The sequence below is a fragment of the Eumetopias jubatus genome, unplaced genomic scaffold (genome assembly GCF_037043125.1).
Source record: "Eumetopias jubatus isolate StellerSeaLion01/CBP00866 unplaced genomic scaffold, mEumJub1_p1.0 scaffold_11, whole genome shotgun sequence".
Lineage (NCBI taxonomy): Eukaryota > Metazoa > Chordata > Mammalia > Carnivora > Otariidae > Eumetopias > Eumetopias jubatus.
In genome coordinates, this window is record NW_028274817.1 from 85,235,540 (window position 1) to 85,369,382 (window position 133,843).

The 133,843-nt window shown below is 50.6% G+C and overlaps 8 protein-coding genes, 1 long non-coding RNA gene and 2 pseudogenes across 25 annotated transcripts; 6 read left to right on the forward strand and 5 right to left on the reverse strand.

Annotated features, from left to right (window-relative positions):
- Positions 1 to 312: 312 nt before the first annotated feature.
- On the forward strand, positions 313 to 9,292 carry SLC35A2 (solute carrier family 35 member A2). Its single transcript, XM_028113423.2, has 5 exons — positions 313 to 828; positions 2,354 to 2,536; positions 5,923 to 6,074; positions 7,006 to 7,736; positions 9,174 to 9,292. The coding sequence occupies exons 1-5, from the start codon at positions 738 to 740 to the stop codon at positions 9,199 to 9,201; spliced, it is 1,185 nt and encodes a 394-aa protein (XP_027969224.1). The 5' UTR covers positions 313 to 737; the 3' UTR covers positions 9,202 to 9,292.
- A 269-nt stretch (positions 9,293 to 9,561) lies between these two features.
- On the reverse strand, positions 9,562 to 13,319 carry PQBP1 (polyglutamine binding protein 1). 4 transcript variants are annotated; one of them, XM_028113429.2, is made up of 8 exons: positions 13,193 to 13,246; positions 12,893 to 12,926; positions 12,676 to 12,760; positions 11,049 to 11,160; positions 10,712 to 10,824; positions 10,261 to 10,524; positions 9,972 to 10,035; positions 9,562 to 9,779 (listed from the first exon to the last, which is right to left on the reverse strand). In XM_028113429.2, exons 3-8 carry the CDS (start codon positions 12,740 to 12,742, stop codon positions 9,623 to 9,625), a joined length of 777 nt encoding a protein of 258 aa, XP_027969230.2. In that variant the 5' UTR covers positions 12,743 to 12,760; positions 12,893 to 12,926; positions 13,193 to 13,246; the 3' UTR covers positions 9,562 to 9,622. The 4 variants fall into 4 exon arrangements, with proteins under 4 accessions (XP_027969230.2, XP_027969229.2, XP_027969227.2 ...); XM_028113428.2 differs by having other exon boundaries at positions 12,889 to 12,926; positions 13,193 to 13,226; XM_028113426.2 differs by lacking the exon at positions 12,893 to 12,926 and having other exon boundaries at positions 13,193 to 13,319.
- Positions 13,320 to 13,474: 155 nt separating this feature from the next.
- On the forward strand, positions 13,475 to 17,217 carry TIMM17B (translocase of inner mitochondrial membrane 17B). Of its 2 annotated transcripts, none has more exons than XM_028113432.2 (6): positions 13,475 to 13,551; positions 14,422 to 14,521; positions 15,526 to 15,589; positions 16,432 to 16,560; positions 16,654 to 16,764; positions 16,845 to 17,217. In XM_028113432.2, the coding sequence occupies exons 1-6, from the start codon at positions 13,526 to 13,528 to the stop codon at positions 16,931 to 16,933; spliced, it is 519 nt and encodes a 172-aa protein (XP_027969233.1). In that variant the 5' UTR covers positions 13,475 to 13,525; the 3' UTR covers positions 16,934 to 17,217. The 2 variants fall into 2 exon arrangements, with proteins under 2 accessions (XP_027969233.1, XP_027969232.1); XM_028113431.1 differs by having other exon boundaries at positions 13,511 to 13,611.
- Positions 17,218 to 35,435: 18,218 nt separating this feature from the next.
- PCSK1N (proprotein convertase subtilisin/kexin type 1 inhibitor) lies at positions 35,436 to 42,055 on the forward strand. Its single transcript, XM_028113519.2, has 3 exons — positions 35,436 to 35,600; positions 40,779 to 41,251; positions 41,702 to 42,055. The coding sequence occupies exons 1-3, from the start codon at positions 35,487 to 35,489 to the stop codon at positions 41,895 to 41,897; spliced, it is 783 nt and encodes a 260-aa protein (XP_027969320.1). The 5' UTR covers positions 35,436 to 35,486; the 3' UTR covers positions 41,898 to 42,055.
- Positions 42,056 to 43,239: 1,184 nt separating this feature from the next.
- On the reverse strand, positions 43,240 to 48,073 carry ERAS (ES cell expressed Ras). 4 transcript variants are annotated; one of them, XM_028113448.2, is made up of 2 exons: positions 47,986 to 48,073; positions 43,240 to 44,038 (listed from the first exon to the last, which is right to left on the reverse strand). In XM_028113448.2, exon 2 carries the CDS (start codon positions 43,993 to 43,995, stop codon positions 43,294 to 43,296), a length of 702 nt encoding a protein of 233 aa, XP_027969249.1. In that variant the 5' UTR covers positions 43,996 to 44,038; positions 47,986 to 48,073; the 3' UTR covers positions 43,240 to 43,293. The 4 variants fall into 4 exon arrangements, with proteins under 4 accessions (XP_027969249.1, XP_027969246.1, XP_087884929.1 ...); XM_028113445.2 differs by lacking the exon at positions 47,986 to 48,073 and adding an exon at positions 46,793 to 46,879; XM_088028803.1 differs by lacking the exon at positions 47,986 to 48,073 and adding an exon at positions 46,473 to 46,543.
- HDAC6 (histone deacetylase 6) lies at positions 47,771 to 67,867 on the reverse strand. 7 transcript variants are annotated; one of them, XM_028113439.2, is made up of 29 exons: positions 67,791 to 67,867; positions 66,558 to 66,702; positions 66,338 to 66,466; positions 66,107 to 66,195; positions 64,034 to 64,118; positions 63,893 to 63,933; positions 63,299 to 63,395; positions 63,056 to 63,153; positions 61,790 to 61,894; positions 61,593 to 61,661; positions 55,864 to 55,990; positions 55,692 to 55,757; positions 55,540 to 55,599; positions 55,361 to 55,450; positions 54,916 to 55,022; positions 54,762 to 54,829; positions 54,353 to 54,518; positions 54,115 to 54,243; positions 53,768 to 53,936; positions 53,355 to 53,488; positions 52,686 to 52,754; positions 52,393 to 52,585; positions 51,164 to 51,313; positions 49,717 to 49,891; positions 49,097 to 49,605; positions 48,876 to 48,995; positions 48,599 to 48,745; positions 48,364 to 48,492; positions 47,771 to 48,175 (listed from the first exon to the last, which is right to left on the reverse strand). In XM_028113439.2, exons 2-29 carry the CDS (start codon positions 66,648 to 66,650, stop codon positions 48,107 to 48,109), a joined length of 3,483 nt encoding a protein of 1,160 aa, XP_027969240.1. In that variant the 5' UTR covers positions 66,651 to 66,702; positions 67,791 to 67,867; the 3' UTR covers positions 47,771 to 48,106. The 7 variants fall into 7 exon arrangements, with proteins under 7 accessions (XP_027969240.1, XP_027969236.1, XP_027969239.1 ...); XM_028113435.2 differs by lacking the exon at positions 67,791 to 67,867 and adding an exon at positions 67,609 to 67,698; XM_028113438.2 differs by lacking the exon at positions 67,791 to 67,867 and adding an exon at positions 67,305 to 67,346.
- On the forward strand, positions 62,114 to 62,208 carry LOC114216899 (U6 spliceosomal RNA; annotated as a pseudogene).
- A 2,537-nt stretch (positions 67,868 to 70,404) lies between the features above and the next one.
- GATA1 (GATA binding protein 1) lies at positions 70,405 to 81,348 on the reverse strand. 3 transcript variants are annotated; one of them, XM_028113444.2, is made up of 7 exons: positions 81,225 to 81,348; positions 77,042 to 77,278; positions 76,200 to 76,577; positions 75,952 to 76,097; positions 75,243 to 75,368; positions 74,638 to 74,734; positions 70,405 to 70,636 (listed from the first exon to the last, which is right to left on the reverse strand). In XM_028113444.2, exons 2-7 carry the CDS (start codon positions 77,259 to 77,261, stop codon positions 70,608 to 70,610), a joined length of 996 nt encoding a protein of 331 aa, XP_027969245.1. In that variant the 5' UTR covers positions 77,262 to 77,278; positions 81,225 to 81,348; the 3' UTR covers positions 70,405 to 70,607. The 3 variants fall into 3 exon arrangements, with proteins under 3 accessions (XP_027969245.1, XP_027969244.1, XP_027969243.1); XM_028113443.2 differs by lacking the exon at positions 70,405 to 70,636 and adding an exon at positions 73,981 to 74,126; XM_028113442.2 differs by lacking the exon at positions 70,405 to 70,636 and having other exon boundaries at positions 74,220 to 74,734; positions 81,225 to 81,347.
- Positions 78,917 to 85,595, forward strand: LOC114216783 (uncharacterized). Of its 2 annotated transcripts, XR_015769465.1 has the most exons (4): positions 78,917 to 79,981; positions 82,632 to 82,773; positions 83,534 to 83,643; positions 84,748 to 85,595. It is a non-coding gene; the product is annotated as an uncharacterized LOC114216783 (long non-coding RNA). The 2 variants fall into 2 exon arrangements; XR_003610833.2 differs by lacking the exon at positions 83,534 to 83,643 and having other exon boundaries at positions 78,924 to 79,981.
- Positions 85,596 to 85,722: 127 nt separating this feature from the next.
- On the forward strand, positions 85,723 to 88,715 carry LOC114216732 (mammalian ependymin-related protein 1 pseudogene; annotated as a pseudogene).
- Positions 88,716 to 91,945: 3,230 nt separating this feature from the next.
- On the reverse strand, positions 91,946 to 100,056 carry GLOD5 (glyoxalase domain containing 5). Its single transcript, XM_028113391.2, has 4 exons — positions 99,994 to 100,056; positions 96,649 to 96,786; positions 92,473 to 92,603; positions 91,946 to 92,009 (listed from the first exon to the last, which is right to left on the reverse strand). The coding sequence occupies exons 1-4, from the start codon at positions 100,054 to 100,056 to the stop codon at positions 91,946 to 91,948; spliced, it is 396 nt and encodes a 131-aa protein (XP_027969192.2).
- Between the last annotated feature and the right edge of the window lie 33,787 nt (positions 100,057 to 133,843).

The following is a 133,843-nucleotide window of genomic DNA, read 5'->3' on the forward strand; positions in this document are numbered from 1 at the left end:
CTAACCTCAGTTGTACCCTTTTCTTGCCCCGCTTTCACAAAGCTAACCTGAAAGCCTCTCATCTGGTGGCTTACCTGGCCCCTTCGTACTCCTTTCCCTCCTCAATAGGGGCTCGCTTAACCTCCCTACTCAGTCTCACGTCTCCAGCACCTGCTCACTCGTGTGGGCTAACTGCTCCGCTTTTAACGGCTAGGTTACCCGCCTGGCCCTCCCCTGCCCCGCCCCCTCAGTCTCCTTTACCTCCCAGACGCCTGCGGGCTCTCCAGGGGGCGGGGCCTCGCCGGGAGGTGGGGTAAAGAGGAACTTCAGTCCAATCACGAAGGTACCCAGGAGTTTTGGTGCGGAAAGGGCGGGATCATCTGTAGAAGGTGCCAACGAAGAGCCGAGATAGAAGAGGATCAGCTGAACCAATGAGACAAGGACACACGATGGGCGGGTGATATGGAAAGCGGGATCAATGAAGACGAGGGCGGGTCTAGTAACGGGAATGAACCAATGAGGCTCTGTAGAGACAGCAAGAGGCTGAGTCGGCCGCGTGTTGGGTCTCCCCATCCCGACCGAATCTGGAAATCCCAAGGCCGCGGTCTTAGGTTCACTGTCCGGGAGCAGACCGGGAAAGCCGCGGCTCTGGCCAGCCCCTCACTCGCTCCACCCCCACCCCGGAGGCCCGGAAGCGGAAGTGACGGACACGGAAGTGCCCTGCTGTTGCCGAGGGGACGGGCCAGGCAGATGCCAACATGGCAGCGGTTGGGTCTGGCGGTTCCACCGCGGCGGCTGGGCCAGGGGCGGTCTCCGCGGGGGCGTTGGAGCCTGGAACCGCGAATGCGGGTGAGACAGGCCGTGGCCGAGCAGGCGGCGGCCGGGCGAGGGTCAGGATCGCTGGGGGGGGGTCAGGAAGGTTCCTCCCTCAAGCGAGAGGGAGCATCCCGTATGGACCGACCTATGTGTGTGTGGCGGCGGGTGGGGGAGGGAGGACGGAACGGCCCACTGTGTGTTGGAAGGCGGGGAAGAGACCATTCTGAGGGTGATGGGGGTCCCCTTCCCCATATAGAGAGTGGAGATCATTCTGAGTCCGGGGGAGGCTAAGACCATTCTGAGTGTGTGGGGGGTCCGTCCTTAGAGAAGGGAGAGAGCATTCTGAGGGTGGGAAAGTTCTTCCTTATAGAAGAGAGAGGCTGTTCTGAGGGTGGTGGTTTCTTCCTTATAAAGGAATAGGGGGTATTGTGAATTAGGGTGAGGCGGGTCCTTCCCTACCCGACTTAGAGGGTCCATTTTGAGGATTGGGATGTCCGTTATAAGGAGATAAGACCGTCCTGGGGGTCCCTTCCTAATGGTGGTAGAGTTCATTGTATGTTGGAGTGGGAGGGTACTTCCTTACATGGCAGAGAAAAGACGTTCTAAGGGTGCAGGGCCCTTCTTTATAGCGGGGAGAGTTCGTTGTGAGTGTGAGTAGAACAAGGAATGATTCCTTGGCTGGAGGTAGGGGAGGTGCGGTGGTGGGAGGATGACTGGACCATATGAAGTATAGGGAAATATTTCCTTATGTCCTCGAGGGAAGCAGACCATTCTTGGTGCAGTAACCACTTATTATACGGGGTTCAATCCTAGGGACTGTAGAGGAGTTATTTCTTAAGTTTGTGAAACCATTCTGTGTCGGAGGGACTCTGGTGGTCACAGAAGGCAGGAGTGGGAGAGACCATTCTTAGTGTGAGGGGATGGAATAATACCTTAGATGGGAGAGAGACCGTTCTTTAGGGGGTGGACATGCCTTATATAGTGGTTTCATTCCCTGTATTGAGGTATCATTCTTTACGTAGGACAACCCCTCATTAAATAGAAGCATCATTTCATATAAATCTTCGGTTTGCTCACCCACATAATGGAATCCTTGTAGCTTACTCAGAGATCAGAGCAACATAGGGGTCTGCTGAGGTAATCCACATAAATCCTTTACCCCAGTGATAGGTAGATGGTTAGCACTCAATAAATGTTGAGAATGTGGTTGGTATTCTGCCTTGGGGTGAGTTGCTTCTCACACAGAGGAGGGAGAGAGGGGGCCGAGTGTGTCCCGGCACCTGCTCCAGCCATTTCCTGATACCTCAAAAGGATTCCAGGTATGGGCTGGACAGGGTGAGGCCCACTTCCTCCTTTGTGGCTCTTCCTGCCTGTTGAGGCAGTAGAAGTAGCTGGGAGTCAGACCCTCCTTGGGGTCAGGACAGGGAGGCAGAGGGAGGAAGTGGCAGTGGCTAGGAGGGTCCTGGCTGAGAAAGGAGTGGGGGGGAAGGTGGTGGTGTGGCTGTGCCCCAGCAGCTTCTGACCCCTTCTTCCGCCTTGCTCATTCCATTTCCCACAGCTCACCGGCGCCTCAAATACATATCCCTAGCTGTGCTGGTGGTCCAGAATGCCTCCCTCATCCTCAGCATCCGCTACGCCCGCACACTGCCTGGGGACCGCTTCTTTGCCACCACTGCTGTGGTCATGGCCGAAGTGCTCAAAGGTCTCACCTGCCTGCTGCTGCTCTTCGCACAGAAGAGGGGTATGAGCCAGCAAGGGGGCATGCACTGGGGGCAGTGGCGGGACTGGGTGTGGGCGCGCGTGGGCGTGGGTGGCTGGGCGGGCGCCCATGTGGGTGTGTACACCCAGGCCCACATGGAGGGTTTGCTGGGGTAATAGCACTGTATCACTGTGTCTGCAACCGCCTGGGGAGTGTGTAAGTGCAGCTAATCTGCCTGGTCCCTCCAGCTATGAGTAGCCGCAGCCACACTCTTATACCCCTAATGCCTTGGAAGCTGGCCTGTGTGGACTGTAGGAGTGAAACAGACTGTGCCCATAAGGTAGCCGGTGACTCTTACAGGGTGGTTCATTTATTTCCCTTTAACTTTGCATTATGGATCATTTCAAGCATATACAAACCCAGAGAGAATAACAAAATAATAAAATGTTCGTGTACCCATCACCCAGATTCATCAGTTGTCAACTCATGGCCCTTCTGCCATTAAACAGCATCAGTGATAATCCACTCACTGCCAATCTACATGTCTGCCTACCAACTCACCCCCTGCCTTATTATACTGCAGTGTGTCCCACATGAAGTAAGTAGTGTTTTGAAGTAACCCCGCCCCCCACCTTACTATCTGGAATAAATATTTTGGTACATTAAAAAAAATAATTGCAATATCTAAAAATCATACATCAAAAAATGAACCATAATTTTTAAAGTTAATAAAATAATCAAATATCCAGTCAGGTGTTCACACTTACAATGGTTTCTCAAATATCATAAAAGTTTTTAAGAATGTGTTTCAATCAGGTTTATATAAGGTCAGTGCCTTGCAGTTGGTTGATGTCTTCTAGGTCTGTTAACCTCAGGGTTCCCCCCCAGCTCTTTGTGATCTGCAGTTAATTTCTTGAAGAGAGCAGCAGGTCGTTTGTCTTTGAGACTTTGGACAGCCTGGATTTTGCTGGCTGCCTCCTTGTGGTATCATTTAACATGTTCTTCTACCCTCTGTATTTCCTAGAAGTTGGATTTATCTACTAATTTAAACACCTCCCTAAAGGCCTGCTTTAAAACGTTGCCGCCAATTGTTTCTCTGTAAAGGCCTTGCCGGGGCACCCAGGTGGCTCAGTCAGTTAAGCATCCGACCCTTGATTTCAGCTCAGGTCATGAGATCGAGCCCCGCGCATTGGGCTCTGTGCTCAGCAGCAGGGAGTTGCCTTGAGATTTTCTCCCTTTCCCTCTGCCCCTCCCCCTGCTCGTGTGCACGCACACTCTAGTAAGTAAATAAAGCTTTAAAAAAATAAAGGCCTTGCCTGTAAAGGATACAGATGTATGTTCTAGCTCTGCTCTCAGTATTTACACTGAAGAAAACAATCTTGCCCATTCATTAGCTCCAGGGCCCTGGGAGGCAGCAGTTTGGGACCCCACCTGTTCTGTTCTGTTCTTTTTTTTTTTTTAAGTTGAAGTATAGTTGACATATACGGTTAACCCTTGAACAACACGGGTTTGAGCTGTGCAGGCCCACTTAGATGCAGATTTTTTTTTCTAATAAATACAGTACTGAAAATGTATTTTCCTTACGATTTTCTTTTCTCTAGTTTAATGTAGGATTACAGTATATAATTCATATAACATAGAAAATGCTCTATGTTCTCAGTAAGACTTCCAGCCAACAGTAGACTATTAGGAGTTAAGTTTGGGGGTCGGAGAATCAAAAATTCTATGCAGATTTTTAACTGGGGGGGGGGTTGGTGCCCCAACTCCTGTGCTGTTCACTGGTCAACTGTAATATTATCTTAGTTTCAGGTGTACAGCATACTGATTCAACAGTTCTCTACATTACACGGTGCTGACCATGATAAGTGCAGTCACCATCTGTCACCATACAAAGTTATTACCGTATTATTGGCTGTATTCCCTGTGCTGTACTTTTCATCCCTGTGACTTACTTATTTTTATAACTGGAACTTTGTACCTTGTAACCCCCTTCGCCTATTTTGCCCATCTTCCACTCCCCCCTCCTCCAGCAACTACCAGTTCTCTAGGAGTCTGTGTCTATTTTTGTTGTTTGTTTGTTTTGTTTTTTAGATTCCAGGAGTCAGTGAAATCATTTGTCTTTCTTGGTCTCACTTCTTTCACTTAGCATGATGCCCTCAAGGTCCATCGTCTGCTCTGTTCTCAGTTGATTGTGAGACACTTCCAGTGCTCACTGTGGCAGGCCCTGCTCTGCCGATGGAGGTGGCTGGGTTAGCTGGGCAGGCTGCATCCTGCCCTCATGGGGCTGATCCTGCCCTCGGGGGGCTGATATTTTAAATGGGGAGAAACAAAGAGCCACAGCCTTAACCACAGGCCTTCGCCTCAGATCTACACTTTCAACCCCTCCCCCATGTTTTTTTTTTTCCTTAAATCAGTTTTGTGGTAAAACTTGGCCTGACGCGATGTAGGGCTATTTGTATATCTGTGTTTGTTTGTTTGTTTGTTTTTTAATTTTTCTCATTTGGTGTGAACATTTACACAAGTCGCCGCAGAGATAGGCATATGTGTGGTTATGGTGTGCAGCCCCCTGTCTGTGGGCGTGTTACGTGAAGGATGTGCTCGATCTACCATGTTACTTTTCTGATGCCTGCGAAATGTCCAACACCCAAACCCCTGGGCCCAGAGAATTGGGGTTAAGGGGTTCGAGATTGGTTATTACTCCTGGGATTGAGGCTGTGAAGGGCCAGGATGGGGTTTTGCGAACGAGCCCTCAGCACGAGGTCCCTGTGATAACCTTGTGCAGAGTTGTGGGGGTTTTCACAGAGAAGATGAACTGCAAAAAAGTGCGGTGAGCTTTGCAGAGGCCTTAACTCTCCAGGAAGGTGTTCTTGTGTATTGGTGGGAGCAGGTCCCAACCAGACTTGGCTGCTGACTAGTCCAGCTTCCACTCTTCCCTGTGGCGAGGGCGGCCACATCATTGTGTGACTGTGTCATTGTTTGTATGGCGGACAGAGTGGGAGATGGCCCCTGCCCTCAGGCAGCTTGAGGGCCAGTAAGGAGCTAGGAGGAGTGTCAAAGTCGAGTCTCAAACTTCCCCTCTGGTCAGCAGCCTTGCATTCATACTCCTAAGGCCTCTACTTCACAAGCTAGTTCATGCTGACGATTTCATTGGATAGACGGGTATTGAGTGCTTGCCCTGAATATAAGCTGAGTGAATACAGTCTGTGAGCCTCAGCCGCAGAGTTAAGGACGATTGTTTTGTGTCCATGAAACTGCTAGCCAAGAGGCCTGCTGGAGATGTGGGGAAACTGAGAGCACAGGCCTCATTCGAGCCCTCAGGAAGTCAGAGCGTGGTGGGGGAGACACAGGCCCGGGCCCAGTCCTGGCCCTCAGAGGATCTTCAGTGCTAAAGAGGGCTGTCCTCCACCCTACCCCCCAATACACCCCAGGTAACGTGAAACACCTGGCGCTCTTCCTCCACGAGGCTGTCCTGGTGCAGTATGTGGACACACTCAAGCTCGCGGTGCCCTCTCTCATCTACACCTTGCAGAATAACCTCCAGTATGTTGCCATCTCCAACCTGCCGGCTGCCACTTTCCAGGTGAGCCCCATGCCCAGCGTGGTCTCAGAGGGATCAGCTGGGGTCAGGGAGGTAGGAGGCTGACGAGGGAGGGCTGCAGAGAGCTGGGGCTGTGTCACCTTCGAAATGTCCTTGGCTCTCCCTCGACCTCACTTTCTTCATCTGTGAGAATTGGGAATGGGAATGGGATTGCCTCCTCACCAGGATGCTGGGACAGCTAAAAGAAATAATAATACCTGGGAAGAGCCCTTGGTTGGCAATAGGTGGGCCTTTGGCTGTTTGCAGGCCGCCTTGGAAAACGGTTAAAGAGCCTGGATTCTGGGGCCAGGCTCCCTGGGTCCAAATCCCACCTCTGCTACTTCCCAGCTGTGTGATCTCCGGCAAGTCACTTCACCTCTCTGTGCCTTAGTTTTCCCATCTTCCCATCGGACGTTACAATAGCGCCCACTTCATCTGCGAGAGCCCTGAACGAGTAGATTCATGTGCCGTGCTCAGAGCCACACTAGCACACGGCGGACACTGTGTCAATGTTTGCCGACGGTATCATCGTGGCTGATTTGCTTGCATCAGCACCTATTTATCAAGACCCCCCTCCCCGCCCTCGTCAGAGAGCCTGTCACTTGTTCACTCACCTGCTGCATGAGCTGGTTCACAGACAACAGCTATATTTACAGATGGTGATGTCTGGGCCGAGACGGGGCAGGTGCTTTGTTCCTCATCACACAGCCGGAAAACGGGGTTGGGACGCGGGCTTGGGTGTGACCCGGGACTTCCTTGCGGAGCTGTGGACTTTCTGGGAGGCACCGCAGGGCTGTTTGGCGGCCTGCCAGTCAGTGGCGAAGGGCTGGGTAGCTTTATGGTCACCTGCCCCGCCCTGCCCCTCCAGCCGGGCTCATGGGGGAGGGCAGCGGGGAACAGCCCTTAGTGCCTCCCGCCTGCATGCCGCACGCAGGTGACGTACCAGCTGAAGATCCTGACCACGGCGCTGTTCTCCGTGCTCATGCTGAACCGCAGCCTCTCCCGGCTGCAGTGGGCCTCCCTGCTGCTCCTCTTCACGGGTGTTGCCATCGTCCAGGCACAGCAAGCCGGCGGCGGGGGCCCTCGGCCACTGGATCAGAACCCCGGGGCAGGCCTAGCGGCCGTCGTGGCCTCTTGTCTGTCCTCGGGCTTTGCGGGCGTCTACTTTGAGAAGATCCTCAAGGGCAGCTCAGGCTCTGTGTGGCTGCGCAACCTGCAGCTGGGCCTCTTCGGCACGGCGCTGGGCCTGGTGGGGCTCTGGTGGGCCGAGGGCACCGCCGTGGCCCGCCGCGGCTTCTTTTTCGGGTACACGCCGGCTGTCTGGGGCGTGGTACTCAACCAGGCCTTCGGCGGGCTGCTGGTGGCTGTTGTCGTTAAGTACGCCGACAACATCCTCAAGGGCTTTGCCACCTCCCTGTCCATCGTGCTGTCCACTGTTGCCTCTGTCCGCCTCTTCGGCTTCCACGTTGACCCGTTGTTCGCCCTGGGCGCTGGGCTGGTCATCGGTGCCGTCTACCTCTACAGCCTGCCCCGAGGTGCAGCCAAAGCCTCTGCTTCCGCCTCCGCCTCGGGGCCCTGCACTCACCAGCAGCCGCCGGGGCAGCCGCCACCCCCAAAGCTGTCTTCCCATCGTGGAGACCTCAGCACGGAGCCCTTTCTGCCCAAGTCAGTGCTGGTGAAGTGAGGGCTGGTCGGGGGGGGAGCGACAGGGAGGGGGGCTGGGGTGGAGGGTGTTGGGCATCTGCAGGGACCTAAGCTGCCACTGGGCCTGGCTCCTCCGGGATTGGAAGAGTGTTTTCTCCCAGGTCGCAGAGACATCTGGAGGGGCGTGGGACTGGGTGGGGCGTCACCCGAACCCCTCCTGGCAGACTAAGCCCCCCTCCCCTGGAGGGGGCTTTGAGAGCTGCCTCCTCTGCCACAGTCAACCCCTCTGGGGGCTGGGTTGGCGGTATTGTCATTCAAGGCCTTTCTTTGCCTGCCTGCCTGCCCTCAGCTGGAGGTGTCCTGTCTTCCATGCCTGGGAGAGCCCCTCCCAGCAGTCCCTCCACCTTTGTAAGGACAAATTGGACAAAAATCCTACAGCTCTTTTAGTGACGGACGCCTGTGGGGTTCAGCTTCCTGTAGCTTGAGGCCTTCTGGCCTCCCTCACAACCACAATGGATCGCGTTAGCAGCTCCGGTCTTTTTGTGTGTGTGGCCTTGGGGCAGCTTCCCTGACAGGAGACCTTTGGAAATGGACCTCTTGTGGGCACCTCCCGGGAGAGAGCAGGGGCTGGAGCCGAGATGTTGTGCATCAGCCCGGTCCAGGGGAGGGGTTGTGCATCAGCCCAGTCCAGGGGAGGGTGCGGTAGGGGCCATCTGTTTTTTAGTGGTTTGGGAATTTGTGGTATAATCAGATAATTAATGATCCAGGGTGCCGGGGGGGAGGGGGGGCAGGTGGGAGAGGTCCTTGGAGTGGCTTGAATCTCACTGAATCTAAGACACGGTCAGATGCTGGATGCAGGGTTCTTTTCCGAGACATCCCGAGAGGGAAAATAAAGCTGCCAACCACACTCTTTTGATAACGCACTGGCTGGATGAGGCACCCTTACTCTGTGATAGGGTGAGGGTGTCTTAAAATCGCTGAAATGTGGAACCTGCCCCCTGCACTCCCCAAAGCTTATTAACCCCTTAACTGTCTCCCAGGATGTGTGTGTGTGTGTGTGTGTGTGTGTGTGTGTGTGTGTACACGCGCGCGTGTGCATGCGTGCGTTTGTGTGTGAGTGCGCACACGCACGCGTCAGAGATGCCTGGGCTGTCTTTGCTCTATGTAAATAGGGTCGTTGGATCCTTATTTTTGATTAAGTTCTGATTTTTTTTGGTTTGTTTTCTAAGGAACTGTAATGAACAAATGTCAGGAGACCCAATGCCAAATAAAGATGTTGTATTTATTTAGTCCACGTGTAGCTTTCTGACCCAGGGGACTCACTGTCTGCGTGGGCTCTGTTACTAACCCCAGGACTACCAGCCTCACAACTGCCGCCTTCGCTTTTGCTCAGGACGCCCACCTGCCAGCCCACCCCAGCCGTCTGTGTTTCTCTCTTCCTCCCCATTCCCACCACAGGTTGCTCACCAAGGTGAAGGGTTCGTAGCCGCTGGGATCGAAGACGCTGGCCTGGCCGCCTCCTCCCCTCTTGCCCTGGCCCAACCAGGATCAAATTCTGATCAGTATTAGGGGTGGGGGGAGGTAGACACTGAACCCCCAACCTGGCCCCCCCACCCCCACCCCACTCCCACGCAGGGGGGGACACAACCAAACTCTGGTAATGAGGGCATGGACGGGACCCATCTTGGCCTCCAGCCCCCGTCGCCCCCATATCCTTGCCACTCCCGCACTTTCTTAGGTGAGTTTTTGCAAATAAAATGTGTTTCACATCTTGCCGGCTTGGGTTGGGAAGCCTCAAAAGCGCATGGGAAGGAAGCACTCAGGCCTCATGGGCACGATCCATCGATCCATCGAAAAGCTTTTATTAAAAACCCCCGGGGGCGGTGGGGATGGCGTGGCAGGGAGGCTCAGTCTTGTTGCTTGGTTCGGGAGGCCTCGGCGTTGGCCCGGAGCACAGCCCCCGGGGACGGGTAGGGGCGCTGCTGGAAGAGGGGCCCTGCTGCTGTCGTGTCTGCGCCCGTCTTGGCCTCATTCCGCTTGGGGAGTCCTGTTGACCATGTGCCCCTGGGGGTGAGACGGAGGTTAGGAAATAGGGGTCAGGGCTTGAGAATATGGGATATGGTAGGCACTCCGCACTCTCCCCCCTCCCCTCTACTCCAACAACTGACAAATGGGGGAAGGAAATAGGAGAAGAATGGTCACCGGCGCAAGGGAGTCCTGAGCAAAGGGAAGGGCTCGTGAGGGGTTCGCATTTACCGGGGTGCATCCGAGTATGAGCTGGGGTCCATAGGGTCTAACTCTTCATCCTTCCGGCTCGCCACTGAGGAAGGAGGTGGCAGAGTGAGGTTTTCGGTAGAGGCCCAAGGAGCCCCGATCACCAAGCTCCCCATCCCAGAAAGAAAGGGAGCGCATGTCTGTGTGGCCTGCAGCACCGTGCCCCAGGCCCCGGGTTCGGGCCATCGCGGGAGCAAAGTGAGGGCCTGCCCCACGTGGCACGCCCATGGCGCCCCACCTGCCTGAGTCCTGGCCCTGCTGCCCAGCTTACCCTTCTTGCTCTTGGGGTAGGGGGCCAGCTCTTCCCGGCGGTGGTGGCGCCGCTCCTTGCTCTCTTCCCGGTCCGACTTGTCGTACCCTCGGTCCCGGTCCCGATCCCTGTCCCGCTCTCTCTCTCTGTCCACTTTGTCGTAACCACGCTCTCGGTCTCGGTCCGACTTCTCGTGGCTCCGGTCTGACTTCTCGTGGCCCCGGTCCGACTTCTCGTGGCCCCGGTCCGACTTCTCGTGGCCCCGGTCCGACTTCTCCTCAGCATCTGGGGAGGCAAAAGCCTTGAAGTGGCCTTCGTCCTCCCATCTCAGGCCCCCAGCAGCCTCTGCCTTCCAACAGCGCCCCCTTGCCTGGGGTTGGGCCTGCCTATCTCACCTGCCCCTGCCCCAAAGCACTGTCGTTTTTCCGAGCCCGCTCTGAGAACTGCAGAACCGCCAGATCTGCCAGCTCACCTGCATTACTGGTCCTGAGCTTCTTGGCCGATTTGGTAACGACGGAGTTGGGGTCGTGTGGGGAGAGCCAGGACACGAGGTCTGTGTCCACGTTCCAGTAGTAAGGGAGCCCGCTGCGGGGCGGGGGGGGGGTGTCAGCGCAGGCGTCCTCTCCTCACAGCCTCAACTCCTGTCTCCCCAGTCTCTACTATACCTGCCCCATGTCAGGACCCCGGAGGGGGGACCCCCAGACCTCTTCCCTATGTTCCCTGTTTACCCCAAGGCCAGGGACGACACAGGAAAGGTGAAGTCAGCCGTCAGCTCCGCCCCCCCCCCCCCCCCAGTTCCCCAGGCTCACCAGGAAGGGTCAAACACCTTGTACCAGCTGGGTGGCAGGCCCTCCAACCGGGTGGCCTCATAGTCCACAGGGTCATCGTCGTAGTCCTCAGCAATGATCTCTTCCTCTGGTTCTGGCAGAATAGCGGGGTGGAAGAAAGCAGTCAAGGACCAGAGGGATTCTCATCCTATAGTCAGAGCCTGGAGAGACACTCAAATCCACGTGGACCACGTGTGGGGGGCGGGGGAGTGCATCAGGTCTCACCTGCTGTGGCGAATATCACATTCCAAATCCAAGTGTCTGAACATCAGGGGATTTGCCAAAAAATGTACCTAAATCTCTTCTCTTTCTGGGTTTGGATAAGATTTGAGATTTGATACTGTTACCCCGACCTATCTGATTTCAGGATTTATACAAGGATTCATCAAGACAAACGTAGCCTCCAGTTCCTGCATTCAGGAAGCATGTGACACCATGCTATCCAAATCTATTTGGATAAAATGAATTTGAACAGTAAGGGGTTGTTCTGAAAATACGTCCAAATCTATTCGGCTCCCAAGCTTGGCAAATCCGGGGTTTCTGATTCTGTCTATTGAGTGGCAAGTTTGGACAGCAAGGGATATATCCAAACACTGCTCTGAATCCATTCAGGTCCTAGGCCTGACACATAGCAGGCCCGCAGCAGCTGTCAGTTACTATCGGTAAAATAAAAGGCGTATGTTGTCAGCTTGGTACATGACCCTCAGTAGGCCTACCACAGATTTCAGCTGTGGACAGAACTAACAATGAAAGGTGTATGTCAGCAACAGCATACTGCCTGTCACACAATAGGCCCAAAGTAGATGTGAGCTATAATCACCAGTGTTGTTAGTAAGATGTATATTCCATCAGCGCAGGGCCCAGTACTCGACAGGCTTAAAATAAATTATCAGTGATTCTCATCAGTATTATTAACCACAAGATCTATGCGATGCACAGAGTAGCTTATAACAGATGGCATTTATCAATGAGGTGAAAATAAGATGGATTTTCCAGTGCCTCGCACACTGTAGCCCAAAACAGATGCCGAAAAAAGAAGATGCCACTTACTGACAATGAGGTGTAAATATTAGCAGGAGCAGCCCAGTAGGCATAAATGATAGATCCTCTCATTGTCTTCCACCGTTAGCCATAATGTGTATACCAAGCACTCAGGCCCAAAATACATGTCAGCTACTGATGCGGTGAACAATAAGGTATAGATCACCAGCATCACGCCTGGCACCACAGTAGGTTTAAAAAAAATGTAATCGCTAGGGTAAAGAACAAAGTATCAGCATCCCGCTACAGTCTACAGAAGATGTAAGCTATCTTTACCGTAGGATACTTTGTAATCACTTACACGGATTGGTAGATGGATTGCACGTGGCATACAATAGCCCCCCCAAAAAGGCATTAGCTGTCAATATTAAGCACGAAATATGTATTCCCCACCCCCACCCCCGCCCGCAGTAGGAATGGATGTCAGGAAGCCATATTGCTAACAATGTCCGCCACCCCACTGATTGGTGCGCAATAGGCCCATGCTAGGTATCGAGTGGCGGTATCAACAACAAAGTGCCTGCCAAGCCTGGCACATGGTAGGCCCATCTGCTTTAAGCTCGCTCACCGGGCTCCAGATGTTTGAGGATGCCTCTCTTGGCCAAGCGGGTCTGCAGCGCAACAGGCAGCGGCATAGTGGATAGCAGACAGACCTAGGGACGGACGGATGGACAGGCACACGCACGCACACACACAAAAACAACTCAAATGAGGATTCAAATCCCGATCCTAAAAATCAAGCGCCTCCTCCCAGCATGTACTCATCTGGACCCCCACTTACCCACCTGCACCAACAGCTGGCTGGACGGAACCGATGCGCTAAAAGGTGGAAGATAGGTGCAATGCCACCCAAGCTCCCACCGACCCCCGCCTCGAGGCTGGGTGTTCTAGGACCCAGTTCCCCTCCCGGGCCCAGGCTCCGCCCACCGCCGAAGGGGCCAAGCTCAGTTCCCCCGCGCCCCAGGAATGGGCTCACCCAACGTCTCCCAAAGACTGCCGGGTGGGAGGAACCAAAGCGTTGGGACGGGGGGAGCAGAGTGCAGCACCTCCTCCAGCTGCAAAAAATGCACCCACCCCGACATTACCAATGCAATCACGCGAGTAGTGGAAGGCTGTCAGACCGGCGGCCCCTCCCTTGTCGCGGCTAGGATCACCAGCACCACACGACTGCTTTCTCCCAAAGCACGGAACGACGTCCTCCCTCCCCGAGGCTTGAAGGAGCTGGGCCGGCGCTCAGGCTGCGGTACAGATGACGCAAACCTGGGGGACCAATGAGAGCGTGGCCCTGGCCTGACGAGCGCCAAGCGACCCAATCGCAGGCCTGGAATGGGTGGAGCGCTCGGGCGCCTGTGTGCGTTTACGGCGGGGGCGTGGCCCGGCCGAGGCTTAGCCAGACTGCGCGGCCGGACGCCGGCGCCATGGAGGAGTACGCTCGGGAGCCTTGGTACGGCGATGGGCACAGGCCCCGCGACTGTTGCTGCGGCGCCACGGCCGGCTGTGGGAGGTGGGCGGGGGAGGCGCCGGCCACACCGCGCCACGTCCCAGACTCGGGAAACCCTTAAAACATTTGTGGTCTCCTTCCGCTCCCCTCCGCTTCGTTCCTCCCACTCGGGCTCCGTTAAGAGGGGCTGCAGCCGTGTGCCTGGCGACGGTGCGGTGCCGGACCAACCGCTCCCAAGTGTCCTCGGACTCCGTTATCTCCCCCAGTTCATTTTTGATAACGAAAAGAGACGCGCTGGTCGAATCCATTCCAGCCCGGGGGGGTGGTGGCGGTTGTCAAGCGGCAATCCCCACGCGCGCGGCTTTCCCGAGGGTCGCTTTAGCGAATGGGGGCGGGGCCTGGGTGAACCTCTTGTGGACAAGCCGGATCCTCCCCCTCCGTCTGCTCTTGGTTTTTCCCAGTTGGGGCGGGTTGAAAAAGAGGGAAGAGGGCGGGGTTTGGTCGGACTTGCTCATGGCCGGAGACGGGGGTGCGACCCCGTCCTGCTTTAATAACAGTACTAGCAAATTAACGCTTCCACGGCGCTGATCCAAACGTGCCCACTCCGCATGTATCAGTTGATTGACTCTTTGGTAGTAGGAAGGCAGTTGGCTGATTCCTTGGTTGGCTGCGAGGGGAGGGGCAGACAGGGCCAAGACTAATGTTTTTCCCCTTTTGCACCATTTCTTGCTGAAATGAGGGGGGGACCTAATATTATCTGAGTTGCTGCTTCCCATTCGAGTGACTTGCCTTCTCCCAGTTGGAAAGAGTCCATGCAACATGGGAGGGGGAAGAGGGGCTCACTTAACCCCACCCTCCCCTTTCGGCTTACAGCCCCTGGCGAATTGTGGACGATTGCGGAGGAGCCTTCACTATGGGTGTCATCGGCGGTGGAGTCTTCCAGGCCATCAAGGGCTTCCGCAATGCCCCTGTCGTGAGTCAGTGGCCGTCCCTGGGTGGTGCAGGGGTCCTGCCCTGCCCACACGGGCGGGATACTGCGCTGAAAACTGCTTGGAGCTGCCATGACTTACTCATTCTGGTGCCTGCTACCCTACTGTGTGCCAGGCCTGGCTCCAGGATCTGTGGTTTGGGAAGAACTGCAAATATGGCCCTGTGTCCTTCGCCCCCACCACCCAACTGGGGCTCCTCTGTGGAAATACCGTGCTGTCAAAACGATCCCAAATCCTCAATGTATGTGCAAAGCCAGAGAGATTTTCCCCAGAGGCAGATTACCTGGATACAGGGAAGTGACAGGAGTTTAACTGGCAGAAGGAGGACAGCCTTAAAGTTAAGAAAATGCGTTTAATGTAACCTAATCAATTCTGTCTGCCCACCCTCTTCCAAGATCTTATCAAACATCATGCCATTTGCCAGGGTGTCTGCAATTTATATATCTGGTCCTGTCCCTCCCCTCAACTCCTGGAACTCTCTCCTAGATCTTTGCCCAAATTTCCTGTTCCCATCCTCAGGGTCTCAGCACAAACCCCCCCCCCCCTTTTAGAGTCCTTTCCTGACCCCTCAGTCATTATCATGTCTCTTGATCCCATTTCCTCCAGGGTGTGTATTGCTGTGTGAAGCTATCTTGTTGATCTGTACCTCTGCTGGGGATCTGTACCTCTGCTGGGGATCTGTCTCTCCCACTGTAACGTGAGCTCTGAGAGGGCAGGGGCTAGGTCTGTCTCAATCACCATCCCTGCATTACAGCATGGTGCCTGGCGCTTAGGTGCTATCGATCACTGAATGAATGAGAACTTCTCAACCCACGGCTGAGAACGCCCATGTGAGGGTGCTCCCCAGCCTCTTGAGTTCTCGACCCCTGCTCCGCATCTCTACTCCTGATAGCCCTGACCTGTCGTGTTCCCTCTCTCAAAAGCTAGAAACCCTGCGTGCCAGGGCCCTCATCCCTGTTCTGACTCCCTGCCTCCTCACTTTTCCCAGGGAATTCGGCACCGACTGAGAGGTAGTGCCAACGCTGTGAGGATCCGAGCCCCCCAGATTGGAGGTGAGAGGCTTGGAGAGACCTAGGAGTTGGGATGCAGAGTTGGGGGTGGTTGCTCCTGTGGTTCTAGACTGCAAATTGGGGTCCACATTCCAGCCCCAGCTCTGCCTGGGACTTCCAGGACAGTGATGTTCCCCAGTAATTTAATATGGAGGGGCAGGAGTGTGGATTCCGGAGTTTAAATCCAGGCCCCGGATCTTCCCTGATGCATGACTTTGGGTTCGTGGCTTCACCTCTCCAAACCTCATCGGTAACGTGGGGATGGTGATAGCAGTAACCACCTAAATTGTTTTGTAAGTTATGTCGTTTACATTTATGTCATTTACAGAGAACTTACTAAGTGCTGGTTGCTCTGCTAAGCACTTCAATAATATTAACGAATTTAAGACTTCAGAATCAGTGCCTAGAACAGGTCCTGGTGCACAGCAGGGCCTCAAGAAACACTTTAACTACCCTAGTGTAAACCGGCTCTCATAGCCTGTTTTCGTCTCCCTTGAACCAAGATTGGAATTCCAACTCGGTGTGATGGTTAGGAAGATCAAAGTTGCTCTGTTCAAAGCCACATCAAGATAAATCTGCTTGTAAACACTTGTCAAACCCCTACAAAGGTGAGGGGAATGCCGGTGGCAATTAGAGATCGCTTGACGAAGGAGCAGCCTCGGGCAGACGGGGGGGGGGGGGGGGGGTGCGGAATATCCCCTAGGAGTTTACTTTCTGCCTTTGTGTCCGGGTTTTTCTCCCCGTTCATTGCCAGAGTGTTGAGGCCTTGGAAAGTCCCCAGACACTGAGCTGTGGATTTTGAGGGATTCCTCAGGAACACTGATTCGGCTTCCGTCTCCCTGCAGGTAGCTTCGCGGTGTGGGGGGGCCTGTTCTCCACCATCGACTGCGGCCTGGTGCGCCTGCGGGGCAAGGAAGACCCCTGGAACTCCATCACCAGCGGAGCATTGACCGGGGCCGTGCTGGCGGCCCGCAGTGAGTGCCCCAGCCCCTGGCCCCCAGCCCCAGCCCCTTCCGCCCTGTTCTGCCTGCCCTCACCTCTTTCTCCCTGCCTCTTCACTCTCCCAGGTGGCCCATTGGCCATGGTGGGCTCAGCAATGATGGGGGGTATTCTCTTGGCCCTCATAGAGGGCGTTGGCATCCTCCTTACTCGCTACACTGCCCAGCAGTTCCGCAACGGTGAGTATCTGGCAGACGCAGCTCAGGGAGAGGTGCAAAATGCATTGCCCCTCACCCTTACCTGATTCTTTCCTCTCCAGCACCCCCATTCCTGGAGGACCCCAGCCAGCTGCCCCCTAAGGAGGGTACCCCAGCCCCAGGCTATCCCAGCTATCAGCAGTACCACTGAGGAAGTGACTGCCTATCATCACCACCGTGGGAGCCCCTCCTCCGTTCCCTCCCCGATGATCTACCTCGAAGGGAGGGCTGGCTCCCAGTTGGCCCTGGGACCCTCCAGAGAGGGCCTCTACTCTGCTCCCTTGTCCCAGGGTGGGGGGTGGGGCACCCCAGCTGCCCTGACGGATGGGTCCCCTTCTCAGGGCACCCCAACCCCAAGTTCACATGTAACAAGTTCTCACCCCAGCCCCTTTTCCTGGTGCCCTGATGAGTATTTAAAGCCAGTTTTGAAATGCCTGTGTTTGTACTCCTTGAGCCATGCGTGTTGGGAGCCCCTCCTTAGGACAGGGGGCAGAGCCCTCTTCAGAGACTCAGAAGCCCTAGAACTTGGAGTCCCACAGAGAGTGGGCTCTAGTAAATGTCTGCGGGATGGATGAGCAGGAGAGGGAATGAATCAAGATGTGAATAGGTACATGAATAAGGGTGTGTGGGGGCCAAGTGATGACTCGTGGGCAGACAGAGGAACAGGCTTGGGAAAGAAGTGGGTGAGCAGGAGGATTACTGGGGCGGGGAAGGGGAGTAGTTCTGCACCTTGCATCCCTGAGCCCTCCCGCCCATGCCCCCATTGCCAAGGCTGGGAAATCTGATCTCACAGTCAATTCTGGCTCTCCGGATCCCAGTCACCGCATTTGTGAATTCACGATCTCCCTCTGTGGCTTCCCCATGGACCTGGTTTGGAAGTAGGGGTCAGAAGGATCCCTCTTGCTGTTTTTTAAGATTGTATTTATTTGACAGAGACACAGCGAGAGAGGGAACACAAGCAGGGGGAATGGGAGAGGGAGAAGCAGGTTTCCCGTGGAGCAGGGAACCTGATGAGGGGCTCAATCCCAGGACCCTGGGATCAGGACCTGAGCCGAAGGCAGACGCCTAACAACTGAGCCCCGCCCCCCCCAGGCGCCCCGAAGGATCCAGCTTTCTTGAGGAAGATGCCCTGTGTCAGTCTCCTCTTCAGTACCACAGAGCTACTTCTCTGCTGATGCTCAGTGTTGTAGTTTTTTAAGAGCAACCATAAAATAACCAGAAGAGAGTTTTCGTATTGGGGTGGGGGCATTATGGGAAAGAGATTTTTCTGGAGGGACATTGGCCCCCAACGCCGTCTCTTCTAGTGCAAGCCATTGCAAAGAGGTGATGTCCTTAGACAAAATGGCTTTCTGCGGGTAAAAATACAGAGTCCCTGACCTCCCAACGGCCCGGGTGCCCCCATGGTAGCAGAACTGCGACACGGCCCGCTTGTGCGCCTTGGTGCCAGGCAGTTGGCAGCCGCCAGACTGGAGACTCAGGGAAGCAAGGTGGGGGAGGCCTGCTGGCACTGTGAGCACAGCCCTCCCAGGGCCCCGGCGCCAGCCTTGAGCTCCGAGCTCCGGGGGCGCATTGGTTTAGGACCCAGAGTCTTCCAGGCTGTGATCCTTTCTGGGCCGCTTCTGTGCAAGACCCCTTCTTCACCGCCAGGCCCCATTCCCCCTGCTTCCCCCACCCCCACCCCCACCCCCGGCGTGTCTTCAGACCCCATCCTGCGCCTATCAAACACTGCCCTGCTAGCTGTTCCCAGCCTTTCCCATCCGCGAGTCCACAAGGCCCCACTCACGCGGCTGTGGTGTCCGCAGACTATCCGCAGACCCCCTCCTGTCTTTCCTCCCTGTCCTCTAAGGATCCTGCAGGCCCCTACCTCTTTCATGTATCAACTCTGGCTCCTCTGAGGCCACATCCCTGCTGTAGCTCCCCGGTCCCCTCCAGGTGGGCTGGGCTCCTATAGGCCCCTCCCAGCTGCAGCTCCCCCGCCCTCCCCAGCCTCTAGCCCGAACCTCTGCCCGGTTTCAGGCCCCGCCCCCTCCCGCTCCTTAAAGGGTCGACCCCTGCAGGTGCACCCGAACACGCGGGCCCTCCGCCCTCCTCTCGCGGCCCCGGGACCCCGTTCACTGTCTCCGGTCCCTGGAGGCCGCGGGACGCACGGGGGCCTCGGCGCCGTTCCTGGCAACCTTCAGGCCCTTCCGCTCTGGCTCCTCGGGCCGCTGGCTGGGGGAGCGGGGCCGGGGCCGGGGTGAATAGCGGGGGACCCGGCGCAGCAACGGAGGCTCGCGGCTTCGGGAGAGAGGTGTCGGGCCTCCTAGCTGGGCCTGGGGAGCCCGGGGTCGCCCAGGTCCCCGGAGCTGGAGCCGGGGCAACGGAGGAGGGGTCAGGTCGGGTCTGCGTCCGCAGGCAGCTTCCCTTTGCCCAAGAAGGAAATGCGGGGTCAGACCCCAGGCAGTTTCCATCCGGAGGGCCTACGGAGACCGAGACCGGGAGCAGGCGCGAGTGAGACAGAAACAGAGACGGAGAGAAATAGAAGCCGAGGGACATACCCGAAAGGAGATGGAGACTAGGAAGAGCGGGAGGCAGAGAGAGACACACAAGAGATTTACGAAGAGACAGAAACAGGAAGCTGTGTGAGGGTCAGAGGTGCAGGTCCTGGGGGGCTCAGTCGTTAAGCGTCTGCCTTCGGCTCAGGTCATGATCCCAGGGTCCTGGGATCGAGCCCCGCATCGGGCTCCCTCCTTGGCGGGGAGCCTGCTTCTCCCACTCCTGCTCCCCCTGCTCATGCTATCTCTCTCTGTCAAATAAATAAAATCTTAAAAAAGAAAGAGAGAGAGAGAGAGAAAAAAAATGCAGGTGGGACCTGGGAAGACCCTCAGCATCAGACGGAGGCAAACACAGGGAGGAAGGCCAGGCCCCATAGTAGTAGTGAGCTGGGCTGAAGGGCCAGGCTGACAGAGGGCGAGCAGGCTGCCCCTCCCTTACCGTCCCGCTGAGGGGCCTCAGAGAAGCGGAGAGGAGCCCAACCTGCATCCTTTCTCCCTCTGGCTCGCTCTCTCACTCTCATCTCTGGTTTAATCCCATCTGCTTCCCACAAGGATTTCATGCCTCTCCCTTGGGTTCTTCCTTCCCATCTTCTTCCCTGCTTCGCCCGCCCCCCACCCCCTGAGGCCCAAGTTGGCCTCCGTCTGTCTTGCTCTGTCTCTCAGCCCTCCTTCCCATTTCTCTACTTCAGTCTCCCTGGCTTGTGGCCATCTACCGGTGTGCGTGGGGCAGGTGGGTGGGGGAAGTAGCTGCTGAACAAGGAGGGTTAGTGAGATGGAAAGAATCAGGGAAGTACAACGGGGTCCAGCCCGGGGAAGTGAGGTGGAGAATCACTGCCTCAGGCAGAGACGCTGAGAGGCTGGGGAGAGAGACATGGAGAAATCAGACACCGAGAGAGAATAGAAAGAATTGGGACAGAGCCCAAGAGAGGGACCAAGACAAAGCGAAGCCAGAGTTTACGGAGGTATCAAAGGAGAGACAGAGATGCAGAGAAAGAGATACCAAGAAAGGAAAAAAAAAAAACAAAAACAGTAGGACAAGTGGGGAAAAGATGGGAAAAGAGAAAATGTAAGAAGGGAGATAGACATAAAGATTGGGAGAGTCAGACATCCAGCGGGGGTGAGGGAGAGAAAGGGGCAGAGAGAATCAGAACAAAACAAAGAAGTGAGAGAAATAGAGTCAGAGCAGAGAGAGGGAGAGAGAAAGCAAGAGAGACATGAGAGTTGGACACCCATACCCTCTTTCCCTGCGTCCGGGGGTTGCTGGCCTTGAGTGTTCTTATTTCCTTTGTTTTCTTAGTGGCAGCTGGAGAACAGGGCCTGACGGGGCAGGGCAGCTCCGCCAGGCCCAGCCCCAGCCCCAGCCCCAGCACCCCAGGTCATCGAAGTGGGTGGGAGGAGGGCAGCCTCCCCTGGGGATACGCTTTTTGAGGGCAATGCTCTGCTGTTGTGGAGGATGGCGTCAAGGAGCCCATTTGGGGCCAGCCTCTGCAGCCGGCCCACGGGAGCCATCTCTGGGGAATCTGCCGTGTCACCAGAAGGCCCACAAGCATGTTGAGGAGGAAGGATGTGCCAATGATCCCTTCTGAGGGGACAGAGGAACCTTCCTTTTGTTACCTTCCTTATACATATGAGGAAACGGAAGGCACCAACAGGTAAAGCCGCTCGTCCATGGCTATGCTGCCTGAAAGTGGCAAAGCCGGTATCTCTACCCTTATTTATAGTGCGTAGAGTTGGAGAGACGTGTCTTGCACCATAATTTCCAACACATTATCATTCAGCATTACAGGTGCCCTTTGAAGGTTTTCACAGGCCAAGGCAACAATTTCCAAGCCCCCTTTGTTAAAGTAATAACAAAGGACTCAAGGACTGACTTCATGGAGAGCAGGTTGGCAGCAATCTTGGGCATTCACACAGGCACCTTGTGAGAGGATCGTGTGCATTCAGGTTAAGAAACTTCATCAGATTGGACCCTTCTAACGTACGCTTTTTTTGTATGTATATCTCACTAAAGAGTTAAATACGAACCAGAGCCACATGTATCAACATGGATCATTCTCGAGCCTGCAGTATGGCACAGACGAAGGAAAGCCAAAGACTGCTGTGTAGAGTACCATATTTGTAGTAAACACATACAAACAATATATGCACTTCATGGATCCCTAATTACATAATGAAAGAATAAAATGATGCAAGGGAATGGTCAGTAAGAATCTCAGTATTGCATTTACGTCAGAGGACGAAGGGAGGATAGAATGGAATAGAGGGGCGCCTGGGTGGCTCAGTCGGTTGAGTGTCTGCCTTCGGCTCGGGTCTTGATCTGGGGTTCCAGGACGATCGAGCCCCACGTTGGGCTCCCTGCTCAGCGGGGAGTCTGCTTCTCCCTCTTCTGCTCCTACCCCCAGCTTGTGCTCTCTCTCACACTCTGCTCTCTCTCTCAAATGAATAAATAAAAAAAAAAAGAAAGAAAAAAAAAGAACGGAGTAGAGGAAGCTAACCTAGTAGGTTTCAGCTGGAGCTGAAATATTTTGTTTCTTTTTTTTAAAGATTGATTGATTTATAAGAGAGCGAGCACATGCACACATGAGTGGGGGAGGAGGGGCAGAGGGAGAGGGAGAAGCAGGCTCCTCCGCTGAGCAAGGAGCTGAACGTGGGGCTCAATCCCAGGACCCCGGGATCATGACCTGAGCCAAAAGGTAGACGCTTAACTGACTGAGCCACCATGGCGCCCTGAAATATTTCATTTCTTAAAGGAAATACATTTGGGGCAAATGAAAAAATGTTGAGAGTTCACAGGTGTCCATTATATTACTATCTTCTGCAGATTGTTGTTCATTTGAAGATATGTCATAATTTAGGAGATGAAAAAAAGAATCCTACTTGCCTTAAATTGAATATATAGATTAATTTGGGGACCCATTTCTCCAGTGTTGATTCTTCATGCCTGGAACACAACATCTCTTTCCATTCATTTCAGCCACGTTTTCTTTCCTTCTGTAAAAATGTGTAGAGCTCGGGACGCCTGGGTGGCTCAGTCGGTTAAGCGTCTGCCTTCGCTCGGGTCGTGATCCCGGGGTCCTGGGGTCGGGTCCCACATCAGGCTCCTTGCTCAGCGGGGAGCCTGCTTCTCCCTCTGCTTGTGCTCTCTCTCTCTGACAAATGAATAAATAAAAAAATCTTTAAAAAAATAAAAAAATAAATAAATCGAGATGCCACTTCACGTCAAATGACAAAAATTTTAAAAAAATGTGTAGAGCTCATATTTTTCTTGCTCAAGGTATTCACAGGAGGTTGATGGATTTTCTTACCATGGTGAACAATGTCCTTTTCTATTACATTTTTTTTTTAAGTGTCTGTAAAGGAAAGCCATTCAGTTTCACATTCGGTCTTGTTTCTGGCCATCTTGCTCACTTTCGTCATTAGGTCTAAAAGTGTTTTAGATGATTTTCTTGGATTTCTTAAAAAGAGATTTATTTAGGGTGCCTGGGTGGCTCAGTTGGTTAAGCGACTGCCTTTGGCTCAGGTCATGATCCTGGAGTCCCGGGATCGAGTCCCGCATCGGGCTCCCTGCTCAGCAGGGAGTCTGCTTCTCCCTCTGACCCTCCCCCCTCTCATGTGCTCTCTCTCTCTCTCATTCTCGCTCTCTCAAATAAAGAAATAAAATCTTTAAAAAAAGAGAGATTTATTTATTAATTTTAGAGGCAGAGCACGAGCGGGAAGGGCAGAGGGAGAGGGAGAGGGAGAGAGAATCTCAAGCAGACTCTGCACTGAGCGCTGAGCCCTACTCAGGGCTCGATCTCAGGACCCCGAGATCACGACCTGAGCAGAAACCAAGAGTCGGACGCTTAACCTACTGTGCCAGCCAGGCGCCCTGGTTCTCTTGGATTCTTTAAGTAAATAATGTCCTCGGACTTCAGCCAAAGACCACCAGGAACACACCAGTGATTCAACAAAGTTGGGTGTATTAGCTCATTGCAACGAGGGAGAATACACACCATGGAGAATGCTGGGGCATCTCAGCTAAGGAAGGACATTATGGGATTTGGGTTTGCGTTAGATGTGTTTGTGTCGAATTCCCTGACATGCCAAGAGCTGCGCTGTGGCTGTTTAAGACTCTGGACAGGGTACGTACACCAAATGTGCCACAGGTAGTTGCCAAAAACAAGATGATGATTAGTCTTCATAATAAGCCTCGGAGCCCAGGGCCTAGATGATCACACTCAGGCCGTGGAAACATGTCCCACAGTCCAGCTGGTCTCTCAAGAGCCAGGCAGCTGGCTTTTTCTTTTAGTCTCATAAGAAAGTGCTCTAGCTGACCTGTAGTGTTTCTGTAAGTGCCATAGAAGTTTCCCGGAGCATCATCCCCCCCCTTCCCTTCCCCTTCACTAGCCCAAAAGAAATCCGAGGTGATGAGATGGCTCGTGACAGCTCTGGCTAACGAATTTACATTTAAGCTGGTTAGTTGGGCTTCTAGAATAGAAATTGTGTCATGCGTGGCATCTGCTAAGGTCAGAGGCGAGTTGGGGACCACCTTTTCCGATTCTATTTTCCCTACCGCGGGAACAGCAGCTGCCGTGAAGGAGGAGCCAGGTGTTTCATTTTTCTTTTTTATTTTTAAGATTTTATTTATTTGACAGAGAAGGAGAGCGAGCACAAGCAGGGGGAGCGGCAGGTAGAGGGAGAAGCAGGCTCCCCGCGGAGCAGAGAGCCCGACGCGGGGCTCGATTCGATTCCGGGACCCGGAGATCATGAGCTCCGAGGAGTTTCTGCTTGCCTCATTGTTGGAGATCTCTGGATAGCCTCAGGGAAACATGGTCCACTGGAGGGTGGTAGTTTTAACTATCGGAATGTCTGGAGCAATTATCCTGAAGGCACAGGATAAAGTAGTGTTGCAGCTGGCAGGGGTAAGCGGGTCCCCTGCTTCAGTACAGGTAAGCATCCTAGCGGAGCACAGATGGAATTGAGAGTATATGTATCATTTATTACAGCAGGGGAAAGGCAATTTTTATCCCTCTACAGGGGAAGATGTCTTGATTGGAGTTCAACAGTAGCAGCAAAACAGGCTAGAATGTTTCTAAGAACAAAAATGCCCTAACCCCCATTCCTCATGGTTCTAGGGCTTTTGCTGATAGGGTTGTACTGACCTCAGCAGAAGCATTTTGCGAGGCCAGTGTCCAGTTTTTACAAGATCAAGGTTTGGGATTAATTTTTTTGAGGGAAATGTTAGGACCAGAAGGGACCTATAAAAAAGAAAGCTACCTTCAGAGGTATTTAGAGGAACAGCTATGAATTTTTTTGTCAGGTGGATGAGTGTGTGTGCTTGAGGGGGAGAGAGAGAGAGAGAGAGAGAGAAATCAAATTCAGAATAGTAGCCATGGTCTGAGAAAACACCCAAGAGGGTTTTGTTTTTTCCTTAAGTGACAGAGGGAGACCATAGGAGGTCAAAAGTAACAGGGTGAAAGTAATGGAGATCTGGGGAGGTGGGTGGGGGGATGGGGTAACTGGAGGATGGGCATTAAGGGGGGCACTGGATGGAATGAGCATTGGACGTTATATGCAACTCATGAATCACTAAACTACCTCTGAAACTAGTAATATGTTAATTGAATTGAATTTAAATTTAAAAAAGTAAGGGAGATCATACTGAAAGATATTTTAGTTGGTTACTAGAGGGTGTCAAGATACAATAAAAATCAAGATTCATAGTGGGATAGGGGCGCCCGGGATGGAGCCCCGCATCGGGCTCCCTGCTCGGTGGCGAGTCTGCTTCTCCCTCTCCCTCTGTGATCTCTCTCGCTCTCAAATAAATAAATAAAAATCTTTTTAAAAAAAGATTCATAGTGGGATAAAAAGAAAAAAGGGGTGCTGTAGAATCAAAATTAATCTTGTCATCTTGGGGAGAAGTTCTGCACCTCTGCGGTCATTAGCTTCCAGAGAATTCCTAAGAATCCTGTTTGATGCCTACTAACGTCTTTTTCAAGAAGTTCGAGGGCAGGGCGCCTGGGTGGCTCAGTTGGTTAAGCGACTGCCTTCGGCTCAGGTCATGATCCTGGAGTCCTGGGATTGAGTCCCTGGATTGAGTCCCTGGATTGAGTCCCCGGATCGAGTCCCTGGATCGAGTCCCGAGTCGGGCTCCCTGCTCAGCGGGGAGTCTGCTTCTCCCTCTGACCCTCTTCCCTCTTGTGCTCTCTCTCATTCTCTCTCTCTCAAATAAATAAATAAAATCTGGGGTGCCTGGGTGGCTCAGTTGGTTAAGCAACTGCCTTCAGCTCAGGTCGTGATCCCGGAGTCCCGGGATCGAGTCCCGCATCGGGCTCCCTGCTCAGCGGGGAGTCTGCTTCTCCCTCTGACCCTCCCCCCTCTTGTGCTCTCTATCTCTCATTCTCTCTCTCTCAAATAAATAAATAAAATCTTTAAAAAAACCAAAAAAAAATAAATAAAATCTTAAAAAAAAAAAAAGAAGTTCGAGGGCAGTTTTCCCTCTGATCATGCAGGCTTTGTTTAGGTGGATATTTTGAAATTTGTTTTTTGGTTTTTTTTTTTTTTTTAAAGGAAGGTTTCTTTTTTTTTAAGATTTTATTTATTTATTTGACAGAGACATAGCGAAAGAGGGAACACAAGCAGGGGGAGTGGGAGAGGGAGAAGCAGGCTTCCCGCCGAGCAGGGAGTCCAACATGGGGCTCGATCCCAGGACCCTGAGATCATGACCTGAGCCGAAGGCAGACGCTTAACGACTGAGCCACCCAGGTGCCCCGAAATTTGTTTATTTTTTAAGTAATCTCTACACCTAATGTGGAGCTCCAACCCAGGAGATGAAGAGTTGCTCGCTCCTCCTACTGAGCCAGGCAGGCTTCCCTAGGTGGATATTTTGTAAATGCAACTCAAACCTATTAAGGAGACATCTGGAAGCATCATATGAGTCCTAGTAGTATGAAGTCACATTGGCCTGTAATAGGGTAGAATCTAGTATTTAAAGTGAAATTACAAAACATATGGGGTGGGGCGCCTGGGTGGCTCAGTCGTTGGGCGCCGGCCTTCGGCTCAGGTCATGATCCCAGGGTCCTGGGATCGAGCCCCGCATCGGGCTCCCTGCTCCGCGGGAAACCTGCTTCTCCCTCTCCCACTCCCCCTGCTTGTGTTCCCTCTCTCGCTGTGTCTCTCTCTGTCAAATAAATAAATAAAATCTTAAAAACAAAAACAAAAACAAAAAACAAAACATATGCGATGGTCTGTTATTAACTCAGAAGTAACTAGCCAGAGGTAGTCCCCGGAGCGGTTAGATCTTATTACCGTCAAGGCTAATGATAATACTTTAGTCCCTGGAAGTTTGAGGGTTTCTCAGAAGTGTTGCAATTTTTTAAAAAGATGTTATTTATTTATTTATTTACTCATTTGAGAGAGAGAGCACAAGTGGGGGGCAGAACAAAGGGAGAAGGACAAGCAGACTCCCTGCGGAGCTCAGAGCCAGACACTGGGCTCCAACCCAGGATCCCGAGATCGTGATCTGAGCTGAGCCCAAGGTGGACCCTTAAGCGACTGAGCCACCCAGGCGCCCTGATATTTTTTGTAATTCAAGTTTAGTTGACATACACTCTCACATTAGTTTCAGGTATACATAGTAATTCATAGTGATTCATCACCTCTATATGTAACGCTATGCTGACCACAAGTATATCTACCCTGTGTCACCATACAAGACCATTACAACACCATTGACTTACTCCCTATGCTGTGCCTTTCATCCCCGTGACTGGTTCATTCCATAACTGGAAACCTGTATGCCCCACTCCCCCGCACCCCTTTGAGCCTGTTCCCCCCACCCCTCCCCCTCTGGCAACCATCAGTTTGTTCTGTGTTGCTTTTAGTTTTAGAATTCCGTTCAGTCTCTCTACTTTTTCTGAGGATTATGGATGATAATGGCTGTAGAGTTTGTAAGTTAAAACTTTACAGAGTTTTCAGATAAGAGTTATTTAAACGAGTGCCTTATGTGTCCCTATTACTGGAGAGAGAAGTTGAGATTCCCCAAGTCAAATACAAAAGCAAGTGATTTCCCCTACCCTTACAGCAAAAGCTCTCTGGCAATGAAAAGCTCAGTTGGCCTGGAAAGTAAACCACAGCCAGAACATGCTCATAACCCATTTGGAGGTGTTCAAAGGGGCCTCAAGTCTTGGGTTCCTATCCACGTCCTACCTTTACAGTCTTTGCCATGATTGTGTTATTGGAGGTATGACATTCAAGGGGACCATCTCAGCAAGAGCCTTAAAGTTACCCCATCAATGTTGGTTCAGTATCAAGGCCAATTTATCTCTGCTATGGTGGCTAATACCATGAAGCAGCTTTGCTACCTTCCATTCTTCTTAGGGCTATCTCAAGTATGGCAAGGGATATAGAATTGCCTTCATTTGTTGTCCATTTTGATAAGGGTTCCTGAAGTGGCTTCAGATGAACATGAAATTATCATGCCTGGGTGGCTCAGTCGGTTGGCCGTCTGCCTTTGGCTCTGGTCATGATCCCGGGGTCCTGGGATTGAGCCCTGTGTCGGGCTTTGTGCTTGGCAGGGAGTCTGCTTCTCCCTCTTCCTCTGTCTGCCGCTCCCCCTGCTTGTGTGCTCTGTCTCAAATAAATAGATAAATAAAATCTTAAAAAAAAGAAATTATCACTGCAAAAAGCTAGTTATGTTCCCTCCACAAGTAGAGGGGAGGAGTTTTGGCTGCGTGAAAATACAATCTGACATAAACATACTCAAAAGAGAGTTATTACAGGGGCACCTGGGTGGCTCAGTTGGTTAAAGAGTCTGACTCTTGATTTTAGCTCAGGTCATGATCCGATGGGTCTTGGGATCGAGGGGATTCTCTCCCTCTGCCCTTCAACCCCCTCTTAAAAGAGCCAATAAAATAATAAAAAATGAAAAGAGATGGGATGCCTGGGTGGCTCAGTTGGTTAAGCAGCTGCCTTCGGCTCGGGTCATGATCCCGGGGTCCTGGGACCGAGCCCCTCATCGGGCTCCCTGCTCAGCGGGAGCCTGCTTCTCCCTCTACCTGCTGCTCCCCCTGCTTGTGCTCTCTCTCTATCTCTGACAAATAAATAAATAAAATCTTAAAATAAATAAAATAAAAATAAAAAAAGAGATGGGGCACCTGGGTGCCCAAGTTGGTTAGGTGAAAGGTGCTTGGTTGCGTTTGGGGTCATAGTCTCGGGGGTCCTGGGATGTAGCCCCACATCGGGCTCCGTGCACAGTGGGGAGTCTGCTTGAGGATTCTTTCTCTTTCTCCCTCTCCCTCTGCCCCGCCCCCCTCGTGTGCATGTTCTCTCTCTCTCAAATAAATAAATAAATAAATCTTTAAAAAATAAAAAAGAGAGTTATTACAGCTGATTTAAACAATAAATTAGGCCCTTGACAATTTTATCAAGGCATAGTATTAAAAAGTCAGCGCTGAGTGAAATAAGTCAATCAGAGAAAGACATGTATCACATGACCTCGCTGATATGAGGAATTCTTAATCTCAGGAAACAAACTGAGGGTTGCTGGAGTGGTGGGGGGTGGGAGGGATGGGGAGGCTGGGTGATAGACATTGGGGAAGATATGTGCTACGGTGAGCGCTGTGAATTGTGTAAGACTGTTGAATCACAGATCTGTACTTCTGAAACAAATAACGCAACATATTTTAAGAAAAAAGAAAAAGAAGAAGATAACAGGAGGGGAAGAAAAGGGGAGTATGTCAGAGGGGGAGACGAACCATGAGAGATGATGGACTCTGAAAAACAAACTGAGGGTTCTAGAGGGGAGGGGGGTAGGGGGATGGATTAGCCTGGTGATGGGTATTGAGGAGGGCACGTTCTGCATGGAGCACTGGGTGTTATGAACAAACAATGAATCATGGAACACTGCATCAAAAACTAATGATGTAATATATGGTGATTAACATAACAATAAAAAAATTTTTAAAAAAAGTCAGCGCTCTGGGGCACCTGGGTGGCTCAGTTGGTTAAGCAGCTGCCTTCGGCTCAGGTCATGATCCCGGGGTCCTGGGATCGAGCCCCCCATCGGGCTCCCTGCTCCTCTGGGAGCCTGCTTCTCCCTCTCCCACTGCCTGCCGTTCCCCCTGCTTGTGCCCTCTCTGTCAAAGAAATAAATAAAATCTTTAAAAGATTTTTATTTATTCATTTGACAGAGCGAGACAGAGCGAGAGAGGTAACACAAGCAGGGGGAGTGGGAGAGGGAGAAGCAGGCTTCCTGCCAAGCAGGGAGCCCAATGCAGGGCTCGATCCCAGGACCCCGGGATCGTGACCTGAGCCGAAGGCAGATGCTTAACGACTAAGCCACCCAGGCACCCCGAAATAAATAAAATCTTAAAAAATAAAGTCGGCACTCCTTGGGGCACCTGGGTGGCTCAGTCAGTTAAGCAGCTGACTCTTGATTTCCACTCGGGTCATAGTCTCGGGGTTGTGGGATCAATCCCAAGTAGGGCTCCACACTCAGTGGGGAGTCTACTTCTCTCCCTCTGCCTCTGCCCCTCCCCCAGCTGGAGCACGTATGTGATTTCTCTCTCTCAAATAAATAAATAAATAAAGTCGGGTAGCTCAGTTAAGTGTCCAACTTGGTTTCTACTGGGGTGGTGATTTCAGGGTCATGGGATGGAACCTGCCCCCCGCCCCCAGGCTCTGTGCTTGGCGAGGAGTCTGCTTGAGATTCTTTCTCCCTCCCGCTCTGCTCCTCCCCCTGCTCGAGCTAGTGTGCTCTCTCTCCAAAATAAAACAAACAAACAAATAAATAAAATCTTAATAGTCAGCACTCCTTAACCTCCAAATACAGAAATGAAGAGAAGCGTGTCTCCTTGGTTAAACAAAATGATCTCTCTCTTATATGGATGAAACAAGCCATCTCTTCATGTGGATTTCTTGCCCTTTTTGCTCTTTTTTTTTTAATTTTATAAATTTTGTTTTTTAAGTAGGTGCCATGCCCAGTGTGGAGCCCACTGAGGGCCTTGAACTCCCGACCCCTGAGATCAAGACCTGAGCTGAGATCAAGAGTCGGATGCTTAACCTACTGAGCCACACAGGTGCCCCAGCTGCCCTTTTTGTTCTAAGGCAGCCCTCAAATGAACAATCTTGTTCATGGCAGAAGTTTCCCAAAGTAGTTACTACAATTTTGAAATTTCCCTGGTGAAATTATGTCAGTTCAGTTAGATAAACATATGTGTTGACTTTCCGGTGAAAAAACATGAAGGACGAAGGTGCTTGGCCTGAGAGGCACAGTTTTAGACTGAGAAGATCCCATAAGAATTGCAGTGCTCCATAAGGGGTTGCTTGTGTAACTGTTGTCTCCAGATTCTGGCTAAAGGCCAACCGTCATGATCCTGGGCCAGGAATAAAAACCCTCCTGACTCTGAGCAGATGAAATTAACAAAGCAATTCTCAGGGACACAAAGACAAGACTGAAGAAGAAATTCATGTAAGTTTTGTTTGTTTGTTTTATTGTGGTGAAATACACATAAAATTTACCATCTTTACCGTTGTAAGTGTACATTTCAGTAGTATTAAATACATTCATAATGTTGTGCAACTATCACCACCATCCATCTGGGTAACTCTTTTCATCTTATAAAACTGAAACTCCAGGGGCGCCTGGGTGGCTCAGTCTGTTAAGCGTCTGCCTTCGGCTCAGGCTATGATCTCTGAGTCCTGGGATCGAGTCCCGCGACAGGCTCCCTGCTCAGCGGGTAGTCTGCTTCTCCCTCTGTCCCTCCCTCTCCCTCTGCCCCCCCACTCATGCTCGATTGTGTTCTCTCTCAAATAAATAGATAAAATCTTTAAAAAACCCTGAAACTCTGTGCTCATTAAACACTAACTCCCTACCCCCTCCCCCCGCCCCTGGTAACCCACTGTTCTACTTTCTGTCTCTATGATTTTGACTCTTCTAAGTATCTCATGTAAGTGGACTCCTTCAGTATTCCTCTTTTAGGGAGTGGCTTATCTCACTTAGCATAATGTCCTCGGTGTTCATCCATGTTGTAGCATGTGTCAGAATTTCCTTCCTTAAAGGCTGAATAATATTCCATTGTAGGTATATATCCCATTTTGCTTACCCATTCATCCACCAATGAACACTTGGGTGGCTTCCATGTTTACCCGTGTGAATAATGCTGCTATGAACACGTGTGTACAAATACCTATTTAAGGCTGCTTCCATGTAAGATTTTCTAATGGTTTCTAATGGTTTCCCCAGACCAGCATCCTTTGGACAAACAAGCCTTGGATACCAGGACTCCTCAGCCCCCAGGGTCAGCTTGAGAATAAATGTCAGGGTTATGCTCTTTCTTTTTCTATAGACTTTCCTTTTGTTGTGAAGTAACACTCAACCATGTAACTAAATATAACTCTTATATGTTTCACATATACAATTGGACAGACCACAGGAACGGATCGATGAAAGCTAGAAAACAATTTTACCAAGTAACAGTATATATCTGATTAGATAACCAAATTCCGGGGGATCCTTATTCCTAGGAAAACAAAACAAATCAATGCAGAGGACCTCATTGAAATGTCTATATTCAAGTCACTGTGAATTTACCCCCAAGCCAAGCATGGGCAGGGATGTGACTCAATTAGCTGGAGACACAAGGCGTTTCAGATATGTACACTATTACTGAGTTGAAGGTCACAGGGTAGGGCAGTGCAGGTTTCTGCTGAATCTCAGTGAAACCTCCTCCATTTGTGTTAATGCCCATCAGTCAAAGACCATCAGGAACCAAATTGGGTTTATTAGCTTGCTACAATGAGGGAGACCATACATCATGGGGAACCATGGAGTACTTGAGAAATGGATGTTGGAAGTAAGTGATTATGGATTTGAGTTTATGTTAGATGGTTTTTGTGGTTTTCAGGGTACAGTCTTGCACCTATTTTGTTAACTTTGTTTCTAAGTGTTTTTATTCTTTTTGATGGTAATGCAAATGGAATTGTTTTCTTTCATTTTTGGATTGTTCATTGCTCGTGTATAGAAATACAATTGAGTTTTATAATATTGATCTTACATCCTGTAACCTCATCTATTAGCTCAAATGGTTTTGTTGTAGATTCCTTAAGATTATCCATGTATAAAGTCACATCATTTGCAAATAGAAATAATTTCATTTCTGCCTTTCCACTGTGGATGTCTTTTTTTCTTGGCTAAGTGCCCTGGCTAGAACCTTCAGTACAATGTCAAATAGAAGTGAGAGTGGGGCACCTGGGTGGCTCAGTCGGTTAAGTGTCTGCCTTCGGCTCAGGTCGTGATCCCAGGGTCCTGGGATCGAGTCCGCATCCAGCTCCCTGCTCCGTGGGAAGCCTGCTTCTCCCTCTCCCACTCCCTCTGCTTGTGTTCCCTCTCTCACTGTCTCTCTCTCTCTGTCAAATAAATAAATAAAATCTTTGGAAGAAAAAAAAGAAATAGAAGTGAGAGGAAACATCCTTATCTTTTTTTTTTTTTAAGTAAGCCCTACACCTGGGAATGTGGGGCTTGAACTCACCACCCCAAGATCAAGGGTCAGGTGCTCTAAAGACTGAGCCAGCCAGGTGCCCCTGGAACATCCTTGTCTTGATCCTGATCCCTGGGGAGAAAGCTTTCAGTCTTTCACTGTTTTTTGTTTTTGTTTAAAGATTTTACTTATTTGACAGAGAGAGAGACACAGAGACGGAACACAAGCAGGGGGAGAGGGAGAAGCAGGCTCCCCACTGAGCAGGGAGCCCGATGTGGGGCTTGATCCCAGGACCCTGGGACCATGACCTGAGCCGAGGGCAGACGCTTAACGACTGAGCGAGCCACCCAGGCGCCCCGCACTGTTAAGTATGATGTTAGCTGTGGGGTTTTGTCCTTCATCAGGTTGAGGATGTTCTCTTCTACTCCTAGTTTGTTGATGCTATGTTACTTCTCAGCTTAAAACAACAGACTTACAACAACATTAACTCACAGTTTCTGTGGGTCAGGAGTCAGGACATGGCTTAACTAGGATCTCTGCTTAGGGTCTCACAAAGCTGAAATGAAGGTGTTGACAAGGGCTGCAGTCTCCTATGAGGCCTGACTGGGGAAGGATCCAAGCTCACTCTGGTCATTGGCAGAATTCAGTTCCTTGCAGGTGAAGGACTGGGGGCTTTGATTTCTTGCTGGCTGTCAGCTGGAGGCCGCCTTCGGTTCCTCGAGGCTACCTCTCTTTCTTGCCACCTGAGGCTAGGGTAACCTAGAGCTTCATTATAATATATTTACATTATATATTATACCGCCAGGGTGGCCTGGGGTCCAGCCACCAGTCTGTGCCCAGTTTCAATGCCCCCCCCCACACTGTAGGGAAAGATGGCCATAACAATTCCAGCAAGAACCATGTAGGGCCAAAAACTCCCACTCCCAACTGGTAGGAGGAGTCCCTTAGATGGTTGGAAACAACCTCAGTCAGAGACCGCCCTGCTATGACCCATAACCTATACAACCATAAAAAGAAAAGACACCTCTAACCTGGTGCAGTTGCCGCCTCTGGGCCTGCCCACTCTCCATTCTTGAGTATATATTGTCCTTAATAAACTGCTTCATGCTTGCTACCTTCCTTCTGGCTGCCTTTGAGTGTAGATCTTCATGTAAATCTTTCATGGGGAATCGAAGAACCAACACCTCCATTCACCCAACGCAGACTCTCCCGCCCGTAACAGTCCAACCTCAATTCTTTTTTTTTTTTTAAGATATTATTTATTTGACAGAGAGAGAGAGAGAGAGAGAGAGAGAGAGAGAGCACAAGCAGGGGGAGTGGCAGGCAGAGGGAGAAGGAGAAGCAGGCTCCCCGAGGAGCAGGGAGTCCGACATGGGGCTCGATCCCAGGACCCTGGGGTCATGACCTGAGCCAAAGGCAGCTGCTTAACTGACTGAGCCACCCAGGTGCCCCATCAACCTCATTTCTGATGTAATTATGGACATGTAATCACATATATCTGGTCACCTTTGGTCATGCACACTTTCAAAGGGGAGGGGATTACACAAGATTGTGGACACCAGAAGGCAAGGATCATGGGAACCACCTTAAACATCTGTCCATCACACCATCATTGGGTACATCATCTTCAGGCCCATAAAGGGATGTGTATAATGATTTTTATTGTAAAGTTGTTCTTAATACTGAAGAGATGGAGACAGAATCAATGGGTTAGATATACTCACAGCAGCATAAAGGGATCTTTCTTTTCTTCACTTTTAATTTGTGCCATGTTACCATACTTTTTTTTAATTAATTTTTTTAAAGATTTTATTTATTTATTTGATAGAGAGACAGCACAAGCAGGGGGAATGGGAGATGGAGAAGCAGGTTCCCTGCCGAGCAGGGAGCCCAATGCGATAAGATGTGGGGCTCCATCCCAGGACCCCGGGATCATGACCTGAGCCGAAGGCAGACGCTTTACTGACTGAGCCACCCAGGCTCCCTCATACTTTGTTTTAATTCCTAAATGAAAATCTCTTCATTTTTATCTGATTTTAATAGGAATACATATTCGTTGCAACATTTTTTCACACAACAGAGAGAAGTGTAAAGGACAGAGTGACAAACCATAATTTATCTCCCCACCCAGAAATAACCACTAACATTTCCCCTCCCAACATTTTTTGCCCAGTGTATACTCAAATTTTACCAAAGTTTTGTCTCCTTTGATGTGTCATTTCAAGTGGCTTGAAACCCTTTCTGGAACAATATATGGGTGAAATCTATTTATCTATGTATCTATCCTCACCCACAGTAGCGAGGAACTGTTTAGCCAGGGAACAAAGTCATATGTCTCCTCCCCAGGGTGGGAGAGGTGGGGACCGGATCCCCATTCCACCCCACTGAGTCAATTTTGCCTGCCTGTCTGCTAAGGGACAGCAAGGTCTGTTGCCCCGGTAACTGCCCTCCGACTGCCATGGCAACCGCCATGGCAGGCTCCAGCTTACCACCTTGCCCCTTGGGCATCTCCATGGCGACGGGCAGGATGGGGAGGCTGCTGGAGCTCCCCGGCTGCGCCTGCGTAGAGTGGTCGGAGAGGGGGTGCGGGCAGGGGGAGGGCCGGGTTCCCTGGCGCGCGCAGCCGCTGAGCCCCGCAGCCTTGCCCGCTCGCCCCCGCGCTGCGCACTTGCCAGCCAGTCCGCCCGTCCGGAGCCCGGCTCGCTGGGGCAGCATGGCGTGGTCGCCGCTGCTCGGCGGGCCGCGGGCCGGGGGCGTCGGCCTTCTGGTGCTGCTGCTGTTCGGCTTACTTCGGCCGCCCCCCGCGTTCTGCGCACGGCCGGTAAAGGTGCGACACCGGTCGGGCACGGGGTGGGGGTGGGCGGGAGGATGCTGCGGGCGAGGGTCTGTGCTCGGCTGCTCTCCCCTCGTCCTCGCGGGCCCCCCGCCTGCTCCCGGACGTGCGGGGGAGATCGGCCAGGGTGGCCCGGGTGCCCCCGCCAGTCCGCGCGCCCAGGCCATGCGGGACTCGGTGTCCGGGTGTGCGGGGCTCGGCCGGCCGCCACGCCCTGCCCACCCTTGGCACCTGGCGCGGGCCCGGCCTCGCCCCACCGGTCGCCTGTGGCGCTGTCCACGGCACTAGCGCGCATGAAGGAAGGGGGTGCGCGCACTGGTCTCTGCCCGAGAGGCGATGACTGGGGCGTGAGAATGTGCTGGCCCTGTAAGTGCGTGTCCTTTGATGTCAGCGCTTCCGAGCGTCCCTCCAGACGCGCCGTTGTGGGTCTGGGTGTGCAGTGTGTGTGATGCTGGGGGTGTTCTGCATTTGACTTGTCTCGGGGACCCCGTGTGAGTGTTTGTGAATCCTATGGTGATGGCTAGCCTATGGGCGTGTCCGTGTGTGTGTTTGTGTGAGATTTCGTTTTTTAGGTGGGAGTGGTCTTTGCATCCCCATGCGCACATCCCATTTTGGTTCTGTTGGCCTAAGTGACTAGGATTTTGTATGGGTGTTCCCGAGGCTGCTTCTCCCTGCCCCTTTATGGAGCTGTGTCATTCTGGGGAGAGAAGCCATGATGTCTCCGTGCTGCATTGTGTCTTTAAGGGTGGCGCGTGTCCTTGCATCTGGGCAGCTTGGCCATCGTAACCGCATGGGCAGCCGCCTATGTGAACGTGTGCAGTTCCTCGCGTGGGGATGTGGCAGTGTCGCGTTGCACCTGTGACATCTCAAGGCCTGCTAGTCCATGCGAGTGTGTGTGAGGTTGTGATTGCTGGTGAGTGTGTGACTCCCCAGGAGCTAAGGCGTGGTGGGCGCCCAGGGCACCTGGAGCACATCATCCTTCAACTTGTCAGGGCTGTCTGCGTCCAGGATGGGCCACTTGGGGCTCCTGTGTGGCTCAGTCGTTAAGCGTCTGCCATCGGCTCAGGTCGTGATCTCAGGGTCCTGGGATCGAGCCCCGCATCGGGCTCCCTGCTCAGCGGGAAGCCTGCTTCTCCCTCTCCCACTCCCCCTGCTCGTGTTCCCTCTCCCGCTGTGTCTCTCTCTGTCAAATAAATAAATAAAAAATCTTAAAAAAAAAAGGATGGGGGGCTTAAAAAATTAGTAAATATTTTATATATGACTTACTATAGTTAACATACATGTATGATGTAAGGAATAATGATAAAATAACCCCTGTGTGTACCCACCACTGAGGTTAAGAAATAGAGCATGACCAATAGTTAGAGGCCCCTGGGGGCCCCCTGCGCACAGCAACCCCCCTGCTCCATAATCGTTATCCTGTATTTTTTGTTCATTGATTCCTTACTTTTGTTTGTAGCTTATCACATATGTGTGTATGTCTGAATATGTTGTTTAGCCTTTCCTCGTAGAAATGGAATCGTACCAGGCATCAGGCTCCTTGTAGTCACTAGGGGTCACTAGGAAGTCATCAGGGCATCTGGTAATCTCAGGCAGCCTGCAGTGGAATTCGTTAACTTGCTTTTTTTTTTTTTTTTGGCTCTGCATCAGTTGTGAGATGCACTCACCATCCACATTTGCACATTGAAGTGCGTGGCTATAATTCATTTATTTTTATTGCTGCCTAATATTTCATGTTCTGAGAATATCATCAGTATATGAGTATATCATGGTTTATACATGCGTTCTCAACATGTCAGTAGACATTTGGGTGGTTTCCAGGCTTTTTTCCCCCTCGGTCCACTTCTATGATGTCACAAACAGTGCCCGATGTGCTTTTTCATGAACTCGGGTCCAGTAGTAGATACACAAAAGCTATCCGGGGGTGTAGCACCCCAGGGGTGGGTCATAGGATTTGTGCAGCTTTTTAGACATAAGCCGAATTGTTTTTCAAAGTTATTTTGGCAATTGAATTCCTACCGGCAATGTATGAGAGTTTCTGTTTTTCCCACAGCCATGTCAACATTGGGCATCATTAGGCGGTTTGAATTCTGGCGATCTTTGGGACATATTATGCTTAGTATCTCACTGGCACTTTAATTTGCATTTTCCTGATGGCTAATGAGGTTCACTATTTTCCATATATTTAGTAACTCGTTTTGTTTCCTTTTTTGTGAAATACTTGATCATTAGTTTTCCCTATTTTTTAATCTAGTTTTTATTTATTTATTTTTAAAAGATTATATTTATTGGGGCGCCTGGGTGGCTCAGTCGTTAAGCATCTGCCTTCGGCTCAGGTCATGATCCCAGGGACCTGGGATCGGGCCCCGCATCGGGCTTCCCTGCTCGGTGGGAAGCCTGCTTCTCCCTCTCCTGCTCCCCCTGCTTGTGTTCCCTCTCTCGCTGGGTCTCTAGATTATATTTATTTATTTGACAGAGAGAGACCCAGCGAGAGAGGGGACACAAGCAGGGGGAGTGGGAGAAGGAGAAGCAGACTCCCTGCCAAGTGGGGAGCCGGACGCGGGGCTCGATCCCAGGGCCCTGGGATCATGACCTGAGCCGAAGGCAGACGCTTAACGACTGAGCCACCCAGGCGCCCCTCTAGCTTTCATTTTTTATTTAAGTAATCTCTACACCCATGTGGAGCTCAACTCACTACCCCGAGATCAAGAGTCCAAAGCTCTTCCAGCTGAGCCAGCCAGGAGCCTCTCCCTATTTTTATATTAGTTTGTTTTTCTCTTTGCTTTTTAGGCATTTTTTTTGGTATATTGGATACTAATCCCTTATTGACTATTTGTGTTGTAAGCATCTTCTCCCGCTCTGGTTTTTTTTTTTTTTTAAGATTTTATTTATTTATTTGAGAGAGAAAATGAGAGCATGAGAGGGCAGAGGGTCAGAGGGAGAAGCAGACTCCCCGCCGAGCAGGGAGCCCGATGCGGGACTCGATCCCAGGACCCTGGGATCATGACCTGAGCCGAAGGCAGTCGCTTAACCAACTGAGCCGCCCAGGCGCCCTCCCGCTCTGGTATGACTGTTCATTCTTTTTATGGTGTCTTGGGACAAAAAGAAATCCTTAATTTTCATGTAGTCAGATTTATTAATCTTTTCCTTTTTTAAATATTTTATTTATTTGTCAGAGAGAGAGAGAGCACTCGATCCCAGGACCCTGGGATCATGACCTGAGCCGAAGGCAGATGCTTAACGACTGAGCCACCCAGGCGCCCCTATTTATCGTTTCCTTTCCATTGCTCCCACATTTGGGTCATTTGTTGCTCCTGCATGGGTTTTTGAAGGAATCGGTCCTGTCTCCACTGTGCTGAGTGTCCTTTCTGCCATGTAGCTAGTGTCAATATTTGTGGATCTGTTGTCAAGCTCTGTTCAATCCTATTACTTCCTTCTGCTGGACTGAATCTACTGTTCAACTGGCCCACTTAATTTCTTTTGAAAGATTTCACTTTTAAGTAATCTCTCCATCTAACGTAGGGCTGGATCAGGGCTGGATCTCACAACCTAGAGATCCAGTCACAGGCTCCACCCACTGAGCCAGCCAGGAGCCCCTTGCCTTTTTCTTTTTTTTTTTTTTCAAGATGTTTTTTATTTATTTGACAGAGACAGGCACAGCGAGAGCTGGAACACAAGCAGGGGGAGAGGGAGAGGGAGAAGCAGGCTTCCCGCCGAGCAGGGAGCCCGATGCGGGGCTCGATCCCAGGACTCGGGGATCACGACCTGAGCCGAAGGCAGCCGCTTAACGACTGAGCCACCCAGGCGCCCCGCCCCTTGCCTTTTTCATTTTGAATTTCACTTAAAACATATTTGTAGATGTTCTAGGTGTTTCTTTTTCAAATCTTCATAGTCATTTTTATGGTCTTTTGTTCCTTACTCATACTTCTGATACCGGTTTTTATTTCTTTAAACTTTCTGAAATTGCTTTAAAACTGTCTTGAGTTGAAAATTAATCATTGGGTAATTTATTCTACAGAAAGATTTACACACATGCCAAATGATATATGAACAAGATTATACATCCCAACATTACAAGAATAGCAAAAGATTGGGGGTGGGGGTGCCTGGCTGGCTCAGTCACTGGAGCACCAGGTTCTTTTTCTTTTTCTTTTTTTGTTATATTAATCACTGTACATTACATCATTAGTTTTTGATGTAGTGTTCCATGATTCGTTGTTTGTGCATAACACCCAGTGCTCCACGCAGAACGTGCCCTCTTTAATACCCATCACCAGGCTAACCCATCCCCCCACCCCCCTCCCCTCTAGAACCTTCAGTTTGTTTTTCAGAGTCCATCGTCTCTCATGGTTTGTCTCCCCCTCCGATTTCCCCCCCTTCATTCTTCCCCTCCTGCTATCTTCTTCTTCTTTTTTTTTTTCTTAACATATATTGCATTATTTGTTTCAGAAGTACAGATCTGTGATTCAACAGTCTTGCACAATTCACAGCGTGGAGCGCCAGGTTCTTGATGGGGTTGTGGGTCCAGCCCCACATTGGGTGTAGAGATTACTTAAAAAATAAAATCTTAAAAAAAAAACATCAATAGCAAAAGATTGGAAACACCGTAAATGCCCATCAATCAAAGACTGGTTAAATAAAATGTGTACATCCATACAAAAGAGATTCAATGAAGAGGAAAGAAAGGAAAACAGAGAGAGAGAGAGAGAAGAGGGAGGGAGAGAGACACGGAGGGAGGGAGGAGAAAGAAAAGAGAGAGAGAAAGGATGTACTGAAAGTACTGATCTAGACATAGATTCCGAAATGCAAGGTGCGTAACAGTTTGCTACCTTTTGGGCAAAACAAGTGAACAGTAGGAACCTATAAAATGCAAATATGGTTCTTATAGTCCACAGCATCAACATAGAAAAATCTATGGCTCTCATAAACGCCACCACCACTCCTATAAAGACACCTGTTCTCCGGCAACCCTGGGGCAAATTCTGAATCACTAGGAAATCGTCGGGGGGGGCGGTCTCCGGTGGCCTTAGGGGTGTTTGGGTATATTTGAGGGGCCGCGGTGCCTTTGGTGGCATCTGGGGGTGTTTGAGGTCCACGGGGCTCCCCTGGGTGGGGGGGGTGTCCCTGGCCTGACAGACGCTGACATCTCCCCCCTGCCACGTCTTCCGGCAGGAGCCCCGCGGCCTGGGCGCAGCCTCGTCGCCCCTGGCCGAGGCTGGCGGCCCCCGCCGCTTCCGGAGAGCAGTGCCCCGGGGCGAGGCGGCGGGGGCCGTGCAGGAGCTGGCGCGGGCGCTGGCGCACCTGCTGGAGGCCGAGAGGCAGGAGCGGGCGCGGGCCGAGGCGCAGGAGGCCGAGGATCAGCAGGCGCGCGTCCTGGCGCAGCTTCTGCGAGCCTGGAGCACCCCCCGCACCAACGACCCCGCGCTGGGCCTGGAGGACGACCCCGACGCGCCCGCCGCTCAGCTGGCCCGCGCCCTGCTCCGCGCCCGCCTGGACCCCGCCGCCCTCGCGGCCCAGCTCGTCCCCGGCCCTGCCCCCGCCGCTGCGCTCAGACCCCGGCCCCCGGTCTACGATGACGGCCCCACCGGCCCAGAGGCCGAGGACGCCGGCGACGAGACGCCCGATGTGGACCCGGAGCTGCTGAGGTACCCCGGCAAGGGGTGGGCAGGGGGCGGCGCCTGCATCCCCGGGCTGTGGCGGGCCGGGGGGGGGGGCAGGGGTAGGAGGGCGAGGGGCGGCGGGGGGGCCTGCCTCACAGCGTGGTGCCAACACCTAGGCCCTGGGATCCTAGGAGGGAGTGGGGACCGCCACCCAAGGTGTTAGGGTCAGAGGTGCTTGGCTGCGGAGACAGTGGGGAACGGGACTGCAGGTCCCGGGCGGGGGAGGGGGGCTCCGATGTCCGGTTGCTGGGGGGAGGAGTGGGAGGCAGGGAAACCGTAGTGTGCGGGCTGGGAGGCAGGGACAACTGGAAAGCAGTGGGCTGGAGACGGCCGGGTCCCCGGGCAGTATGGGGTTGCAGGGCCGTCTGGGCCCTAGGGCAGCGGCGTTGATGCGCGGGCACAGCCTCACTACCTTCCTCTCGGGCTCTCCGGCAGGTACTTGTTGGGGCGAATCCTGGCGGGGAGCGCCGACCCCGAGGCTATGGCTGTCCCGCGCCGCCTCCGCCGTGCCGCCGACCAGGATCTGGGCCCCGAGGTGCCGCCGGAGGGAGTGCTGGGGGCCCTGCTGCGGGTGAAGCGCCTGGAGACCCCCTCGCCCCAGGCGCCGGTTCGCCGCCTCCTGCCCCCCTGAGCACCCTCGGGCCCAGGACCACCCCACCCCAACACCCCGACTGCTCCCCGTTGGCACATCGAGAGCGGCTTACCCCGTCAGCCTAAGACGCAGTTGCAGCCCTAGAACCCCAAGATCCCCGCCTTTGGCCCCACAATAAATGCAATCTGAAGCAGCTATATGCTTGTCCGGAGTGGCGGTTTCAAGGGGGGGGCTGGTGGGCTGAGTGGCGGTGGTGACCCTTAGACAAAGGCAGAGGGCCCCCTGCCCTGGGTGGGCCCTTTAGAGTCCCCCCTCCCCCACTCTCTGCCTCTCTTCTCACTGGGGGAGGCGTCCGTAAAGACAATGGCAGTAACCACCCAGATCCTGGGCCCCACCCCACAGGGCTCTGAGGACACTTTCAGGGCCTGCAGCAGCATTTTCCTGGGGTCCATCCTTCTGAGGACCAAGGAAGGGGTGGCTGTGAGGCCTGAGTGGTTTTGAGCTGTGCCTCCGGCCCTGTCCACAGGCACCCATGAGCCTTCCTGCTCTGGGGGGGGGGGGGGCGGGGGTAAGGGCTACCAGTGGGAAGAGAGGGAGTGGGCTGCAGGCTAGGGGGCTGTAGGCCTTCCCAACACACACCTCCTTGCGTGGGGCATGGGGCTCTGCGTCTGAGCAATTCAAACCTGGGCCTCCAGGTCATGAAGAAAGTGTACCTCTCAAGGCAGGGAGATAGGACGCATTGTCTGCATTTGTTAGCTTGATTTGTAAAGTTTAGATATTCAGTAATATAGTATGGGGAGTGCTATCTGTATTCTCACCCCCCACCTGAAGATACTTCGAGTTGTGGCGGGAGCTGGTTTATGCTCCGACCTTCGCACAGGCCCTATTTCCCTGCACGTTTTTACTCAAATGTCACCTACTCAGTAAGGCTTTCCTTCACCTCCCTGTCACTCTATTCCTACCGTCGCTTTTTAATACATAGCCTCATGTTATATCTGCGAGGCCAGGGATTTCTAAGGCTCTTGTTTGCTTCTACATCCTTTGCACCCAAAGCAGGGCCTGGCACACAGTGGGCTCCCCCCAACATTTCTTGAATGAAAGAATTGTCACAACTCAAGTAACATTCTCCCCAGTTTCACTCTCACCCACGTAACACTTGGCACAGAGGCAGCTTTGAAACCTGAGAACACCGTTTATTTAATTTGGCACACAATCTCTTCGCTCGCCAATAACCAATACGATGCCCCACGTTACCAAATGCCCATCACCAAATGAAAATCTCCCCAACAGAGGGATTCATCTATCCCCAGTACACCAACAGTGTCCCACGCAGCTAGTTGCTGGGGTGGGGGGTGGGGTGGGGGGGTGAGGTGGTCTCATGTCTAGGATCCACCACCCTGGCCTGGGGGCAGGCCACTCTTCTCGACCGAGATCTTCAGGCCACAGAACAGCCACAGCGGCACATGGCCTTCTGGTGCCGGGCCTTATCCCCACCCGGCCCTGTCATGGCCTCCTTTGCCATGGCCTCCCGGACCTTTTGGATCTCATGGATGAGCAAGGTAAAGGCCTCCTCTACACCTTGCCGGGTCTTGGCTGAGGTCTCCACGAAGGGGGCCCCCCAGCTCTTCGCAAGGGCCGCAGCAGCGGCCCGAGCATCTGCAGTGGTGCTCACAAGGTCACACTTGTTGCCCACAAGGACGAGGGGCTGGGTGTGGTGAGGGCCCCAGGTGGCCCGCATCTGCTGCAGCTGGGCTAGAGACGAAGGGTCATCCAGGGCGAAGACCCCCAGCACGCCATCCCCAATCGCCACACACTGGTCACGCAGGGCCCTGTGAGTGGCCTGCCCTGCCGTGTCCAGCACGTTCAGAATGCAGCCCCCATGGCCCAGGGCAACCTCCTTCCAGTAGGAATCCTGGATCGTGGGGTCGTGGTCTTCCACGAAGCACTGGTGGTTCAGCTGGATGGTGAGCGCACTCTTGCCCACGCCACTCGCGCCCACCACGACCGCCTTGTACTCGGGCAGCTGCTTCCCAACACTCTTGGAGGGTGCCTGAGCCCTCTGGCTCTCCTCCTCGGAGCTCAGGCTCCACGTGCCCAGGCCCAGATCAAACATGTTCGCGTTTCTCGGCAGCGCCATTCCCCTGGTGCACAGCTCAGGGAAGGGATGTGGACAGCAGGCCCTGCGAGGGAAAGAGAACAGAAGACAAGGGGGAGGGGCGGGGGGAGGTTAGGCAAGACCCCTCGGGGGCAAGGGGTCAGCTGGGTGTCATTGAATCAACATTTACTAAGTGCCTAGGTGTGTGCAAATCACTTTCTAGTAGGCCTAATACTTTATTTATGTTGCTTAATCTCTGTCCGTCTCATTCCCTCTACGTGAAGGCGGGGATTTTAAGAGCAGCTTTATTTAGATGTAATTTATATACCACAGTTAATCTAGTTAAAAGTAAACAATTCAATGTTTTGTTTTGCTTTGTTTTGTTTTAGCATTTTCACACTGTTGTGCAACCATCGCCATAATCTAAGAACATTTTCCTCACCCGGGGAAAAAAAGCTCCTGCCCATTAGCAGCCCCTCCCCCTTCCCGAGGGAGGGTGGGGATTTGGGTCAGTTTTGATTTTGGTTTTGGATCGTATCACCGTCGAGCCCCAAGCCCGGCACCGTGCCAGTCACAAAGCATATGCCGAGCAACATTCTTGTCCCCAGGGAGTTTGTATTCTAAAAGGTGGAGACAATAAATCAAATAAATCGGCAAATTATGAGGTCGGTTAGCCATTAACATTAGAATTTAGTCTTTCTTACGTATTCAGCATGCGGCTATTGAGAACCCACTGTGTGGCAAGGACAAACAACTGGGAAAAATAGGTAAAATAGTTAACAAACACCAGCCCCCAAGGAACGTGACAACAACAAAGGTAAATCAGTAAAATATACTGCAACAATAGGTGATAAACAGGTGGGAGATGCTCAGTTAATGTTAGGCCTCTTTATTATTATTTAATTTTCATGCATTATTTCCAGCGTCTTCCGGCGAGCGGGGTATTGTGATGGGTGTGGGGAAGGAAGGTGGGAGGTGTGGGGGGTGGGGAAGTGGCAGCGAACAAAATAGACTAAAATCCCTGCCCTTGGGAGGATTAGATTCTGGAAGTGAGAAGGAGACCATCAACAAGATAAGCAAGTAAATTATCATGCAGTTAGGAGAGGATGGGCACACAGCAGGTGCTCAATTAGTGTTAGCTATTAATAGCAAATTACCATTAAACTTATTCAATACACATCCTGGCCTCGGTTCCGTGTGTGGCCTCAGGAAATGCATCATAATGGCTGCTACCCCGAGTCTCTCTGGAAACCCGGGGAGAATGGCAGTTTGGGGGCAGTTGGTGGGTTCGAGGTCTCTGTGGGGGGTTCTGTTGAATTTGGGATCTGGAGGTCAGGGTTGGGGGGCAGGGAAGGTCCCAGGTGGGGATGCAGCTGTGAGGTCCTCGGCCCAGAGAGACTCCTGGCAATAATTATTAGATGCTCTGGCTCAGAAAGAAGGGGGGCCACGGTGAAGAGAGGTAAAGTGAGGACAGATTTCTGGTGGGGGGCCCCCCGAACCCTTGGGGACAGAAAGAGGGAGAAGATGTAGCAGCGAGGAGGCCGCTGCAGGGGTCCAAGGTCATCATCGATGGGGAGGTCAGATCCTAAGGTGGAACGCACTGCCAGGGTTTGCTCTCAGAGCCAAAGGCGGCGCGCGGGGCAGGAGAGGGGTGAAGGCTAACTCTCGAGTGTGGGGTCCGGGCAGCTGGGAATCTGAGGGTGCCCGCGCCCGAGGCCGGGGACACGCGAGACGGGCTCTCCCGCCTCCCCACCCCCCCCCCCCCCCCGGCAAAGGGCTCCAGTAGCAGTAAAGAGCAGCAAGAATGATTTCCTGGGACGTGGGCCTGCAGCAGGGGGGGCCGCCTAAGGGCCCCGCGACTCTTCCCAGCGCCCTCGAGAGGCTGGGCCACCCCCTGTCGGGCCGCTGTGTCCGCGCGGAACAGCGAGGCCGCCGCAAGCGAGGTGGCGGTGGTGGTTTACCAGCCGGAGGTCAAACGGCCCCGCGGGGGTCCAGACCGACGGCAGTGGGGGTCTCCCCCTCCGCGAGGGACACTGAGCCACTTGCTGTGGGCCGAGAGCTACGAGCGTCCCCAAAAGGCCCCTGAGACCCTGTTACCCCCGCCTGGAGCCACGTGGCCCACGGCGTGTGGATTTGCCCAGGATCCAGGGGTGCGCGTCGAGGGGAGGGAGGCCCGCGCCGGGCCACGCTTCCCTTGACTCAGCCAGGGGAGGTGCGGCTGGGGGACCCACAGGCTCTCCCCTAAAGCTGTCGCCTGTGCTCTGGCCGGCCCAGCTTGTCCGGTTCTTTCTAGGGCGCCGGGGCAGCCCAGTCCCGAGGCTCGGGCCCACAGCCCCCGCTTCCCGCACTCACGGACACCCCTACCCAGGTCTGTCTCCACTAAGGTGGCTGAGCGAGAATGGGAGGAGGTAGGGGAAGGGTCCCCCTCCAAGGCCACCTCCATCGCACCCCCACAGCCCACCGCGGAAAGGCCTCCCCGCTCGGGGGCCGGGGGCTGGAGGCCCGGCGGCCTGGCTTACCTCAGTCCTGGGCAAGGCGGGAGTGCTCGGACGCGAACCCACCGCAGCTCTGACAGGACTGACAGAGGAGGAGATGTTCCCACCTGGCCCCCAAAGGGTAGAGGTGTGGGGAGGCGGGGGGCGGGAGGGGCAGAGGGAGAACGCATGCGCAACAGCGCTCCCAAGCCCCTCCGCCGGCACGCCCCCCCCTCCCCCGGGGTGGGTGTGGGGTCGTGCCCTCGCCAGTAACCAGCAACCGGCCGCAAAGGAGGTGGTCTTGGGGGTGCACCGAGCCAGCGGCGGGACCTCCCTGTGTCCCCCCTGCTGCACCTCTCCCTTACCTTGCCCCCGCTCTGGGAGGTGATTTCATGTTTTTGGCTTACGGAGGGTGTCACATTTTTGCCCTGAGTGGCCAGACTTTGGCGTAGGTCTCATGAGGGCCTCAAGCAGAGCCTGGGCTGTCTCAAGCAGGCTTTTTGGAAAGCAGCTTGGGGGAGAGGGTTGTGCCTGTTGCTGGAGGGAAAGAGTTGCAGGGGGGTTACTGTGTCAGGGCCTTAGGAACCTGATTTGAAGTGGATGGGTGTCAAGCTCAAACGTTTCCCAGACTCCCTTGCAGCTATGGCAGCCATGTGACACAGGTCTGACCAATGAGATGGAAGCCCATGTTGTTGAGGGGGGCATCCAGAATGTTCCTTAAAAGAGGGATCACTGAGCTGGCCACAGCCCCCTTCCCCTTCTTCTTGACTGGGTGGGGCTCTGGTGGCCCACCCAGTGGGTATCCTGGGTTCTTAAGGTGGCCATGAAGAAAAGCCTAAGAAACCTCAGCCTGAACTGTTCTGAGTTGCCAAAGAAGTTCTCATTATGTGGGAGAAATAAAACCCCCAAACTAACCTCTAGTTCCTCATCCCTGGCCAGTGACAGGCACTCCTTCCTCTAGGAGGTTACCCATGACCACCAAATCTAAGTATGGGAAACCTAGACCACCCACACCCGAATCAGGACAAAAAGACAGACGGGGAGACTGAGGCCTGGTGTGGACACTTCCCAATGGTTGTCTTGCCTTCTCAGCCCGGGCTGTAGCTGGGACTGGCTGTGAGGCTATTTCTAAGGCAGGCACTCATTTGCTCTGCGATTCCACCATTTAATCTATAGTTGAGCCAGTCAAGCTGCTTGCCCTATTTCCAGTCTGTTTTTTGGACACTGGATGGGCAGGGGGTTGACCTGGTAGAAACCCATGCCCTCATTGCTTCATTACCCAGCAGACCAGGGGTTGGCCAGGGGTGTGAGGTTCTTCACCCGCTTAAGATTAAAAAGCTCTCTCCAGGTTTTCTAACAGCTTGTCCTTTATTACAAATGGAACTCTGCTATATATTGTCAGTTGATGCCCCTCTCTCCAAAGCATCAGCTTTGTGATATGAGCCCCCTCTTGGGACCACTGAACCCCCCCCGCTTTCCTTCCAGGGCAGAGAAGATGGAGTCCCTCCAATAGACAGTGGGCAGAGAGATTTACAATTGATCATCACCGTCCTCTTACAGGTATTTATGCTTAAATCGGCACCCTTGGGGAGGTGAAAAGAGTCTTCAGGATGGGATGGAGTGAGGCTGCCCCTCATCCAGGTGCTCAGAAGGTGGAGAAGAGGGGCACGTTCTGGGATTTAGTGTGAGTGGGGCATGTTCTCCCCGAACTTGTTCTGGTGAGCGACGTTCTTCACATCTAGGAGAGCCTGAGGGCGCAAGAGAGGGTAGGTGAGAGCGGGTGAGGACCCCTCTACCTCAGCCAGGGGGCTGCCCCACCCCAGCCCTCGACAACCCTTCTCCTGCACTCTCCGATCTCCCCTTACCCCAGCACAGAAGGTGTGTGTGAGAGGGTTATGCGCGTGTGCACGCATTCTCAGGGCTGCCCAGGACCCACCTGGTGGTGGACATAGGCCTCACAGTTGTAACACCAGGTAGACAGGTCGACGTAGCTGAGGACCAGCGGGTGTCCTGAGACTTCGTGGTGTTGGAGCATATGGGCACTGACGTAACGGCCACAGTGGACCTGAGGTTGGGGAGGGAGCATCCGGTAGGGATCAGCAGCCACGTGCAGTCGGCTCCTGGGCCGACCTCCGCCCCACCGCCGTCCACCCCCCTCCGCTGCTGCGTACCTGATAGCAAGACAGACACACCCAGTTCTCCTGGAGTGTTCCACAGTCCTGACAAGGTTGGGTCACGTCCAGGCCCGATTCAGGTATGGGACGTACTGCCACCAAATGGGGACACCAGGGCAGCGGTGTCACGGCATAAAACATGACCTGGAGTGGGTGAAATGGAGTCAGCTAGGGACTCCATCTCCATATTACGTGTTCTTACACCGCACGCTCCTACGTGGAGGCACACATGGGCAACAAAAGGCCGCCGGTCTTCTCCCTGACCCGAGCTCACCTGGTCAGTGTTGCCACGGTCCCCAAAGCTCTGAATCAGCACGGAATCATCTCTGTCCTGACCTCTAGCTGCCTCTCCTAGCAGCCTCTCCTCTTCTGGGATCTGAGATTCTGGGGCCTCCTGGATGCACAGAGGTAAGAGATGCCTCTGAGAGGCCAGGTTCTTGCCCCTTCTTCCTCCCCCCGCCCCCCCGCCCCCGACCTGGGTGTGGTAGGGCTTACCTGAGCCTCGCTGTTTAGGCCCAAGGTCCTGAGATTCTCAGGCAGCTTACTGGGGGATATCTGGCGGGTGGCTCCTTGCGCAGGTGAGGCTAGAGGAGTCTGGTTGTCAGTACATAAGGCTGGAGGGGTTTGGATCACCTCAGCTCCCCCCACGGCTTCCTCTGAGGGGGTCTGGCCTGGCGTGGCTCCAACCGCGGCAGACTCCACGATGGTCTGGTCCAGCACGGCCCCTCCCGTGGCTGCCTCTGAGGGGGTCTGGTCCGCCGTGGCTTCCCGGGTGGGAGACTCCGAGGTTTGGTCCTGATTGAGCTCCACCACGGCAGTCTCTGATTTAGCTTGGTCTGGAGTGGCCACTTCTACGGATGATGCTGAGGTAGCCTTCCCTGCGTCCGCATCCAGAATGTTCCCGTCTGGTGCGGTCATCCCCACAGCTGACCCACGGTTGGCTGGCTGGGTCACCTTCTTGGGGATCGACTTAGAACTGGAGGGTCCCTCCTTGTCTTCGACCTCTGGAACCACAGGAGGGAGATCCTTGAGTGTGGGTGCTATCTCCTATCCTGCACCTGATCCCTGCCCTCTCCTGAGCCCCCCACAACCCCCCGTTCCCCACGCCTGCTCACTCATAACCCGCAAGCTGCGCCAGTATCTGCGATGGACTTGGATGGTCTCGGTGATGGAGGCCAGGGCCCCTGACAGCAGGGGCTGCGACAGGGTTAGCAGCGGTGGTGGGTCCCCAAGGAGGGAACGGGTGCAGGCAGCCATGGACTCCGAGATGGATGTCAGGTTGTAGCCACCCTTTGTTAAGAAAAAAGGGGAGGAAAAGGTATGATGGGGGGGGGGGTCCTCATGGAATTTGGGAGGCAAGAGTTTCTGCCTCCCAATCCCCCTTCGGGGCCCTGAAAGTCTGGAGGGTGAGGAGAAGTGAGGGGAAGTGCCATCTGTCAGATGGGCAGTACTCACCGTGTGAGGTGGTTGTTGCGGGGGATAAACTATGACGTCAAGTGCAAGAGAATAATTACCACAACGACAGTAACACTGAGGGTAACGTCAGTAATGGCGGGTATGCATGAAGTGCTTGCGATGTGTCAGACCCTATTTTGAGCATGTCATGTGTGTCGACTCTCTTGATCCTTAACAACCACATGTGCTCAATTTGCACGGGAACCCCCTTTTCTCACATTCTTTAGGCACCCCAGTCTCTGCTCTTTCTTCAGATAAAGACACTGAGGCTCGGAGTGGTTAGATAATGTGTCTGAGGTCCTAACAACTGGTGGGAGGCAGCACTGGGGTTGGGAGCCGGGCTTCCAGATAGAAGAGTTCATGTCCTCGACCACTCCCCTGCCCTGCCACAAGCAGGCCCGGGCCTACCGTGGGACCTGAGAGCAGCCAATTAATCTCTGCCAGCAACTGGCCTTATCCCCTAAGCAGTGAAAAGCAGCACGTAAGGTGGCTGAGAGGGTTCAACCTGGTGCGATGACTCACGACGATAAGAAACTACTTTGACAGTGCTTACCGCATGCCAGGCACTTTTCCACGAGTAGCCAGCCCCATCTTATAGATGAGGAAACTGAGGCATGGGGGGGGCAGGGGCACTGAGTGACTTACAAAAGGTCAGTGGGTTTACTTTGGAGAGCTTGCTAGAGGCAGCTCAAGTAGTGGTAAGAAGCTTAGACGCTGGAGCCAGGTTGCTTGGCTCTGCCATTACTGAGCGTGGGACCTCGGGCTAGTCACTACAGCTTGCCATGCCTCAGTTTCCCTGCTCCTGAGAGAAGGAAATGACAAGGCCAGCAGACTCGACCTCAGCAGGCTGCTTTGTCAAGTAAGTGAATTAATAATATACACAGAGTGCCGAGAAGAGCAAATGGCACGTACTGAGCACTCAGTTAAGACTGTTAAGCTGGTGTTACGCTGAATGCCCAGTATGTGCCGACAGTCCCAGGCGGGGACACTCAAAGCCGATTTTAGGAAATTGCCCCAAGTGTCTCAGCCAGCCAGCCGGAAGGGCAGGACTTCCAGCCTTCCAAACCACCCTCCTCCCACCGTAGGAAGAGGGACCGAGAGGGTTACCTCTAGGATTAGGATGATACGGCCATTGGCAAGGCCCATCAGCAGGTGGGTGAGGTGTGCATAGCCCTCAGGTGACACCTGGCAGCCCCCCAGCGGGTCCCCCCGTGCAGCATCAAAGCCAGCCGAGACCAGCACCAGTTCTGGGTTAAACTGAAGCAGGGAGAGAAGAGACACATGGGCGTGAGTGCGGAGGCCTGGGTAGCCAGCAGGTGAGGGCGCCCCCGACACACACAGATGCAAGTCAGAGAGCTGGAGACCAGGAGACTGGGGGACACAAGACCAGGGCCCTGAAAATAGCAAAGGGGAGGACGTGGAGACACAGGACAGCCTTGGGGTTGGAGAGACACAGAGACATGGAGACAGATCAACAGAGACGTGGACGCACCAAACAGAGACTTAGAGATGTGACACACAGAGACATGGAGACACTTCTGGAAACGGACAGATGGGGACATGAGGCAGAGACGTGCAATGTAGAGACTCAGATGTCAGGAGACGGTGACATGGGACATATGTGCACAACAACACAGCGCTTTATATAAACGGCGCCAAAGGGAGGTGCGCGCACACTTCCATCGCAGAAGGTGACAACCCAAGTGCTACACACAGAAAATGGTCGCATACCCATATGTGGTCAGACAGCGACATATGGACTGAACCAACATCGTGCTAATCACACACATACACACACGCGGTGCCCCCCAAGAAGGCAGTCACCTAACAGCCCCTCACGCAGAGTCAGGCAAGGACAGGCCCCTGCCAGTCAGAGAGACACACAGCCGCGGCAGACAGGCAGAGAGAGGCCTGTCCCACACACCCTCCCACACAAAGAAAGCCACACACCAGCTGTCGCCGAGAGCGCAGTGTGCAGCGACATGGGGCGTCACAGCCACCAGAGAGAGAAACGGTAGTGGCCAAGACCCATTTGTGCAGCCTCACACACGCACTCACACCCCCCCCCCCGCCTTGCACGCGCTGCTCCATAGAGCCGGCAGGCGCGCGGGGCCACCTCACACGTACCCATCGAAGACCACCCGCAAGTACCCAGGAGTCCCTTACGGTCACGCGCAGAGAGGCGGTCACGTAGAGCCACTCTGCGGAGGCAGGAATAGGCCAAGGCCTTCGCAGAATCGGCCCCCAACACAGCCCTCACTACGGCCGCCCATCGGGACAGGTGCGGGCCCGCGGTCCCCCACACGGTCTACTGCCCCGTACAGCCTGTACTGTACCTCGTAGGCAATAGGGAGCACCAGACGATGCCAGGCAGCCAGGTAGTCGGCGTCGCCCACGCGGGGCCCGTTCCAGGCCACGTTGACAGTGAAGCCGGTGCCTGTGGCCCGGCCTATCTGGCTGCTGGCGCCCTCATCCCCCATGGGAAAGAAGGTGCCGTGATCGTATCGGTGCAGGGAAATGTACAGCACGCTGCCGGGGTGGGAAGGGGGACAACGGCTGGTTAGTGGGCCGCCCCTGCCCGCTCGGCCACCCCTGAGGCATGGCCGCCCCCCCTGCCCTGGCCCCTCACCTGGGGTCTTGCTCAAATATGTGCTGAGTTCCATTACCATGATGGACGTCCCAGTCCACTATGAGGATCCTGGGGAGGGAACGGCTCCTCAGTGACCTGGGACACTGGCCCACTCGGGGAGAGGGCAGGGGCTGGAGCCCTGGGGTCTGTCTGCAGGGGCATTTTATTGCTGGTGGCAAAACTCTGGGTCCCTGGGGAAAGCAGTGTGGGGCAGGCTGGCGGGTCCCATCAGAGGAAGGGTGAAAGCCAGAGCCTGGGTCCTGAGGTCTTCACTGTGGGCCCAAGCAAGTGCTCAGGGCCAGAGCCTCCTGCCCCCAGGATGGGTAAATGTGGGCAGCCGGATACTGGGTCTTCTTTAGTAAGCACTGGGGATCTGGGCCCTGAATTCTGCCACAACAGCCCTCAGGGGCCAGAAATGAGGGGGCAGGGGGACCCTGGATCTTGTTTTATAACTACCTGGGTGCCACAGTCTGGGGGTCCTATCTGGGGAAGTACTGCAAGGCTAGATCCTTGGTCCTTTTCTGGGGAAGTGCTGGGCGATTGTGCTTTTGGGTGCTTCTGGGTAAGTCCTGGGGGCGCTGCACCAAGGGGCCTGTTGAGTAAGCCCTGGGCGGCGGCGGGGGGGGGGGTGCGGGGGTGCAGGGGGAGCGCGGCGCAGGGAGCCCTCACCGCAGCGCATGCCCACTGATGGCTTGGGCATGGCGAGCAGCCACAGCCACAGAGTTGAAAAAGCAAAAACCACAAGCGGCATCCCGCTCTGCATGGTGTCCTGGGGGACGCACCACAGCAGTGCCATTCAAAACCTGGGGGGGAGGGGCAGGAAGCAAAATCAGACCACCTGCCCTCACTGCTTTCTCTCCCTTTTCTTCTCCCCTTCCGTCCCAGCCACTACCCCCAGCTGCTAGGGGCCTCCAGCCTGCAGCCCCCATCCCCCCGCTGCACTGGCCAGCAAGCAAGGCCTCCGGGGAGCAGAGGGGGGGGAATCCCCCTCCGCAGGCCCCGCCCCGCCCTCCCAGGGCCACCTCTCTCGGTCCCCCACCCCCACCTCTCCGGAGCGGCGCCCCACCCCGCGGAGGAGGTACCTCGCCGGCCAGCACAGCCTCCACCAGGCGGCAGGCGGCGCCAGTGGCCAGCTGTGCACAGGCGAAGGTGCTGGGGCAGATGTAGATGGAGTCGAAGTTGGAGCCCTCGCGGTGCAGCTCCCGGGTTTTCATCTTCGCTGTGGCCCGCAGACGACCCACGTACTCAGCACTGGAGGCACAGACGGGGCACAGGGGACAGTCAGGTGGCTCCGGGCCCTCCCGTGTCCCACAGGGACAGGAGAGCCCTTACTCCAGCCACACACCCCCCCCCCCCCGGGGTGGCATGTGTGCCCCGAGGCCTCATCCCACCCCAGGCACGGGGTGGGGGTGGGGGTGGGGTCCCTGACCTGTGGCAGGTGAGCAGTTCGGCATCCGTGGCGGGACGTGCGGGCAACGTGAGGCAGCGCCCGGCAAGGCCCAGTTCTTCCAAACGGCGCATGATCCGAAAGACTCGCTGAGGCATCTCTGGGTGGTGGCTGGGGAGGGGTGGGGGGAGGTGGGCAGGAACCAGAGGCAGGGCTTAGTGCTTGAGGAAGGGGGAGGGATCTCCCTGTCCACTTAGGCGGTGGCCCTCTGACTGCATACTTGTCCCACAAGTTGTAGTGACCCATCATCCGCTGGTCATAGACCAGCCCTGTGCGAGCCTGTAGCACCGGCCACGTCGGGATTGGGAGCGCCGGGGGCTGCCACGGTCCCTCTTCTTCCTTCTCCACGTTCTCCTCCTCCAGGAAGTCCTCCTCCAGGGTCTCAGCTGTTAAGGGGAGGCCACATTCACCCTACTCCCCCACCCTGGATCCCTGGAATACTCTGGAACTCCGTTTACCAAAACGTGAAAGGGGCGGGAGGCCTGAAACCAGGGTCTAGTGCGAGAGAGGGCCTGACCCTCCCCCACCAAGGGGGCCCAGGGAAGCCCCAGGAGGGTCTGGGAAGAGAGTGTCTCCCAAGGGCTCATTCCATGTTTGACTCCCCACCTAGCCCCCTCCCTGCCTCCTACCTGATCTTACAAGGACCTCCCAGAAGGGCTCCAAGGCTTCCAGAGCGCAGGAGAGTGACGCCTGGGCACTAGAGGGCAGGGGAGGGGAAATGTGACCAAATGTGCCAGCGGGTGGGCAGCGGGGGTCCCGCTCTCCTCCTCCACCGGGGCTCACCTTGGGCAGGGGGCACCAGGAGACTCCAGTATGGGGCAAGGGTCTCCCAGAAGGGTGTGGAGGGACGCGCTGACGCCCTCAGCCAGGGAGTGGAGGTTGTAGCCACCCTGGGAAAGGAGTGTGTGTGGGGGGGTCAGGACAGAACCAGGCGTTACCAGGGAAGAACAGTAATAATAATACTAGGGGTGCTGACTACATATCAAGCAACGAGGAATTTGAAGGGTGACTTCCGTTTCGTTCACTGAACAGTGCTACGAGGCGATGGCCGCGATTGCAGCGCCCGTTTCACGCAATGAAAGCAGGGGCACGGGGAAGTTCCGTGACCTGGATGAGGTTGTCCAGCTGGTGAGTAGAAATGCTGGGACAGAAACTCCTGCCTGACCTGAAAGCTTTGTTCTAACGTCCTCCTCGATCCACGGGCCGAGACACGAAGTGAGTCACTCACCTCCAGAGACAGGATCAGCTTGCCTCCTGCCAGACCCATGAGCAGGTGGGTGAGCTGAGCGAACCCTGCCGGAGTGGCGGCCATCTCACCCTGGGGTGGGGGGGGTGGACGTGGAGGATCAGCCTGGCTCCGTGCAAACCCCCTTCTGCCCACATACCACCCCAGGGAGCCTGCCTTACCTTGGGGTCCCCTTGGAGGGCATCAAATCCAGCGGCCACCAGGACCAGCTGGGGCTGGAACTGAGAGGGAAAGGGACTACATGAGGCCACTTGCCCTCACGGCCCATCCCTCAACATCGCTCCTGTCCCAACACACCCCAGACCCCCAGGACCTCAAGGGCGACTGGCAGAAGGAGGTGCAGGAAAGCGGCAATGTAGTCGGCGTCTCGCATCCCCACCTGCGGACAGAGAGGCACGATGGGGACCGTTCTGCCCTCTGCCCCGAACTGGCCGAAGGGCAGGGGTGGGCCTAACTTCGGGGGCAAAGGGCAGGCAGACACTGACCTGGTTCCAAGGCACATTCATGGTATATCCCTGGCCTCGGCCAAAACCTATGGTGGACCAGTTAGAGGCCTTCAGGTGGGGCCAGAACCGACCCTGCTCGTAGCGGTGGATGGAGAAATAGAGGACACTGGAGGCAGAGGAAGAGAAAAAAGAGGTAGGGGGCAGTTGAGAGTGAATGCCCCCAGACGCCCCAACCCACAGCTTCCAGTTTACTCAACCACTCATTCATTCTCTCGTTAACTTCCCCATTAAGTCTGTACCTCCTGCATCCATTCATTCTTCTATGTAGTCGACAACTTATCAGCCCTCCCATTCACGAATTCTCCCATTGCTCCATTACTTCCCTCACTCGTTCACCTGCTCTATCACTGGGATGCCTCCTTTGGCGCACGCTCCTGCCCTCCTCTGTGTTAGCTCTGAGACCCTGACAGCTACAGGGTCTGTCCATCCCAGTCCCCGAGGGCGCCTGACCCTGCGGGGGACTCAAAATAATACCGGCCTGCCTTCCCTGCCTCCGCGACCAAGGTGGTGGTGGCAGGACGAATCCTGTGATGTTGGAGGTCCACAGTGGGGCACACAGCCCTTAGCTGGCAGGATCCGGCTAAAGTGGCAAAGAGCAGCAGGCCAGGCTGGGGAACCTGGTGCTTCCCCTGAAGGACGTGGGGAGACTCAAGCGTGAGGGGTAAGGGGGCATGGAACTTGGTTGTGTGTGTGCAGCTGAGCTGAAGTGGGGACCAGTTCCTTCTCTCCGATACTGTACAGGGTACCTCTACTACTTCCTGTATTTTGTAGATGAGAAACTGAGCACTCAGAGCAGTGAGGACGGATACATGGAACAGACACAGAAAAGACACGAAGGTCCATGTTCTGATAGAAGGCCCAGCAGGGGGACCCCCGGGTGGCTCAGTCGGTTAAGTGTCTGCCTTCAGCTCAGGTCATGATCCCAGGGTCCTGGGATCGAGTCCCACATCGGGCTCCTTGCTCAGGAGGGGGGCCTGTTTCTCCCTCAGCCTTGCCACTCTCCCTGCTTGTGAACACACTCTCTCTCTGACAAATAAATAAACAAATAAATCTTTAAAAAAAAGAAGGCCCAGTAGGAGGCTGTGGGAGGGCTTTAATTCTGATGGGGGCAAGCAAAATGAATAATCTCATATCCATCCATCCATCCACCCATCCATCTGTTCATCCACTCCCTGTCCTGTTCCAGAAGAATTTAAGGTAGCAGTTTTATCTTTTTTTTTTTAAGGGAAATGCAAGAAATAGTGGTAAGCAATAAATCTAGACCAACTTAGTGACATTTTAATAAATGCTGAAAACGTGGTTACGAAATTTGATGCAACTGATATAGAAAGATTCTTAAAATCGCAGAAAAGCATCTTGGAACTGGGGGGATGAAACCCACGTGAAAGCTGTGGTCTTGAGTAGGTGAGAGATGATGGGTTTACTTTTGATCTGATAAATATCGTTCTAAACTTTTTTTTTTTTTTAGTAAGTTAACCAGTAGAGAAAGAGAAATGCACAGTAGAACATAAAGATGATCATCAGGGGAAGAAAGGAATAAAGAAAATATCTGAAGAAAGCCTACCCCATGACAGCCACCGAAGCCAGTGGAAGAATGAACACCCAAGGAAACTGAGTTTATAAAGCAAACAGTGGGAGGCATTTTTGTTTGAAAGATTTATTTATTTTTATTTTAGAGAGAGAAGGGCAGAGGGAGAGGGAGAGAGAGAGAATCTCAAGTAGGCTCCACGCCCAGCACGGAGCCTGAGGAGCCTGACACGGGGCTCAATTTCACGTTCCTGAGATCATGACCTGAGCTGAAATCAAGAGTCTGATGCTTAACTGACTGAGCCACCCAGGCGCCCCAGCAGGAAGTTTTAAAATAAGTTCCACTGATTTCCAATGAAAGAATGGTGGACTGACAGCACAGGTTCACCTCCTTGCTCTTCCAGAGTCCCAGTCAAAAGATAGTAAGAGAAAGTTTAAACAAGTATCATCCCAGAAAGACGGAGAATGGAAGAAAGGATGTCAGACAATTAGAGACTTCAACAAATCTCTGGGAAATAGTCTTTGAGGCTCCAGGGGCCCCGCGGGGCCCTCTCTCAATCTGAGAGGATCAGGGAGGGCCCCCAAGATGACCTGGGGTTTCCCTTCTGAGAAATCAAGGGCAGATCCAGGTCAATGCACACAAAATCAATTCTGAATGGCCAATTCACTGAAGGACCCATTCCCTAGATTTCCTTGTTTCTTTTAACCACTTAGCTTTGGTTTACCTGTTTTTTGTCATCTTTGTAGTAGTATTTTAAGGCCTGATCTATTTGTCTCCACCCAGGACCCTGCTGAGGGAGTTAAGAGCCCGAGGGATGGAGAGCTAGGAGACTGAAGGGCATGGATAAATGCTTTTTCCCCCCAATTATACATTCTTATTCATGAGAAAGAATGCATTGAATATATTCACAATTCTTCATATTCGTGCATAATTGTCAATACCATATCCACCAAAGAACACAGCGATAGCCTCCAATGCATTTATTAAAAGAAAAAGAATGATTCATGACATCAGGGAATTCTTGTTAATTTGCTTAGCGATAATACTACGGTTATGTTTCTTTCTTTTTTTTTAATTTAAAATATATCGTCTATGTTTTAGAGAGACGTTCAAGAATATTTACAGAAAAAAGCGATACGGTAATCTGGGATTAACTTCAAAATATTACAGAAGGATGGCAGTGAGAGCAGGTCCAGATGAAACTAGATTGGCCACCACTTGAGTTGATAAATGTTGAAGCATTCAAGAAGCCAGAAATGAACAAAATAACACAGGAGGAAGAGATTAATAAAGATAAAAACAGAAAAAATAATGAAGGATAAAAAAAATAAACACTAGGGGTACCTGGATGGCGCAGTCGTTTGAGCATCTGACTCCTGATTTCGGCTCAGGTCATGATCTTGGCTCAGGTCATGATCTCAGGGTCATGGGATCGAGCCCCACGTCGGGCTCCGGGCTCAGCACGGAGTCTGCTTGAGTTTCTCTCCCCACTTCCCCGCTCACTCTCTCTCTCTCTCTCAAAATAAATAAATCTTTTTTTTTTAAAGATTGTATTTATTTGACAGAGAGAGACACGGTGAGAGAGGGAACACAGGCAGGGGGAGTGGGAGAGGGAGAAGCAGACTTCCCGCTGAGCAGGGAGCCCGATGCGGGGCTCGATCCCAGGACCCTGGGATCGTGACCTGAGCCGAAGGCAGACGCTTAACGACTGAGCCACCCAGGTGCCCCTCTCAAAATAAATAAATAAATCTTAAAAAAAAAAAACAAAACCAAAACACTAGAACAGTGGAGATGGCCAAAAAAGCCAAAAGCTAGATTTGAAAAAGTAAGTAAAACTGACCAATGTTTGCGGAGGTGGAGGGTAAAAAAAAAAAAAAGAGATGCCATCTCAAGAAGGGACCCCCTTTTAGCTGGTGTTTGGCAGAACCCCATCTAATGCATGTCATCTCAACATGACAGGGTGAGACCTGTCAGAGACCTAATGCATGTCCTGCCCCCATCCCAGGGAAACACCTCTCAGGAAACACTCCCCTGCGCCACGGCAGAGTTGGCCCAAGACAGCCACGTGCAACAGCGCTGTACCCTTCTGTCTGAATGCCAAACAAGAGCTGCTAGACATTTGAGGCAAACCGAGGAAAACTTAAAGCACTTCTAATGACTCCTCTCTAAAAACAAGCTGAGGAATGAGGGGGCATAGAAACAGAGGAAGAAAGTGCTCTTGGAGATGAAAAGAATGGCTAAATACATAATTGAACAGAAGGGCTTCAAGGTATAGCTGAGGAAATCTCCCAGGACACAGAGCAAAAGGGAGAAGAAAACACGAGAGAATACAACCCAAGAGACCAGGCAGAATACAGCAGAATACAGTGGAAGAAAGCATCAAAGGCCATTAAGAAGAAAGCATCCAAGGACTTAAGAAAGGTCTGAGTCTTCAGAGGTAAAACATCTACCTACCGCTAAGCAGAATGAAGGGGCCAGGGTGAAAGTTCAGAACACCAGGCATAGAAAGAAGAAACTAAAACCTTTGGAGAGGGAAACGGATTACTCAGAAAGGAATACAAAGCAGACATCTGTCAGCAACGTTGAATGCTGGAAAAGAACAAAGCCATGTTCTGCAGAACAGCCAACCTAGATTAAATAATGGGCCGCGGCAACTCAGGATCTCCAGGGGACAAGGGGATTCTATGCAGTTGGTTTGGCAGAAGGCTGGATCAAACAACTACTTAGTAGTGTCCCTACTGACAAGGACTTGCTCAATCACTTTCTGCAGGAAGGGGAAGCTGGTACCACCTTTCTGGAGGGACGTCTGGTATGTGCCACTAATGAATCATTGAACATTCTGTCAAAAACTACCGAGGTATTGTATGTTGGCCAATTAAATTTTATTTATTTATTTATTTTTAAAGATTTTATTTATTTATTCATGAGAGACAGAGGAGGAGAGAGAGAGAGAGAGAGAGAAGCAGAGGGAGAAGCAGGCTCCCAAGGAGCAGGGAGCCCGATGCGGGACTCGATCCCAGGACCCTGGGATCATGACCTGAGCCGAAGGCAGACGCTTAACCATCTGAGCCACCCAGGCGCCCGGCTAATTAAATTTTAAATTAAAAAAAAAAATAGGGGCGCCTGGGTGGCTCAGCTGTTAGGTGTCTGCCTTCGGCTCAGGTCAAGATCCCAGAGTCCTGGGATCGAGCCCCGCATCGGGCTTCCTGTCCCACTCCCCCTGCTGTGTTCCCTCTCTCGCTGTGTCTCTATCAAATAAGTAAATATTTTTAAAAAATAAATAAATAAAATCTTTTAAAAAAATAAAAAATAAAGCACGCTGACCCTCTGACCCAGCAATCCGCTACTAGAAACCCATCCTATACATATACTTGGAGAAATGCAAAGTTATGTATTTTAAAACTACAGATTATAGAATATATAAAATTATATATTTTCACCGTAGAACTGTCTGTTCTAGCAAAAACTGGGAAGCACCATCAGTGTCCCAGGGCTAAATGAGCAGAGGTACAGCCATACAGTGGGACACTGAACAGCCCTTACAAAGACCGGGGTGTCTTTTTTAGAGGCACTAACATGAAAAGGTGTCCACGACATGCTGTTAAATGCAAAAAGCAAGCTGCCAAAGAACGTAGAGAGGACTGTCCCATTACGCAGTGTGTTAGTGATAACACTAAATATTCATACACCTAAAGGAAGAACTCTGTCAGAATATAACCTAAACTATCAATAAGCTATTCGGAGGTGACAGGAATTACAGGAGACTCACTGCTTTAGACATTTCCGTATTGTCCAATTTTTTTTTAAACAAACACTTGGCAGTTGTACTAATCAGAAACATAAAGTAGTAATTTGAAGTTCACTCCAGCTCCAAGGTCCACTGGTGAACAAGAACTCCAAGTACCCGTGGGCTCAAATCTCGTCTCTCCCACTTCTCTGTGTGACCTTGTGTAAGCCTCGGTTCCCCCATCTCTAAAATGGGGAACCCAAGAGACCCTGCCTTGGAGTGAAATTAAGCGACAATGCAGACGAGCAGGGAACAGCACAGAACCAGGTTCCGAGGCGGGCCCAATGAATATGAATGCCTTCCCTTCCTTTCCGGGGCCCCTTCTGGCTGGGCCCGTAAGGGCAGGGGGTGGCGGCTGGGAGTCTAGCATCGAAGGCAGCCCTTGGAGCATACCTGGGGTCCTGGTCAAAGGTAAACTGTGTTCCTTGACCATGGTGCACATCCCAGTCCACGATAAGGACCCTGTGAGGAGGACAGAGGGGGGTACTATAGAAGAGCATCAAGGTGCATCTGGAGGCGGGGGAGGACCCAGGCCAGGACACCCTACCCTGCGCCACCCGCATCACACCCCCCTGCAGCTTGCTGCTGACCTCTGAATGGCATGCTTCTTTTGAGCGTAGCGGGCAGCCACGGCCACGTGGTTGAACATGCAATATCCATCCATAAGACTGTGCTGGGCATGGTGTCCAGGAGGCCTGGGCAGGACAGGGGAGGTCACAGATTGGGGAGGGGGTCCTCCTCTACAGAGGCAGACTCCCCCCTGCTCTCCAATTCGAGACCACCAACGCCCCCAGTGCCGATGTCTGCCAATCGGCCAGGAACTGAGTGACGGGGGCCCCGGGACCTCCACCCCCAGTCTACTGCTCTCTACCCAAGGGAAATTTGATAATGTTCATTAAAGTTATCAATGCATAGGGCTCACTTTGGCAGCACATATACTAAGATTGGAAACAGATTAGCATGGCCCCTGCAGAAGGGCGACATGCAAGTGAAGCCGTTTCATGTTTTTGTCACTATGTCGTCCACACGAAACCAGCAGAATGCCATACGTTAACTATACCGGAATTGAAATTGAAAAAGCAAATAAATAAAGTAAAAATTATCAACGGATACACCCTCACACTCATCCTGTTCCTGGAGACTTAGCCCACAGCCCATATAACAAAAGGGGTGAAATTACAATATTTCTAAATGGGTAACGGTATTTGCTGTGACAGGTTTTGGAAACGGCCAATGACAGGGGGCAACCAAAACACCCAGTGCAAGGGGGCTGGCCAACTTCCTATGCATTCGCATAGCGGCGTTCCATGCGGGTCTAAAGCATATGTTGTTCGAGAAGAGCTTGCCAAGATGTAGAAGTGAAAAATGCACGTGTTCAGTGCTAACACCCTTTGTGGCTAAGAGAAAGGGGAGGGAGGAGAAAGGCTGTATCTTCCGAAGTTCACCAGTTCCAGGATGCTAACAATGCTAAGAGGTACGGTGAGTTCACGTGCCAGCGACAAAGCAGAGAATGCTGCTAAATGAATTCTAAGACGCCACTGTTTGTAAGATGAATCTGGATCTCAAGATGATCAAATACGGATCTTAGCATCGATGAAATACAGATCTTAGCATCGACGAAATATGGCATTTACTCCATGAATAGGCACAGAAGGTTTCAGGGAACACACGTACAACGACTACCTCCAGGAGAGGAAGCAGGTCTCTGGGGGATGGGGTGGGAGACTTTTTTGGTACCCCCTTTTGTACTTTTTGACTCTTGAACCCTGTGAATATACCACCCATAGCAATACATTTTACATTTGAGGGGAGGAATCTTTTTAAATACAAAAAAAGCAAATGCTGGTGGGTCCTACCTGATGATGGCCATGCCATTCCGGATCTCGTTCCCCAGGACCGCATCCACCAGCCTGAGGACAGAGCCCGAGGCCAGGCAGGCACAGGTATATGAGTTCTGAAGAGACAGTGGGGAGCCAGAGAGGGAGTAAGGGAGAGAGCAGCCTGCCCACTCCGCTACTCCTCCCCAGGATGTGGTGGGCGTGGGGATGGGAAACCCCGGGATTGCCACCACCCTCTGCTCTCACAGTTGTTATCCATACCGGATGCAGGTAAACTGAGTCATAGGTGTCTGCTAGGATGTGGAGCTCTCCTTCATTCATGTACTGGGTCGTCTCCATCAGATCAATGTATTCTAGGCTGGGGACACAGACAGGAGATTCAAGGGCCTGCCTCCCTCCTGGGCCTGAGTCAGGGCCCTGTCCCTTCCCCATCCGAACCCTGGTCAAGTCAGGCCCCCTCAATTGTCAATCTGGGGGGACAGCTGGGACATAGGACAGATTCCCTGCTTCTTCCCTAGCCAGCCGCATTTCCAGGAATGTCCTGGGGGGGGGACCTCTGATCACTCTGTCCACACACCCACCGTCTGTTTACACACTAGACTGTCATAACAATAGCCTCTTGTGGGCTGATGACATGGCGGGCACCGTTCTAAGCACCCACCGCATCTCAAACCCTCCTGAGGAACTTCTGTTTGCTAGCTCCCATGTGATAGGCAAGGACCCTCAGGTTCGGAGAGGCTCAGCAACTTGCCCAAGGCCACAGGGCCCATGATATCCTTTCCCAAAGAGTCTGGCCTGCCCTGGTTGGCCCGGGGCAGCCTCCTCCCCACCTCTACAAGGCTTGGAAGCCTTCACCTGTGAACCAACATCAGCTCCTCCTTTTCAGCAAACCGAGCCTGGGGAGACACAAGGAATAAAGGGCTCAGGCACTGGTTGCACCCAAGCTCCACCAGCTCCTGCCCGCCACCCACCCAGCGTGTCAGCTGAGGGACTCACCTGGAAGGACACACAGCGGTCCAGAAGGCCCTCCTGGATCAGCTGTTCCTTGATGGCATGGAGCCGCTCAGGGCCTTCAGGGAAGCTGGGTTGATAAGACATCCAGACACACACACACACACACACACACACACACACACACACACACACACACACACGGATACGGGTGAGTGGCCCCTCTGCTCTACACATCTTGCCCATCCCCCCTTCCACAGCTGGTCACGTCAGAGACGTTGGAGCCAACCCTGGCGCCTGCTTGGCTCTGTTCTTGCAATACATCGAGAGCCTGCCCCTCTCCTTGTCACCCCCCTGCTGCCACCAGAACCTCCTGCCTGTGCTCCTGCCCTCAGCTCCTCACTGGCCTCCCTGCTTCCGCCCTTGCTCCCCCAACGGCCCCTTCCTCCGCACAGCATTGGCTAAAACCCAAATCAGATCACGTCTCTCCTCTACTTAGAACCACCTTATGGCTCCCATGTTGCACAGAGGCAAAGCCCAAGTCCTCCACCTGTTCTGGAAGGCCAGGAACCACTGGCCCCACTGCCTCTCGGACGCCGCCTCCCAGTGCTCTCCCCTCACTCACCCTGCTTCTCCCGCACTGGCTTCTCCTTGTTCCTCCATCCAACCGAGGACTTTTCAGCTAGCTCCCCTCCCTGCCTAGAACACTCTTCTCCCAGGTGTCTCCGTGGCTCACTCCCTCACCTTCCTTCCGATCCCTGCTCAAAGATCGGCGAGGCCTTCCCTGACCATTTTCCGCCACTCTCCCTCCCGCGTTGGTGTCTCTCCATAGCACCTCTCTTGCTAAAGCACTCTATCATTTCACTTTCGGGCTCACTGGCTGCCTTCCCCCTCCAAATTGCAATCTCCGCAAAGGCAGGGGTTCTGTTTGTTTTGTCTGTTGCAGTGGCCTTAGCTCCTCAGGAGATGGTAGACATGTACGCAATAATGAAGTCTTTTGCCATCACGAGCCTTCTGTTGGGATTGGGGACAGACACACGTAAGTGCGATCACGAACAAATGGTGACACGGACTAGGAATGTCTCAGAGAGCAGGTGTGGGGGAAGGGGAGTGGCCAGAGCCTTCTCTGAGAAAGTCTCCTTGAGATGTGAACATCAACTGCAAGGGGAGAAGGTGGAAATGAGTCTCTGGAAAAGGGGAGCGGCCAGGGAAAGGCCCGAGCTGGCCGAGCGCCTGGCCTGGTGGAAGAACAGCAGAGGGACCCGCGTGGGTGAAATGACGCGAAGCGAGTGATTGGCCCATGAAGTCACCAAGGTGCCGGGCCACCAGATCACGTGGTACCTTAGAGGCCAGAATGAAGAATGTGGACTTTACCTTGAGGGCAATGGTGTGCCCTTGAAGGATTTTTAAGAAAGAGAACACAACCGTAACTAATGTAATGCTGTAGGTCAACTATATTTCAGTTGAAAGCTACCTTAAGAAAAAGAAGAGAACGTCATCTTGTACCTATTTTTTTTTTTTTTTTGGCTGCGTGTGGAGGACAGACAGCGGGGTGAGGGTGGAGGCAGGGGGGCCAGGGAGGAGGCCTCCGCAAGGCCAGGTGAGGGATGGTGGTGGCGGCAGCGGTGAACACATTTCCAACATGGAGCCAAAAGAATTTGCTGATAGATTACAACATGTGTGAGCAAATGGGAGGTAATAATTCTTCCAGGTCTGCGTGAATGTCCTTCTTCAAGGAAGCCTTCTGCGAACCCCGGATGCTAGTCTAGGGTCCTCTATCAAACACTCTTGAATCCCCTAGTCTGAAGTCATCCTTCATTAACCACTTCCCACTGCTGTTGGCTGTTTAAAGATTTGCTCTCCTACTCGACTATCGGCTCCTTGAGAAGGGACCCTGTCTGTCCAGTCTGACACGTCTGTACCACCAACTCCCAGAACACAGTGCATACTCAGTATGTGTTGGCCAAATGAAAAGAATCTTTTCAAGCCTAAGCCTCACCTCTCGAAATCATCTGCTTCCAGTCTCTAGCCTAGCAGAAGAATAGCTTCATTCTTGCTAACCGCCTCTAAGTGTTTATTTGTGCGGTCAGGGGGACAGCCTGGAGGACGCAGCCTCACCTGTCATCCCAGAGGCAGTGGAATTCATTTAGCTGCTCATCGAACACCAAGCCAGTGCCAGACAGTGTCTTGGCCTCAAGGTTCAGATCCTGCAGGGGGAAAAAAAGGGGGGGAGACACCGATCCGGTTAGGGCCTGAGCAGAAGGCACGCACCACACTGTCAAGGAGGGAGAACCACAGGGTTCTGATTGTCACAGGAGGCTAAACCCATTGAGGCCAGGCCACTCTCACCAGCCCTTGCAGGCCCACGATTAGGTCTTGCTCTGCTGCTTGGCTGAGCTTCTTCATTCTGCCTTTCTTCTTTACCTCTGCTAGACTAGGGCTGGAGTGGAGTAAGGCACCCTTCTTAACACCTCGCTTCTGCCAAACAGAGAGAAGGGTCAGATTCCAGCGCACGGCCCACTGCTCCTCCCCACCCCCCACCCCCATCTGGGCAGGTCTGGGGCCTCACCGAGGTGACGCTGGAGTCATGGGGGGGCGAATGGGGGTTATGCCTACTCCTTCGCTGCCTGGTTGTGGTGGAGTCCTGGCCGGTGGAGGTCATGGTCGGGGAGACTTCACCCCTGACGCCGTTCTGGGGGGTGGGGTGGAGGTGACTACGAAAGGGGTGAAGTGCCCTGAGAACCCCACACCGCACACCCTTCCCAGGCCCCGCCCCCTACACAGTCTCCATCCCTTCTGCTAGCCTACTCCCCACCGCCTTCCAAACTCCGCCCCTTCCAAGGCCCTCTCCTTCCACTGGGGTGTCCACCTGGTCCCGCCCATCGCACTAGGCTCCACCCCTTTAACACTATTCTTTCCCCTCGAAAAGTCTTGCCCTTTCACGGAGCAATAAACCCCCGGGCTCGCTGCGTCCTAGGGCCGGCCCTCTCTAGCTGATCACCGCCCTTTCCGCTTCCCCAAGTCCCATTCCCAGATTCTTTCAGTCCTCCAAGCCTCGCGAAGACCCCACCCCTTCACAAATCTGTCCCCTCCAGCTAATCTCCCAGGATAATCACCCACCCTTTCACTCAGCCAGACCCAGACCCAGCTCCGGCCCCGACTCCACCCTTAACGATCCACTTAACTCCACCCCTTATCGGGCCGGCCCAGCACCTTCCACTTGGCCAGATCCCGCCCCTAACGTTTCAACGGGCCCCGCTCCTCGGGGGACTGCCCCTTTCCTTCCACCAGATCCCACCTCCTGCTCAAACCCTACCCTCAAGCTCCACCAAACCCCTTCAGTCAGTTTCGGGCTGCCTCCCGCCAGTCCCCTCCCCCTTCCCACCCTCGTAGTCAACGCCGACCAATCCCCTCAGCGCCACTCACTGGGCACAGCCTTTTCTCAAACTCCGCCCAGGGCTCACGCCGCCAAATTCCCGGCGACCTGCGGGTCGGCGGGTGCTTGAGGCCTTCTTTTCCATTGGGCCGGTCTCTCTACTGCCCGCCCCTATCCCGCCCACACCGCGTGTCGTGGCACAGGGCCACGCCCCGTGCGCAGGCCCCACCTCCCGCGAGCTCACCAACGCCAAGTCAGCGCGTCAGCGCGTCAGCGCGCCAGTGCGACGCTGGCCGTGCTGCGCCTGCGTGAAGTGCGCGGCGGCGGTTCGAGGCGGTGCTCAGGCTCAAGCTCGCCCCTCCCCCAACCACCGCCGCTGTTGTCCTGGCTGCCGTGGCCGCTGTCCCTCCGTCCTTGTCCAGTCACCTTGGGAGTCCTCCGGACCCGCGCCAGTCGTGTCGCACGAGGACTCAAGAGAGCAAGCGAGGGAATTAGGAAGGGGCGTCTCCTCTCCTCCCGGCGGCTTCCCGCGCGGCGCGCTGTGATGACGTAGCGCGGGCGGGCTGGCGACAGGGACCCGGAGTGAGGTTGACACAGGAGGTTGGCTGGTGGCGGCCAAAATGGGAGTGGTGATGATGTTAAATACTGTGAGGATTTTCTGAGTTAAAATGCACTAAGGTGGCCCACAGGAAGCACTCAGTAAATGTAAGCGACTGATATTCTGCCGGGAAAATGGATGGTAGGATGGAAGGAGTCTTACCGGGGGCAAGTAATTGTGATGATAGCAAGTAATATGTGACGGGCATGCTAAGCCACAATTCTGTGAGGTAGTTCCTATTATTAAGGCTGCTTCTCAGATAAGGAAACTGAGGTTACGCGCCTTAGCCACGTGACCTGCGGCAAGTTACTGAACATCTCTGTGCTTTGGTTTCCTCATCTGGCCGATTGTGATAATAGTCCCCAGGGCTGGAGTGGACTCAAGGAGGGGAGTTTTTCTTGGACGGCAGTTCTCCCTCCAGCCCCCTCCCCTGGGTAACCTCTGCCCCCAAACTGTAATAGAAAGCGTGTGCCTTGGAAGTAGGGGGAGTTGCACCCGTGTGCCCCTCCAACTCCCTCACTCGCCTTGTCTCGATGTCTAAATATCAGCCCCAGAGGAGGCCGGTTTGCCCTCCTAATCTCCCTCGCTCATTCTTCACCATTTCCTACCGGGCTGTAGGCTGGGGCTGAAGAGATAAGCGGTCTGGGGTTCAGCATCGCTGACTAACAAACAGATTGACAGCCCCACTGCCCAGTAGCCTGGCCCTATGACCCTTCTGAAAACCTCAGTTCCACCCTTCTCTTTCCTTCCACTCTTTTCCTACCAGGACTTTTTTTTTTTTTTTTCGGTCCCAGTGGAAGAGGATCAAGTCTTAAGACCTTTAAACTTCCATGTGCACCAAAGAAAATGTGATACAGACTGAGGAACATTCTGGGGTTGTGATGCCTGCAGAGTAATAGAGAAGGGAGCCTTTAAGACCCATGGCCCATTTTTCTGTATAATCAGAAGACAGATTCCTGAAGAGCAGAGGTCAGTAAACTTGTCTATAAAGGGCCAGATAGCAAATATTTTAGGCTTTGCAGGCCACATAACGGTCTCTGTGGCATATTCTTTCTTTCCTTTAAGAATGAAGAGACGGCGGGGCAGTTGGGTGGCTCAGTCATTTAAGCGTCTGCCTTCCGCTCGGGTGGTGATCCCAGGGTCCTGGGATTGAGCCCTGCATCGGGCTTCCTGCTCAGTGGAGACCCTGCTTTTCCCTCTCCCTCTGCTGATCCCCTTGCTTGTGCTCTCTCTTTCTCTCTGTCAAATAAATAAAATCTTTTTTTTAAACACGAAGAGACCAGCTGAAGTCTGGCTTTAGCCTGAAGGCTGTAGCTTTCTGATCCTGCTGTAGAATGTCAGTTTTTGGTTTCCTTTATCTGGCTGGGGTTCTTTTACAGGATGAGTGCAGAGTTTCTATGCTTCCTGAAGAGAGGTATTCCCTTTGTGTGAGGACTGGGATTCATGGACAGGGTCAGGTCACTTCTGGTGTTTACTGGGTCAGCCAGTGTTCCTGGACAGAGTGAGGACAGGGATTCCTGTAGTTTCTATAGCTTTGTTCCTTTCCTGAACCAAGCAGGGATTTCTATACAGGACAAGACAGTTGTTTCTGGAGAGCTCCAGATTAGGGGTTCCCATACAAGTTCAGGATGAGGCTCCTTAGACTGCATTAAGAGTTTCCTATGAAGGGGCACCTGGGTGGCTCAGTCGTTGGGCGTCTGCCTTTGGCTCAGGTCATCGAGCCCCGCGTCGGGCTCCCTGCTCAGCGGGAAGCCTGCTTCTCCCTCTCCCACTCCCCCTGCTTGTGTTCCCTCTCTTGCTGTGTCTTTCTCTGTCAAATACATAAATAAAATCTAAAAAAAAAAAAAAAGTTTCCTATGAAGAGATCAGGTTGTCCAGTTCAGGGTCAGCACAGGTGTTTCTGTACAGGTTCAGAGCTATGTTAACGTAGACAGTAGGAACAGGTGCTCATGTCTAGGATTCAATCAAATTGTTATTAATTGGGCTAAATTTTTTTAAAGATCTTATTCATTTATTTATTTGAAAGAGAGCGAGCAGGGGAAAGAGCAGAGGGAAAGGGACCAGCAGACTCCATGCTGAGTATGGAGCCTGATGTGGGGCTCGATCTCAGAACCCTGAGATCATGACCTGAGCAGAAATCAAGAGTCGGATGCTTAACGGCTAAGCCACCCAGGCACCCCTGGGCTAAACTTTTTTTAAAGATTTTATTTCTTTGAGAGAGCACGAGCAGGGTGAGAGGCAGAGGGAGAAGCAGACTCCCCGCTGAGCAGGGAGCCCGACGTGGGGCTCGATCCTGGCATTCTGGGATCATGACCTGAGCCGAAGGCAGATGCTTAACTGACTGAGCCACGCAGGCGTCCCAGTTGGGCCAAATTATGCTAGCTGCTGTAACAAACCCAGAATTTTAGAGGATTAACAAATAAATGTTTATTTCTTACTCATACAAAGTCCAATGTGTATATTTATTACTGATCATTCAGGAACCCAGGCAACTTCCATTTTGTGGCTCTGCTCTCCTCTGAATCCTTAGAGTTCTCACTATTGAGCTGGTAGATGGGAAAAGAGAGAGAGTGAAGGATTCCATGAGAGATTTTTATGGGCCAGGCTTGGAAGTGGTGTGTATCACTTTGCCCATACTCCATTGGTCAGAACTCTGTCACATGTCCACATCTCACTGTAAAGGAGATCAGAAAAGTGAGTGAGCTTAGGAGAACACAGGTTTGAAGAGCTTGTAGCACTGCCTGCTGCAGGATTCTATAGACCCCACAGAGCTGTTCTGTCCAATGTGGCAGTCACTATCCACAGTCAGAATAATGGTTCCTGTACAGTGTGAGGGTGGGGCTTCCAGGACAAGGCCGGGGCCAGGGCTGTCAGAGAGAGTCACATCAGGACATCCTGTTTGGGGTCAGGAGAATGTTTCTAGAAAGCAAGGTTAGGAGTTCCTATAAAGGATCAGGCCAGAGATTCCTGTGAGTGGAGTTAAGGATTTCTGTTGAGAGGAAAAGGTTTTCTATGGAGAGTCCAGTCAGAGGGTTCCAGTAACAGTTGTAGGCAAGGCTTCCTGTAGGGGTCAGGGCTGTGGAGCTAACACATGGTAAAGAGAGGAAGCCCTGGACAGTGTCTGGGTAGGGGGTCCTGTGCCAGGTGAGGCCGTAGGTACCTGTATAAGCTGAGGTCTAGGCTTAAAGTAGAGGATCAGGACAGGCATCCCTGCCACAGGGTCAGGAAAGGTTTTTTTTTTTTTTTTACTTTTTTTTTCTTTTTTTAGGAAAGGGTTGTAAGTTCAAGTCTGAGGTTCTTGTTAAGAGTTGGATTACAGGGGCGGGGGGGAGGGGGGCGGTGTGCCTGGCTGGCGCAGTTGGTTAAGCGTCTGACTTGGTTTCGGCTTAGGTTGTGATCTCAGGGTCCTAGGATGGAGCCCTACATTGGGCTTCGTGCTCAGCAGGGAGTCTGCTTAAGATTCTGTTCCTCTTCCCCTGCCCCTCCACCCCACCCCACCCCCTCGCACTCACTCGTGCTCTCTCCTCTCTCTCTCTCAAAATCTTTTTTTAAAAAAAGAGTTGGATCATGGGTTCTTGTGGACTCTACAGGTTAGGGTGTGAGATCAGGGATTGTTGCGCAGAGTGACATCAGGGGTCATTGTCAACAATGGAGGCAAGAGCTTCTGTAGTCAATCGGAGTTCCTGAAGCGGTTGAGGATGGAGTTTCTGCAGAGAGAGCTAGGTCAGTGGTTCAGAACTAGATTTTATTGTGATGGAAGTGTTTCTAAAATGCTATCTGGAGGTCTGAGCTCCAGTACAGTGTGAAGACAGAAATGTCCTGTCCAAGGTTAAGGCAGGATTTCTATAGAGAGATTGAGACTAGTGAAGAGGGTCAGGACAGGTGTTTCTTTTTTTTTAAGATTTTATTTATTTATTTGAGAGAGAGAGAGCACAAGCAGGCAGAGGGGCAGAAGGAGAGGGAGAAACAGACTCCCCACTGAGCAGGGAGCCCAACGTGGGGTTCTATCCCAGGACCCTGGGATCATGACCTGAGCCAAAGGCAACAGGTTAACCGACTGAGCCACCCAGATGCCCTAGAACAGGTGTTTCTAAAGGGGTGGCACAGGGCTTCCTTACAGTGTGAGCTCAAAGATTCCTAACTGGGCTAAGTCCAAGGTTCCTGTGCCAGGGGAGGACAGGGCTTCTTCCGATGCAAGGTGAGGGCTGATGCTCCTGTCCAGGGTCAGCATGGGTGTCCTGTTACTAATTAGAGAAAGGGTTCCCTTAGAGTGTCAGGCGAGGGCAGCTGTTCTGGGAGGCAAGGGCTGGGGCTCCTGAGCAAGGTAGGGCCAGGCACATGTCCAGCACAGGTTCTGAGAGGGGTTTCTGCTCAAGATGCGGACAGGGGCTCCTATAGGGTGAGAGGGCTGGGGTTCTATGGGGTGGCCAGGCAGGCAGGAGGCTTTTACAAAGACCAGGGGAGTTCTGGACAATCCCTGTAATGAGCGTGGACTGCCGTGATTCTGCAGCGGGCCAGCATGGTGAGTAGCTGAAGGAGAGCTGTCCTTGAGGACATCTGCCTACCCCTGCTATGTTCAGGATCTGAGGGCCCGTGGTCCTCATCTCTGGGGCTCTGGGGGAAAGCCATAAAGAGAAACTGCCCAAAAGCAAATTCAGATGTGAATGGATTGAGTGAGTGATGAGAGCGAGAGAGAGAGAGGCAGCCCAGTTAAGTGTGAGCAAGACTCTTGTGGGGGAAAGTGGCGTCCAAAATCCACTCCTTAAACTCGGTGTGGTCAGGGCAAGTAACGCCAGTTTTTTTTTTTTTTTTAAAGATTTTATTATTTATTTTTATTTGACACAGAGACAGAGATAGAGAGAGCACAAGCAGGGGCAGCGGCAGGCAGAGGGAGAGGGAGAAGCAGACTCCCTGCTGAGCAGGGAGCCCGATGTGGGGCTTGATCGCAGGACTCCGGGATCCTGACCTGAGCCGAAGGCAGCCGCTTAACCAACTGAGCCACCAAGGCGCCCCCAAGTAACGCCAGTTCTGAGCCTTACTTTCTCATTAGTAAAATGAAAATGTAAAGTGCATAGTATACTTTTCTTTCCTCGGAGTTTTTTTTTTTTTTTTTCAGGTGTTCATGAACCAAACCAACTGAAGCTTCCCAGCCATTGCCCGATCCACAGTAAACACTCAGCGAATGGGGCTGTTTGCTATCAGGAGCTGCTGGGTAGTATGGAGGCTAAGCCACAGAGCCTGGCTTTTCCCCCCGTCTCCCGCTGTGTGGCCCCCAGCGAGCCACTTAACCTCTCTGTCACCTGACTCCACACAGGCTCCTACATAAGGGTTTTCCATTTTGGAAGAACAGATACCCCCCTGGGGGTGAGAAGTGGGCCCAGGTGAATAGGTGCGTTGGTGAGGGAGTTGGCCCTATGGGGAGGAGCTCTCCCACCTACGGGGTCTAAATATCACCCCCAGAAGCTATTTTGTCCTTCTAATCTTCCCCTCTCCTCTACCATTTCCCACAGAGCTGCAGGCTGAGCTGGGCCAAGAGAGATAAGAGATGACTGACAGGGAAGGCCCCCCGGACAACCCCGTGGTCCCGCACTGGCCATTCTGACCTTCTTGATGGCTCCCATTCCAGCCCCCCCTTTCCTGTCCCGCATATGTCTTGTGTCCTCTGGAAGGGGGTCCCTAATGGAGGCCCAACTGAAACTCTGCATGTTCGTACTTTCCACGAACAAGTACACACAGAGCTGCTCAAGGCCGTCAGCCACTCAGAGACACTGGCCTGGCACACACCACGTGATCTGCGCTCCCAACATGCGTAGACTTGCAGAGAAATGCTGCCAGTACCCAACCGCCAGAGCTCCCCGGACGTGCAGACCCCCGCGGTCCTGCTGTTATATCCTCCACACGCCCCCCCACCCCACAGCCTGCGTTCAACATTCCAGAAGCGTCTGCTCCCGCCGTCTCCTGGTGTCACGCACCCTGTCTTGGAAAGCCTCACCCCCTCAGTCACACGCTGTATCTCACCCCATGGTATGTGGCGACCCACGCCGTCTCAGGCCACCCGGAAGCTGTCACACGCAGCTTCATGAACAGTGTTCACAATTGCACGTCGCAACCCACGATCGTGAAGTGTCACATAGGCGGCGGCCTCAGCTTCCCGTGGCCATACGCTGCAGCCAGACACCGTCCTCAGAGACACCCAGACATGCAGCCTCCCTCCCGTTGTTCTTGATTCAGTCCCACACAGGCTCACACCTCTGCTCTTAGGACTTTGGTGGTTTTATTTTACAAAAGCTTTGAAGGGCCAGGCCAGGGGATGGCTGGGGCCCAGAGGGTTGGGTTGTATTGACTGTGGGTTACATAGGAGAGGGACCCCACCGCCACCCTGAGGCCATGCTCTGTGCCCTCAGGAACTCAGTGGAGCCACCACAGTGGTGGTGGTGGTGGGAGGAACGGGACCTGTGGGGAAGGAGCCTGCGGGGGAACCCAACAGGGGTCCCGGGAAAGGCATGAGGTGGCTCACGGGCCCTGACAGCACCACGGGGCCCAGGCCTTGGTAGAGATGGGCAGTACTGGGTGGGCCCAACGTCAAGCCGGTGGCCACCTCCCCACAATTCCCACTCCCGCTGCCCCCGGCCACCACCATGAAGCCACCAGCCGGTCCCTCAGCTGCTCCTGTACCTCCCAGACTTGACCCTCGTTTCTTTTTCCCTTTTCCAGACGCCTTGCGGTTTCGAGTCTGGATACCATCCTTCCGCATGGTCAGTGGTCGGTTCACCTGCCAAGAGGGAGGCCGTGAGTGTTTCCCGACTCCAAATCTTTACCTCTCTGTCTTGACCAGGGAGGCCGTCTCCGTCCCACCTCGTTAAGCATGGACAATTGCTTCAGGGACTAGGGAGCGTGACCCTGATGTGGTGCAGGGATTGTCCTAAGGAATCCCAAGGTTGTGAGGCCCTGAGCTTGGGAAAGCCTCTGAGGCTGATGGAGCTGCCTCCGGTTTCGGGGCAGGGGGATGGAAGTTAGCGAATGGCTGGGAAGGAGGATGAAGGAGCTCGAGGAGGGAGGAGGGGCAGGAGGTCGTGGAAGGGTGCGAAGGGATGAAGGAGGGAGGGGTGAGGGCCAAGGAGGAGGGGAATAGAGAGGGAAGGAGGGGGCAGGAAAAGTGGGGGAGGAAAGGGAGGGTTATGAGGGGAAGCAGAGGTGGGGGTAGAAGAGGAGCAGGGGAGGAGGGCAGTGGGATGACAGGAGGAGGGGGGAGGCTGGCAGGGGAACGGGACAGGGCAAACCTGGTGTAGCTTGTAGTAGAGGCCACAGGCATTGCACACGGGGTCCCCGCTGGCATTCCTCCGCCATAGCGTCGTGGTGGTTGTCTGGCAGTTGGTACACTGGGTACCCGCCCGCTTGCTGACAATCTAGGGGGAGAGAGAATGTGAGGATCAGCCCACCGCGGGGGTGGGTGGAGGACCCGAGAGGTCAGGGTCAGGTTGAAGGCAGGGCTTCCCGTGCAGGGCGAGAACAGATGTACTCACGGGACGATGACCGTGGGTTTTCTGCATGGGGCAGGGCCTCCTGGCCAGGATAGGGGATTTTGGTATTGGGGGTGAGACTCCACCAGTGATTCCCAACTTTGACCATACATTGGAATCACTCAGGGAGTCGAAGGCGATCCTGAGGCCCAGGCGGCACCCTAGGCCAATGAAATCTACACATCTAGGGGAGGGCGCCAGGCCCCGGTGGTTCAGGGTGTCCTAAGGTGAGTCCCATGTGAAGCCAAGGAGGAAAACACTGCTGCGCAGGGACAGGACGGGGTTCCCGCACGTACCCTATGAAGGTAGGTCGAGGATAGGCACGCCTACGCAAAGCTGGGTGCCCGCATGGCTGGGGAAGGGATGGGCGGGGGGCGTATGGGTTCTCGTGGAGCAGGAGGACCAGGGGTCCCTGTACAGGCCGAGAACAGCCGTCCCTGGGGCAGGGGAGGCGGGCCCGGGGTCTTACCAGGCGCTTCTTAGGCCGGATGAGGGGCCTGTTCTGGCCATTCATCTTGTGATAGAGGCCACAGGCATTGCACAGGTAGTGGCCCGTCCTGTCCCGCCGCCACAAGGGAGTGGCTGTTGCTCCGCAGTTCACACACTCCCTGGCTTCTGATGGGGTGGACAGAGGGGGTGGGGGAGCCCAGGCTCAGCCCTGCTTGGCCTTGGACGCCCCCCCACCTCAGCCTCCCCGTTCCTTTTTGGGGACCTCACCACAGGGGGGCAAGGGCAGTGTCCCACGAAGCTTGGGGGAGGAATAGGCCGCTGGATTGAGGGGGCTCCCAGTGGGAGAAAAGAAGGTACTGGAAAAGTCAGGACCCCCATAGGCACTGCTGGGGACAGGGATGGATGAAGGCAGTGCAGGCCCCAGCGTCAAGAGGTCTGGACTTAGCCGCTCTGTCTTTAAGGTCTCCAGGAAGCTGCTGCCGCCTTTCCCATTGGGGTCTTCCGGGGCCTGGGGAGGGGAGTCCTCGCGAGTGGGGCACACGGTCGAGGCAGGATAGAGCCCCGTCTTGCCGTAGGTCCAGCCGGCGTAGGGTGAGCCCCCTGGGATCCCCTCCATACAGTTGAGCAATGGGTACACCTGAAAGACTATTAGGGTGGCGGGGTATAGGAAGGAAGGCGGGATCAGTCTAAAACCATCCCGCCTTCAGGGCGCAGTGCTGCCCCGCAGCTCGGAGGGAGCAGCCAAGTCTCCAGTCTTCCCACAGGCCCCCGGAGCAGCTGCTGGCCGTCGGGTAACTCCCGGGTCCCGAGCCCCACTGGTCACTCTGGCAGCTGCGGTAACCTCCACCCGTTTCCAAAGGGGCTTTGAGGATGCCCGTTGGGGTTCGGAGCCCCATGGGTCCCTTGACAACTAGGGCCACCACCACCCACTTCCGATGTTGCTTTCCAGTATGGCTACCCCAAGATGGCAGACGGGGAGCGTTGGCATTCCTAGGTCTGGGCTCAACTGGGGGAAGTGGCCATGTTCAAGATGACCTCTTGGTGGGATTCTGCCCTAGCTAAGGGTCACCGTGGCAGCCCGCGCTAAGACAGCCACCCAAAGGGGTTACCTGGGGAGTGCCTGTAGGCCTCGGCATCCCTGTAGTAGGCCAGAGCCGCAGCTGCAGCCGTGGCGGTGCTGGGGGCCGTGGAGGAGGCTGCTGCATCCAAGCCCTCCGGCCCAGAGGGGAAGAAGACCCCCGACTCTGGGGGCGAGGATACCAAAGCCGGGTCCACAAACTGGGGCAGGGGCTCTGAGGTCCCCAGGGCCCCTAGGCCAGGGAACTCCATGGGGCCTCGGGTGGGACCTGGGAGGACGGGAGAGGTCCTCAGACTCCAAACTCCTCCTCCCCTCCCCCACCCCCCTTCTCCGTCTCCAGCTCCACGCCCTCAGTCTTCACGGCCCTCTTTCCGTCCCCGAGCTCTCCCTGTCTTCCCCTCCATCATCCCCTCCTTCCTTCTAGTCCCTCTTCTCTCCTCCTGCTTCCCTTTCTCCTCTCGCCCTCCTCCCATCTCTTCTTTTCCCTCCTCCCACAACTCCCCTTCTTTCCCCTCGCCTCTCCCCCCCCCTTGCTCCTCTTCCCCCTCCCTCTTCTCCCCCCTCCCGGCCCCTCACCCCCTCATTCTCTCTTTCGCCGGTCCTCCCCCTCTCTCTACCCCCGCCTGTTCACCTCCTGCTCTCCCTCCTCTGAGCCAGCCGCCTCTTCCTCCTGTCCCCCTCCCCTCCCCATTTTCTCCTTCCCCCCCTGCCTGTCCCCCCCCTCCTTCTCCGTTCTTCTCCTCTCCCTCCCTTTCTGCTCATCACTTTCTCCTCTCCTCGTTTTCTCTCCCTCCTCCTCCCCTTCTCTCCCTCTAGAGGAGTCTGGGGGGGACGGGCTGGGGTGCAGAGCTACAGTCCCTTGAGCCACTTGTCACCCCTGGGACCTTGGGGTTTACCCTCTTGTGCTCCCCAACTTCATCCCTATCTGTTGCATATTTTGACTTTCTCAGAAACCCATGGTTTCCGGCTTGACTCCTCCCTCCCCCCACCTCCGTTGGGTCTGCACACAGGGGGCCCCCTCAGTTCCTCCCTGCTCCATGGGGGGGGTCATTACCCCCCACGGCTTATCTCTGCCATCCCCGCCCAACTTTTGAAATCACCCCAAGGCTACTGGCTTCCTCTGAGGAGGGGGACAGGTTTGCCCTGGGGAGGCCTACCATAGTTCTGCTTTCAGATTCCTTCAGTTCCAGCCAGCCCCAGGCCTCAGTTTCCCCATCTGCCAGATAGGTGGTGGTGACGGGGGCCCAGCTAAGACCTGTGAGATGGCGGCTTCGTCTTTGCCCCTTTGTCTCTGGCCTTCCCTGTGTGTGTATCTATGCCCCCGTGTCTCTCTCCTTGGGATACTCTCTCCTGCCCAGCCTGGCCCTCGATATTTCTGTCCCCTCTTTCTATGCTGCCATGATATGTCTTGTCCTCTCTCTCTGCCTTTTTTTTTTTTTAACTTATCTGACAGAAAGATAGAGAGAGAGCACGAGTAGGCAGAGCGGCAGGCAGAGGGAGAGGGAGAAGCAGGCACCCCGCCGAGCAGGGAGCCCGATGCGGGGCTCGATGCGGGGCTCGATCCCGGGACCCCGGGATCATGACCTGAGCCGAAGGCAGACGCTTAACCGACTGAGCCACCCAGGTGCCCCTCTCTTTCTCTGCTTTAACGAGTGCCTAATTTTTCCCCTCCCTTTCTCTGGCTTTCCATGTCTCTATCTCTGGTTGTCTCTCTCCATCTTTATCTCCGTGTCTTTCACCTCTTTCCATTTCAGTTCTTCCTCCCTCTCCAGTAGTGTCTCTGAATGTCTCTACATCTCTCCCACTCAGTCTCTTTCGGCTTGTCTCGTCTCTCTCTCTCTGTCTCTCTGTCTCTCTGTCTCTCTGTCTCTCTGCCTTCTGGCTTTATTTCCATGTCTGTCTTACTAGTCCCACATCCTTGCCCATGCCCCACTACACACAGCCCGGGTGAGGAGCCAGAAAAGCTACCCTTGCCCCTGACTTGCCCTGTGAATCTGAAGGCCTCAGTTTCCCTGTCCTTGGGGTGGAGTAACAGAGATACAGTAGAAGGCCATCTTCACAGCCCCAGCCTACGTGACCCACTGTGTGAACACGCTGAAGGTTGGGCTCAGGGTTGGGGGTTGTGCGGGCAAAGAGAGGAGCCCGTGGCCGTGTCTACCACCAGCCTCGTCCAGGCCCCGGGATCTCCTCTGACTCTCCCCGGAGTGGATGTCTTGCCTCCTCCTCTATTTCCATCTCTTTTCCTCTGTGTCTCTCCACGATTCTTTCGATCTGAGGCTCTCTCTTTCTGCGCTCTCTTTCTGTTCCTGGGTCTCTCACTTTCCTGCTATCTCTCTGTTTCTCCTTTCTTTTCTTTTTTTAAAGATTTTATTTATTTATTTGACAGAGAGAGACACACAGTGAGAGACGGAACAGTGGCAGGGGGAGCAGGAGACGGAGAAGCAGGCTTCCCGCAGAGCAGGGAGCCCGATGCTGGGCTCGATCCCAGGACCCTGGGATTATGACCTGAGCCGAAGGCAGATGCTTAATGACTGAGCCACCCAGGTGGCCCTCTGTTTCTCCTTTTTTTTTCTTCCTGTCTGTCCCTTGCTCTTTGTCTCTGTCTCTTTTTCTCCCTCTCTCTCTCTCTTCCTTTTCTGTCTCGTTCTTTTTGTCTCTGTCACCACTGTTCCTTTATCCCGCCTCATCTTCAACTCCCCCCTCCCCCCCAGTGATCTCCCTCCAGTCCCACTGCCCCACATCCTTGCACCTAGCACCTTGGCGGGTCCAGGGCTGCCCACCCCTCCTATGGCAGGGGCCCAGCCCCCCAGCCCCAGTTATCACTCTCCGGACAGAGATAAAAGTTTATCTCGAGGCTGGGGGATATGAAAGCTCCTTATCAGCTGCTCCACTAGAGTAAGTGCTGCCCTGACGGGCAGCAGGCAGCAGGCCGGCACTCTCAGCTCTCCCAAGGTCCAGCCCCTCACCCCAGGTAACATCCCTGTCCCAGCCCTCAAGGGAGGGTCCCTTGGGACTGAAGGGAGCAGAGATGGGGTCTGGGAGCAGATGAGTCTTGGGAGGCTTTGAGGTGGAATTTGAGGATCAGATGGGGTGGAGGAGTCAGGGAGGGGTTGGGGGTATAGCTGTAGAGTTTGGGGAGAGCAGATATGGGGTTTGAGGAGCAGAGACAAATTTGAAAGGTCACGTTTTGGGATCAGAAATAGGTTGGAAGAGGAGATCACAAGATTGGGGATCTGAGGTGAAGGTTGAGAGCCAGAGAGAACGTTGGGAAGCTGGGGATGTAGTTCGGGGTTCAGAGATGGATTCTGAGGGTCGTGGACATGTTTGAGGGTTCCGTGGGTTTTGCTGGAGCAGAGACGGGGTTTAGGGGTCAGAGGTGGGTTTGGACAGGCAGGAGTGCGTCTGATAAAGATGGATTATGGGAGCAGAAGAGGAGTTTGAGAACCGAGATGGAGTTGGGGTGGAGAAAAATTTGAGGCCAGAGGAGATCCGGGGGGCCAGAGACAACGTTTGGGGGCTGAGATGGGGTTTAGGGAAGGCGGGCGTGAGGAGGATTCATGTGGTAGAACAGACTTGGGGTAGTAGACTTGGCGTTTAGAGTGACAGACATTTTGGTGTGCGGGCAAAGGGCTGGGGGAGAGTAGTGGTTTGGGGCGCTCAGAGAGAAGTCACAGAGAACAAACTGGGGCTTTGAGAAGCACAGACGGAGATAAGAGGATGAAGCCAGGGTTTAGGGGACTGGAGAATTTGGAGCGGAAACCAGGATGGGGAGCAGACAAGGACTTGGGGAGCAGAAATAGGCATAGGGGAGCAAAAGTGAGTTTTTGGGAGAACTCAGAGACAGAAACAATTCCAGGTGCGTGAAAGCCAGATTCGGGGCAGAGCTAGGATTTGGGGGAGAAAGGCATGTTGTAGGGGGCAGGAATGGGGTGTGGGGAGCAGAGTTAAGCCATCAGGGGAACAGATATCTTGGAAGGAGAGGATGGAAGTCAGGGCAGAAAGAGGTCGGTTTTGGGGGGTGGTTTTAGGGCAGAGATGGGCGTTGGAAAGACAGATGGTTTGGAGGAGCTGTGAAGGGCTTCAGGGGCAGTAGACACTTTGGGGACCAGTGGTGGGTTGGGGACCCTGGAGCAGGCTGGCGGAGTAGCCTTGAGGTAAGGGACAGCAGGCCTGGGGTTTGCCTTGCTGGGGGCTCTTAGGGGGCTGAGACTGACCTGGGCTGGTTGGTGCAGAGGGTTCGGCCGCTTTGGGGATGTGGCGAGTTCAGTGTGATCCCAGGGGGTGTCCTGGCTGGCCTTGGCCTTTGAGGCTCCCTTCCTCCTTCTCTCCCTCCCTCCCTCCTCTCTCCCTCCTCCCTCCTCCCCAGGGAGTGGCTGGTGCCCCAGTGGGTGGGGCGGACCAGGGGAGGGGGCGGGCTCCCTGCTGGTGGGGCACCTCTTGGGCAGTGGGGGCCTTCCTCTGCCCCATCTGCCCACCCCACGGATTCTTGGACCCTGTTCAACTTGGGCTCCCGTGGACTTCAGTGTCCAGCCAAACAAAATGGGCTGAAGCCAAGATAACATAAAAATAGCAGATACGGTTTTATGACTCCACTAGGTTTCTCAGTGAGTGTTTCCAAAGCCCCTCCTGTGTGCTGGGTCAGGTTCGGGCTTGGCCACTTACGTACGTGAATCTTACTGGCCAACAGGGAGAGGAGGGATGTGACTGTACCCATTTTGCAGACGAGAAGAATGAGGCTCACAGAGGTTCGGTGGGATTTGAACCAGAGCCCATGGGACATTCTGATGACCCAGGCCCAGCTTGGAGGCTGGGCCGGGCCAGGGCTGGCGGGAGGCAGGGGCACACTCACTCAGTGCCCCACTGGGGCTTACGCCAGCTCTGGCCTGCCCTGGGGCAGCAGATAAGTCTTATCAGATGGAGGAGACTGTGGCTGTTGGCTCCGCGGTAACAGGCTGTCTTGGGACGGGGAGGGGGGGGCGGGGCTGGGGGGGGCACCCAGGGACAGCGGCTTCAACTTGTTGCCCGCCATGCTGCTTTGGAGGCGGGAAACAGGTGGGACCCAGGGTTGGTTTCTCTGTGGGTCCTTGAGGAGTGGGATAGGATTGGGGAAGGGAAGGAAGAAGAACTGAAGGGGTAGAGAAGGGAGAGAGGCAGATAGCAAGAGACAGAAGCAGAGACAGAGACAGGAAGGGGGAGACTCGGGCAGAAAAAGGGACACAGCTAGAAGGAGGCAGAGAGAGGGTACGGAGAGGGGGGAGAGATGCCAAGAGAGCCGGCGACAATTGAAGATCTACAGAGAGAAGCGAAGAGAATGAGAGACAGGACAGAAGGCAAAAGGTAGAGCCCGGAAGTGACAGAGGCTAAGGACACGGGTGGAGAACTTGGGAATGGAGACCGAGACAGAGAGAGACTCACGGACACAGTCTAGGAGGAAGTCCACGAGACCCCAGGTGTCAGTCTGGGGTAAGCCCTGGGCCGGTGGTGCTGGGGTGGGTGGGACAGGGCCATGTGGGTCGATGTGGACCCACGTGATCGGTGGCTCTGCCCTCAGCTGCTGAGAGGGACTTCCAGGACTCCCGCACCTCAGTCCCCACCTTTCTGCCCTGCCCCACCTCCCCCAGACAGGAACAACAGTGACGGCAACCGGTGTTTCATGCTGACACAGATCCCAGGCCAAGCCTGTCCTGAGCACTTGCTCCGTGTAAATTCAATGGACACACGCGCCCACACGAGGCATCCAACTCGGGTCCCCACAGAGCAGGGGTAAGAGCACCCAGTGGTGGCCCCAGGACTCCACAGGACGGAGCACCCTCCTGACCACCCATTCTACAGATGGGGAGACTGAGACCTGCCAAGGGCACAGGGCACTGACAGAGCCCTGGGTCAGTGGGGCCTGCTCCCCCACCGGCCGCCCCAGAAGGAGCTTGCTATCCTCCTTTTGCCTCCATGGGCCTCGTTGTCCTCAGAAGCAAAATGGGAGGTTTGAGGAGGAAAGAGAGCATGGCTATGACTCTGCATTTGTTGAACTCCTGCTGTGTGCCATGTCCTGTGCTGAGCCCTCCTAAGTAACAAGGGGGGTGAAGACCCCTATGACTTAAGGGGCGATGTTTTCAGGGCTTCCACTCTGGAGCCAGCCCCCCTCATTCATAGCCTGCCCTAGCCACGGAGGGGCCGTGTGGCCTTGGGCAAGTTACCAGCCCCCTTGGACCTCAGTTCCTCATCTATGGAGATGGGGTAATAATAGTGGCTACTCCATAGGGTGATTGGGACAGCTAAATGAGATTTAATCCATCAAGTGATTTTAACTCACTTGAATCTGAGATCTTAATAAACTTTAAGTACTCTTATTGATTTACTGAGTACTTACTGTATACAAGGGATAGTACTTGACCCTTTTTTTACTAGCACTACTAATTCCGGTAATAATGCTAATCAGTGTCACACTCATACCAATTTTAATTCCTAATCCTGATTCAAATATTGATACTAATTTTTTTTAAGATTTTATTTATTTATTTGACAGAGAGAGACACAGCGAGAGAGGGAACACAAGCAGGGGAAGTGGGAGAGGGAGAAGCAGGCCCCGATGCGGGGCTCAACCCCAGGACCCTGAGATCATGACCTGAGCCGAAGGTAGACGCTTAATGACTAAGCCACCCAGGCGTCCCGATACTAATCTTAATAGTGCTCGTAATACTGATATTAATTCTAAATCTAATTATTTTTCTAATTCTATCTACAACCGTACTAATAACGAATGCTAATTCTGATACAAATACTTTTTTTTTTTTTTAGCACTAATATCATCATAACAACTGTTAACCGAGCCACCCCAGGCCCTGTGCTAAGTGCTCTCCCTGCCTAATTTTATCCCATTCTCACCAGGTCTTTGTGGTATAAGTGCGTATAATTGCCCGTATCTTCCAGACGGGGAGCGGGCTCAGAGAAATGAAGATGTCTGTCCAAGGGCCTGTGCTCAGCTCTGACACTGATTTGCTGGGTAGTTCCCGGGCAGGCCACCCTCTGAGCCTCAGTTTCTTTGCCTAGATGATGGGTACAATCATAGAACCCACAGCAAATGTTGTTGAGAAGGCCACTTGACACGGGTCCTGCCCGGGACACCATAGAGGATGAACTCTGTAGTGGTAACTCTCTTCGTTGTTAGTTTTTATTAGAAACAACAGTTGCAATATTGGGAGCAAGGTAGGGAAATCTGTCCTCCTCAGGAAGGTCAAGCTGGAGGCATGTCTCAGACAAGAGTTTGGCCACTGGACTCAGCCACTGGACTCTTCTTCATAACTGGAGCAGAGAAAGGCCTTAGGAAGGGAAGTAAAGGGTGGGGAGTGGGGGCCTCAGGACCCAGGCTCCGTCAAGAGCCAGAAGCTCTGAGGCTCTGAGGCTCTGAGGCCAGGCTCACCCCATTCCCTCCCCCATCTCCGTGGAGGGGGCACAGGCACAGAAGTCTGCGGCGACAGTTCAGCCAGCAGGGAGGCAGCTGGGAGTGGGCAGATAAGGGAATCAGCAGGGCCAGGCCAGGCTTTGGGAGAGACCCAGAGGGTGGGGGTGGGGGTGGGGTGTCCGGGCCAAGCATCCCCTCTGTCAGGCCTCCATTTGAGGCTCAGCCCCAACATCCTCTCTTCCTGGAAGGCTTCCCTGACTGGTTCCCTTCTTCCTGGCATCTTCTGAGGTTCTAGAGCTTTGTCCAAGCCCATAGCATGTGAACTGTGCTTCTTCCAGATGAGTCCACCAGGCCAGAGGCAGAACCTAACTCCCCTTGGTCTCAATCGCGCAGGGAGGAAACATCAACCAAAGCCTGGCTGAGGAGTCCCACGTTTGTCTCAGAACTGAGCTGTTTTTGTTGTTGTTGTTGTTGTTGTTGTTTTCCTGAGAGAAAAGTATAAAAGATACTGTAACAAGCATTCACCTTGGTCAAACATTTTGCCGTATGTATTTGCTTCAGATACTTTTGAAAGAAATATATTCAGATCCAGCCGAAGTTCTTGTACAAAGTCCATTTTCCTCTCTCCTTCCACGACCTCAAGTTTGGTGTTTGTCTCCCTCGTGTTTTCATTCCATTACTACGTATGTATGTATCCATACACAGCTTACGATACCAGCGGTTTTCAGCTTGGTTTTGAACTTCATATACATGGAATCGTATAGTTTATGTTTCTTTTGTTCTGCATAATGTCTGTGACACCCACGTTGTTGTGTGTATTAATAGTTCTTTTTTATTGAGATGTCATTCGCATACCACAAAATTCACCCTTTGAAGTGTACGTTTCAGTGGTCAGTATATTCATAAGGTTTTACCACTATTACCACTGTCTAATTCCAGGACATTTTCATCACCCCAAAAAGAAGCTTGTACCCATTAGCAGACACTCCCTATACTATTATCCGCCTCCCCACAGTCCCTGGAAACCACCAATCTACTGTCTGTCTCATGGATTTGCCTATTCTGGACTTTTCATATGAACAGAATCAGAATATGTGGCCTTTTGTGACTGGCTTCTTTCACTTTGCACAAAATTTCCAAGGTTCGCTCACATTGTAGCATGGATTAAACTACTTCATTCCTTTCACTCGCTGAATAATATTTCATTGTATGAACATTCTGCATTATGCTTGTCCATTCATCCAACGAACTGATGTTTTGGGGGTCACGAATAATACTGCTATGAGCATTCATATTAAGGTTTTTATGTGGACATGTGTTTTCAGTCCTCTTGGGTATACACCTAGGAACAGAATTGTGGGGCCGTTTGGCAAGTCTCTGTTTAACTTTTTGAGGAATTGCAGAAGTATTCTCCACAGTAGTTGCATGAGGATTTCGAGTTATCCACATTTTCTCCAACACTTGATATTGTTCCTCTTTTTGATTCTGGTCATCCCAGTGGGTGTGATGTAATGTCTCGTTGTGCTTTTGATATGATTTCCCTAATGATTACTGACATTGAGCATCTTTTCGTGTGCTTGTTGGCCATCTGTATATCTTCCTTAGAGAAATGTCTTTTCAAATCCTTTGCCTGTTTTTAATTGGGTTGTCTATACTGTTGAGTAATACGAGTTCTTTTTTTTTTTTTAAAGATTATATTTGTCAGAGAGAGAGAGAGCACAAGCAGGGGGAGAGACAGGCAGAGGGAGAAGCAGGCTCCCCGCCGAGCAGGGAGCCCAACACGGGACTCGATCCCAGGACCCTGGCATCATGACCTGAGCTGAAGGCAGGTGCCCAACCGACTGAGCCACCCAGGTGTCCCAGTACGAGTTCTTTATATATTCTGGATGCTAGTCCTTTATCAGATAATGTGATTGAAAATAGTTGCTCCTGTTTTTGGGTTGTCCTTTCACTTTCTTGTGTCCCTTGAAGCACAAAAGGTTTTAGTTTTGATGAAGTGCAATTTGTTTTTACTTTGGTTGCTTATGCATTACGTGTTGTCTAAGAAACCATTGCCTAATCCAAAGTTACGAAGATTTATGCTTTTTTTTCCTAGATGTTTAATAGTTTTAGCTCTTACATTCATGTCTTTGATTTTTTTTTTTTAGTTAATTTTTGTATATGGTGTGAAGTAGGGATCCAGTTTCATTCTTTTGCATGTGGCTATCCAGTTGTCCCAGCACCATTTGTTTTTGTTTTTTTTAAAGTGGATTTTTAAAAAATATTTTATTTATTTATTTATCAGAGAGAAAGAGAGAGCACAAGCAGTAGGAGCCTAGACACCCCTATTTAATTTCTTTAAATAGCATTTTATAGTTTTAAATGTACAAGTCTTACCCATCTTTTGTTAAATGCATTACTAAGTAGTTTATTCTTTTTTTTTATGCTATCATAAATGGAATTGTTTTCTTAAGTTCATTTTTGGATTACTTGTTGCTAGTGTATAGAAATATGATTAAGTCTTGTATGATCTAGTATCCTGCAACCTTGCTGAGCTCATATACACACATATATAGGGAGTGGTTTTGTTGTGGGTTCTTTAAGATTTTCTCTGTATAAGATCATGTTATCTGCAAATACTGATAGTTTTACTTCTTTTTTCCAATCTGGATGCTTTTTCTTTTTCTTACCTAATTGCCCTGGCTAGAACCTCTAGTACATTGTTGAACAGAAGTGGTGAGAGGGGACATCCTTGTCTTGTTCCTAATCTTCAGGAGAAAGTTTTTAGTCTTTCGTCATTAAGTATTATATTAGCTGTAGGTTTTTTGTAGATTCACTTTATCAGGTTGAGGAAGTTCTTATCTGCTTCTAGTTTGTTGAGTGTTTTTATCATGAAAGGGTATTGAGTTTTGTCAAATGCTTTTTCTGCATCTGTTGAGAAGATCATGTGGTTTTTGTCCTTTATTAATATGGCATATTACCTTGATTGATTTTTTATGTTGAACAAATCTTGCATTCCTGGGATAAATCCCACTTGGTCGTGGTGTATAATCCTTCTTATATGTTGCTGAATTCTATTTACTAGTATTTTGTTGAAGATTTTTGCATCTATATCCGTAGGAGATATTGGTCTGTAGTTTTCTTGATATGTTTCTGTCTGGTTTTGGTATTAGGTTAGTGCTAGCTTTGTAAGTTTATTCCCTTTCGTGGCTGAGTAATATTCCATGGAATGGCTATACCATAGTTTGTTTAATCATTCATCTGCTGTTGGACATTTGGGTTGTTTCTAGTCTTTTCTGTATTACAGCAAACCTGCAATTTACAAACTCATATTCCTCTCTCTATGCACACACAAGTGAAAGAGTTTCTCCAGGGCCAGAGGATATCAGTCCACCCATCCATCTACCCACCCATCCATGTACCCATTCATTCATTCACCCATCTGCTGTCTACTCCTCCTCCCTTCCTCCCCCCTCTCTCCCCTTGTCCCTCCCTTCTTTCCTTCTTTCTTTCCTTCCTTCCTTCCTTCCTTCCTTCCTTCCCCCCTCCCTCCCTCCTTCTCTCCCTCCTTTCTACTTCCTTCTTCCTTTCATAAATCATCTATCTCCAGGCATATGACTCTGGGTCCAAGGCAAGCTGTCTTTTAAAAATAGGCAGGAAGCGTGGCCCAGGGGACACTGGGTGCCTGGCTACTGGGTGGCCTCTGAGCCTGGGTGACCTCTGTGGCCTGGGGGCAGCAGCACTGGGGGCAGGGACCGGGGGTGCCCCAGGGACCCTGCGCCCTTGCCAGGCACCACAGCGGTGGGAGGCCCACTGGGTTCTGTACCCACAGAGCAGCAACCATGCCCTGCCCTCCTATGACGGGCTCAACCAGCACGTATGGGTGCTGAATGGGCAGAAGGTGCGGGTTCCCCTGCAAGAGGTTATTTGAATATATTTTGTTCTATAAGGATGGATTGATGTTTCAGATTGAACAAGCCACCAAGCAGTGCTCCAAGATCACACTGACAGACCCCCGGGACCCTCTAGACATTCCTCAGAATGCCACCTCTGAGGACAAGTACTCCATAGGGGGCCCCAGGAGCAGATCACGGTCTAGGAGGGGCCTGACAGAAAGCCAGCTAGATGTTATGAAACCTGGATTGGCATTTATACAGTCAAAGAGGGTTATCCTGTCCAGGAAACCTTCGCCTAGAGTTACAGCATAATATCGTCCACGCAGTTTTTCAATGTACTGCTGGGCATTAAAGACCCCTCAGTGTTTACCCCACCAAGCACCTGCCAGATGGCCCGGCCAGAGAGGATGAGCCAGAACTGAACCTGGTAAGCCTGCAAATGCACAGGTGCACGTCCCAGCTCGAAAGGGACTTGAGACGTGAGAAACGAGAAACTTGACTGGAGAGCAATATCATAATTGTAGGAAGAGAAACATTGATGTGAGGTTTTTTTGTTTTGTTTTGTTTTGTTTTTGTTTTTGTTTTTGTATACGTGATTTTGACAGCTCAAGCTATGTTTGCCAAAGGGAATGGAATGGACTGGAGAACATGCGGTAACATGAACAGAAGAGATGGCCAAGGTGGAGATTTCAGACGTTTATATATAGCTTGTGGGGGTGCCGGGCCTTCTGCGTGTGCAGGGGCATAGATGGAGTGAGGGTCAGCAGGAGCCCTTTGCCTTGGCAGGGAGGACAAGTGCTGGCTTGCTGCCACGTGGTGATGTTCAAATACAGAACAGTTTTAGTCAGCTTCAGTATTAGTATTTGAGTTCTCTACAGATAATGACTCCTTTATTGCCTGCCCTGCCTCTCGTTCCCTTGGCTACTAATAAAGTGATTCCTTAAAGTCCCTTCCGGACTTAGGGCATGATCTAATTCACGTAAATTTGGGGAGGAAATGAAAGACTATAAGACAAAGCAATCATTCCTCAAGGAGATGTTTCAGACAAGAGGGTTTGAAAATCTTTGTGTCTGGATGAATGGATAAAGAAGATGTGACACACACACACACACACACACACACACACACACACACACACACACAATGGAATCCTACTCAGCCACCCAAAAAAATCTTACTGTCTCTACCTGGGTAAGCGTGAGCCATGTATGCCTCCTTTTTTCTATGTAAGAGTATTGATACTTGTGAATCATTACATACTTGTCAGGAGACCTAGAAAGACAGATGGTAGTCTAAAAATAGCGTTGACCTGGGAGCCAGGAGACTCTGGTCTCCAGAATCTGGGACTGGAATTCCTTTGTACTTGAACTCCTTTGAATAACCAAATGCACTATGCTTTCCCTCACCGGGGCCTTCCTGGGGCACTGTTTCACAAGCTCTTCGTCTATGTGACATGCTCATCCTGCCCAGGTTAGCTCTCACACTTGACCTTCGGAGAGCTGCTCCCAAGCCCAAATTGGGTGAACCTTGGAGCTTCAGCATACTGTTCTCGCAATACTGACTAGGCTGTGTGCTAATTTCCTGCTTTCTGGGAACTGTCACCCATGAGCCTGGCTATGAGCTCTTTGAGTACACGAAACACGTTCTGTTTACTTTTATGTGCCCAGCACCAAGCAAGTGCCTAACCCTTTCTAGAGTAGAGAATGCCAGCCTCTCTGGTCATTCATTTCCTCAGCTGTGAGTGGGTTGGGTTTCCTGACTTCAAGGGAGACTCCTAGTAATAAAATTTATTATTCTAGATCCTTCTACTATTGTGTTTCATCTGGCTGTCCTCTATTACTAGGAGAAGTGGGTGATATCAGTATCATGCTGAAAACAATCTGTATTACTCAGAGTTTATATTATTTTTTTAAAGATTTTATTTATTTAAGAGAGGGAGAGAACACAAGCAGGGGGAGTGGCAGGCAGAGGGAGAAGCAGGCTCCACACTGAGCAAGGAGCCCGATGTGGGACTCGATCCCAGGACCCTGGGATCACGACCTGAGCCGAAGGCAGACACTTAACTGACTGAGCCACCCAGGTGCCCCTGGGTTATAGTATTTTAATAAACATTTAATTATAAAACTAAGCAAATAATAAAAAAAAATTAAAATAGGAGACCTGCTACAGCTTTTGGCAGAGCCTTCCACATGCTGAAACTCACATCCTGACACATCCTCTCTTCCCAGCCTTTCTGGGGCTCTTTGGGGATTCACTCATAGGGTCTGGCTGAACTACCAGCTGGGGACTGTTTCGAGACAGAGCCCACAAGACTAGGGGCTTGCTCACCTCAGGAGACCGTCAGACATGCTCCTTCATCCATCACTCATTCCTTCAGGAAGCCGTACTCTTACCCTTCCTCTCTGCCTGCCTCGTTTCCTGGTTCATCCTTGTTTCAGAATTCTAAATGTCCTCGGACCTCTTCTCCTGCTGACATTTTCTCTCTTGGCGAACTCGTCCAGTCTCTGTCTTCAGAATATCTCCATAATCTAACCACTTTTTATCACCTCCCCCGCCGGCATCGCTGGCCCGGACCTCTGCAGTAGCCTCCCCCTCACGGTGCCCCCTGCTTCCGCCCCTACAGCCTGTTGTCCTCACAACAGCCAGAGGGAGCCTGTTAAATCCTAAGTCAGATCACGGCCCTCCTCCGCTCACCACCTCCTGCTCTCCAGTCGCTCAGAGTAAAAGCCAGAGTTCTCTCCAAGGCCCCCGAGACCCTACACAATCACAATCTCTCCCCCACCCGCTGTCTGACCTCACCTCCTGCTGCCCCCCCGCAACTCACTGCTGCCTCTGCACTGGCCTCTTCGCTGTTCCTCACGCACCAGGCATAGGCACACTTCAGGGCCTTTGCACTGGTTGTTCTCTCTGCCTGTTCTGCTCTTCCTCCAGCTATCAGGGCCAATCCCTCCCTCATCTCCTCAGATCCGTGCTCAAATGGCTTCCTCAGTGAAGATGGCCCCCTGACCATCCCCTTACACATCAGAAACTGCCCCAGCGGGGCGCCTGGGTGGCTCAGTCGTTGGGCGTCTGCCTTCGGCTCAGGTCATGGTCCCAGGGTCCTGGGATCGAGCCCCACATCGGGCTCCGTGATCGGCGGGAAGCCTGCTTCTCCCTCTGCCACTCCCCCTGCTTGTGTTCCCTCTCTCGCTGTGTTTTTCTCTGTCAAATAAATAAATAAAATCTTAAAAAAAAAAAAAAGAAAGAAACTGCCCCAGCGATTTTCAGCTGCGTTCCCTCTTTTCCATGTTTTCTTTCTCTCCAAAAGCCTTTCTCATCCTCTAACATACTTCATATTTTCCTTACTTTATTTTTATTCATTCTCTGTATCCCCGAACCTAGATATGCTTATCTCTTCTGTTCAATACTGTCTCCCCAGTGTCTGGAACAGGACCAAGCACACGGTGGGTGCTCAATATATGTTTATTAGTTGATTGAAAGGATGGTATTGGTGGGGGTGGGGTGGGGGAGGACAGACACAAAGAGATTTGTACTTGTCCTGTCTATTCTGTCAGGAGCTGAGCCTCAATCGAGATGCGTCTGGACCTAACAGATCCAAAGGTAGAAAGTACCGCATACCCTGGGGGTGTGGTCAGATAAGGCACTCCAGGAAGAGGTCGTATCATCTGGGGTGGTCCTTGAAGGTTCCATGGAACTCACAGAGATCTTGAGGTTCAGTGAGGCATCTGGGGTGTAGGACACAGCAGACAGCACTTGGAAAGGAGTGAGGTGAATTCCAAAAGGATGGGCTAACTAACGAGGAGAAATCTATCAGGGCCCTGAATCCCAGGGGGATGACCCTGGATTTGGTCCTTAGAGATGTCATACCCTGGTCACTGACCCCCAAACAGCTCAGAGACCTCACACCCTGGACAAACATCCATACATAATACTGAGACAATAATAATGAAGAGCTCGTATTCATTGAGAGCTTATTCATTTATTAGGGGGGACCTTGGATGGGGGATATTCAGATAGGTAGTTTTGGTCCCAAACCCAAATCAGTCTCCCCTCCCTCCCTCTGCCCCCCGCTAGGAAGAGTGAAGTGCCCAAGTCCTCAATCCTTGGAGATTTCTGGGCTTGGGTAAGAGCTTGCAGGAAGGAAGGGAGAGGGAGACATGGCAGGGAACAGAATGGAGGAGGGCCAGCCTCAATAATGAGGAGATATAGTTGGACACCTCAATCAGGTTTCCATCAGGGTCTCGGAAGTAGGTGGACATAATGGGTCCTTTTGCCCCTGTTCTGGGGACCGGACCCTCCTCAATGGGAACCTCACAAGCCTGAAATGGGAGGGAAAGACAAAAGTCATTCATCATAGTTCATGTGTGAGACCAAAATTTAATCCCCAGAAGGCCCCTGATATCTTTCTCACTTCATCTCCTGCCAGTCTCCCCTTCCTCACTCTGCTCCAGCCATGGACCAGCTGTACGGCCTCAGGCACAGTACCTAACTGCTCTGTGCCTCAGTTTCCTCATCTGTAAAGTGGGGATGATAGTGATACCTAATATTAGCTAGTAAGTGGCAGAGTCAGAGTTCAAACCCAGGTAGTCTGGACCAAAGTCCATGCTTTTAACCCCCTGTGCTTTCCCCACTTTACTTCTGAACCGGCCTTTTCCACTGATACTTTCCAAAGAAAGATTATAAGCAAAACCTTAATCTGTGTTCGCCAAAAGGAGAAGCAATGCTTCCCTTACATGAAATCATTTTAAGTGTTAGAGGGACACCCCTTTAAATATTCCCTCTTCAATCCTATTTCAGTCCTTTTTTTTTTCTTACTAAGTAATTTCTACACCCAATGTGGGGCTCGAACTCAGAGCCCTGCAATCAAGAGTTGCATACTCTTCTGACTGAGCCAGCCAGACGCCCCCTATTTCAATTCTTCTGATTATATCAAGAAGCAAGGCTCTGGTGGATGCTAAACAAGTCCTTAGCACCTCCTCAACCATTTGCCAAATCTCCCTTTGTAATGTCAGGCCCAGAGGGTTCAGAGAAAGGAAGTGGATAAGATTTTATTTATTTATTTGAGAGAGAGCCAGTGAGAGAGAGAGAGAGAGAGAGAGAGAACACAAGCAGGGGGAGGGGCAGAGGGAGAAGCAGACTCCCCCCCCTGAGCAGGGAGCCCCCACGCCATGCTCGATCCCAGGACCCTGGGATCATGACCTGAGCCGAAGCCAGACGCTTAATTGACTGAGCCACTCAGGCGCCCCACGACTGGTATTTTTATAGCTGTTTGTGTTTTACAAGTTAACTTCCCTTTGTGTCAAGATATGATGGGCTTTTCATGTAATTGGTCAAACTTTGGCTTTTTACAGAAATGTGTTTCTGTAAAAAGAATTTAAGTTTGTATTTTTTTTTTACAAGAATGATGCCTGGGTGGCTCAGTTGGTTAAGCGACTGCCTTCGGCTCAGGTCATGATCCTGGAGTCCTGGGATCGAGTCCCGCATTGGGCTCCCTGCTCGGCGGGGAGTCTGCTTCTCCCTCTGACCCTCCCCCCTCTCATGCTCTCTCTCTCTCTCATTCTCTCTCTCAAATAAATAAATAAAATCTTTAAAAAAAAAAAGAATGATGTAATGTGGGGGCGCCTGGGTGGCTCAGTTGGTTAGGCGTCTGCCTTCGGCTCAGGTCATGATCCCGGGGTCCTGGGATGGAGTCCCTGCATCGGGCTCCCTGCTCAGTGGGAGCCTGCTTCTCCCTTTCCCTCTGTCCCTCCCCCTGCTCATGCTCTCTCTCAAATGAATAAATAAAATCTTTTTAAAAAGGATGTAATGTTTCCTTTTTTTTAAAAGATTTTTTAATTTATTTTTTGACAGAGAGAGACACAGCGAGAGAGGGAACACAAGCAGGGGGAGTGGGAGTGGCAGAGACAGCAATTTGTCTTAATATACATTTACTTAGTATACAATATAATACACATTTCTCCCTTTTTTCTTATAAACAACCCAAATTTCAATGGGGTCAATTGTGTGCCCGGCTTAAAAAGCCTACATTTCCCAGCATTCCTTGCTGGGGGGGGTGCATGTAAGATGGACTGGACAATGAGATGTCCGCAGAGGTTGTGGATGGAGCTTCCAGAAACCTCCGGGTCCCACTGACCGGCACCTCTGGCCCATTCATGTTCTCTTCCTCCCAGACTCTGGCTGAGCCCCAACTTTCTACAGAGGTTGTTAAATGGGAGAAAAAGAAAACTCGATCTTTCACCCACTGTTCGTTGAGTTTTCTCCTATGTACCTCCAGACACAGTCAGTGACTGATAATGGGCAACTTTAGCCGTTTTCTTGATTTAGCAACTTGAGACATTTTCACTCCTCTCCCTGCTCGGATAAACAAGAATTTAGCTCATCCATATTACTCCCCCCCCAATAGAATTCTATCATCATTTGTAGTTCCTCTTTTAGTTCCTTTATAATTTTTAAAAGACCCACTTGCGTCTTTATGTTTTGATAGATGAACTACAGCTAATGTCTCACTGGCCCTCCCGCCCTCTTCAGGTCCCCACCCTCTCCACCTCTTTCCTTTCTTTTATCATTTTCCTACATCTTTCTCTTCTATCACTGTGGCTGATACCACATCCATTCTACCAGAAAATGACCTTATTTTGCTTTTTTCCTTTGGCTCTCTCTCTTTCTTGGGACCTTTTTTTTCTCCTGTTCCAAACTGGACTGAGTGTTTTCTAGGTATCTTTCTGGGACCTTCCTCTTGGGAGCCAATGTGTCCTGACTTTGATGTCTTCCCTATTCCTGGTTTAATCACTCATTTTGATGTAGATGCTCTCAAGTAATTTTCAAAGCAAGTGGGCAAGGTTTCTGACTCTCTTTATATCTACGATTTTTTTTTAAGGAAACTCTGTGCCAAATGTGGGGCTTGAACTCACAACCCGAGATCAAGAGTCACATGCTCTACAGACTGAGCCAGGCAGGTGCCCCCATATATCTAAGAATGTTTTATTCTACACTCACCTTGATTAATAGTTTGGCTGGACATAGAATTTCCCCTCAGAATCTTGAAATTGTTCAATTGTCTTCTGGTCTCTGATGTGACTCTTGGGCAATCTGGTGTCTGCATTATTTCTTTTCCCTTTGTAGTTGAATTACTTTTCTTTTTCTTTCTTTCTTTCTTTTTTTTTAAAAGTAGGCTCCATGCCCAACGTGGCGCTCGAACTCATGACCGTGAAATCAAGAGTGGCGAGCTCTACTGACAGAGCTACTTTTCTTTTTAACCTCTTTGAAAGATCTTAGGATATTCATTTCCACTTTGATGTTCTATAATTTCATAACAACATATCTCAGTGTCAGATGTGATATATATAGATATCTATCTATCTATATACACAATGGAATATTATGCAGCCATCAAAAAACCCGAAGTCTTGCCATTTGCAATGACATGGATGGAACTAGAGGGTATTATGCTAAGTGAAATAAGTCAATCAGAGAAAGACAAGTATCATATGATCTCACTGATATGAGGAATTTGAGAAACAAGACAGGATCATAGGGGAAGGGAGGGGAAAAATGAAACAAGACAAAACCAGAGAGGGAGACAAACCATAGGAGACTCAATCTCAGGAAACAAACTGAGGGTTGCTGGAGTGGTGGGGGGGTGGGAGGGATGGGGTGGCTGGGTGATGGACATTGGGGAGGGTATGTGCCATGGTGAGTGCTGTGAATTGTGTAAGACCGATGAATCACAGACCCATACCCCTGAAACAAATAGTACATTATATGTTTAAAAAAAAAAAAGTACAAAGGGAAAAACGAAGGGGCAGAAATCGGAGGGGGAGACGAACCATGAGAGACTGTGGACTCTGAGAAACAAACTGAGGGTTACAGAGGGGAGGGGGTGGGAGGATGGGTGAGCCTGGTGATGGGTATTAAGGAGGGCACGTATTGAATGGAGCACTGGGTGTTATACGCAAACAATGAATCATGGAACACGACATCAAAAACTAATGATGTAATGTATGGTGACTAGCATAACATAATAAAATAAATATGTCAATATTGTTTCTTCTTTTATTCACTCTTATATTTGTAAGATTCATTCTTATTATTCTGTGTAGTGGTACTTCGTGCTGGATACTCAGTTAACCCTTTCTGCATAAAAACTGGAACATTCTCTTGCATTACTTTTATGGCAATTTCCTCCCCTCCTTCCTCCTTTTTCTCTATTCTCTCTCTGGAAGTTCTACTTTTCAGAGTTTGGAATCTCCTACATTGATCCTTTTTTCTCACAGATTTCCTGTGGGGTGTTTTTAGGGGGAGGGATTAAGAGTATTATAACCAAATTCTACTTCACTTGCAGTTTGTACTTGAGAAAGTGATTACCTTGAAAGTTGTGACTTCCATGCCCAGGATCTTGGAATAAAACATGGTGGTGTCTTTGATACTCTTTACCATCATCACAATATGGTCAAGCCTATGGATAAGGCATGGTGAAAGAGTCTGACTGCTGTTCCTCCGCGACTTAAGAAAAAAAATTCGAAAGAGATCACATTGCCTCTGGTCACACCCATGTTTCCTGTTTCCTTCTCTTCACCTCCCCTCATCTCCACAAGGACTATACTTCCTCCTCAACCCCATTTCCAGGGGAAAGTCCTGAGAGGAAACTTGAGTAGAGTGTTTTGTTTTGTTTTTGTTTTAAAGATTTTATTTATCTGAGAGAGAGAGAGCACAAGCAGCGGGAGCAGCAGAGGGAGAGGGAGAAGCAGACTCCCTGCTGAACAGGGATCCCAATGCAGGCCTTGATCCCAGGACCCTGGGATCATGGGTCATGACCTGAGCCTAAGGCAGATGTTTAACTGACTGAGCCACCCAGGTGCCCACTTGAGTCAAATCTTATCACCCATGTGTGGATTCATAAGAGTCCGCCATGACCACTCTCTACCGTTTTCTTTTTTTATTTAGGATTTTATTTATTTATTTGACAGAGACAGCGAGAGAGGGAACACAAGCAGGGGGAGGAGGAAGGGGAGGAAGAAGCAGGCTTCCCGCTGAGCAGGGAGCCCGACGTGGAGCTCCATCCCAGGAGCCTGGGATCGTGACCGAAGCCAAAGGCGGATGCTTCAACGACTGAGCCACCCACGTGCCCCTCTCTACTGTTTTCCTGTTCTCTTTCTTTCCCCTTGTAGAGGGATAGAGATGAAGGTAAGGGATAAGATGAAGACCAAGACCAAATCATCTCTTGTTGTCCCCAAACTGGAATTCCTCTCTTTTGCAAGGAATGACAAGACACAGAGGAGGCCCAAGCCTGTGAGTACAAGCCCTCCGTTGGCCAGTTAAACCCAGTCCCCTCTCTGTGCCTTGGTTTCCCCTCTGTAAAATGTGCATGATTTTAGACATATAAGATTACTGTGAACATTTAAAAAAAGAGTTGGGTTTTTAAGGGCTTAGAACAATGCCTGGCACATAGCCAGTGCTGTAAGAGTTCACGGTGATGATGATGATGTTGTCGTGGTCATCTTGTTAAATTAAATTTCAGACACCCTAGCATGGCCCCTAGTCTCTACAGCCTCATCCATCTCAAGCTACATTGTCCTTTTGCCTGTTCCTCATAAGGGCCATCTTTGTATCTTTGGCCTCAGAGTTGGATGCGTATCTAATGCATATGCTAATATCTGTCTCTCTGACTAGAATCTAAGCTACATAAGGGCAGATATTTCTCTCTGTTTTGTTCCCCACTGTGTCCCAAACAACCAGCAGATGTTCAATAATATTTGCTCAATTAGTGGGTATCTACTACAACAATTAGGCCCAGTGCCTAGCACAAAGTCTGACTTCTACTCCTATTCTATTCCATTCCATTCCATTCCATTCCATTCCATACTATTTTATTCATTCCATTCGACTGTGTTCAAGTCCATTCAAACCATTACATTTTACACAATTGATTGCACTGAGCCCCAACTTAAAAAAAAATACTGTGCTGTTCTATTCTCATCAGTGGGGGAAGCATTAGCAAAGTTGCTGAGCTCTGCTGTCCTCATGGATACCGATGATCTGTGGGAACACACAAGCAGTAGAATGAGAAATTGACCTTTGGGCTCCATTGAAAATAAAGTTGTATGTTAAAAACATTTTAATGTCTGTAGGATCTATAACAGCACCCCCTTTTCATTCCTGATACTGGTAGTTTATATTTTTTCTCTTAATTGCTTGAGAGAAAACAGAAATTACTAATATTTTATTACTGTGTTCAAAGAGCCAAGTTATGACCTTGTTGACTGTATCCAATGGATGCTTGCTTTCTGTTTCACCCGTTTCTGCTTATATCTTTAGAATTCCTTCCTTCCTTCCCCTTTCTCGGGGTTCAGTTTGCTGTTCCTTTTCCAGCTTCTTGATATGGAAGCTCAGGTAATTGGTTTTGTTTTTTATTTAAAGGTTTTATTTTTATTTATTTGACAGTGAGAGAGAGCACAAACACAAGCAGGGGGATGGGGCAGAGGGAGAAGCCGGCTCCCCGCCGAGCAAGGAGCCTGATGCGGGGCTCGATCCCAGGACCCTGGGATCATGACCTGACCCAAAGGCAGACGCTCTACCAACTGAGCAACCCAGGTGCCTTTTTTTTTTTTTTTTTTTAAGGTTCAGGTCATTGGTTTTCGACTTTCCTGATCTATGCATTTAGAACTATAGATTTCCCCCTATGCACTGCTTTAGCCGCACCCCCTCCTTCAATTTTGGTAGTATATTGGAAATCAACTCAACCCATTTCTCTCATTTCTCAGTGCCCTGCCAGCTCAGACTCACGCCCACAGACCCTGTTTTGCAGACAAGGAGGTCTGTCCTCACAAATTCAAGGATGAGCAGGGCTGGTTCTCTTAAAGAATCAGAAGAAGGCTAGTGTGGTTTAAAATCCAAGAGTGAGTGAGGCTGAACAGGCAGGGAAGGCAAGGGACAGATAGTTCAGGGTTGTTGAAGTGACATTAGGGAGGCTGGTTTATAAAAGGATCCTTGCTGGGGCGCCTGGGTGGCTCAGTCGTTAAGTGTCTGCCTTCGGCTCAGGTCATGATCCCAGGATCCGGGGATCGAGCCCCGCATCGGGCTCCCTGCTCGGTGGAAAGCCTGCTTCTCCCTCTCCCACTCCCCCTGCTTGTGTTCCCTCTTTTGCTGTCTCTCTCTCTCTGTCAAAAAATAAATAAAATCTTAAAAAAGAAATAAAAGGATCCTCAGGACGTAGTAATCATATAAGGCTTACTCTGTGCCAAGCCCTGATTCTAAGCACTATATGAAATACATTTTATTCCTCACAGTAACACTCTGTAATAGAGTGCCCAGAACATGATGCCCTCTCTCCTGCCTCCTATTTTTCTACAGAATCCATGAACCTCAAGGTCAGTGCCCAGTTCCCTGGTCCCTTCCCACACTGCCCCATCATGACATTCCTGGCTGAACTGGCTTCCTGGAGCCACCCTGAGGGGGCAGAGCAGTCAGCCCTCAGCCCAGGCCCATTCTTGCAGGCATGTTGCTGACCACAGTGGAACAGGGCCTTTCCGTGTCCCTCTGCTGCCCTCTGCTTGTCTTTGAAAGCGGAAGAGACAGGAGGACGGAAAAATGGTTGTCAGCACCCCAGGATAGTCCACAAAGAAGGGAAGCAGGTTAGCAGGCCTGGGCTGGGGGATCCCCAACCTTAGTGTGAACACCCATGCCCCAGGCCCCTGGGACTACCCCACTCACCTGCTTCTGGGAAGTTCTGCCCCACATCCTGGTTGGCAGCCTGGAGGGCAGACGGCACAGCATGGCAGGCAAGGTGTCCTTGCCCTGGAGCCTCCAGACAACGCTCTGGCTCAATGCCCGGAGATCAAGGGGCACGAATGGGAGGGCCACGGGCTGAGGAATGCTGGTGGTGACAGAGGTAGGCGGTGCGAGTGCAAGGGCTCTGATAGAAAACTCAGGACCCCGGAAGTACAAGCTTGAGGTCTGACTTCGTCGGCTCAGGCCGCCATAACAGAATACCACAGACCGGGGGGCTTAAACAACAGAAATTAATTCTCTCACCGTTCTGGGGGCCAGAAGTCTGAGATTGGGGTACCAGCAGGGTGACGTGCTGGTGACGTCTCTCTTCCTGGCTTGAGGATGACCACCTTCTCTCTGTGTCCTCACATGGCGGAGAGAAAGAGTAGCCTCTCTGGTCTCTCTTTTTTTTTTTTAAGATTTTTATTTATTTTGGGTGCCTGGGTGGCTCAGTTGGTTAGGCGACTGCCTTCGGCTCAGGTCATGATCCTGGAGTCCCAGGATCGAGTCCCGCATCGGGCTCCCTGCTCGGTGGAGAGCCTGCTTCTCCCTCTCCCTCTGCCTGCCTCTCTGCCTACTTGTGCTCTCTCTCTATCTCTGTCAAATAAATAAATAAAATCTTTAAAAAAAAAGATTTTATTTATTTTGAGAGAGAGAATGAGAGAGAGCACATGAGAGCGGGGAGGGTCAGAGGGAGAAGCAGACTCCCCGCTGAGCAGGGAGCCCGATGCGGGACTCGATCCAGGGACTCCAGGATCATGACCTGAGCCGAAGGCAGTCGCTTAACCAACTGAGTCACCCAAGCGCCCTCTGGTCTCTTCTTGTAAGGGTACTAATCCCATATCGAAGACCCCACCCTCATGACCTCATTGAAACCCTAATCACCCCACCATGCAAAGGCTTCACCTCCTAATACCATCACGTTGGGGGCTGGGACTTCAACATATGAATTTGGGGGGACACAAACAGTCCATTACAAGGTGTGTGTGTAAGGGCTTACATTGTAATAATAAAAAACCTGCCCATCCCAGGTACGGCGAGGGGATCTTTATTCTAGGGTGTGAGGCCTCTGGTCTATGTAGGCTTGTGTTCCCAGAGTGTGAGAGCGCTGATCTGTTTGGGAGTCAGAGTTTGTGTCCAGGGTGTGAAGTTGAAAGCTGTCTGAGTTAGGGTATGACCACTGACTTGGGGGTCTGTTTCTGAGCCAAGATCTCTTAAGCTATTAAGTGTTCTGTGTCCCAGGGTGCAATGTTTCTGAGTTCTTTTGGGGTGTGAGCTTTGAGGTTTTCCCCATCCCCATCCACCCCTTACCACGCCCTCTCCCTGCACTGCTGAGCGGCAGGGACCATTCATCAGTCCCACTGCTGTTGACCTTCCCCTGAACTGAGTTCCCTCTCTCTTGGGGGTTACTGGTCTAGCCCCTGGGACATGTGAGTTTGAGATTCTTGTTCCTAGGCACACCCCAAGTACCCCCCCACACACACACATACAAGTTCTCTATGCTATGCATATTGATTTTGGCATATGATTTTCCCTTATAACACATGAATATAGGTTTGAATAAAAGGTTTTAACAGTATATCCGTATATGGACTACAAGGTCATTTCCACCTCCAGACTCCAAAAATTACCACTGAGGTCAGTTTCTGGTGTTTCCTTACACACACACACACCACCATGACCAACTCCCACCTGCTTTTCCTTGTCAATGGCCTGTCCTGCAGAAGGCACCCCCGCTCCCATAAGCACCCACATGTCCCACCCATCCTGCCTCATGTGCAGTGGGTGCCCTGTGGTAGAACACTAACCCCCAGCATTTCTTTCACTCTGCAATAGGCATCGGCTCTATGTGCAGATTTATAAGGTTGTCCCAATTGTTCGCTCCTACCAGCCTTGTGCACACAGCTCGGAGAATGTGTGTACGTGTTAGGTGGAGTTAGAAGTGGAATTGCTGCGTCAGAGGGTTCATTCATACGCCGAACACCTAAGGAGCGTAGGTGCTGGAGAGACATCAAAGACCTGGATGGGACAAGTGTCCTTGCCCACGTGGAGCCTACATTCTAGTTGGGGAAGAAGAGGGTGTAAAAAGTTGCTTTCCCTAGATGTTTCACAAGATTCTGGAAGGTTTTACTCCCATCAGCGGTGACTTATTGGCTTTCTCTCCACTCCTCCCTGCGGGGCGGAGTCTGTGGCAGGAGGCCGGCTGCATTGGCCTTGGCTCGCTCTCTGATCCACAGGGTCTGGGGCTCGGAAGGTCTCTTTGGGGATGTGGACAGATGTGTGTGTGGTCGGGGAGGAGGATATGGCATTTCAATGGTCCCCTGGAGAGAGTGAGGGGAAATAGGATTAGAAAAGCCACTTAATGGAGTGGGCGGGAGCTAGGGACAATGGTCCACTGAATTAGGCATGAAGAGCCCCTGGCAGGTCACACCCACAGAGGGCGGGCAGGAGCAGCGGCACTGAGGAATCCAGTACTGTCTTGGAATATACCACTGTGAGACTGTTTTGTGGACACCCTGGGGGGGGGGTCACAGAGACAGGGATGTGACCACCACACGAGGTAGCATGCACTGGGGAGTGGACAGCCTTGGGTTACACCAACGGGGGTCTGGGCAATCCAGAAGTCACACGCACTAGGGAGTGGATACTCCTTGAATCACACACACTGGAGACTGCACACTCTTGGGGTCACCCAGAGTGGGTTGTAGACATTTCTGGAGTCAGATTGACTAGTGTGTTGACACTATTGTAGTCAGACAAACTGGGGTGTGGGCGGTCCTACAGTCAAACAGATTTGTGTGTGGACGCTTCTAGAGTCACACATGCTAGGGAGGAGACACTCCTGAGTCACCTAGCCTGGCTAGTAGACATTCACAGGGTCACACATATCAGGATGTGGCCATCCCAGGGGTCAGATAGCAGACTGGATTGTGGAGCTTTTGGGATCACTCAGGCGGGGACGTGAGCCCTTCTGGGTTCAGACAGCCTAAGGTGTAGACAACTATGAGGTAAGAATGAGCAGGTGTGGACAGACATGGGGTCACCAAGATGGAGGTTTGGACATTCCTGGAGTCACTCACACTGGAGTGTGGACAGACACAGGGTCATGCAGAGGTATGAACACTCCAAGGCATCCATCACACACACTGGAGAGTAGAAATCTCTGGGGTCCCACAGACTGGGTGTGGACACCCCCGCAGTCACCCAAATGGGTATTTGGACACTACTGGGGTCACACACGCTGGTCACACACCTCTGGGGTCACTCACGTTGAACACTCACTATCATAGTCTAGGGTGTGGACACTGTTGGTGTCACACACTTGGGGGGTAGGCACTCCTGGGGTTATACACTGGGATGGGGACGCTTCTGGCATCACACACAAGGGTGTGCCCGTTCATGATGTCACACAGGACGGGGACTGAATGATGCTAGAGGTGTCCATTTGGTGACTCTGATTAAGAGGGCAAAGTTCGAATACCACCTGTTAAAAGTACTTAGACAAGGAGGCCATGAGACCAAAGTGGTTCTGATACCTCAGTATCCTCAGTAAGCAAACCGAAACCTAAGCCAGAGCAATGCACTTGTATCCAAGAAATCGAAATGTCAGAACACCCATCACAAACAGCCAACTAGGCTTTCCCAGTAAGGCCACCGCTTCAGCTCTAGCCAATCAAATAATCTCCTCCCTTCACTTCCCATCTGCCCTAGGAAAGACTTGCCCCCAGCTCCTATCTGGAGCTCTCCTCACCACTTCCGGTTTGGCGCTGCCCAGTTCCCATTGCCTTAGGCTCCAAGAAACCGAAAATTTAAGCGTGCCTCAGTTTATCAGTTTATCTTTTAACACACCTGGGCCACCCACAGGACAGGCTCTCAAATGCGGGCCTCACTTTTAGTATCTGTGCCACCAAAGTGAGCACTGGGCTTCACTTTTTTTTATATAAAGATTTTATTTATTTGAGAGAGAGAGAGAAAGCAGGAGAGGGGCAGAGGGAGAGGGAGAAGCAGGTTCCCCGCTGAGCAGGGACCCCCGATGCGGGGCTCGATCCTGGGACTCTGGGATCATGACCTGAGCCGAAGGCAGACGTTTAACCAACTGAGCCACCCAGGCGCCCTGGGCTTCACTTTTAATTGCCACGTAACCCCATAGACTGATTCTTTTCATGGGGACCTGGGATGCCTGAGGAAGAGAAGCGTTGAAGATCTATTGCTTGGAAGGTCTGCGGTGGATCATGACCTGAGCTGAAGGCAGACACTTAACCAACTGACCCACCTGGGCGCCCCGTCTTCTCTGCTTCTGTCTCAAATCCCCCTCGGCTACCCTCTTACAAAGACATTTGTGGTTACATTTAGGTCCTGCCTGGATAATCAAGATAATTTCCCCATCATGGACCCTTAACTTTTTTCGGGGGAGCGGGGCAGAGGGAGAGGGAGAGAGAGAATCTTAAGCAGACTCCACACCCAGTATGGGGCCAGATACCAGGCACGATCCCACAATTCTGAGATCATGACCCAAGCCGAGATAAAGAGTTGGTTGCTTAACCGACTGAGACACCCAGGTGCCCCTGGAACCTTAACTTAATCACACCTAAGTCTTTTTTTTTTTTTTTTTTGCCACATAAGTGAACATCCACAGGTTCCAGGGACTAGGAGGAGCTAGACACCTTCTGGAGGACCACTATTCGGCCCACCACAGTGGGGGGGCGCCAGGAAGCAGTCCTCAGGGCGGTGACATCTCAGTCGACATCTGAAGGATAGGGAGTTAACAGAGCAGAAGAAAAAGACAAAATAAGCCAGCAGGAGGGAGGAACAGCATGTGTAGAGCACCTGGAGATGGGGACGCACAATAGCAATGTGGGAGTGACCGAGACTTTTAGGATGGCGGGCAGGACATCGGTGGGCAGGTCGCTCAGGATGCTGCACTGAGGCCTGTGGGGGTACAAGCCTTCTCCTCCCAGCTCCTCTCTAGACCCTGGGCCTGGCGAGGTTCCAGGTGGAGCCTGCTCCATCCTCAGCACCACTCTGGCTTCCAGAGGCCCAGGCTAGCCCAGCCAGGCAGAGGGGAGAGAAGGCAAAAGGCAGCCTGACCATGTGCCCGTGGTTGGCGGGCCATGCGGCTCCCTAGTGATGCAGAATGGACAGGCAAGGGCCGGCCTGTGGCTGAAAAATGCAGCCCTTCGCCAGGCCTGGGGACGTGGGCAGCCAGCTCCCACTCACTCCCTCAGGAAGGCAGACCTCCGGGCCAGAGTGCCCCCACCAGCACACGTCAGTGTGGACTGACAATGGTTAGGGGCCTGGCGGGGCAATGGTTGGACAGCCTGGCCTGCAATCTCAACTCTGCCGCTCGCTGGTGGGATGGCCTTGGGCCAGTGACTTGGCCTCCCTGGAACCACCCCCCCCAATCCCACATTTTCCTCCACTCGAGGTAGTAGGTTAGTTATTATAATCACCGAGAAGTACTGCTAGCCTCAGGATGCTGCACTGGAAAGGGGTAGGAGGAACCTGGGGCTTCTGAGACAGCGTTGAGCCAACTTGAAACCACTTCCTCTTTTTGTGAGTTCATCTATTCTCTCTCTTTTAAATATTTTATTTATTTATCTGACAGAGAGAGAGAGAGAACACAAGCAGGGGGAGTGGCAGAGGGAGAGGGAGGAGCAGGCTGCGCACTGAGCAAGGAGCCTGATGCGGGACTTGATCCCAGGACTCTGGGATCGTGATCTGAGCAGAAGGCGGACGCTTAACGACTGAGCCACCCAGGCACGCCCCATCTATTCTCTTAACTGGTCAAGGTGGTTCAAGTTGATTTCCATTACTTGCAGACAAAAGCATCTTAACTGATAAAGGTTTTTCATAATCTTTTTTTTTTTTTTGCTTAGAATTATGAACAATTTAAATGTAAAGGATGTTGTGATGACAACTTTAGTGGAGGTTTGGCAGTTTTTTACATTTTGCATGTGTGGCCGGGAGAATAATGCCCCGACCCCCAAAGATGATCACGTCCTAATTCCTGAGACCTGTGAATGTTAGGTTATACTGCAAAAGAGAATTAAAGTTGCTGATCAGCTGACCTTAAGATAAGACAATTATCCTGGGTTATCTGGTAGAGCCAATATACTCATAAGGGTCCTTAAAACTGGAAGAGGAAGGCAGGAGAGATGTGATATGAGAAAAGCCCAACTAAGGTTGCTATCTTTAAAGATGGAGGAAGAAGGCCATGGGCCAAGGGATGCAGAGGCCTCACAAAGCTGGAAGAGGCAAGAAAACAGAGTTTGCCCTGGAGCCTCTGGAAGGGAATCCCAGACCTGCTAACACCCTGATTGGAGCCACTGAGACCTGTGCCAGACTCCTGACTTCCAGAACTGGAAGGTAGTAAATTTGTGTTGTTTTGAGTCACTACATTTGCTGTAATTTGTTATAGTGGCAAAAAGAAACTAATATACAGCATCCATTTATTTTTCTTCTGTTAATTCTTTTTAAAGATTTTATTTATTTGAGAGAGAGAATGTGAGTGAGAAAGAGCATGAGAGAGAGAGAGCAGGCAGGAGGGGCAGAGGCAGAGAGAGAGGGAGTAGCAGACTCCCCGCTGAGCAGGGAGCCCGATGCGTGACTCGATCCCAGGACTCTGAGATCATGACCTGAGCCAAAGGCAGACGCTTAACCGACTCAGCCACCCAGGCGCCCTTTTTTCTGTTAATTTGATTGAAGAAAAGCTCAACACCTTTTACTTAAACTACCATGTATAGTGCCAGCCCCTTCGCAGAAACTGCTTTTGTTTCTTTCCCCCTTGCTGATTCTCTCCACCCACCAATCTGCCTCCTTGTACATGTGCAGAAGAACATGGTAAGAAAAAATGGTTACTTGGTTATTTCCTTTTTTTTTTAAAGATTTTATTTATTTATTTGAGAGAGAGAGAGCATGAGAGGGGGGAGGGTCAGAGGGAGAAGCAGACTCCCTGCTGAGCAGGGAGCCCGATGTGGGCCTCGATCCTGGGACTCCGGGATCATGACCTGAGCTGAAGGCAGTCGCTTAACCAACTTACCAGGCGTCCTACTTGGTTATTTCTTGATGTTAGGATTTAGAGGAGCTTTTATTTTGCCGCCACTAGAAAAGGGGGCAAAGATTTGAAGTGGCACACTACAGAAGAGGATGCCCAAATGTCCAATAAACACGTGGATGGTCAGCCTCATTATTATTTTTTTATTATGTTATGTTAATCACCGTACATTACATCATTAGTTTTTGATGTAGTGTTCCATGATTCATTGCGTATAACACCCAGTGCTCCACGCAGGACGTGCCCTCCTTAATACCCATCACCGGGCTAACCCTTCCCCCCACCCCCGTCCCCTCTAGAACCCTCAGTTTGTTTCTCAGAGTCCATCGTCTCTCATGGTTCGTCTCCCCCTCCGATTGCCCCCCCTTCCTTCTTCCCTTCCTGCTATCTTTTTCTTCCTCTTTTGTTTTTTTAACATATAATGTATTATTTGTTTCAGAGGTACAGATCTGTGATTCAGCAGTCTTACACAATTCACAGCGCTCACCATAGCACACACCCTCCCCAATGTCTATCACCCAGCCACCCCATCCCTCCCACCCCCCACCACTCCAGCAACCCTCAGTTTGTTTCCTGAGATTAAGAATTCCTCATATCAGTGAGGTCATATGATACATGTCTTTCTCTGATTGACTTATTTCGCTCAGCATAACACCCTCCAGTTCCATCCACGTCATTGCAAATGGCAAGATTTCATTCTTTTTGATGGCTGCCTAATATTCCATTGTGTGTGTGTGTGTGTGTGTGTGTGTGTGTGTGTGTGTGTGTGTGTGTGTGTGTGTATCTCACATCTTCTTTATCCATTCATCTGTCGATGGACATCTTGGCTCTTTCCACAGTTTGGGTCAGCCTCATTATTCATCAAGGAAAAGAAAATTAAAACTATGAAGAGGAAACTTACAATAATATCGTATTAGTAAAATGATTTTTTTTAGTGTAATACTTTATGCACGGTTGGTGGGAGTGTAAATGGATGCAACCACTTTGGAAAACCATTTGGAATTCTTTAGGAAAGCATAAAGGTATGTGTGTTCGGTGACCCAGAAATTACACTCCTTGATGCACCCTAAGAGAACAGATAAACCACTTGTGGGATATCTACCGATAGAGTACTACAAAGTGATGAGAATGAGCAGGTTACAACTGCACACAACGTCCAGGTACTTCACAGACATAATGTTAAGGAAAAAAAGTAAGACACAAAACATGCATAATGTATTTTAATTCCTTTATATACTGTTCAAAGCAGGCAAAGCGATACTCTGCTGTTTAGGTTCACAGTGTGGGTGGTAAAGAGCAAGAAAAGCAAGGAAATCATGACCATGAAAGTCAGGGGGGTGGTCCTCTCTGGGAAGAGAGAACGACATGCCAGGGAAGGGGCCCACCTCAGGCTTCTGTGGTTCTGGCCATGTTCTGTTTCAGGGCCAGCAAACCACGACCCTTGGGCCAAATCTAGCCTGTTACCTGTTTCTGCATGGCCTTGAGCTAAGAAAGGTAAGAGCTTTTTACCTTTTTTTTTTTTTGAGAGTGTATTTATTTACAGAGAGACAGAGAGTGCAAGGAGGGGGAGGGGCAGAAGGAGAGGAAGAGAGAGACTCCTAAGCAGGCTCCATGCCCAGCGAGGAGCCCGATGTGGGGCTACATTCCTGGACCCTGAGATCATGACCTGAGCTGAAATCTAGAATCGGATGCTTAACCAACTGAGACACCCAAGGGCACAGTGATTTAACAAGTCCACACATGATTCAGTGCTGATCAAGATAAGTGGACTCTTAATCCCCCTTCACCTATTTCACCCATCCCCCCACCTACTCCCCTTCTGGCAACCAGCAGTTTGTTCTCTAGAGTTAAGAGTCTTGTTTTTCGTTTGTATTTTTTGTATCTTTGTTCCTTTGTTCTGTTTCTTAAATTCCACATATGAGTGAAATCATGTGGTATTTGTCTTTCTCTAACTTATTTTGCTTAGCGTTATACTCTCTAGAACCATCCATATTGTTGCAAATGGCAAGTTTTCATTTTTTTATGCCTGAGTAATATTCCATTGTGTGTGTGTGTGTGTGTGTGTGTGTGTGTGTGTATAGTGTATACAATGTATACAGTATATATACTATTGTGTGTATATAAAATATACCACATCTTCTTTATCCATTCACCAATCAATGAACACTTGAGCTGCTTCCATTATTTGGCTATTGTAAATAATGTTGCAAAAAATACAGGGGTGCATATATCCCTTCAAATTAGTGCTTTTGTAGACTTTGGGTAAATACCCAGTAGTGCAGTTACTGGATTGGAGGGTAGTTCTATTTTTTTTATTTTTTGAGGAACCTCCACATTGTTTTCCAGAGTGCCTGTACCAGTTTGCATTCCCACCAACAGTGCATGGGGCTTCCTTTATCTCTACATTCTTGCCAACACCTGTTGTTTCTTGTGTTTTTAAAATCATTTTAGGGATGCCTGGGCGGCTCAGTTGGTTAAGCGTCTGCCTTTGCCTCGGGTCATGATCTCAGGGTCCTGGGATGGAACCCCGTGTCAGGCTCCCTGCTCAGCAGTGAGTTTGCTTCTCTCTCTCCCTCTGCCCCTCCCCCCAACTCACGCTCTCTCTCAAATAAATAAAACCTTTAAAAAATCATTTTAAAAGGTAAAAAGCTCTGGAACACCTGGGTGACTCAATCAGTTAAACAACCAAATCTTGATTTCAGCTCAGGTCATGGTCCCAGGGTCCTGGGATCGAGCCCCGCATCGGGCTCCCTGCTCAGCGGGGAGTCTGCTTTTCCCTCTCCCTCTGCATCTCCCCCTGGCTTGTGCTCTCTCTCTCTCTCAAATAGATAAAATCTTAAAAAAATAAATTCTAGAATAAAATGATTAAAAAGAATGAAAAATATTTTGTGACATGTGAAAATTATGCAAAATTCAAATTTTAGGATCTGTGAATAAAGTTTGGCTAGAATACAGCCACTGTTGTTCATTTATGTATTGTCTATGGCTACTTTCACAATGGCAGAGTTGACTAGTTGTGACAGAAACCATATGATGTTTCCCAAAGCCTAAAATATTTACTCTCTGGCCCATTACAGAAGAGACTGGCTGACAACTCCTGTTTTTTTAATAAGGATTTATAAGCAGGGAGCCCACTCGATCCAAGGACCCTGGGCTCATGACCTGAGCTGAAGGCAGATGCTTAAGTGACTGAGCCACCCATGTACCCTGGTATCTCCTATTCTATTTCTTGACTTGAGAGGCAGTTTTGTTGGTGTTCACTTTATACTATAGTACATCAATTCTATTTGTGTGTGTGTGTGTGTGTGTGTGTGTGTGTCCCTCTGGGCCCCATATAGTGTTCCCAGGTGTCCAATATATAGAGGGCATTTCCTGTATTTAATTATTTTGTGCTATGACCTGCATTACCTTTGTCAGGATGCCCCCAAATCCTGTATTTAGATTTTTTTTCAATGAATTACCAAAATTTGACAGTTGGAGCTATTTTTCTGCCACAGTAACTGGTTCTTAAATCACTAAAATGGCAACACTACTTAAAATCATACCTCCTCAAATAAAGAACTGGGATGTCTCTCCTGTAGGTTTGGTTGAGAGAAAACCAAGAGGGGTGACTGAGAATTAAACATACATATTGAAGAAAGTGAAAGTCTGTTTCATGGCCAAAGTCCCAAGTTGTGAACAAGTAATCACCATTTGGAGATAACTTTGGATCTGTATACATGCTCTGAAAATCAGCCAATCGGTGATAGCCTCACTCTAGTGACTACACTTCTGAGAGTTTACAAATCAACCACAACTTCAAGCTTGTGAAATTCAATAGACAAGTAGGCAAAAGATCCGAACAGGCACTTAAGAAGAGGATGCTCAAATGTTTGATAAATGTGAAAGACAAATGTGAAAGACGGACATCTGGCTGGCTCAGTCGGTAGAAGATGCAACTCTTGAACTCGGGGTTAGAGTTCGAGCCCCACCTTGGGTGTAGAGATTATTTCAAAATTTAAAAAAAATCTTTAAAAAACTGTGAAAGACGTTCAACCTCATTTTTTACTGGGGAAAAGCAAATTAAAATCCCACTAAGGAACATCCCATAATATCAGAATGGTAACAAAAACTATTTTTTTAAAGATTTACTTATTTATTTGATGGAGAGAGACATGGCAAGAGAGGGAACAGAAGCAGGGGGAGTGGGAGAGGGAGAAGCAGGCTTCCAGCGGAGCAGGGAGCCTGATGTGGGGCTTGATCCCAGGACCCTGGGATCATGACCTGAGCCGAAGGCAGATGCTTAACAACTGAGCCACCCAGGCGCCCACAAAAACTATTTTTAAGGCAATTCTTTATGCACTGCTGGTCAGAATATAAGGTGTTTCAACCACTTAGGTGTGCCTGGCTGGCTCAGTCAGTGGGGTCTGTGAGTTCGAGCCAAACGTCGGGTGCAGAGATTACTTAAAATATATATATATTTTAAAAATGATTCAACTAATTTGGCAAACCATTTGGAATTATTTAAGAAAGTTTAAAGATATGCATCTTGTGTAATCCAGAAATTCCACTTCTCTAGGTACCCTAGAGAATGAATAGACAAATTGTGGGGTACATCTAATTATCCCTGGGTGATAAATGCCTAGTCCTCAAAGCCAGCCAATCAATGATAAGCCCTCCTGAAAAGTCAGCCAATCAGTGACGACCCCATGCTTCTAGGCGACATCCAAACAGAGCACGTTCACTCTAGCCACCTGTTCTGAAAGTCCGGGGTTGACAGCAGCCTTACTCCAGCAAGAGCAGGAACACCCTGAAAGTCCTTCAGTGTCTTTGCACTTCTACCTCTCTACATCCACCAATCCATGCAGGCCTGGGTCTCCAAAACCTTCCCAAAGCTCTGGCTTTGTTCTGGAAAAGTGCACCTTACAAGTACAGCTCACCCTTACAGGTAAATGTGAAGTTCACCTGATTTGCAGCAGATATCGAGCACAATTTATTGTTAGATCACAGGTCTTTCAATGGCTCATGGTTTGTTATGCATTTGACGTGTAACAGACGCACTGTGAGATGATCAAATCCAACTACAGTTGTGGTGGTTATATATATATATAATATAATATATATGTATTTTTAAAATTTTTTTATTGTTATGTATTTTTAATGTGTTTAAACCCCTAAATGCTAAAACACGGGTGTAAATTTTGTGGTGAATTTACTAAACAGTAGACACTAAATGAGGAAAAGTCCTTTTGAAATTCTTTGAGCAGTATCCAATTGTTCATTCAATATCAAAAATGGTAGGAAGTCTGGGGCGCCTGGGTGGCTCAGTCGTTAAGCGTCTGCCTTCGGCTCAGGTCATGACCCCAGGGTCCTGGGATCGAGCCCCGCATTGGGCTCCCTGCTCGGCGGGAAGCCCGCTTCTCCCTCTCCCACTCCCCCTGCTCGTGTTTCCTCTCTCACTGTCTCTCTCTGTCAAGTAAATAAATAAAATCTTTTAAAAAAATGGTAGGAAGTCAGATATAAGCCAACATAGTACAGCTAAGCATAGGAGATGTATGGTTTCCTCAACTTGTACCAAAGAAACTCATAAAATGATGAAATTGTCATTAAGAAATTTAGGGACGCCTGGCTGGCTCAGTAGGTAGAGCATGCGACTCTTGACTTCAGGGTTGTGATTTGGAGCCCCATGGTGAGTGTAGAGATTAGTTAAAAATAAATTTTATTTTATTATTTTTTAAAGATTTTATTTATTTATTTGACACAGAGAGATAGAGACAGTGAGAGCAGGAACACAAGCGGGGGGAACAGCAGAGGGAGAGGGAGAAGCAGGCTTCCCGCCGAGCAGGGAGCCCGACGCCGGGCTCGATCCCAGGACCCTGGGATCATGACCTGAGACAAAGGCAGGCGCTTAACCGACTGAGCCACCCAGGCGCCCCTAAAAATAAATTTAAAAAAAGAAATTAAGTGGAAGAAAATAAATTAATGGCCTTCCACACTATATCACCATTAATTTTCAGCTCAAATGACTGCTTAAAATTATTGCTAGCAGAGTATTTTCTGATTCCAAAACTTCAAGCTAACTTTCAAATGCCAGGATGAAATCTACTGCAATAATAAAAGAATGTAATAGCTCCACTTACTATAGAGATATTATGAAAAATCTAAATGCCTTACCTTTTATGGTATAACTGTGAATTCAAGTAATCACAATGCAGAGAAAAAAATTTCCCTTTGCTTATACAATATTTTTTTGCATGAAAAAATCTTGCTAATTAGGTTGCTTTGAGTAAAATCCCTTCTAGTTGAGATTTCAGAAACAATAGAAAATTTCTACAGATAATCTCTTATTGATTTAGGAGTTAATGAAAAAAAATTGTACCACTTTTGGTGCTAGAGACTCAAATTTATTGATGTTTTCCTAGAACTGGCATTTGGTTCCATTGATTTTCTCTATTTTTTTTGTGTTTTCAATTTTACTGATTTCTGTTTGTATCTTTATTATTTCCTTCCTTTGGGCATAATTTTTCTAGTTTCCTTAGTTGGAAATTTAGATTATTGATTTGAGACCTTTCTTGTTTTCTCGTATAGGCATTTTATTGCTATTAATTTCTCTCTCATCACCACTTTAACTGCATCCCACAAATTTTGATTTATTTTATTTTTATTTTTATCCAATTCACACTAGTTTCTAATTTCCTTTTGGATTTCCTCTTTGATTCATGGATTACCTAAAAGTGTGTTATTTGGTTTCCAAATATTTTGAGATTTTCCATATATACACGTTTCTGTTGCCAATTTCTAGTGTAATTCCATTACGGTCAGAGAACATATTTTCTGTGATTTCAATCCTTTCAAGTTTGTTAAAGATTGTCTCAGGCCACAGAATATGGTCTGTTTTGGTGAATGTTCCATGTGCATTTCATTTGAGAAGAATGTATATTCTGTTGTTGGTCGAAGTACTCTATAAATGTCAGTTAGGTCAAATTGTTTAATAATATTGTTCAAGTCTTCTATATCCTTACTGATATTCTGCCTACTTCTTATTACTTTATTACTAGAAGACAGGTATTGATGTCTACAATAATAATTGAATTTGCCTGATTCTCCTTACATTTCTATCAGTTTTTGCTTTGTATATTTTGAAGATTTGTTGTGAAGTACATATGTACTTAAGATTGTTTCATCTTTGGGGCCCCTGGGTGGCTCAGTCAGTTTAAGCAGCTGCCTTCAACTCAGGTCATGACCTCAGGGTCCTGGGATGGAGCTCCCAGCTCAGTGGGGAATCTACTCCCTCTCCCTCTCTTTACTCTCTGGGGGCGCCTGGGTGGCTCAGTCGTTAAGCATCTGCCTTCGGCTCAGGTCATGATCCCAGGGTCCTGGGATCGAGCCCCGCATCGGGCTCCCTGCTCCGCGGGGAGCCTGCTTCTCCCTCTCCCTCTCCCTCTCCCCCTGCTTGTGTTCCCTCTCTCTGTGTGTCTCTGTCAAATAAATAAATAAAATCTTTAAATAAAAAAAAGTTTACTCTCTGGCCCTTAAAGGAAACATTTGCTGACCTCTGGTATAGATCATTTACATTTAATGTTATTATTGATATGGCTGGATTTAGGTCTACCATTTTATTATTTTCTGTTTCCCTCTTGGTATTATTTTTCTTTATAATTTCTTGCACAGCTCATCTGCTGTTGACATATTGTCTTCATTTTCCATCATCTGAGAATGTCTTTATTTTTAAAGATTTTATTTATTCATTTGAGAGAGAGACAGAGAAATCATGAGTGGGGGGAGGGGCAGAGGGAGAGGGAGAGGGACAAGCAGACTCTCCACTGAGTGTGGATCCCAATGTGGGGCTCGAGCCCAATGTGGGGCTCCATCCCAGGACCCTGAGATCAGGACCTGAGCTGAAGGCAGATGCTTAACCGACTGAGCCACCCAGGCACCCTGAGAATGTTTTTATTTTATATTCATTTCTGAAAGTTCTTTTCACTGATTGGAATTCTGGGTTGACTGTTACTCTCAGCACCTTAAAAATGTTGTTTCAGGGGCACCTGGGTGACTCAGTCGGTTAGGCGTCTGCCTTCAGCTCGGGTCATGGTCCCAGGGTCCTGGGATCAAGCCCCATATCGGGCTCCCTGCTCATGGGGAGACTGCTTCTCCCTTTCTCTCTGCTGCTCCCCTTGCTTGTGCTCTATCCCTCTCTCTCTCAAATGGATAATAGAATCTTAAAAAACAATTTTTTTAAATAAAAAAATAAAAATAAAAATGTTTCACTGTTTTCTGGCCACTATATTTATGATGAGAAATCTGTGGAATTTGGGGCACCTGGGTGGCTCAGTCTTTAAGCATCTGCCTACGGCTCAGGTCATGGTCCCAGGGTCCTGGGATTGAGCCCCGCATTGGGCTTCCTACCCAGCGGGAGGCCTGCTTCTCCCTCTCCCACTCCCCCTGCTTGTGTTCCCGCTCTCGCTGTCTCTCTCTCTGTCAAATAAAAAATCTTTAAAAAAGAAAAAAAAAGGAAGTCCTCTCTATTGAAAGAAAGAAAGAAAGAAAGAAAAAGAAAGAAAAAGAAAATTGTAGAATTTGTATTTTTTTTCTTCTGTGAAGAATATGTTGTTTTTTGGGGTGCCTGGGTGGCTCAGTCGTTAGGTGTCTGCCTTCGGCTCAGGTCATGGTCCCAGGGTCCTGGGATCGAGCCCCGCATCGGGCTCCCTGCTCTGCGGGAAGCCTGCTTCTCCCTCTCCCACTCCCCCTGCTTGTGTTCCCTCTCTCGCTGTATCTCTCTCTGTCAAATAAATAAAATCTTTAAAAAAAAGAATATGTTGGTTTTTTTGCAAATTGATTTATGATATTTCTTGGCATAATTTTCTTTAAGTTTATGCTGCTTGGGGATCATTGCATTTCTGGAGTTATTAACTTATGTCTTTCACCCAAATTTGGAGGAGTTTTGGTCATTATTTCTTCAATTTTTTCCATGCCAATATTATCCTTTTTTTCTGAGACTACAGTAGCATCAATATTAGACCTTTTAATATTGTCCAAGAGGTCCCTGAAGTCTTCCTCACATTTTTCAATATTTTTCTTTGTTCTTCACGTTCAATGATTTCTTTTTTTAATTTTTTTAACATTTCTTAAATTTTTTTATTATGTTATGTTAATCACCATACAATACATCATTCGTTTTTGCTGTAGTGTTCCATGATTCATCATTTGTGTATAACACCCAGTGCTCCACGCAGAACGTGCCCTCTTTAATACCCATCACCAGGCTAACCCATCCCCCCACCCCCTCCCCTCTAGAACCCTCAGCTGAAGGCAGATGCTTAACTATCTGAGCCACCCAGGTTCTGAAAAACAAGTTCAATGATTTCTATTAATCTATCTTCATTGTTCATGGATATTTTCCTGTCATATCTATTTTGCTATTGAGCCTATCTGGATAATATTTTATTTCAAATGTTATATTTTAGGGTACTAGAATTTCCAATTGGTTCTTTAAAAAAACAGCATTTTAGGGGCGCCTGGGTGGCTCAGATAGTTAAGCGTCTGCTTTCGGCTCGGGTCATGATCCCAGGGTCCTGGGATCGAGCCCCACGTCTGGGTCCTGGCTTAGCAGGGAGCCTGCTTCTCCCTCTGCCTCTCCCCCTGCTCGTGTGCTTGCTCTCTCTATCTCTCTGTATCTCTGTGTTTCGAAAGAATAAATACAATCTTAAAAAAAAAAAAGAATAGGGGCACCTGGTTGGCTCAGTCATTGAGCATCTGCCTTTGGCTTAGGTCATGATCCCGTGGTCCTGGGATCGAGCCCCACATCCGGCTCCCTACTCAGTGGGAAGCCTGCTTCTCCCTCTCCCACTCCCCCTGCTTGTGTTCCCTCTCTTACTGTGTTTCTCTCTGTTAAATAAATAAATAAATAATAAATAAATAAAATCTTTAAAAAAAGAATAATATTCCCTTAAAAAAACCCAGTATTTTATTTTTTAAAAATAATCTCTGACCAACGTGGGGCTCGAACTCACAACCCCAAGACCAAGAATCACATGCTCTCCCAAATGAGCCAGCCTAGCACCTTGGGTGGGTGATCCTTATACTGTCTGAAGATCATTGCCCAGAATATGTGGTCTCGCAGCTCTTTGGGGGTTTTATCTGAATTAGGCTTTATTTTAACTATTTGGGCACCTGTGACAGAGAATTTGAGAACTCTGAACTGTGTGTGTGTGTCTGTGTGTGTGTGTGTGTCTGTCTGTCTGTCTAGTGGGTGAGGTCTCTGAGAATCTTTGATTTCTGTGTCCCATGACATGAGATCCCTAGGTTGTCAGGGGCATATTTCCAGGTGTGAAGCCTCTGTTCCTTTTGGAGGTATCAGTCCCAAGATGTGACGTTTTTGTCTTATTAAGGTGTTGTTTCTAGTGACTACAGTCTCTGAGCCATTTATCCCAAGCAATGAGATCTCTAAGGTTTTTGTAGTTTGTGTACTTGTGTGTGAAGTCTCTGAACTGTTTTGGTGTTTGTCTTAGGATGTAAATTCTCAGAACTCTTTTGGCATCTGCCTTGCATGGTGTGAGGTTCCTGAACTATTAAGGGTATGCTTTTAGGCATGATGTTTCTGTTCTTTTGGGGAAATCTCACTTCCAGGGCTGATGTCTCTGGTTCATTCAAGGCTGTGTGATTAATCAGGATATTAGTTATCTGGACTGTTCATCAGCACAGGCTATGTGGTCTCTGGAATATTTGGGGTCTGTATATCAGGGTATCAGGTCTCTGGGATATATGTAGACCTGGGGTGTGAAGTCTCTGGGATGCTTTGTGGTTGCTGTCCCAGTGAACTAGATCACATGAAGTGTTTGGGGTCTATTCCCCAGGGTTGGAATATGACATTTTGGAGATTGTGTGGACCAGGCTGTGAGGGCACACACACTTACTGGCTCTGTGCCTTATCGTATGCAGTGTCTGAGCTTTTTTGGGACATGTGTCCAAGGTATAAGATCTTGAAATGTTATGCATTTTTTTTTCTCAAGGGTTTGAGGTATTTGAACCATTGTAAGGATTTTGTCCCAGAGTGTGAGGTCTCTGAAGTGTTGGGAGTGGGGACTCTGTCCCAAGGTATGAGGTCTCTGAGTGGTTTTGAGTTACTACATCCCTGGGTGTGTTCCACCATGTGATCTCTTGGAGGTGGTTCTGTGTCTATGTCCTAACATTTGAGGTTCCTGAGTTTCTCTGGATTATGTTAGTTCATGGTGTGAAGATTATGAATTATTTTTTTTAGTCTGTGTCCAGGGAGTGAGGTCTCTAAGCGGTTCAGGGACCTGAGCTGTCTGAAGGGTATGAGATGTCTGAGTTCTTTTGGGTCTGTGTTCCATGCCATGAAATCTTGTGTCATTTGGGGTTTGTTCCAGGGTGTGAGGTCTTTCACATTTTGGGGGGGTTCTGTATAAGGGTGTGATGCCTATGACCTATTCATGGTCTATTCCTAGGGTACAAGGTCTCAGAATTTTATCATGTTTGTGTCTCAGGTAAGAGGTTTCTTTGCTAATTGGTTTCTATGGAGTTCGTGAGCTATTTAGGAACCTGTTCAAAACCTGTTACCAAGAGGGGACTTTCTGATTAGTTTTGTGGTCTGAGTCCAGGGTGTGGGGTGTGTGAACTCTTTGAGTAACTGGCAACTCTTTGCAGGCTGCAAGGATTCTTTTTGGGGTCTGTACCCCAAAGTGTGATATCTCCGAGTTTGGGTTTTTTTTCTGGACCTGAATCCCAAAACGTGAGATCTATGAGCTCATGGGCATCTCTGTTCATGGCATGAGATTTCTGAATTATTTTGTGGTATGTGTCCAGGGTGTGAAGTCTCTATGCTGTTTTGGGTTCTGTGGCACATGATGGCCATTTGGGATATGTTTCCAGGTGTGAGGAGTCTGTCCCTATTGATAGTCACTGTCAAGGTTATAATGTCTCTGACCTCTGTTTCCAAGGAGTGGGGTCTCTGAGCTCTTTAGCCATCCATGTGACTGTGTGAGATCACTGTCTGTTCATGGATCTGGGTTCCAGAACCCGAGATTTCTGAGCTGTCTGGGATTTTGTGTCCAAAGTGTCATGTCCTCTGAGCTATTTTGGTTAGCTCTCAGGAGATAAGATCTCTGAGGTACTTACTGTTTATGCCCCAGGGTGAATTTTTGAGCTCTTTTGGGGTGTGCATTCTAGAATAAGAATTTCGGAGCTATCTGGGGCATGTGGCCACTTCTGGTCTCTGAGGTGTGTGACAGGATGTGAGATCTCTTTGTTTTTGAGTTTTTCTATTCTGAGGAGGTCTGTGAGGTTGAGTGGGAGTTGTTGGGGGGTGGGGGGTAGTATGGAGTGGTCAGTGTTCAGAGCTTAAGGCCGAAGAATTGTTCTGTGCTGTGCTCAGAGTCTGAGATTTCTGAGCTCTTTGGGACACTGTGTCTCAGGGTGTGAGGTATCTGCAGTGTTTGTAGGTCATTGTTCCAGTCTATGAAGCCTCTGAGCTCCTTGGGGATCTGCATCCAGTATATGAAGCCTTGGAATTGTTTTATGTTCTGTGTCCAAGTGTGTGAGATTTTTGTCATCTTGGAGTCTGGTACCACAGAATGAGATTGCTGAGGTGTTTTTATTTCTTTTTGCTCAATGAACATTTTCTAAGCTGTTGGGGTGTCCTTTTCCCAGCATGTGAGGTGTCTGAACTCTTTGGGGATGTGGGTCCAGGGTTTAAGGTTTCTGAACTTTGTGGGAGTCTCCATCAAGGGTGTGAGACCTCATAGCTCTTGTGGGTCTAGATCCCATTACATGAGGTCTTGGAGCCATTTGGCAGATGTTTCCAGGTGTGAGGTCTTTGACATTTGTATGGGTCTCGGTTACAAGAATGAGGTCTTTTATTTATTTCTGGGTATATTTCCCAGAGTCTGACATCTCTGAGATACTTTTATGAGTGTGTATGGCTTGGTGTGATGCCACTGAGGTGTTTCCGGCTCCATGTCCTGACCTGTGAGCTCTCTGAGCTGTTTGGGGGTCTCTCTCCCAGGACCTGTGATCTCTGAGCTGTTTGGGGTCTGTGTCTGGGGTGTAAGTACCCACAGCAGTTTCGGACTGTGTTCTAGGGTGTGATGTATATGAGTTCTTTGGATTCTGAGTTCTATGAGTTGCTATCCTTGTTGAGGCACTTGAGCTGTGAAATCGCTTTTCCTTCAGAGATGTCAGTCCCAGAGTGTGGTGTCTCTCACCTCTTAGGGATTACTTTCTTGATTGTGATGTCCCTGCCTTATTTGGAGTCGGTTTCCAATGACTTGTGGGATGTGTCACAGGTATGACGTCTCTGTTCTCTTGGTGGGTCTGTATCCCATAGTGTGCGATGTCTGAAATGCTTTAGATGTTCGGTGTCTAGTTTGTAAAGTCTATGAGGTGTTGGGTATCTGTGTCTGGAGATCTGTGAGTGGTTTGGGGTTCTTGGCCTTAGTGGGCAAGTTGTGCCAGCTCATGTGGATCCCAAGTTCCATTGATGTGAAGTTTTTGAGTAATTCGGGGTTTGTTTCCAGGCATGAGGTTCCTGATCTTTTTGGTGGTCTCCGTTCCAGCAAGGGATATATGTGATCTATTAGGGTCTGTTTCCAGGTAGCAAGGTCACTTAACTGTATCAGTGTCTCTTTTCTTTTAAAAAAAAAAATTAACTATTTGAGAGAGAAAGAGAAAGGGAGAGAGAGACAGAGACAGAGAGCACACATGAGCGGGGGCAGAGGGGGAGGAAGAAGCAGACTCCCCACTGATCAGGGAGCCCAACAAGGCTCAATCCAGGACTCTGGGATCATGTTAAGGCAGATGCTTAACCAGCTGAGTGACCCAGCTGCCCCTCAGTGTCCCTTTTCCAAGGTGTGAGGTGTCTGCATTTTTGTGTGTCGTTTTTGAATGTCTGCGTTTTTGAGTATGAAGTCTCTTAGGATATTTGGGGTTTATTTCTAGGGCCTGAGGTCTTTGATCTATTCATTTATTTAACCTGTTTGCCAAGTTGTAAGCTCTCTGAAATGTTTCCAGGTCTGCATCCAAGATGTGACATCTTTATTGTTATGAACTCCATGTTGCAGATTTTGGGGTGTCTGAGATGTTTGGGGGCCTTGGTTATATAGTGTTAAGTCTCTGCACTGTTTTGGAACCTTTCTTCTAGGGTGTGGAGTCTCTGAGGGTTTGAATGAATGTCTGTGTTCCTAAGTATAAACCCTAAAACAACAGAATACTCATTCTTCTCGAGCGCACATGGAACTTTCTCCAGAATAGACCACATACTGGGTCACAAATCAGGTCTCAACCGATACCAAAAGATTGAGATTATTCCCTGCATATTCTCAGACCACAATGCTTTAAAACCGGAACTCAATCACAAGAAAAAATTTGGCAGAAATTCGAACACTTGGAAGCTAAAGACCACTCTGCTCAAGAATGTTTGGGTGAACCAGGAAATCAAAGAAGAACTTAAACAATTCATGGAAACCAATGAGAACGAAAACACATCGGTCCAAAACTTATGGGATACTGCAAAGGCGGTCCTAAGGGGGAAATACATAGCCATCCAAGCCTCACTCAAAAAAATAGAAAAATCCCAAATTCACCAACTAACTCTACACCTTAAAGAACTAGAGAAAAAGCAACAAATGATGCCTAAGCCACGCATTAGAAGAGAAATAATTAACATTAAAGCAGAGGGTGCCTGGGTGGCTCAGTTGGTTAAGCGACTGCCTTCGGCTCAGGTCATGATCCTGGAGTCCCTGGATCGAGTCCCGCATCAGGCTCCCTGCTCGACAGGGAGTCTGCTTCTCCCTTGACCCTCCCCCCTCTCATGTGCTCTCTCTCTCGTTCTCTCTCTCTCTCAAATAAATAAATAAAATCTTTAAAAAAAGGTAAAAAAAATAAATAAAATTAAAGCAGAGATCAATGAATTAGAAACCAGAAACACAGTAGATCACATCAACGAAACTAAAAGTTGGTTCTTTGAAAGAATTAATAAGATCGATAAACCACTGGCCAGACTTATCCAAAAGAAAAGAGAAAGGACCCAAATTAATAAAATTATGAATGAAAGGGGGAGAGATCATGACTAACACCAAGGAAATAGAAACAATTATTAGAAATTATTATCAACAACTATATGCCGATAAACTGAGCAATCTGGATGAAATGGAGGCCTTCCTGGAAACCTATAAGCTGCCAAGACTGAAACAGGAAGAAATTGACAACCTGAATAGGCCAATAACCAGTAACGAGATTGAAGCAGTGATCAAAAACCTTCCAAAAAACAAGAGTCCGGGGCCTGATGGATTCCCTGGGGAATTCTACCAAACATGCAAAGAAGAAATAATACCTATTCTCCTGAAGCTATTTCAAAAAATAGAAACAGAAGGAAAACTTCCAAATTCATTCTATGAGACCAGCATTACCTTAATCCCCAAACCAGGCAAAGACCCCATCAAAAAGGAGAATTTCAGACCGATATCCCTGATGAATATGGATTCCAAAATCCTCAACAAAATCCTAGCTAATAGGATCCAACAATACACTAAAAGAATCATCCACCACGACCAAGTGGGATTTATACCTGGGATGCAAGGGTGGTTCAACATTCGCAAATCAATCAATGTGATAGAACACATTAATAAGAGGAGGGAGAAGAACCATATGGTTCTCTCAATTGATGCAGAAAAAGCATTTGACAAAATACAGCATCCTTTCCTGATTAAAACTCTGCAGAGTATAGGGATAGAGGGAACATTCCTCGAGTTCATAAAATCCATCTATGGAAAGCCCACAGCAAATATCATCCTCAGTGGGGAAAAGCTGAGAGCCTTTCCCTTAAGATCAGGAACACGTCAAGGATGCCCACTCTCGCCACTATTGTTCAACATAGTACTAGAAGTCCTAGCAACAGCAATCAGACAACAAAAAGAAATAAAAGTTATTCAAATTGGCAAAGAAGAAGTCAAACTCTCTCTTTTCACAGATGACATGATACTTTATGTGGAAAACTCAAAAGACTCCACCCCCAAATTATTAGAACTCATACAGCAATTCAGTAATGTGGCAGGATACAAAATCAATGCACAGAAATCAGTTGCTTTCTTATACACTAACAATGCAACTGTAGAAAGAGAAATTAGAGAAACGATTCCATTTACAAAAACCATAAGATACCTCGGAATAAACCTAACCAAAGAGGTGAAGGATCTATACTCTAGGAACTACAAAACACTCATGAAAGAAATTGAAGAAGACACAAAAAGATGGAAAAATATTCCATGCTCATGGATCAGAAGAATAAACATTGTTATTTTTTTTAAGATTTTTATTTATTTATTCATGAGAGACAGAGGGAGAGAGAGAGAAGCAGAGGGAGAAGCAGGCTCCCAAGGAGCAGGGAGCCCGATGCGGGACTCGATCCCAGGACCCTGGGATCATGACCTGAGCCGAAGGCAGACGCTTAACCATCTGAGCCACCCAGGCGCCCAAGAATAAACATTGTTAAAATGTCCATGCTACCCAGAGCAATCTATACCTTCAATGCCATCCCGATCAAAATTCCAATGACATTTTTCAAAGTGCTGGAACAAACAATCCTAAAATTTGTATGGAATCAGAAAAGACCCCGAATCGCCAAGGAAATGTTGAAAAAGAAAAACAAAGCTGGGGGCATCACGTTGCCCGATTTCAAGCTATATTACAAAGCTGTGACCACTAAGACAGCATGGTACTGGCACAAAAACAGACATATAGACCAATGGAACAGAAAAGAGAGCCCAGATATGGACCCTCAACTCTATGATCAAATAATCTTTGACAAAGCAGGAAAAAACATGGAATGGAAAAAAGACAGTCTCTTCAATAAATGGTGCTGGGAAAATTGGACAGCCACATGTGGAAGAATGAAACTCAACCATTCTCTAACACCATTCACAAAGATAAACTCAAAGTGGATGAAAGACCTCCATCAAAATCCTAGAGGAGAATATAGGCAGTAACCTCTTGGACATCGCCCACAGCAACTTCTTTCAAGATACATCTCCGAAAGCTAGTGAAACAAAAGCAAAAATGATCTTTTGGGACTTCATCAAGATAAAAAGCTTCTGCACAGCAAAGGAAACAGTTAACAAAACAAAGAGGCAACCCACAGAATGGGAGAAGATATTTGCAAATGACACTACAGATAAAGGGCTGGTATCCAAGATCTATAAAGAACTTCTCAAACTCAACACCCAAAAAACAAATAATCAAGTCAAAAAGTGGGGAGAAGATATGAAAAGACACTTCTCTGAAGAAGACATACAAATGGCTAATAGGCACATGAAAAAAGTTTCATCATCATTAGCCATCAGGGAAATTCAAATCAACACCACATTGAGATACCATCTTACACCAGTTAGAATGGCAAAAATGGACAGAGCAAGAAACCACAAATGTTGGTTGTGGAGAAAGGGGAACCCTCTTACACTGTTGATGGGAATGCAAGTTGGTACAGCCACTTTGGAAAACAGTGTGGAGGTTCCTCGAAAATTTAAAAATAGAGCTACCCTATGACCCAGCAATTGCACTACTGGGTATTTACCCCAAAGACACAGATGTAGTGAAAAGAAGGGCCATATGCACCCCAATGTTCATAGCAGCAATGTCCGCAATAGCCAAACTGTGGAAAGAGCCAAGATGCCTTCAACAATGGAATATTACTCAGCCATCAGAAAGGATGAATACCCAACTTTTACATCAACATGGATGGGACTGGAGGAGATTATGCTAAGTGAAATAAGTCAAGCAGAGAAAGTCAATTATATGGTTTCACTTATTTGTGGAACATAAGGAACAGCATGGAGGACATTAGGAGAAGGAAGGGAAAAATGAAGGGTGGGGAAATCGGAGGGGGAGACGAACCATGAGAGACGATGGACTCTGAGAAACAAACTGAGGGTTCTAGAGGGGAGGGGGGTCAGAGGAGTGGTTAGCCCGGTGATGGGTATTAAGGAGGGCACGTATTGCATGGAGCACTGTTTTTTTCTACGAAAACAGTGGATCAACATCAACATCAAAAACTAATGATGTACTGTATGGTGACTAACATAACATAATAAATTTTTTTTAAAAAATTAAATTAAAAAAATAAAGTCTCATAAGCTGTTTAGAGATGTTTCCAGAGTCTGAGGTCACTGGAATATTTTTGTGCTGTGTCTTGTCCCAGGGTGTGAAGTTCCTGAGTTTTTTGGGAACTTATGTGCAGAGTGTCACCTTTCTGGGCTGTCTGGGGCCAGTATCCCAGGGAATGGGTCACAACGCTTATGTCATAGTTCTTTGAGTTGTTTGGGTGTGAGGTCTCAATACTTTGCAGGGCTGATGCTCATCTTATGTCTTTGAGCATTTTTCCCCCACTTGCTCCCCTCGCCATTAGCAGTATGCCCTTTAGACAGTCCCTTCAGAAGACACAGGTGTGTCACCCTCACTGTTTGTGTCCAGGCCCCTGAATTGTTCTGTGATCTTTGTCAAACGTGTGAGGTCTTTGCCCAGATGTTTTATGTATACCACAGGTGGTGAGCTCTCTAAGCTGTTTGGGGGTCCATGTCCACGGTATGAGGTATGTAAGTTGTTTGGGTTTGTGTCTCCGTGTGAAAGGTCCCTGAGGTGCTTTAGGGTCTCAGGGTGTGAGGTTCCTGTTGATGTTTGTAGTAGTCTGTGGCCAGATGATGAGATCTATAAAATAACTGGTTATCAATGTCTTGTTATGTGAGTCCTTGGAGCCTTTGGCCAGCCTTTGGCCAGAGTGTGAGGTCTCTAGGCTGTTTTGTGATCTGTGTCCGCACTATGAGAACCCCCCCCCCCGTACTGTCTTGGACTCTGGGTCCCATGGTGCGAGGTCTCCAAGATTTTCGGTGCCCTGTGTCCAGTGATATGACATCCCCGAGCCATCTGGGGTGTGCTTCCAGTGGGGAGGTCTCATTCTGTTTCATAGCCAGCCTGTACTCCGTGGTATAACGTGAATCACCTTGATCAATTTACCCTTTACCGTCTAGTGGTTTTCTCCTCCCTTTCTTCTGCACACAGACCAGTGCATGTGTATTTCCGTAGGGCACATATTTATAAGTGGAATTGCCGGGTCAAAGAAGTTATTTATTCAACAAACTCCCTTTTGAGTACCTACTGTGTGCAGGACACTTTTAGGTGCTTGTGGAGACACAGGGGACTAGAAATCCACATACACTCTGGTGGTACTAGTGAGGAGGGAGGGATATCCATTTTTATTTTGATCGATGCTGCCACACAAGTTCACACCTCCATCAGTGGCATCAGGAGAACGAATGCCTTTTCACGGGCCGGGGCTCTGCAGCAAGGGGTTGGGACACTTTGGCGTCGCCTTCAGCTAGATCATCGGGGTATGCGGCTGGGACGGTCCATTGGGGGATGTGTGAGGGGGAGCCTGGAATGGAACGGGAGCCGGGGGAGGAAGACATGAGGGTCTCTTTCGTTGTGTTGGAGTGAACTGAAGATGGAATGATTCCTGGGGCATTGGCATGAAACAGCCCTTCTTACACCTAAGGAGAGCGGGAAGGGTGGGAATGAAGAGTTAATGATGAGACAGTGCCGTTCGGGGACATACCATTGTGCGACATGGAGATGGAACAGTCGGGCCGGGAGGTACCACGGGTGGGGGTCTGTATTTTGGAAGAAACCACTGTATGTGTAGGAACGTGAAAGTTTCCTCATTTTGCAGGTGCATCGGCCGCACTCCGGATGGAGAAGAGAATGGCGCCGCCCTGACCAAACGGAGCCCCTGGGATAGGGATGGTGGACTCCACCCTCGGCCTAAAGCCTCCACCCATCTGGAAGCCGCCACCACCATGATCTTACGTCTGGTTGGCTCTGAAGATTCGAATCAGCAGCAGGGGTGGTGTGGGGCAGAAGGCTGCGGAGCAGTGATTGGCTCCGCGGCGAGTAGGGCGGGATCAAGCCCCGTCCTGGGCGTTGATTGGTCGTCGCAAGACTGCCCACCCAAGCTCTTCCAGGGTACCAAGGTTTTCGGGAATCACTTATAGGCTACGAGCGGGTCGGCTGGCTCCGTGCTGCTATTGGCTGCTGACTTGGCGCAGGCGCTATGGCCCCTGCGTCGGCGTCGGCGGTTGCAGAGGCAGGGCTTTGGCCACTGGAGACCATAGGTTCGAATCCCGTCTGGGAACTTCAATTTGCGCCACCTGTAAAGAAGCTGGCATTATTGGCTAGCACAGAATGTGTCGGGTAACCTTTTCTATTCTCTTCTGCCTGTTCTTACTCTTTTTAGAACAATGCTTATTGTGTCCCATTATATTGATTTCAGGACCCACTCACTGTTCACAGCAGCACTGAGAAAAATTCTTCACTGGGGTTCCTGACATCTGTATTTCAGGCTACCTGTGGGTGTGAGTTCTGCAGAGAAGGTTCAAGGTGATCTTATGATCCTTCTCTTAGACATCCCTTCCTACCCCCCCCCCCCAGGATGACTTGGAGGCTTCCTGCCCCCTCTGGACCAGGCCTGATTAAGGGTGTGTGGACGTGTATGTGTGTGTTTGTTGAGGAGTAAGGAGAGGGTTTGGGCCATAAATGCATCATAAATGCATGATTTCATGCTCTGGGATGGAGGGGTGTGTGGCATTTAAAAGAGGAATTTTGAAGGGGGCAAGATGTAACTGCAAGGATCAACTTCTTACTGATGGGATTTTAGGCATCTGGCAGGGGAGGTGTTTGGCTGAGTGTAGGTAAGTAGGAGGAAAGTGGTTCTGAAGTCAGTCAGCTCACATCCCAGGGTAGTTATTACATGCTGTTCGCAGTGTGGAGGTCTGTGTCACAGAGATGTAGGTCTTCCAGGTGTTTGTGGGTTTCTGTCTCAGGGTGAGAAGTCTCTAAGCTGCTTGGGGGTCTTTGTCTTGGGATGTGCAGGGTTTGGGTTTTTTTCCCTTAAAATTGAATTTCCTTTTGTTTTATTGGCACTTCTCTGACCACTGGAGGGGCTTCACACTGTTTTCTGAGCTTGTTGGCAGAATGTGTTTTTTAAGTTTATAAAACTTAAATTCCCTTTTACATCTTTTGATCTTTTTTCCTTTTTAAAAAAAATATTTTAACATCATTTTAGACTTAGAATTGCAAAAAGAGTGCAGAGTTCTGTATACCCTTAGCCCCGCTTCCCCTAATGTAAAGAACTTACATAACCATAGGATGACTTTAAAACCAGGAAATGGGTACTATTGTTCATGGGCGGTTGTTCACCTGTTTCGTGTCTGTGACCAAGGTGTGAAATATCTGAGCTTTTTGGACCCAGGGCTCTCTTGGGTTCTGTGTCCCATGCTGTGATGTCTCTGAGCATTTGGTGTATGTTTCCGGATGCTAGGTCTCTTATTCCTTGGTGGTTTCTGTCCCAGAGAATGTTATCTTTGATCTGTTAGGGTCTCTTCAGGGCATATCTTCTCTGAGCTGTTTGGGCTTCTGTGTTCAGGGTGGGAGGTCTCTGAGCACTTTGGGGGTCTAAATTCAAAGCTATGTGTACTCTCAGCCAGTTTTTATTGGTCTCTGTCAGAGATAACGAGGTCACTCAATACTTTTGGATTCTGTGTCTAGGGCAGGATTTCTCAACCTCAGCACTGTGGACATTTAGGACCAGAAAATTCTTTTGTTATGGAGGGCGTTGTAGGATGTTGTACTAGTTAGCTAGGCCTGCTGAAAAAAAAAAAAAAAAGTACCACAAACGGTTGGGGGGTTGTTGCTTAAGCAACAGAAATTTATTGTCTCACAGTTCTGGAGGCTGGAAGTCTGAGATCCAGGTGTTGGCAGGTTTCTTTCCTTCTGAGGGCTGAGAAGGAGAATCTGTCCATGCCTCTCCCCTAGCTTCTGGTAGTTTCCTGGCAGGCTTTGACGTTCCTTGGCTTCTGCTGCATCACCCCAATTTCTTCCTTCATCTTCACACGGTGTTCTGTGCATGTGGGTCTGTGTCCAAATGTCCCTTTTCTTATAAACACACCAGTCCTAGTGGATTAGGGGCCCACTGTACTCCAGGAGTATGACCTCATTTTTATATCTGCAATGACCCTGTTTCCAAATAAGGTCACATTCTGGGGGTCCTAAGGGTTAGGACTTCAACATATGAATTTGAGCGGGGGGGGGATATAAATCAACCCATAAAAGATGTTTAGCATAAGCAAGAAAGGAAAGAGGGAGGAAAGTAAGGAGCAGCCCCCAACACCCAGAGTCGTCCAGGTATTTACAGCTGAGCCAGTCATTCTCCTGTGAGACATAAATGGCTTCACAGAATACTAACCTCAGACAAGTTTACTCTGAGACCATGATAAAATGAGACAAAGCAAAGCTACTTTATAATGTTGTCTAAGCACCAACAAAAACCGGTCATTGTGCCACCTGCGAGGTACCAAATGTCTGCCTCTCTTGGTTAAAATGAGTGACTGCTGCTTTTTTTTTTTTACACCAAATTCAGCTTTGTGTTTTTTGTAGTCGGCCCTCGCTAGAGATAAGATTTATGCAGATACCCAGTCATAGAGGTGCCCTCCCTTTCTGATAGTGTCCAATCTAGAGGGAGCCCCCCTTCTTTGTAGCCTCCCCCAAACCACTTAACTGAAGCCCAGATCCTATCATTGGTTCTTACTTTTTTTTTTTTTTAGTGATCTCTGCACCCAATGTGGGGCCCGAACTCACAACCCTGAGATCAAGAGTCCCGTGCTCTTCTGACTGAGCCTGTCAGGCACCCCTAACTGGTTCTTCCTGACACCCTCTTACTGAGACATCCCTTGGCTCCCATGGTGTGTATTCTCACTTACCGAAATGAATAATGAACCCTACTTGTTCAACTATAGGTATGTTCCTGGGGGGGGGGGTTTGGCTAAAGGGCACTGACTAGTGGCATCCCTGATCTCTACCCACTTGTTGCCAATAGCACCTCTCCCCTTCCAGCTGTGACAACCAAAATGTCCCTTAGGGACTGCCAGATGTTCCCGAGGTGGGGGAGGCAGATTGCCTCTGGTTGAGAACTACTGGTCCAGGGTATATAGTGTTTGGACAGGTTGGGGGTCTTTGTCTGAAGTTCGTGGTGTTCTCTGAACAGTGTTTGGGTCTGTTTCTCAGGATGTGAAGTCACTCATCTGTCTCAAGGTCTCTGCCCCAGTGTTTGAAAGCCCCAAGCTCTTTGGGGTGCTCTTATAGAGTGATCTCGTCACCTGCCAAAATTCGGACGTGAGGTGTCCATGGTGCGCACACGCCGCCCTGGCTACATACCAGCTCAGAAAGGCAGTGAGAACTGGGAGTCATGTGATTGGTAGTGAACGCCTCCAAATGGACTCGCAGCCACCCCAGCTTCCTTGTCCAGACCAGGAAATACAGGTGGCCACTTCCTTCAGAACCTCTGTCTTGCCCTTTGTTCTAGAGGTCACAGAGTCTCCCTTGATACCGTTTGTGGAGATTGTGTTGTGGAGAGGTGATGGCTGTGGCTCCAGAGTGGAGAGCCCTATCTTGGGATGGACGTTGCTCTTGATGGATGTTGGAGTCTGTCTCCCCTCAGGCCTCGTCCACACCCAGTACGCATGGGTATTTGGGGCCTGGTAGAACCTATTTCAGAGCCTGGAACCCCCAAGTCCTGGTTGGGTGATAGGAGAGTCCAGCTTTTTGGAGCATCTTTCTAAACCTTAATTTGACCTACTTGAGGTTTTGCAAGACTACTCTGAGTCAGAAGGACAGTGTAGGACAGTCCACACACCTGCACTCTCCTGATTTCAGCCCCCTCCCCTCTAATTACACATCCCTTCTGAAAGCAAAGTTCACGGCTGGGGAAAGGGATGAGATACAGGTAAATGCCATCTCTGGCCAGGGTCCAGGGTCTGAGACTGTCTCAGTTGGAACATGGGAGTCATGTGCACGTATCACTTAATATAAATGTCTGTTGGGTTCAATAAAGAGTAAATATTCTCCAGAATTGTGTTTCCATCTCTAGTAAACCCACAGTTTTACTTCCTGTGTTCCTTTGAGAACATACATAATAGGCTGTGCATCGTGAGGCAAGGGTGCACAGTGAGAAAAAACATTGTTCTTGTGAAAACTGTAAATTGGGTTTTAAGAGAGACGGGTTTTCTTTTTTTTTTAGAGAGGGGGAGGGGGAGGGGCAGAAGGAGAGAGAATCTCAAGCAGGCTCCATGCCCAGCATAGAGCCCAGTGCAGGACTCAATCTCACGACCCTGAGATCATGACCTGAGCCGAAATCAGGAGTTGGACGCCTAACTGACTGAGCCACCCAGGCGCCCCCAGGTTTGTACTTTTATGCAAGAAGCAGGGTCTGAGCTCTGGAGAAAGGCTTTGGGGGAGGGTGCAGGGCCTCGGTGAGTCAAAGAAGTCATAAGAGAAGTCAAAAAATAGTTTGTATCTTTTTCTTTTTTTTAAGTAGGCTCCACGCCCAGCACGGAGCCCAATGGCAGGGCTTGAACTCACCACCCTGAGATCAAGACTCAGACGTTTAACCAACTGAGCCACCGAGCACCCCAAAAATAGTTTGAACTAAATGAAAATGAAAATAAAACTGACCAAATTTGTGGGATGCAGCAAAGCAGTACTTAATATAAAGGACAGTTTTAAAGGCATTTTGGCTTCTGTATTGCTCTTTCTTGGATCACTTGCTCTAGGGGAAGCCAGCCACCATGTTGTGAGGACACTCAAGCAGCTGCATGGAGCGATCTATGTACCAAAGAACTGAGGCACCCCAGCCAAAAGCCATCGCTAAATTGCCAGCAATGTGAGTGATCCAGCTTGGAAGCCGAGCTTCCGGCCCCACTTGAGCCTTCTGATGACTGCAGCCTGAGGGACTCAAAGCCAGAGCCATGCAGCTAAACTGCTCTTGAATTCCTGACTCCCCAAATCTGTGTGAGATGATTGGTGTTTGCTGTTGTTTTAAGTTGCTAAGTTTTGGTTAATTTGTGGCATTTCTGAGCTCTTTGAGGGTCTTTGTCTAGGGTTTGAGATTTCTGAGCTTTTGTGACCTGTATCCATATCTGGGTGTTTGGGGCATTCCCTCTTTCACATTTTTAGGTCTCTGATCTGTTTGGGGGGTCTCTCTATCTGTATTTTTAGGTCTCTGAACTATTTGGTGTTCTGTGCCTCAAAGTGTGGGGATTCTGGGCTGTTTTGGGTTCATGTCCAGAATGTGATCATAACTTTTTGGGATCCTTAATCCCCAGGTATGATGTCTCTGAAATACTTTGTACTTGGGTCCAGAATTTGAAGTCTCTGAGCTCCCTTGCAGTCTGTGTTGTAGGTGTGAAGTGTTCTGGGTGTCTCAGTGTTCACAGCCATGAACTCTTTGGAGGATTGTGTTTGGAGAATCCCATTTGTTCCTTGAGGTATATGGAGTTTTAAGTCCCAGGAAGAGGTATCATGAAGGTGACTGGAATCTGCATCAGGGCTGATTGGTGCTGGAGCAGTTTGGGCCAGTGAGTCCCCACATACGAAGTCTCTGCTGTGTTCGAGAGTCTGTGTCCAGATATTGATATTTCTGGTATTGAGGGCAGGGCAAATCTGTGCTTCAGGGTGTCAGCTCGCTGAACGGTTTATGGGTATATGTCCCAAGATGCGAAGTTCCTGAGTTGTTCGTGAGTGTGTGTGTCCCAAATGTGTGGGGTCTCTGACATGCTCACAGCTGTATGTTGCATTTTATGAGGTCTCTGTTCACAGGTGTATGTACCAGGGTATCCAAACTCTTTGAGTGTGTGTGCATGAGATTATGAAGTCTCTGATCTGTTTGGGTGTGTGGTTCCCAGGATGAGACATGTTTTATTTGTTTGTGGGTGTATATTCCAGGATGTTAGTTCTCTAATCTTTTTGGATGTGTATGTCCTGGGTGTGAGGTTTCTGCTCCATCGGTGTATGGTCTAATGGTGTAAAGGTTTCTGATCCACTTGTGGGTACATGTCCCAGGCTATGAGGTCTCTGATCTGTTTGTCATTGTATTTCTCAGGATGTGAGGTCTCTTTTCTGGATGCAGGTCAAGGGTATGAGGTCTCTAATCTGTTTTTGGTTTCATGTCCCTGGATATTAGATCTCTGGTCTCTGGGGGTATATGTGCCAATGTGTGAGCTCTCTGACATGTTTGTGGGTATATTTCCCAATATATGAGGTTTTTGTGGATATATTTTCCTGGTTGGTATGTTTCTGAGCCTTTTCGGTTATGTGTTCTGCAGGTGTGACCACTCTGGTCCATTTGTGGAGTGTGTATTGCAGGATATAAGGACTGTTCTGTCTGAGGGTGTATGTCCCAAGGTGTGAGGTCTCTGCTGTGTCTGTGGGCATATGTCTCTGACTGTGAGGTCTCTAAAATGTTTGTGGGTGTGGTTCCGAAGATGTAAGTTCCCTGAACTCTTTGTGGGTGTATGTCCCAGAAAATGAAATCTATGGTCTATTTGTGAGAGTGTGTGTTCCAGAACATGAGGTCTCGGAGCTGTCTGTCGTGTGTATGTCCCAGTATGTGAGGTCCCTCTGCATGGGTATAGATCAAGGGCACCAGTTCTTTGATACTGTTGTGTTGGTGCTTCCTGGGGAATGAGGTCTCGGAGCTGTTTGGGGTGGGGGGATTTCACATAATGTGAGTTCTCAAGTATGGGTGTATATTCCGGGATGGCCCAGCATATAGGTCTGTATGGCCCAGCATATAGGTCTCTAATCTCTCTGGGTGTGTATGTTCCATGATTTGAAGTCTCTGAGCTCTTTGTTGATGTATATCCTAAGGTA

What these genes read in the sequence shown, in the direction of transcription:
- SLC35A2 (XM_028113423.2), top strand. Translation starts at nt 738, where the DNA reads ATGGCAGCGGTTGGGTCTGGCGGTTCCACCGCGGCGGCTGGGCCAGGG. An exon ending in GCCTGGAACCGCGAATGCGG is followed by an intron (nt 829 to 2,353) that starts GTGAGACAGGCC and finishes CATTTCCCACAG; the next exon opens with CTCACCGGCGCCTCAAATAC. An exon ending in ACGGAGCCCTTTCTGCCCAA is followed by an intron (nt 7,737 to 9,173) that starts GTCAGTGCTGGT and finishes TTCCCACCACAG; the next exon opens with GTTGCTCACCAAGGTGAAGG.
- PQBP1 (XM_028113426.2), bottom strand. Translation starts at nt 12,742, where the DNA reads ATGCCGCTGCCTGTTGCGCTGCAGACCCGCTTGGCCAAGAGAGGCATC. An exon ending in GCTCAGGACCAGTAATGCAG is followed by an intron (nt 10,525 to 10,711) that starts GTGAGCTGGCAG and finishes TTGCCTCCCCAG; the next exon opens with ATGCTGAGGAGAAGTCGGAC. An exon ending in CTACCCCAAGAGCAAGAAGG is followed by an intron (nt 10,036 to 10,260) that starts GTAAGCTGGGCA and finishes CTCCTTCCTCAG; the next exon opens with TGGCGAGCCGGAAGGATGAA.
- TIMM17B (XM_028113431.1), top strand. Translation starts at nt 13,526, where the DNA reads ATGGAGGAGTACGCTCGGGAGCCTTGGTACGGCGATGGGCACAGGCCC. An exon ending in GCTTCCGCAATGCCCCTGTC is followed by an intron (nt 14,522 to 15,525) that starts GTGAGTCAGTGG and finishes CACTTTTCCCAG; the next exon opens with GGAATTCGGCACCGACTGAG. An exon ending in GGCCGTGCTGGCGGCCCGCA is followed by an intron (nt 16,561 to 16,653) that starts GTGAGTGCCCCA and finishes TCACTCTCCCAG; the next exon opens with GTGGCCCATTGGCCATGGTG.
- PCSK1N (XM_028113519.2), top strand. Translation starts at nt 35,487, where the DNA reads ATGGCGTGGTCGCCGCTGCTCGGCGGGCCGCGGGCCGGGGGCGTCGGC. An exon ending in TCTGCGCACGGCCGGTAAAG is followed by an intron (nt 35,601 to 40,778) that starts GTGCGACACCGG and finishes GTCTTCCGGCAG; the next exon opens with GAGCCCCGCGGCCTGGGCGC. An exon ending in GTGGACCCGGAGCTGCTGAG is followed by an intron (nt 41,252 to 41,701) that starts GTACCCCGGCAA and finishes GCTCTCCGGCAG; the next exon opens with GTACTTGTTGGGGCGAATCC.
- ERAS (XM_028113445.2), bottom strand. Translation starts at nt 46,821, where the DNA reads ATGAAATCACCTCCCAGAGCGGGGGCAAG. An exon ending in CCTCCCAGAGCGGGGGCAAG is followed by an intron (nt 44,039 to 46,792) that starts GTAAGGGAGAGG and finishes TTTCCCTCGCAG; the next exon opens with GGCCTGCTGTCCACATCCCT.
- HDAC6 (XM_028113439.2), bottom strand. Translation starts at nt 66,650, where the DNA reads ATGACCTCCACCGGCCAGGACTCCACCACAACCAGGCAGCGAAGGAGT. An exon ending in ACTCAGTTTACCTGCATCCG is followed by an intron (nt 63,154 to 63,298) that starts GTATGGATAACA and finishes CTGTCTCTTCAG; the next exon opens with AACTCATATACCTGTGCCTG. An exon ending in TTCTGCCAGTCGCCCTTGAG is followed by an intron (nt 55,600 to 55,691) that starts GTCCTGGGGGTC and finishes TTTCCCTCTCAG; the next exon opens with TTCCAGCCCCAGCTGGTCCT.
- GATA1 (XM_028113442.2), bottom strand. Translation starts at nt 77,261, where the DNA reads ATGGAGTTCCCTGGCCTAGGGGCCCTGGGGACCTCAGAGCCCCTGCCC. An exon ending in GGCCTACAGGCACTCCCCAG is followed by an intron (nt 76,578 to 77,041) that starts GTAACCCCTTTG and finishes CCACCCTAATAG; the next exon opens with TCTTTCAGGTGTACCCATTG. An exon ending in TCTACTACAAGCTACACCAG is followed by an intron (nt 74,735 to 75,242) that starts GTTTGCCCTGTC and finishes CCCTCTTGGCAG; the next exon opens with GTGAACCGACCACTGACCAT.
- GLOD5 (XM_028113391.2), bottom strand. Translation starts at nt 100,056, where the DNA reads ATGCTGTGCCGTCTGCCCTCCAGGCTGCCAACCAGGATGTGGGGCAGA. An exon ending in TGGAAGTCACAACTTTCAAG is followed by an intron (nt 92,604 to 96,648) that starts GTAATCACTTTC and finishes CTCCCATTTCAG; the next exon opens with GCTTGTGAGGTTCCCATTGA. An exon ending in TATATCTCCTCATTATTGAG is followed by an intron (nt 92,010 to 92,472) that starts GCTGGCCCTCCT and finishes CCTACACCCCAG; the next exon opens with ATGCCTCACTGAACCTCAAG.